Here is a 144179-nt window from a genome sequence, read left to right as displayed (position 1 = left end):
CAGAAAGAGCCACAAATAAGCAGCAGCTGAAGGTGGCTGCGGTCTGGCAAACCATCCAAGAATGAAAAGACTACAGTTGTATCTAAAATTATATCAATATGTACATGTTCTTTTTGGCTCCTGAAATTGAAGGTACTTTGCTTAACATAGCTGTAAATCCTAAATGGTAAATGCCATATTTTTTGTGAAACCTCTCAAATTAAAGCTGAAAGGCTAAAGATTAATCACATCTTGACTGTTTTATTTCGAATTCACTGCAGTGTTGCATAAAGGCAGGATCAGAAATACTAACTGCAGATCCACAACTTGAACTTGCCACCTCCATAATCACATGATCTTGTTTTACTAATAATAATTATTCCGACTCATTTTACCTTGATTCATCTAAATCCTTTATCTCCCGGAAAGCCTCCTCTAAACACAAATACTTCCTTCCACCTGTGTCTCATCTGTCTTTGCCTGTTCAACTGTTTTACTGATATTGCCTATGCAAGCGCAGTTTTCCAAAAGTGGGAAATTAATAGAATCTCATGGGATTAATACATGTTAAATAACATTTGTCACAACTGGGAGATTGATTCTCAGGACAGAGGACATTTCATAGCCACAGGTTGGAAATTAGAAACGCAGCTCATGTCAATAAAATTTCCAGCACAGGTTTATCACATGCAAATGACAGGTCAGAATTTCCCCCTCTCTGGTCCTCGCAAATAACAAGAGATGGAAACAACTACTCAGAAAAGGTAAAGGTCTGGAAACTCACTTCTTACGCTCTTCCTCCCCCAGATTTTTCCACCTCTCGTTAACAGAGATGCTGATATCCTGCAGGCTGGCATTGGGGCTCTCCCTAAGGACCTCAGCTCTGGCCTCTTTCTCAAACAGGGCAGCAGGAGTCAGCGGAGCCCTCATGGCACGATTGCAGATCATGTCGTAGGCTGTCAGGGCAGCTCGTTTCTCCGTTATTGCGTTGAACATCTTTTTGCCTGAGCCGCTCTGACTTTTTGCCTCGTCAGAATCAGAATGACTGTGCTTCGTGGGCTGGTGAATTATGATGGGCTGCAGAGGTTCTCCTGTTGTAGGGTCGGTCAGAACTGTCCCCCGACTCCAGTCCTCAGCTGATATCTGATCTTTACTGGCTTCTGAAGCTGATACTTCATTGTCTGCAAGATTCTCCGGAGATTTGCTCCCTGTACCGGTTTCTGTATCATGAGTGCACCTTTTATCCATTTCATCATCATACAGGGAAAAGTTCGAGTGGAGCTCAACTGGGATCTGGTTGACTATCCAGTCATCTGCTATAGACGATGAAGAGCTACAGTTCGAGGGCTGACGATCAAGTAAAGCATCAGTGCTTGCAGCTGATAGAGTTTTGTCAGCAGGTGAAATGCCATTAAAGCTGGTGAGACTGGTATGCCTGTCTTTGTTTCCCTCTTTTTCCACAGGTAAAACATCGGTCTGCAAAGGACCAGATGGTGATGGAATTGTGTCATGGCTCGGCGGCTTCTCAGCTGGGAGGTCAGCGGTAGGCCGAAACCCGTACAGAGAAACCAGCAATGCCTCTACTGCAGTCAACACAGCCTCCTAAATATCAAACAACAGATTCATGAAAAAATAAAAACCTGATGACTCATAAATATTACTAAATCACATCCTCAGTCTCACCAAATTCACAACATAATACAAATATTTTAAATTTTTTTCAGCTACCTTGTCATGAAGAAGAACCTGTGTCTTGTCCGGCGTTAGATTTACATCCACAGAACTGGGACTGTGAGACTGTGATTTTCAGCACAAGGGTGGGATATCGATTTCTGGCTGCGTCGTCCGAGTACTGAGCAGAGAAGTGTTGGCGCAACAGCTAATGATCAGTCACATGTTTGTCCCAGGATAAAGTTTGCAAGAGAAAAAACAAAACAAGAATGATGTCAAAACAAGAAAATCAATGACTGAATATACATTGTTGAATTAAATTATCCGGAATTACATCTTACCTTCATTATCTCCTTTTGATGGACTGGCCGGTTATTGACAAATATAAATGTTTTGTCAGGGGTAGATGAGCTTGTAGAGCAGAGGTCAGCTCCAGGCTTTGGAAAAAAGCCATCTAAAGTAATCTAAAAGATAATAATGACATTGATAAACCAAGACAAAGTATGCAGTAAACAAACATCAGACTAAGTCATATGTTGCATGGCTAATTGCGCTTTTATTGAAAATAAATTTGCCTTAAAAAAAAGTATTGTTAACCAACATTACATCATGTTTATTGCCATTAAATAAAAAGGCACACACCTGTCTATATAAAAAGGTCTCACGGTTGATGATGTAAGTCTTAGTAAAACCAAGGCTATGTGGTTAAAATAAATAAATGCTGTAGACCTATGAGGCAGTACTGTGCCAAGGCACAGGTCTGAGCAACGCTACAAGAGCATTCCTGTGGCATTTAACGTGGTCAAAAGCACAGCGGTCTCCATCATTGTGCAATGGAAGAAGTTTGGATCTACCAGCAGGCTTCCTGCTGCTGACCTGGCTGCAAAACTAGGTAATAAAAGGAGGGCGGCTCTTGGTTAGATGAGTAACCAACAAGCCGGTTTGACTATGAATGAGATCCAGTTTCTTTGTTTCGATGGAAGAAAAGACCATCGTCAGTGCACAACTCAGCTAAACAGTCTTTCCTGCCCTAAAAGATATTTTATTGCAGAAAAAATGCTATTCTTCTCCAAAACGCACATCACAGGGTGGAAATTTGAGATATTGAAAAAAAAAAAAGAAAGAAAAAGAATAAAACTATAAACTAAACTTTTAGTCCACAATTCCCAGGGTTACAGTGTTGATAGAGGAAACCAGAAACTAAGCATCACATCATTATTATCCACTCATGCAAAGTGATGGCAGCATCATTCTGATGGGATGTTTTTTCTGACACTGGTGTTTGAAGAAGGATAGATGAAAACTATAGAAAAATTCAGAGTTAGGCCCTTTCCTGGAAAGCCATGCACCACACGCAAGTCATAAAGGTTTATATTTCAACAAGACAACAAAACAGCAGCAGCTTCAGAAAATCTCTGGCCAAGAGTGACCTGAATCCAGTAAAGCATCAGTGGAAAATTCTGGAAATGGCTGTGCCAATGCTTGCAAACTGGTTAAGCGCAAACAACTCTGCCAAGAATAGGAGAAACTTAAAAATAATAATAATAATAATAATTTAACAGTATGCCAAGTTTGGACAATCACTCCCCTATAGACCTGAGGTTGTCATTGTAAAATCACCTTTGGCAGCAAAGTGCTCATTAAAAGGTCTCGATAATTATGCAGATGGAATATTTCATTTTTGATGAATTTATAGCTCAATGGTTTTGGCTATGTCATCCTGAGTGCTCTGTGTGGACTGGAGGAGGAAAAATAAATTGAATCCATTTTAAAATAATTGAGTCATAATATGTGGAAAACTTGAAAGGGTCAGAAAATCCTCTGCATAAAACATGCAATGTTGAAGGATAAGTAATTGGTATATGGCAGGAATACATTTGTTTAACCATTTCCCAATTAACATTTCTAATTGTTAAGATTTATTTTGTGAGAAAACCGCAATGAGAAAAAGACAGGCAGGCGATGTGACACTGCAGTCGTTACCTCGTAGATGTGTGTTTTACTCTGAGCATGCCCAGCATTATTCGATTAAAATCACCCATGACGACCGTTCAACTGGAGCCGTGCACCAAGGACTTCTCGTGAGCTAAAATTGATGACTCAACATGAATCCAAACAGCTGTACTTAAAACTTCATTATGATTGTGAGCTAGTAAGAAATTACAGAAAGCTATTAATGTTCTACAGATTAAAAGCAGTTAACAGCTATGCGTTTTTCCACATGGCCTAGGGCTCATTATGAGCAGCAACGCACAGCAATGAAGTTAATAAATAGGCCGCTGTTTCAGGTCAGGGCACACATGCTTCTCTCAATTTCTGCTCATTAGGGTCACTTTATGAGAGTACGAATGGCACCTCTGGCCCTGAAGGTCTCTGGCTATATGTAGTCAAGCTGCCAAAAAAAGAAAGAAAAAAAGTGTCAGATTTTGTTCCGCAAAGGGAGAGCGAGTGCAGCGCTCCAAGACTTGCTGAAATTGTCAACCTGGTTCTCTTGATCGCTGTGCTTTGTTCTTGGGGACTTGAAGGAGAAAAGTTCACTTTCATTACTACAGGGAGTAAGAGGAAAAGGTGAAAGGTTGTTCTCATAACTGGGCACCAAGTAGCAAAATAACAACAACAAAGGGAAAAATGAGAGAGAAACAGGGTGAAAAGGGCTGCTCTATATCTGTCGGACTAAATTAGTTGGGAGCCTGACAGCAGGTAGGAACCACATGACACCTACCGTGACCAAGCAGAAAGTTACAGCTTGACAGTAATTCAATTACCATCAGCACAGTAAAGCTTAGCTAACAAAAAAATCACTCACTCTTCATCAGGAAAGAACTCGGGAGAAAAGGGCAAAGAAATAGTTGGCCATCCACCAACTGACCACATTTGCTGGCTTAAGACCAGGCGTTCAAAATGAAGTTATGAGCTCACAGTCATGTATAACGTGCACGCTCACATTTACTCTGCAAGTTATCCATCTTCTCATAGTATTACATGCAGTAACTTATACACACATACATGTGATTTTCATATTATATATATATATATATATATATATATATAGTTAATTAAATCAAATTAATCCCCATTCATCACCATTTAAAATACTATTATGACTATTTTTTTCCTTTTACATTCAGATAATTTTAATGTCAATAAGTTTTCACAAGGACTAGGGGGAATCTGGAGAAGAAATGCCATAGTGGCCCGTTCCATAATCACACTATAGTATTAAGTACATTAAAAGGTGACTGCTCAACTGAGCAATTTTTTTATTTTTAACAAAGGTTATACTGGACTAAAAAAAAAAAAAAAAACCCTATAGGTAGAAGTAAAGAGTGTGACCTGTGCCATTCCTTGGATGTAACTTGATTGCTCTACAATAATGAAAATGTACCAGGGCTACAGAATATATTGAAAATTTGTAATCACTGCAATCAACTTGCATAATATCCTAAAATGCAAAAATCATCCAATTTCTACACATATTTGTATACATCACAAGTATACAAAGTCATATGCCAATTTTCATCTATAATTTCACATTTTCACCTAAAGCATTCAGTTGTGCCCTAATAAAATTACAGTTTTTATAGCATTTCTGCCAGTGAATCACCCTAAAAATTACATATTATAACTTTAATCCGATTTGTAAATCTGCAAATGTGTAAAAGTAAAGTGGGTAATGAACCTTTACACATTCTCAGCTTGCTTTTCTGTCTAGAAAAAAAAGAGAGAAAAGTTGGAACATCTTCCATCTCCACTAACCTCCAGCTGCTCCTGGCGCTGGTGACATGGGAGCAGGTTAGCAACAGTAGTGGAGCCCAGGGTGGCGAGGAGCACACTTCTGGTATCAGCAGCCCTGGCCTTCTGCCAAAGCACCACCTGGAAAAATAAAGAGTTCACCAAAGAACTCAGGATTCATCTCACTTTAAAGAATTAAGAATCAACTTAAGCCATAATCCTTAAATATTTAAAGTCATAATGGCTAAGATAGAAATAGCCCAAGTAATTTGAGTATAGTTTGTGTCAACTAGTAAATATACAGTATCTGGAGTGTTGAGTTCACTGTTGCAGGACATGTCCCCGATATTAGACACACAACACGTGTACCTACATAAGTCCAGTAAACAACTCCTGAAGACATTTTTAAACACTTTTAAACACAAGTCAGTTGAGTTGGAAACAAAAGGACAGGGAGAAAGTGTACATTGATTATGCGGAATAGTTTCACCACCCTTCTCTGACTGTTTCTGGGGTCACTTTTGCAGCGTGTTCAGCAATTTACTCCATCAGTCATTACAGTGGGCAGTCTGGCATATTCAGCGTGTTTTACTGTTTGCTGTGGAAGGAGAGTGTGAAAATGTCTAAGTGCAAAATTATCTTTATTAATGGACCAACACTAATGGATTTTAATGCACCTGTACAATACATATGATAAAGAATGCATAACTCAACTAATTACATGTAGCAAAAAAAAAACCCAAACAACTTGATCATTTGGATCCGTCAATATCTGGACAATACGACTGCTGTTACATTAGATGTCTATCAAAACCTATCAGAGCTACGGTTGTATGTCGAAGACAGCGCTGATTCTCAAGTTTGATTTCAGAGTATTCACATACAAACTGGATGTTTAGGAATTCTCGAATGGAAAATTTAACAGAGGAATGACTAAAAAGTTAATTTTTACCACTTCACTCAAATGTACTCTACAGGCAATGATGGCTTCACGTCTGGAATCTGCAACACCAAGGAGATAATCGGCTTCCTTGTTTGCGGTGCTTCAGTCAACCTTTTGTTGGCTTTCATTAGTATCTCCTTATGCCTTTAGTTCAGCAAGTGGAAAGCAGCTCGATCAGCTCCATCCCTCTGCTTTACCTTCAAAAACTCTGGAGTTGCTTTCACAAAGTGTTTTCAATCATTATTTATCAGTAGTGTGGAGCCCCATCAGCAGTGCTGCATTGGACTGCTGATGTTGTAGCTTCGGATCACAAGTAGTTACAAACCTACTTTTTATCCCATCCTGACGTTTGTTTGCAGACTAATGTCAGTTTTATCTGCGCAAAAAAAAAAGCTTGTTCCTTGCCTGATACAGCTTTCTAATATCTTTTTATCAAAGCCTACTCTAATCTTTCTATTTTTAAAGATTATAAATGCTTTTAACCTTCTGTGCTTGCTCTTATGAAGTCTTTTCTTTATGCCAGTTTCCTGGGGATCATTCTTCACATGGCTGGATGTGTTGTGGTCAGTCTCTAGCTTAGAGGTGCAGGTATGTTCATGTTGCAGCGCTCATCAGCGTGTTGCTCATTTTTCATTTTATAAATGTACCACCCTGTTGATTTCATGCACATTATACACATCTTTATGATACATATCCTTTACAGACCCAACTAGATTTAGATCATAAATAAATGATAAAAACTAATGCAGTTAAGTAATTATGCATTTTTTTAGTATGCATGTTGGCTATAGTTATGCTCAAAAGTTAGTAACCCTTTCTCTTAATTTAGAAAGGTTTGAAATATTTGGACATAAATACCTAAAAGTTGTTGATTCTTGAAGGATATTTACTTTTTCAAGCTTTGTTTTTTGCATTTTTCTTGGTCTCTTTTTTAAATTACCTTTTAATATGTAATGAATTATTCACCTGAGGCCACAGAGGATCAGATGCTTCGCTCCCTAGACTCTGTGCTTTAGGTTTTATATCCAACTCATTGTCCCATACACATCACTGTGTACTTTATGATTTGATTTCCTGGCCTTCATTAAGCCTAAGGAGGAAGCAGCATTGCTATGTTTTTATGTACAAAGCCATATTGGGTAAATTTCCTTCATATCTGTGTAATCTCCTATCACTCACCAACAGCTGTTATAATCTTCGTTCCACTAGATGGCTGCTCTACCAGGTACCACGGATTTGCACAGAGCTTGGTAGAGCAGCTTTCTCTATTTTGCACCCTGGTCGTGGAACAATCTTCAGAACACATTACAGCTTAATGATTCGGTCTCCCTGGGAGAGTTCAAAGCTCTGATAAAAAATTGTGTAACTGAAGAGTGCAATTGCTATTTCTGAACTGGATTTTGTTGTATGTGTCTGTTGTTCTTTGTCTGTTTTTAACGTGTTTTTTAAAATAATTTTTGTAACTCTGTAATGGTGTGCTATCTTGGCCAGGTCTCCCTTGAAAAATACATTTTAATCTCAAGGGACTTCCTGGTTAAATAAAGGATAAATAAAAATTTTTTTTTTTTCAATTGTCTTGATATATAAAGTCTTCAAATTAAAGAAGGGGTAACTGACTTTTTAACAGGACTATGTTTATCCAAACGTCTGTTGTCAAGTACTTCTTCCAACAAATAAGCAGCTATTTGTTTCCATTCGCTAATAACGGTTTAGTAATTTAGACTGCCCAGACTACATACTTTTACTAGAGACTGGAAAAGGGAGCAATAGAAAAGTTTACTCCCTATAATTTAGACTAAAATAACATTATTAGTGACACACAGAGCCATACCTGTTGCCATTTTTTTGTTTTAATTGTTTATGAGTCTGTCAGTCCTCACACGGTACATGAGGTTATCTCAGTGCTTCTGTATTGTATATCCATGACATTTACAGCATCAAAACTTTACCTCCCAAAGGTAGAGGGATTTCTTTTTCTTTGGAAACATGATTATCAGTCCGGAAGATACTGATGAGTCTTTGTTATGCAAGTTATCTAAAGCCCAACTCAATCTCAGTTCTTCTCGTCTCTGCCATTAGCTTCAGATCAGAATCAATTTAACATCACATTAATTGTACAAAAGAAATTTTGAAAAAGCATCACCTTTCATGTGTGAGGCTGGGCTTATAATAACTATTGTGTTGACACTGCACACACTGAATCTCTATTGAAATGATATAAAAATAGTCCAACGATGCAGTCGAAATACAGGTTTCTGTGAGCAAGTTAATGTCAGATGTTGGAGGGTATCAATCATATCAATACTATCAATACTGGTCCAAGTCTAAAGAATGTCAAATAAATATTACTTTGATAGATATATGTGTTTATTATATACATTTCTTCAAGCTTATTTGAAAAAAAAAAAAAGAAAAAGGAGGCTAATTTTAAATTTTGTTGGATCCAGACAGCAAATGCTCAGCAACCTTGCAGTGTTTTCTTCCATCCAACAGAGAAACTTCCCGTTATCAGCTTAGCCGCTCTGTCCTTCATTTGCCTCACAAAAGCTTTTAGTCGTTGTTTTCTAAAGTGCCTCTACAATGAATATTTTCCATCACCACAACAATTTCACAGTTCACTGACTCGCGTTAGCACTGACAACAAAAACAGCAGGAGACCCGGGACAATTTCCACTTTCCAAAAGGTCTTCGATTAATAATTCAGTGGACATCTCAATATTCATTTTCATGATAAGTTTTTATGAGATAAACGTGGGCTGGGTAATTGGGTGGAAAAGTGAGGCTGTGATTGCTTTATACTTTGGCCTTTTCCATTCTTGTTGCTGAATGCTTATTTTTCTGTTACTGATTGAATATCGGTGGATACAAGCCATCTTTTATTAATAATAACAACAACAATAATAATATAATAATAATAATAATAATAATAATAATAATAATAATAACAACAACAATAATAATAATAATATTATTATAAATATTATGAATTATAATTACTAACAGAAGCTAGAGATACTGTATAAGTGACTAGACTGATAATTTTTTTTTAATTTCTGATAACTTATAAACTTCAGAATCAATGATTTTTTTGTTTATAGTAAGAAAAGCCATACTTTTCCACTAATCTGACAGATCAGTGCTTTCCTACATGTCAAAGGATAAAGTATTAGTTACATTTTCTCCAATTTTTAACCCTATTTTTTTTAAATATACTTGTCATTTTTCCCCCTTTATTGTTTTAATTTGGCCTTGTTTTTGTGTGGTCTGACTAACCCAGTACAAGCATGCGTTGCTGCTTTGAACAGACTTTGCAGTTGCTGCACATATGACAACCATAAGATTTACAGACAAAAAGTGCAGGAGACTTTCAGGCAGTGATGCAGACACAACAGTCTGAAATATAATGAGGACATCTAGTGGTTGGAGTAAATGCTGCATCACACTAAGTACCATTAAATATGGTCTTAATGGTCTTATGGTCCTTTGCGCTTTTAATTGAAGTTTGAATATAATTGCTGAGATCCTAAATTGAAAAAATACTCCACTGTCTCAGACTGTCTCAGAGAAGGCGGGTATCCCAAGTTTGGAGCTGCACGTGTCTTCATATGCATAATAGCATCTTGACTTGTGCAAAGTGTTTTCACAATAAAGACATGGAGAACTACACAGTCTTAACCCTTAATCAAGTTCTACAAACAGCCTCCTTTAAAGCCAAGATGAGATTAGTATGATGTTGGTTCATAAATTACACAATTAGAAACCAGCATCTATTCAGTTTGGAAATCCTTATGCATACAACGCTTTGAAATAATGCACCTTTTCCACCGCTCGTGGTTAAATGTAAAACGTGACAAGAGTTACTGACCTTATTGTGAACTAGCATTAGCCTCAGCTCAGGTTTTAAAATGGCGTAAGCCATCAGCAGGTCCTGCATTTTCTTCAGTTCATCCTTGCACTTCTTTGTGGAGGAGTAGTACTGTCTTCTCACTGGAAGGTTCTTGAAAAGCTTCATCACACTCACTGATGTACCTGGAAAACACACATATTTTAAAATAATACATGTTTTCCTACAACAAGCTGAGCTGATCTGTTTAAGAACTTAAGGGCTAAAATACTATTTATTGATGGAGATGAACATTATCTCGGTTCTCTTACACATTCAACCATTCGGTCTGCAGTTAATATTACTTACTATATTCTACTTGTTTGAGCTGTGGAAGTGGGTACAAATTTCAATGTGTTAAGGACAGAATCTCTTTCTTTTTTCTCTTTAAAGAAACCTTTGTGACCTCAAGGTTATAGTGTAACAGCTCCGTTTTCAACCATACCTTTGCAGCTCTGTTCAAAACAATTTCAGAGAGGGGAGTCACACACAACTTCAATCAACTCTGTTCGTTTGGAGAGAGCCTCATTTGAAATAAGTGTTCAAGTTTTACGCCACCCACTTCCGAGGTAAGACAAATGCAGCATGATGTGAATTTGGGAAGAATTCAAGATATTTAATTTGTATAATTCTACTCTGATTTGAGTTTGTGATGTCAAAGTATCCTTCAGATTTGGACAGCTCATCAAAAGACATCATTTTGACTTATGCATTCCTAAACAAAGTGACAGGATAATGTGACACTTGAGACGCATAAATTAATCCCCTCAAAGCATTCCCTCCTTTTGTTGCAAAACATATTTGATTATAAGTCCCTTGCCTTGACCTAGGTGAGACGGCTTCTGTGAAACTATTTTCCCTGTGAGGTCCAGCATGTACTGGGTGCTGATGTCATCTTCCTCCGTCTTCGTGGTAACAGCCACCTGAGGAAAAAGACCAGAACATATGAGGTACAAATAAACTCAGCAGTTAGTCACATCCACATCCATATTCAATAACTAATCGTATCCATATTTGAAAATCAAAGACGTGTAATTTAAAAGACAATTATACATGTTCACATATGCAGTATTATGAGTGAGATTACTCTTTTCTCTTCCATATCGCGATAATGTGAAACATCTGTTCATAATTCCAATTTGCCTCTTTTGTCTTTTTGATGTGAGAATGATGTAATAACTCCAGCTGTTAAATGGTTCTCACCTCAGCCACAGCGCAGACGGAGCCCAGTGCCTCCCCCCTGAAGCCATATGTTTCCAGCTGCTCTAAATCTTCATGGCTACAGATCTTTGAGGTGAAATGTCTTACAGCCATCACAGGAGTATCTCCAGCTTTGATTCCATGGCCATTGTCGCGTACTTCTATACGATCCAAACCATAGTTATCCTTAAACGTGAAATTCAACACATACCGTTGACGCCCAGTGCAGGAAGTGAAATGCAAGTATGTACAGAGTTGTAAAAAACAAAACAAGCAGCAACAGCAACAACAATAACAACAGAAACATTAATGGTGTCTGCTGCACTTTTTCTTCAAAAGAATATTTCAAACAAAGTGCTATTTCATGCCACCTTCATTTAGATGTTCTACTGATTACTTTAGCCCGTCCATAAATGCCAAAGCTAAAAATGAAAAAAAGCTAAACATAAAAGAAAAAAACCACTAACTGACTTTGGTACAGATTTGGCACAGAATCCTCACTGTAACTCTGGCACAAGAAACAGAAAATAGTTAAATAAAAGCACTATACCAGTTTCACGTCAATGCTTGAAGCTCCAGCATCCAGGGAATTCTCAATAAGTTCTTTCACAACATTCACCACAGAAGTGATGACCTGGGAGCTGGACAGGAGTCGTGCAGTTTCTGGTGGGAGCTGCTTCATGACTCCAGATATCTGCTGGAAGGATAAAAAAAAAGGTAGTTTTAACTACGTTGTCATGGTGATTAGCACTGTTGCCTTACAGCAAGAAAGTTCCTGGTTCAACGCACAGCAAGAATCTCTGTGTGGAGTTTGCATGTGCTCCCCATGCTTGCATGGGTATGCCAGCTTCCGTCAATAGTCCAAACTGTACAAAGGAGCGAATGTTGTCTGTCTATATGAATGTATGAAAATATATTTATTTCGGCCAGGTCATTCAGAATTTAGACACCAACAGAAAGCATTGGTTCACATAATAAAGAGACCTAACCGAAAAGGAATAGGCTGAAGCTATTGCGTATTTACGCCTACCCTTCTCACATGATCAACTTATTCAGATCGCAACATACAAAACATCATACAAAAAAATCATATTGTTTACACAATCCTGAACATAATTCCGTAATAGTATCATCTACTGGATCCCTCATATTTTTTAAACACATTAAACTTAAACAAACGTTTGAATGCATGAATCGACTGGCACATATTCAATTTTTCATAATTTTTACACCCCTTACAGTAATACATTGATCTTTAATTTTATTCCTAGACTTTGGTTTTTCAATCATATGTTTCCCTCGAAGCTTATATCTACTTACCCTTATTTTAAACATGCTTACAATTTTACTAGGTAACAATCTGTTGAACATTTTGTACATTATCAATGCTATTTTGTATTCCACTAAATCCATAAGGGGATATAAATAATGCACATTCTAACTCTGCACTTTGGTAGAAAAGTAACATGATGGCATGGAGTGGATCACACACATGAGATCAGTGGCTCATCATCAGAGTATCATTCAGTCTTATGCCAAAGACTTCAGATCGATAGCTGGGTCACATCCCAGCTATCATCAAAAAGCAGAGGTGTCAAGTAACGAAGTACAAATACTTTGTTACCTTACTTAAGTAGAAATTTTGGTTATCTATACTTCACTGGAGTAATTCTTTTTCAGACGAATTTTTACTTTTACTCCTTACATTTTCAGCAATTATCTGTACTTTTTACTCCTTACATTTTAAAAACAGCCTCGTTACTCTATTTCATTTCGGCCTTTAAAAAAAAAAAACTATCCAGTTAAATTGCTCCATCCGGATAGAGTGAATTTGGTTGTGGTTGTTTCAGATGTTCTTGTCCAGTTTTGTTCTTACATCCGTTCCCTCAGATTCCTGCAACTAAACTTGGATGTACATTCCAATAAAGGTTAGGATAAATGATAACACGCCTCTGAAGTTTGACTTTTCGCACCATTACAATACTTATAGGCAACTAGTCATCATATCTCCTGCTCTCTAAAACACATGTTAATGCTCAATAGTACACATATATGGTTCTATAATATATTTGCATTATACTAAGATGCATTCATTTTCAATGGCTTTTGTCCTTAATGGCTTTTCCCCCTTACATTACTTTTACTTTTATACTTTAAGTAGTTTTGAAACCAGTACTTTTATACTTTTACTTGAGTAAAAAACTTGATTCTACCTGAGTAATGAATGTGAATACTTTTGACACCTCTGTCAAAAAGCAGGGACAAGAAATGTCAGAATACAACACTCCAAAAAGTGGAAGGTAATAAACAAATAAATGATAAAAAACTGAATGCAGTTGCTGTCGGTGGTAAAAAAAAAACAAAAACAAGACAAAAACCAACGAACTGACACATGAGTATTAGGAAGTTTGCATTATTGCAATTTATCCGACACCTGTCCCAGTCAAATACTATTTGACTGAAACATAGGATTACCTAACGATACTTTTCGTTTATCATCGTTAGCTAACTACTGTACAGTAGTCTTGGACTTCTTGGACCCGTTCGTTACCATTATTAATTATGTTTATGAGTACATTTACGTAGCAATACTTCAAACAGATATTGAACTAATATGTTAGATGTACCTGTTAGATGAATCTTTCACAACAACAACAGCACGAACCAGACGCCGGAAACAGTTGGATTCCCGCCCCCTGAACTACACGCTGATTGGTTGAAGCTGGCGCAGGGGCGGGGCTTATATAGAATAATATACCCTAAACTTGGACTGACAGGTAAACCTGTGCAGAAATTGTAGAAAACCCGGCTTTTTAAAATTGCCATGATAAACCCGAACACAATATCTGGCTGTATTCCGCCAAAATACATGTAATCCAAAGATGATCACAGCCACCTGCTTTGAGTGAAGGGGACGCCTGTGAGACCAAACTGAGGAAATAATTCCCTATGTCTTTTTTAATTGAACACAATTTATAAACATTCTGCTTGTGGAGGAAATACAATACGATATAAGAAAATAGAACATGTTTCGGGAGGTTTCATGAACAAGAGACGTACACACAAACAATAAGGTAAACATAAAAAATAATAATAACAAAAACAGTAAGGCATTTAAAGCAAATAGCATCGACATTTCAGAAAGACATTAAAATAAGAGATACTTTGATATATCAGCTAATAATTTTTTTTTTGCAGTTATTTGACTTAATTTTTTTTAAAGAGACAAAAAAACATTTGAAATCATTTATAAAACATTGGAAAGAGGGCTTCATTTTTCTCCCCTTACAACAGTGTATATGATATTTAGCCAGTAAAAAAAAAAGACATTAACCAAGAGAGAAACTGATTTGTCAATTGCGTCTATGTAAAAAAATTATACTTGAGATTTTTAATTTTGGGATGTCTTTCATTTTTAAAGACAGACAATTTCTAATTTCACGCCAAAAAGTTTGTGAGACAGGACACAATAGAAACATTATGATCAAGTGATTCCCCAGATTCATTATGAATGAATGAATGAATGAAGTTTATTCAATCATGACAACACAAAAACAACACAACACCAAAAAACATTGTGCACAGCATTGACATTTCACACAAAACCAATAATCATGTATTGAACAATGACTGAAAAGGCATAGGCAGAAGCAAACTTATAAAAGCCTATCCTAATGTACCAACTTTCTTTTTTTGGCTACCAACCTCCAGAAAACCAAAAAGACAATAGAAAAGCAAAGAAACAACAGAAAAGCAAAGAAACATTAACAGATAGTCAATCCCACTTATAAGCTTCAAAAATAGCTTTACAAACCATTTTCTTAAAAACCAAAAGAGAATGACATGTTTTTAAATGTATGTTGTCATCATTGCAGAATTTAACTTTAACACATCTCCTTTTCATACCCTTTTTAGCTTTTTGTACAGTACAATTGCAGACACCTCTAAGATTATACGGAGTCTCCTGAATTGAAAAAAAACCTCTGTATTGAGTCAGGGAGCATTTTTGATTTTGCTCTGAACATACAGGACTGTCTCAGAAAATTAGAATATTGTGATAAAGTTCTTTATTTTCTGTTGTGCAATTAAAAAAACAAAAATGTCATACATTCTGGATTCATTACAAATCAACTGAAATATTGCAAGCCTTTTATTATTTTAATGTTGCTGATTATGGTTTACAGTTTAAGATTAAGATTCCCAGAATATTCAAATTTTTTTAGATAGGATATTTGAGTTTTCTTAAGCTGTAAGCCATGATCAGCAATATTAAAATAATAAAAGACTTGCAATATTTCAGTTGATTTGTAATGAATCCAGAATGTATGACGTTTTTGTTTTTGTAATTGCATTACAGAAAATCACAATATTCTAATTTTCTGAGACAGTCCAGTAATTTGCATGATTTTATAATAAAACAAATCATAAAATTTAATAACATGAGAGTTTAGAAAAATTACAGAAAGCACAGGGGTCAACTTCAAATTTAAATATTTGTCTCAAAAATTCAACAGTTGGATACATTTTATTGATCAATTAAAAATGAGTTTCCTTGAATAATTGCATCGACATCAACGTCTTGAAAAAACCTCCCACTTCCGCCGGAGTCAGAGCGCACTGTGAACGCGAGATCAGCACAAGAGGATAAACCAATTCTCTCCGTAGTATCTACCTTGTATAAATACCTTCACTGCACGCTGCTACCTGTAAGTCTATAAGAGTGACTATGAAAGTTTAACTGTATACTTAACAATCATGCAAGTTACTTAATAATGTCTTTTCTGTGCTTTGACGCTGAGCAACTTGTTTTGGGGGTGGAGGTGGATCGGGCCCGGCTATGTGCTGGAAACCAAAAGAAAAGAAGATGCTTGCAGAGTACATGTGTGATTATGAAGGCACGGTGGATGTTTATGAAAGGGGGATGTGGGTTTGCATAAGGCCCCTCACATGTGCAATTGGTATGATTTTGTCAAGTGGTTTTAAAACTGTAATAACTGTGATGGGCTTGCTGCAGCCACGACATGGGTTTGCAGACAGACAATGACGTTGCCTTGTGCATCACACCGAAACTCGTTTGTTTATTAGAGTGGGCAAATTGTGTATTTTTCTTTTTTTTCTTTGCGAGTGTATGTTTTTTAATATGCTTGTCTGATATGTTTTAAGTCCGAGCTTTATGCTGCGTTCCATTTACCTCGGAAGTCGGAACTCGGACCTGGGAATGACGTCACAGCCGAGTTATCAGCGTTCCAGTTACAAAGTCGGAAAACAAGTTTGTAGTTCTCACGAAAAATGTGAAGTACACTATAGCAGCATATATATGCTGAACAATACTTGTATATGACTGATTTAGTGTGACCAAAACTAGAAAGAAGTGCTACGAATTATTACAGTCTCTCTTCTACTGTTTAAAACCGGGGCAGCCATATTGGAATGTAAACTCGGGGGTGGTGAAGACTCTCCCACTTTCCCAGTGGGAAATCCCACTTCGTGGGCGTTCCAGTTGAAAATTCCGACTAGGAACTGGGAAATTCCCACTTCCGAGGACAAATGGAACGCGGCATTAGATATACCCTGAAGCCTGATTTATGGTTCTGCATTACACCGACGCAGAGCCTACTCCATAGGCTCTGCGTCGGTGTAACGCGGCACCATAAATCAGCCTTGAGTCTGCACTAAGTATGATGTATTGTACACCCATATACTAATGTCTGTGAACAAGTAAAACCACCGTAAACAAACCCTTTGGCCTAATTCAGTTAACTTCAATAAGGTCAAGGGGCTGACCTAATAGGTTCAGGTGCTGTTGGAATAAAACACGGATAAGGGGTGATCAGGGGACTTCCTCCAAACAATTTAATTGAGAGAAGAAGAAGAAGAAAAAGACAACTTCAAGCTTATTTGTGAGGACTGTTTGTATCTCTATAAGTGACTGACACAAGTTAAGCCCTTGGTCTTTGCCATAATCCAGTCTGGCAGTTGAACGAAGGCCAGAAGACAAAGTTCAACAAGGTTGCACAAGGTGCTTTCTTGTCATATTTGGAATTTCCAGAGAAATTCTGCAGCAACAGTTATGCAATTAATAAAGCCACACTATATGTCAAATGAAATATAAGAGTAAGAGTAAAAATGCAGATATTATATCCATAGTATTATCAACGATTCCAGTGCTCTTAAAGGGAAAGTTCGGTTTTTTACAACCTGGACCTTATTTCTGGCATTTTTTATGGTTGTATACTCACCCAGAAAAGTTTGGTGTCATTTGGAGTCCTTCGGAAGATATTAGGGGGTCTTTTGCGAGCCGCTTCTCCATATAAGGGTAGTGAACGGGGCACAGCGGGACACAGACGATGCAGCGTCTAAATAACACATGATTGCCGCGAAACTCTTCATTTCTTTTATGAATCACTAGATCTGCTTCCAGGACCTGTTGTCTTCATCCGGGGCTGTCTGTGTAACAAATAAATCAGTTTGTAAACAAGACCTCTGAACTCATGACGTCATCTCTGTGCGCGCATCCCGGACAGGTTGAGTGAGCTCTTCAGCCGTATACTCTGGCTCAAAACGGTAAGGACGTCCATCACATTCAAAGTCGTCGTCCACAACCTCAGAATTTGACAAATATTCAGACATGTTTCAAATAACTATCAGTAAACTAACAGTAGTGAACTCCAGCTGTACACAGAGCTGTGTCTGGGATGCGCGCACAGAGATGACGTCATGAGTTCAGAGGTCTTGTTTACAAACTGATTTATTTGTTACACACAGCCCCGGATGTAGACAACAGGTCCTGGAAGCAGATCTAGTGATTCATAAAAGAAATTAACGAGTTTCGCAGCAATCATGTGTTATTTAGACGCTGCATCGTCTGTGTCCCGCTGTGCCCCGTTCACTACCGTTATATGGAGAAGCGGCTCGCAAAAAACCCCCTAATATCTTCCGAAGGACTCCAAATGACACCAAACTTGCCTGGGTGAGTATACGACCGTAAAAAATGCCAGAAATGAGGTCCAGGTTGTAAAAAACCGAACTTTCCCTTTTAAAAGCATTATGTGTGTAAAAACTTTTGTCCTTTGCTTGTCCTTTTTGTGTATAATGGATATTACAACAGTCATTGATCCAACAGTGTGAAGTCTTCGTATCCTTCTAGGCCTCCCATGATCTAACAAAACTCAAGATGTACTAAAATAAAACTGAGTAACATGAAAGAAAAGGTGGAGAAAGTCTAGGGAAAAACAAACAATAAATGTCAGTCAAAAGTGAAATGTTTTACTTTGTATATTTATCTTCTCTCCGCAGACCAGAATGAATGTGGGTGTGGCACACAGTGAGGTGAACCCAAACACTCGGGTGATGAACAGTCGAGGGATCTGGCTGACCTACGCGCTCGGTGTTGGAATCCTTCATATTGTGCTCCTGAGCATACCCTTCTTCAGTGTGCCTGTCGTGTGGACTCTAACAAACATCATACACAACTTTGTAAGTGTAATTTCCCCACCGTCCCCACTAGGAATGGACGATATTTTACCGTTCACGATAAACCGTCAAAAAAATTCCCCACGGTAAGAATTTGTATCTCACGGTAAAAACGATAAATTGAGGAAATGAGAAAGAAAGAAAGAAAGAAATGAGCCTGAAAGAAAGAAAGAAATGAGCCTGAAAGAAAGAAAGAAATGAGCCTGAAAGAAAGAAAGAAAGAAAGAAAGAAAGAAAGAAAGAAAGAAAGAAAGAAAGAAAGAAAGAAAGAAATGAGCCTGAAAGAAAGAAAAAGAAAGAAAGAAAGGAGCCAGAAAGAAAGAAAGAAAGAAAGAAATATTCCCGTTGATGACACTTTTTGTATTGGTATTTTTTTTATCGTTATTGGGATAAATGCCAGAAATTATCGTGATACATTTTTTTGTCCATACCGCCCATCCCTAGTCCGCGCTGTGGTCCAAGACAAACCAACTTAAAAGGCATTTTAGACGTAAGGTTTTTGGGATATTTTGAGTACTACAGATGGTTGTCAGCCCGTCGTGCATTAAATTCCACCACAGCTGTACTTATGTGGCCTTGATGAGGTTTGCTATTTTGGAGAGGGTGTCCTTGTGACAACCTTGATTTGTGAACTTTGTATAATTTCTCTACACCGTATAAGGCATGAACACAAAAGTGACCTTACATTGTTCTATGACTGGCTCGGATAAAGAAACAAAGTGGAGCATATGGGTGACATCATTGACTATGGCAAGCACAAAGCAATTTACTGGGGTTGTGTATCACAGCCAATACGGAAGGCTAATTACAGTAACAGCTAAGGTCAACAACTATAGCCTATTGTTTTCCACCACAATGCAGCAGCAGTGTGCTGATTATACCTTGGCTCTATGCAAGTGTTTTTAGTTGTATCAGTTTTCCTCTTGTAATGCAGGCTTTCCATCTATAGCTGAATGATTTGAAAAGGACCTGTTTTTTTCTGCTCTGGTCTTTAAGGACTTACTGCCCTGCATGTATTTGATGTTTCCCTGCTTCATCACTCCTGGCTCAAATTAAAAAGCGCATGACATACTTGTGCAGACCTTTTCTTGAACAAGTTGTCAGGAATCTATTCATTTAAATCAAATGTGTTGGAGCTGAAAAAGAAATAAAAATGTGCAGGGCAGTGGGTTTGAGGACCTGGACTGAAGAATGCTGATGAGAGGCATTGATGTCTTTTCCAACATGGTTTATCATGGGTCTATTTTAGAAAGCAGCCTTAGTGAAAACCCTGAGTATGTTAAACTGGCAATGAGGTTTACTATTTCAGATTTCAAGACAACTTGAACCCAAGAAAGATGGGTAACTAAAGCCTGTTTCAGAGATAACTCATACTTAGTCTATCACCATGGTAACCTATTCTGTGCACCTACCCTTGTCAGAAGCAGATTTTGTTCCATAAATCCAGAGTTCCTCTCTGTCTCCTCTCTTTCATTAAGCTGAAACTGTTTTACTTTTATTACACACTGTGGAGAAGTCTTTGAACAATTTTTTTATTGATTTGAAGATGCTGCATTGTATAGAATGAGTTGCTATGGAGAGCTAGGATTTTTTTTTCCAGCAGCAGTATTGCACCTACCGGTACATGAAAAATGAATTTTAGGTAGTGTGTGTGTGTGTGTGTGTGTGTGTGTGTGTGTGTGTGTGTGTGTGTGTGTGTGTGTGTGTGTGTGTGTGTGTGTGTGTGTGTGTGTGTGTGTGTGTGTGTGTGTGTGTGTGTGTGTGTGTGTGTGTGTGTGTGTGTGTGTGTGTGTGTGTGTGTGTGTGTGTGTGTGTGTGTGTGTGTGTGTGTGTGTGTGTGTGTGTGTGTGTGTGTGTGTGTGTGTAAGCGTAAGCAAGCATGCGCTACCAAATGTCACTCATGGTATATAACAGGTCATTGAATATTTGAATTACATTTTCACCCACTGTGAGGTTGTTGTTTTTTTTACCCCTTCACTGCTTCTTTTCCACAGAATGATGTGTTCTGATTCACTACATGATTGCAGTAAGAGCTCTAATTGTAGAAAAGAAAAGTAGGAAGAATTCTTCTATTTAGTTTACGTTGCCATGGTGAATCGCTGTATCAAAGCTCCATCGATGATGTGTTTTTACATCGCGGGTGCAGACACTTAACTCAGAGTTAACATACTCAGAGCTGGTTGAACTATTTACTCTAAACTGCTCATTTGAAACTGAAACTCTGGGTTCCTCAACCTAAGATTTTTTTCAACTCAGATTCAAGTTGTTATGATACAGAAATACTTGTGATACTGCTAGAACTTTCTGTATTTACTTACTCACACACCCTCTGATACCATGTAATCTTTAGAAATAGAATCTCAATTCTTATTTGTTGCTCTAAAATCAGCACAGAAAGTTGCCCAATGCTGCCTTGCAACTGGGTGTTTTGAGCACCACATGAAGAGGCAGTGGCATGATGTTGGTTAGAAAATGGATATCTAACATTAGTATTATGTTGGCAATTGGTCCTTATAAGATGGGGAAAACTGACATGTTCATTATGCAAAGCTGCTGTTTCCAGAGGTGGTACTAATTCAATTAGAGACGTTTCCAAAAGAAACCCACAACTAACAGAATGCTAGAAATGGATTGACCTAGTTGACCGACCCATGCCAGTTGTTTTTCACTGTGTAAATGATCTGGAGCCAAAGCACAGCCTTTCAGGTCGGAAAAATCCATCTCTGAAACCACTCTCACCAAAATGACAAAACGCCCAAATGTGTTCAAAATATAAATGGCTTTTTAAGTTTACATATTTGTGGTTGCACGTTCTAATTAATGGACTGCTTAATGTCATCTAAAAATCTTTAATTAGTAAATTTAAAATGAAAATTCTAATTTACAAAAATACTGTCATCGGATCAGTTCTTTGTATCGGTGAATACTCAAAGTTCAAGTATCAGAAAGTGGGAAAAAGAATGGTATCAGAACACCTCTGAGATGGAATCCATTCTGAAATGGGCCCCTGGTTTGATAGCGGGTCATAATTCTACCCAAGATTTTTGTGCTAATTTCTTCATAGTTCATTTATCAAGCTTTTGCTAAGTAGGACATACACCAGGCTGGAAGCATTTAGCTTCTTGGTACAAACAATGTCGTAGCAACCCATGCGATAGTTTTTAACACATCAAAGTGTAAAGTAAAGACGGACATTGGTGAAACACCCAGGGACTGAACATAATGTGAATTTACCTGAATAAAATGGTCAAAGATAAATATTCTGGCCTGTCAACATTGCTTTCTCTACATTGAGAACATGTCCGAAATTGTCACTATTTTGCAATGACTTGAATGTGTTTTGACATCCAGCTCAAAATGTTTTGAAGTTAAATGATGGTAATGTATGGGTTTTGTTTCATACATGCTTTAATTACTGCTCTGTGCTTTTTTGCAGGGAATGTATGTTTTTATGCATGCGGTAAAAGGTACACCTTTTGAGACCCCCGACCAAGGAAAAGCCAGGCTTCTTACTCACTGGGAACAACTTGATTACGGCGTGCAGTTCACCTCATCCCGAAAGTTCTTCACCATTTCTCCAATCATTCTGTATGTGGTAGTACTCAGTCCTGACATTAATGCTACGAAATCATGAAAACTGAAAATAATGCAATTGATGTACTGGCTAATGTTCAACTCGTTTTGTCTAGTTAGTTATTTTAGAGGGATCTTTTTTTTCCTTCCTTTTTCAATGAATTTCTAATAATTTTATTGTTTCACTTTTTTGCAGATACTTCCTTGCAAGTTTCTACACAAAGTACGACACAGCACACTTTGTCATCAATACTGCGTCACTTTTAAGCGTCCTGATCCCCAAGCTGCCACAGCTGCATGGAGTGAGAATTTTTGGCATCAACAAGTATTAAGCTAGCGTCAGAGCTGTGCCTCAGCAGTAGAAGCTCATTTCTGAGTAATCTGCACAGCTGAATTGTGTACCAAGTCTGTATAAGGGCGATTGTTTAGATATTCAGGTTTTCACACACACATACACACACACACACACAAAAGGCAGAAGTTTGATTGACGGAATGCCATATGCATTAATAAGTTATGTGAATATTTAATTTTTTTTTTCCTTTTGCCACATAGACCTGGGCTGGCCTAGGCATTGAGGCTTTCCGTTGAGCTTAACTTTTTTCATTTTTTTTTCCTTTTCTTGCCCTCTATTCACACACTGACACAAATTATAAGTATTGTAGTACAAGGGTGTTCCAATGTGTTTTTTCAACTATGTTTACTTTATAAAAGGTAGGAGCCCGTGGCTCAGTTTTTATTGGTACACTCTCATTTTGTAATTTCTGTGAAGAGTAGAATCACTTTTTGCATGATTTCCTTGACTTATGAATTATGTCCTTTATAATTCAATGAAGATGGAACATCCTTGTGTCGTTGTACAGTTTATGTGAATGTATGTCATTTGAGTAGTAATATGACGTTGTTGTGAGGCTGATTGTTTACTTATGGTGGAGTGGAAGGGTCTACAGTGTCTTTGTGATAAACTTAGTCGTGTAGCTGCCCTCTTTAGATGACGACTCTGCTATAATCAAGGCAGCTAGTCCTGCTTTGTTTGGCCATAGTCCATATAGTGATGACATTTGTTGTTCTTAATCTTATTAAAATGTTTTGTGTACTCCACTTGCTCTTTTTACAGCTTGTGATGGATTGAGTCTCTTCATATTGTCTATTCACAATTCCTGGATGCAAGTTGCTTAAATTTGCCCCCCCCCCCCCCCCCCAAACAGTGGATAGCTGTCATTTAGTCTGAAATACCACTGACAGATCAAGGGTTCGAGGGGAGAAAAAAAATCATTTTAAACGTGGCACGCGAGTTAAGAGTTGATACACTCCAGACATAATTTAAAAAAAATGACACCAATGACACCATCCTGTAGTTCTGAAAGTATTACACTTGCAGTCCTTTCAAAGAATTTATTATTGGATCTTAAATTTTCCCACAAAACAATGTAAGAATGGGAGCCCAAGTTGTCAACAAGAACTCTGAACTGTCCACATAAATGGACATCCATATAATAAAATAGTGCAGCAAGATGAACCATTTTTCTAAACTGCACACACTTAAAGCAAGAGATCCAACAATTTAAACTTTCCTGTCCTTCTGTAAAATACATTTATATCCTGGTACATATTTGATATTGAAACATGCACTTAGTATTTAATCCAACTAAATTACATTTTTGATGGGGGTATCCGCACTGTTAAGATCTTCACACTGCTTTCTCAAGACTCCTCTGTAAACCTCAAAACGATGGTTCAGATCTTTTTGGGAGTGAATTTTAAACTTGGTCCCTAATGCTCCGTCAGCTGAGGCACTTCCATAGAACACCCGGCCGATCCGGGAATGAACCAGCGCCATGGTGCACATAACGCAAGGTTCTCTGGTCACATAAAGGTCATACCCGGTGCATATGTACGGCCGAGTTCCTGCCTCTGAATCCGAGACTTTTTGAGATGGATTTGAGTCGGACAAAGAAAACCTACAATCACTGTAACTGTCAAAGCAATAACATCCACCGCCCTGGCTCCGAGCCACGAGGTCAATGCAGACCATAACTGCATGATGTAGAGGGTGGTGACCTCTACAGTCATGGCCAACCGCTACGATCCTCTCCTCCTCAGGATCAACGATGACGGCCCCGACGGCCTCCATGCCTAACTTCATTGCAGCTATTCCAGCAGTCAAAGCGGACGTCATGTACATGTGCATCGTTGCTTTTTGACGCGGGGTGAAGAGTTCTCCTCGCAGGGCAACTGTCACCTGTTTGTCCTCATGAAATGACGTGGCCCAATGTTGGCTCGCGAGTTCAAACTGTGGTCGGGTCAACGGGGGTCGTGCAGGAATCTTAACCACAAAAGGCTCACCTAATCCTTCCCATTTAGCTCCATCCGAGGACAGCAGAGAGTCGATGCTGACCAGTTTCACGTCCGGGGCCTCACTGACGAGGCACACGAGGACCTCTAAAGGGTGAGAGCTGCCCTTCTCCCTGCAGGCCCTCACCCTTTTGAGATGCGGAAGGCCATTCAAAGGGTAGAGGCCATTAAGTTCTCTGATAAGTCGAGACGTCTCTTTTTTGTTGATAATGGGTGCAGCAAATGCTTCCACTAGCTCCACGTCTTGTGACTGCTCATCTGATAGGACAGGATAAGCGACCCAGGAGTCGGCATCGCACAGCGACCCTTTCCAGCGTTTCATCTGTGGCTCCATTGTTTTGGTGTCCTCCTGTCAGCAGATTCGCAGGACAGAGCACATGATGAGAAACCTTTCAATTGTTCTGAACAGAGAACAAAATACGCAAGTCTTTACCGAAGACACATTTACGTTCCATTTACTTCAATACATTTCTAAACAAATGTGGAAGATGAGTTACATTTTAGGAGATGACATTGAACTTGAAAGAAACCCTACTTGATTTCTGGTAGCTAATTATTTAGCCATAAAAGAATACTGCAAATTGGTACTTTTGAATTTTGATTTAACAAAGAAAAATGCATTTACAATGTAATGATATACTTGTCAGTGCACCCTGGTGGAAAAACCATGCATGACAATACTTTATCTCATATGCCTTTAGCCATCTTTATTGCAGTTTTTGTACATATGTATTAATCTTGCCAACGCCCTAACATCAGGGGTCAGATGCATTAAACATTGTGGTTTCATGACAAGACTGTATGAACAAAGGCAAAGTCATTATTTTGACCAGATTTATAAAGCTATATGTATATTTCTTTTGATTACAAAAAAAAAAAAGGTTTTAATCATTGCCAAACAACTTGTGCATCAGCCTAATTTCTGTTCTTCCTGTCAGTATTATTGGATGCAGACTCTCTCCTACTAAGTTATTTGCATTTTAAACATTATGCAAAATTTTGCACCACAACTAAACCGGTGTGACGAACAAACCAACGGCAAAGAAACGGCACGATAAAACTTGAAAGTGAAAAAGAGAAACAGATAGACCTTTTACAATATACATAACAAAATAACCTTTGAGTGGTTAAAAGAGAGAAACAATTGCATTATAGAAGAATGTGCAAAAACAAGAAAGTAGAGCAGCTCACATTGAAAGAGCTGCAGGGCTGCAGATGAAGCACCAGCAACCCCTTTTTCTGCAGGAGATAAACAGTGTAAACTGGGTCATACATCCTTGCATGGAGGTAAGGAGGGAAAAAAACAGATGTAGAGATGGAGTACAGTATCTTTAAATCAGAGATTTCTACATTGGTAGTGCAACTGTCCGTTTTGTTTTTTGCTGCATATTCTGTTAAAGCAAATCCAAAAAATTATTACTGTTGTGTAAGTATTGTATTGATGAGACATGCAGTTATATGTGAATACATTTCAAATTCAGTTAACGTTACACAGAAAACATGCCTATTAGTTTCACAAATGCAAACCGTTTTTTTCTTATCAAAGTAAGACATTTAAAGATGTTATCATTGGCTCAGATTATTTGTTCTGGATATCTTATCACAGAGGCCAGTCCTCACTGCATCTTTCAGGGATAATGGGGAACAACAATAATAAATCAATATATTGTGTAATATATACACATATATAAATAATGGATTACATTTTTCATTAACTTTGCAGACTGGTTGATATATTGATTGGCCTCTTAAGTGGTTTATGAATTTGAATTATGAACAAATATAATTCTGAAATACAACTTCATAAATCAGTCCTCTGAAAATTGTTTTTATACATTTTGGTATCATTTGTAAATGAGTTAAAATGGTCAGATCACGTCTTTCCTCACTTTCTCCCCAACATGAGCTTTGTCTTCATAACTTTGGGCACGTGTCTTATGGTGAGTGACACTCTGGTGCCCCGGGTCAGCGTCTCCCCCAGCGCAGCCCCTGTAGCAGGCAGGTTTACCACCTTGTCCGTTAGCGTGTCCTGTGTAGAGCCGTTAATGCCATGAAGAAGGCGCTGGTACATTTCATCCTGCAGGATCAGAAGACTGCGTGGCTTCAGCAGCAGAGACAATAGGTATCGGTTCTCCTCCGTCTGCGGGGCTTCTCCATCCAGGCTGCTGAGAGGTCTGTAGAAGTCGAGCAGGGTGTGAGAGCCCAGGCTGATGGTGGTGACGGTAGGCTGGTACAGCGGGCCGTCTTCATGAGGCATAATCCCTTCGCCTTCTTTATACTCATTCACCAGCACGTGATTGGCCGTTTTCCCACTGAATGCACCAAGAGACGATATTTTCTCACAGTATGTGTGGAGCCAGTCGGGGATCTTCTCTGCCAACATACCTTTGGGATGTGGTAACCCTCCCCAGTTCTGAAGCCTTCTACCCGACAGCTGGGTCCATTTAGTTTTTGGAGCCTTATAGACATTTTGAAGAAGAAAGGATTCCTCGTCTTCTGATATGAAATCTGGGATGTAATACACTGTCTGTGGGGCATCACGCACGACAAACTGCTTCAGTTCTTCCAAAATACAAGACGGGTGTTCCATGTCTCCTTTAGAAAAGTTAACATGAAATCCTTATTAAAACCCAAGAGAATGAAAGAGGGGAAAATGTAACCTCAGTTCCATAAAAGTTGATATGCTGGGAACAGTTTAATACACTAATATTCTATTCACAATATAACATAGGAAACATATAAAATGTTGAAATGATAGACATTTTTTAATTTCATGAAAAATATCTCATTTGGAATTGACGACACTAAGATAAAAAGCTGGAACGTAGGCAGAAAAGACTTACTAAAAAGGTAACACCTGGACAAACACATAGAAACTAATGAAGTTAACTGGCAACAAGTGAAAGACATGTTTGGGGTTACATTTTGTGTATCTCAGAAAGATAAACGAGTCTCTCAGAACATTATTTGATGTCCCGCAATCCGTGAAAAAGTCAAATTGTGAAACTATTTCAGATTAAGATTTTACAGGGTTGAAGGGCTAAACATCTCACCATCATATCATCAAAGGATTCAAATAATCTGGAGAAATCTCTGTGTGCAGGCACAATGCATGGCAATTAATACGATTTTATCAATACCACTGCCATTTTTGATTCTGCCAATCAATCTGGTTTTTTTTTATCCCCCCCAATTCAATATATTATTTCTACAAAAAAAAGGGATACCTGCACAGGTTTTTAGCAGCAATGCAACTGTGTTTCACTGTCTCAAACTTAAAAAACAATACTGCTAACAGGTCACGAGTCTGGCACTACATTGGTGCATGTCAAAATAATGTCTTGTTGCATACTTGCTAGGTACATTTTTAACAACTGCTGACATCAATAATGCTTTTATGTTTAGAGGCATATGATTCTGATTCTTCATGAAATTTGAAACCAGCTTTTCATGCTCACTGCTACAGGGGACAATGTCAAAAACCAATTTTGGATGCCCAATATATTTGGGTCCTTAATGCACTGAATGCAATGATGCAATGAACATGATCCAGACACACTGCTGTTCTCTCTGAGCCAAAGCTCATTTAAAATGGACTGAAATGGAAAAGTGGCCACTGGTTAGACAAATTGAAATGTTAAGACTTTTTTTGTAAACCATTAATGCTTTTTCCACCAGACTAAAGAAGAGAGAGGTCGTCCTGGTGTTATCAGTTCAAAAGGCTGCATCAATTATGTTGTAGCAGTGCATTAGTGCTTACGCAATGGGCAGCTTGCACTTCTAAAGAGGACACACTGATGCTGAAAGGTTTATGTAGGTTTAAGAGCAACATATCCTTCCATGCATACATCGTTTTCAGGGATTACCTTGGATCTTCAGCAGGACAATACTAAACCACACGCTACATCTGTTACCAAAGCATCACTTTCATAGAAGAGTCTGGGTCCTGAACTGACATGCCTACAGTCCAGACCTTTCACCAACTGAAAAGATGTGGTACATCATGAAGCAGAAATAAAACAAAGAAGTTCCTGGATGAAATTCCATGTCAAAACTCAAGCAAATGGTTTCATGAGATCCCAGATGTACATGCAATATTACAAAAAAAAAAAAACAGAGAGGATGCTACACTCACAAACAACACCACTCCCAACCTTTTTGAGTCACCCCTTGCTGACATCAAACTCAAAATTACCTTTTTTTTGTAATAAAGTACCATGGATATCTACAAACCACTTATGAAATTGCAGGTTTTTAAAATATAAAGAGAAATTATGAATTTGCCAGACTTGTTACATCTATTACAGTAATTCTCGCACAATCAAATAGAGAAAAACTATAACATTTAATAATTGGGGACATTTTAAATAAATAAACCCTCCAGCACCTTAATTACACGAATCTCCACACCCTTTCATAGTGGGAGCTTTAACTGTCCTCAGAACTTACAGGTCACATCTAAAATTAGGTCTGTAGGTGAATGGCAAACACCTGGCATCAGTTAAAATGATTCTGATTAAAACCAGAGAACATTCAGCTGCTGTTGTAGTATTTACTTGAATATCAGGGGTCGTATTCTGGGCCAGGGGTACATGTCAAGAAAGATGTGGAAAAAGAAAAGCTCTTAATAGTCAGATATTTAGGCACAAAACTGCCCTCTTGAAAAAAGATGATAATGAAGAGGACTGTCACATAAGCCCAAAGCACATATCAATATCAACTAAGACATGGCTTCGGAAAATAAATAAAGACTTGAAATGACCAGGTCTACACCCAGACCTCAATCACATCGAGAGTATGGAATTACTTCTTCTTCTTTTTTTTGTTATTAATTCAAAAATCCAAATATAGGAGATCCCTTCACAATTTCACGGAACAATATGAAGTTAGTTAATTTAATAAAATGTCCCCAGTAATTAAATATTTCAGTTTTTTTCCTCTGGACTTCTGTTTGATTGAGTATTGTTTAAAGATGTAACAATATGCTTATTTATGTTGTAATGTCTATCTTTATATTTTAAAGTAAGATAAGACTTTAAATACATTTCTTCAGTTTAAACATTCAATATGTTTATTTTTGATACAACATGGGTTGTATTCTTATTTTATTCACATTTTACAGAGTCCCAACTTTTTTGAAAACGGGTTATAAAACAAGCAGCAGTGACCAAAGGCACCACAGACGTGTTTTATAATGTTCAGATATTTTAGAAACGTTGAAAACATATATTGAAATGTGTACATTATCTAATAAACTATTTAAGTCAGACGGGGACACTGATGGGACACTGTGTAGGCAGTACGTTAGGCCATCTTTTAATACACTGCCTGGAACATATACTGTACATATACACTAAAAAGTATAAATCTGACAGTGAAACGCGAGGAGAGTTTACAGAAACCTGAAACAAATTTTACCTCTGAACGTTTTCCTGTTTTTAAAAATACTACATTCGACATCTGTGAAATTACCATCAAAAACACATACATATATTTTAGCTTTAAACAAACAAAAATAAGCCTTATTTACCTCTTAAATAGTCGTATTTGCTTCTCTCGTTATCAATATTGTGTTAAAAAACGATTCAAACTCTCAACTCCACACCTCACCTCTTGTGCAGCTAACTAAAATGCCCCTACCAAAACGGCACTGATATTTTAAAGGCCCCATGCAATATTATTTTTCAGCGACATTTTCAAATATTGACTACTCAAAATTATGATGGTAAATTTTGAGATAAATTATTTTTGAAATATTTTTCCACCATTTATTCGCAGCTTTACACTTGTTAACTGGTCTTTTAGGTCACCAACTTTAGAGATGGACGGACGTATTTATATGTAACGCAGACCGAAGAAATCGGAACAAGAAGAAAACGAAGTAAATTTAAGACGTTTTTGTGAAATCAAAGGGCTTTATACGTTTTCTGGGTGGATGGTTCCTTTATAATCTATTCGCATCTCTATAATTTGGTCTTTTTTCTGATGTAGTTATAGTTTAATCGTAAGTGAGATGAAGTCACCTTGATGTGTTGCATATTTGAAACACTGTTGTAGAGATAACATGTTCCATAAAAGAATAAAGACCCTGCAGCATTTACTGCAGTATAAGAACTCTGCCCCCCTGTCCAGGAAAGCCTTTAGTTCCAGACTAGTTTTAGGCATAGAGACGAGCTGTGATGACACTGGAGCTGCTGTGTTGGAGGAGAATGGTTTCATACTTGGAGAGTCCCTGCATTCACAGAAAGAGGTACATTTGAGGTGGGTGTCGCCTGAATTCACATAACTTGTTAATTGTTACTGTTTGAAGTTTCCTTTTTTTTTTATATATCTTTTTATTAAATAATAATTTTCACAATTCACATTTTCACATGCATGATTTCTATTATACCCACATTCCTACCCTCCCCATAATTACCCTAGGGGGAAAAAAAAAAAAACATACATTAAGGGAGAACAAAATTAAATAAATATTTAAAATAAAATAAATAAATAAATAAATATATAATGGCAGCAACAGCGATATCAAACTATATATATATATCCATACATACATACAAACATACATACATATAAGGCACAAGTTCGAAAATAAAGATACTCATTAGTCCCCTTTGGAAAAATTATCCAGTTTTGAGAATAATGGGAACCAAAATTCTTGAAAAATATGAGCACGGTTGTACTTTTCTAAAGTTAATTTTTCAAATGGTAAAAAAACTGAAATTTGATCCAAAAAAAACTTGAAAGTTGGAGGGGAATCATCTTTCCAAAGTAAAAGTATGCATTTCTTAGCGAAGTATGTGATCATAATTAATATCCTGCTTTTTTTCCGGTCTAACTGAAGATCCAGTGTGTCATATACAAAGTTTCCTTTTTTGATGTATTCACCCCTCTCTTGATATCTGTAGGACTGGTGGCATAATCCCAACTGTAGCACAGCAGCTCCACAGAGAAAACATAGAGCGTGTGGTACAGGAAGCACTGGAAAGAAGTGGCGTGACCCCTAACCAGCTCTCAGCCGTGGCCACCACAGTGAAGCCGGGCCTGGCCCTTAGCTTAGGCATCGGTCTGGACTTCAGCAAGAGGTTTGTGAAGGAGCACAACAAGCCGTTCATCCCCATCCACCATATGGAGGCGCATGCCCTCACTGCCAGGATGCTCCAGCCCATCTCCTTCCCATTCCTGGTTCTGCTCATATCTGGTGGTCACTCACTTCTCGCTGTGGCTCAGGGAGTTGATGACTTTCTGCTTTTGGGTCACGCGTTGGATGAAGCTCCCGGGGATACACTAGATAAAGTAAGATCATTTGATTTTTGTGGCAGGTCCTAATATTGTGGTTGAAAAATAAATCAAAAATACTGTTTTGCGGATTGACAGGTAGCCAGACGCCTGTCCCTCACAAAACATCCACGGTGCTCTACGATGAGTGGAGGACAAGCCATAGAGCTTCTTGCAAAGGATGGCGATAGGACAAGGTTCCCTTTCAAGACACCCATGGGACAAACATATGACTGCTGCTTTTCTTTTGCTGGCCTGCGCAACCAAATTACACAAACAATAATGAAAAAAGAGGCTGAGGAAGGTATGTAAATACTCAGAGATTCATGTCTTTTGTAACCATTAAGCAAGTTATCCACAACTGTCCTTTTCAGGTGTAGAACAGGGTACACTGTTGCAGTGTACAAATGACATTGCAGCAGCTACACAACACACAGTTGCTTGTCATCTTGCAAAGCGCACACATCGTGCCATCCTGTTCTGTAAGGCGAACAGCCTGCTGCCATCAGATAGTCCCACCTTGGTGAGTACATGTGTATTAATGCTTACGTATACCCTAGTGCATTACAATCTGAGTTAGTTTTCAGTATTGAAGCAAAAGCTGGAAGAAATTTAACACATTCCTCTGCAGAGGATGGGTCCATCTCTGGTATTAGTTGGTTTCCTGACACAGATGATTTGCTTCAGGGCCAGTTTTGATCATATATAATGTATTATATTTCAATTTTGCCTCGGTCTTTCTACAACATTATTCCAGGTGCAACAAGTTGTGCATATTAGATGAGTCTTGCTGCATGGCTCACTTCATGTTCAATTCAGTTCACAGACATTTGAACAATTCAGGCATGTTCAACACTCAGGAACACATCCCACACAGGAATTCAGAGTGCCTCGTTCCCTGAATGACGGCCCAGATAGGGCAAAATAAGCCTAAACTATGAGGCTACCAACATTATCTTTTGCAGTAAGGATAAATTTGTTATGGTGGAATGAAAATGTTATTTTATTTTTTGTCAAACTAAACCAAAAATGTTTATTTTGTCTCATTCATTTATTCAAAACAAAACAAATAAAACTCTAATTGTATTAGTGGTAATGTTATTAGGTTCATATACAACACTGCTGCTTGGTGTTTTTCCTGATGTTGGACCTTATGGCCAACATTAAAATGATCTTACGTGAGAGAAGTGTTAAGATAAGATAAGATAAGAAATCCTTTAATAGTCCCACAGAGGGGAAATTTGCAGATTACAGCAGCAAAGGGGATAGTGCAAAAAAGAAGAGGCATCAATATCACACAGCAATAATAAAACACTATAAACAGTATATACAATAATAATAATAATAAGAAGGAGAATAAAAATAAATAATAAGAAATACTAGTATGTAAAAAATAACAGATGGATATTTACAGATGTTATTTACATAATTGCACGTTGCAGAGAATGATATTGCACATTATTTTCCGGTTTGTATATTTATTGTCAGGTTGTATGTGGTCTACTGTTTGCACCACAGAAATGATTCTGGTCCCAACAGCGACTTCAGACGATCTCACACCTTTTTTAGTCTACCACTCCTGAGGAGGGTATCACTGTTCCTGTCTCCATGTGTACACAATCTGTCTCACTGTTGACTGATGCTGACTAAACTTGTACCAGTTGTTACCTTTTCCAGATAGATGAGTCTGTGCAACTTCTTTTTTTGAGGCCTTCAGAAATCTCTGTTTGTAGATGCGATTATTCAATCTCACAGTCATGTTGGAACGATCAAACATTAAGATACAGTTCTTTTAAAAAACACACACACACACACACACACACACACACACACACACACACACACACACACACACACACACACACACACACACCTCATTGTTACTAAATACATTTAAAATAAATACCCAACTCATTACATTTTCAAGTTACTTGCTGATTCTAGATTCACAGATGTGCAATGCTAGGTCATTTTCCTCTGTGTATCAATGAACAAATGCAATTTTTTGGGGCAGTTTCCATAGCAGAACATGCGAAGGACCATGTGTGCTGGGTTCATGGTTTTGTTCTTTTATTTTAATAAAACCGCTGAAACTTCCTTCACCACAGACGAATTGAGATTTAAAATCATGGTACCGGCCTGACTGACTAACTGTTGTTGGGCTATAATACTTGATCAATCATCCAAACTAATGATTATACCCTGCCATGCTGACCTATTATATCCTGACTGCAGGAAAGAAAGAAAGAACGAAAGAAAGAAAGAAAGAAAGAAAGAAAGAAAGAAAGAAAGAAAGAAAGAAAGAAAGAAAGAAAGAAAGAAAGAAAGAAAGAAAGAAAGAAAGAAAGAAAGAAAGAAAGAAAGAAAAGCTCATACAGTTTTGTCCTGTAGATGGCACTGTTTGTCTGAGTTATCAGACAAACAGTTACAAGCAAACGATGTAATTGTACCTTCTGGAATTATTGCTTAACTACACAAACTGCTCCTTACAGTAGTCTGATCATAACGTTTGTACGTGTGGATTCAGTCAATAACTGTTTTCTAGGTGGTGTCTGGAGGAGTTGCAAGCAACCAGTATATCCGTAAGACTTTAACGATCATCACCGAGGAGACAGGACTGCAGCTGGTCTGTCCTCCAGCTAAATTCTGCACCGACAATGGTGTAATGATTGCGTGGTACGTACGTTTGCACACTAGCCACGATTATCAGAGCTTTAACAAAGGATCCAATTCCTTTTTTGAAGTATCTTTTCCATTCCCAACACAGGAATGGTGTTGAGCGTCTCAGAGAAGGAAAAGGGATACTTTCTCCAGATGTGAATGTCTGCTATGAACCAAAGTGAGATTATAAGAAGTGAAATGTTGTGCTTAAACATCTCAGTAGTCACATTTGGCACGCAAAACAACGTTGATCTGGTTATTTGACTCACATAAATCCCCATTTTGCAGGTCACCACTGGGCGTGGACATCACAACGGAGGTGAAAGCTGCAGCGATCAGGTTGCCATCAGTCAAGATAAAAATCCCCAACTGACAGATGTTTAGATTTTTAATGATCATTGTGTACCATGTAGGCTACTTACAGAGGTGTATGTTGAAAACTAATTTCACTGATATTTATTTATAAATGGATTTTCTGTAATGTCTATGAATGTTGTCTATTTATTTTGTCATAGAAAAAGGTCAATCCAAACAATATGCTTACGATCATGTATTTATTAGGTGCATTGGTTTGAATATCAGTAATGTTTCAAAATGTCAGTATCTCATTTAAAATGCGGAGGAGTAAAAATACGGTACATCTCAAAATCTTCCAACATTAAATACAATAAAAACCTGGTCAGTGCAGTTAAATGAGTGAGTTGTATAAATAAAAAAGCACAGTGGAAGTTTTCAGCTTATATTTAAGAGCAGAATATAGTAGAGAGCAGACATCCCATAAACCTCGGTCCAGCTCTTTTGGAGGATGTTTATTTTTCACTGGGACACTTTCATTTATTTCAGACCAGGGCGTTTTTTGACTCAGCTTTATTTTAAAAATGAAAAAGCATTTCTGCTTATACATTTTCATTTAAATTTGACATTTCAAATTGAATTTTGTAACACGTTTTGCAAGATCATTTTTTCAAAATTAAATCTTCAATGTCATTTTTAATTAAGTCACAGAATGAGCAATGATGAAGAAGTAATGGAAAACACAGTTTGGTTATTATTAAGTTATTATTAATTTTATTTATGAGTCAAAAAACACAGCAAAAAAAATCATTTTTGCTATTCCATTTTAATTAGAATAATGGTACAGAAGTGCTTCCATACCTACTGGTGAGTTCACGTATGTGCATTTCAATAAGACGACACCAATCAAACCTGATTATGACAAAACACTATTTATTAGAGAACAATTGTGAATAAGAAGAGACTCACATTTCAGAAAAACATGCAGAATGTCCCAGACGTTTGATTCTCATCTTAGTACAAAACTCTTGAATTACCGCAATGAAAGAAGTCAACTGTAGACACATCAAGTTCTTTTATTGTATATCCACAGAAATTGTACACAGTACATTATGAATTAAAGGTCCTGACAAGAATCATAATTATTATTGTTATGTAGTGCCAATTAAATAAAATGTCTTGCATGTAATTTTGTTCATGTTTTAAAAAAAGATCCTGTCTGAGGAATGCTGATGAAGTTAAAGTCTCATCACAGTCGTAGTCTACTCACCGTTATTAGTTATAACATGACTATAACATTGCATGGGACTCATGTCACAGTTTCCTGGCCAGCAATCCCAACATTGTGCAGTCTTGTGGTTTGTTTTTTTTCTTCTTTTTTTTTTGAGAAACGTTAAAAGCTTAAATCTTCAGAGTTGGTATTTGTACAAAAGTAAAGGTTCATATCACAAGTGTTCTTTCTAAGATATTTTAAAACCAGTCATTGATATTTGATAGTACTGGTAATGGATTTCAAATGTCTAAAATACATTATTATTATCATGGTTATTCCCTGATATACCTTTTAAAAAGAACTCAATTTTATGTTTGTGGTTCTGAATTAAGCTAAGAAATTGTAAGGCTTAAAAAAAAGATTTTAAAAAACAAACTAGTACTTTTGAGGGATAATCTGAAAAACAAAGGAAAGCATTAACAATGGAAGTGTACAGTAGAAGCATATTTTCATAAAAGTGGTTTTACTTCTGGAGTTCATGTGGGTGGATGTCATTGAGTTTGGTTGTTGCTTCTACCTGTTTTTTTTCCTTCTTCTAAATAGTCAAAAGTTTATTAACTAAACACCACAAACTCCCTCTGACACTAAAGCTCATCGTGCTGATAGATATTATACTCGTTTGAACTGATCTCTCCATCTCTGTTTTGGTCAGTCTTGCGGAATATGTCCTCAACGATCTTCTCATAGAACGGGTCGTCTCGCTTCCCATTTTTCTTCTCAAAGTCCAGTCTCAAGTATTCTTTTACCTTAGAAAAAACACACACACACAAAAAGCTTTGAATGTGCAGCTATCAACAATCCAAACAAATGATAATACCCTGCCTGGCCAAAAAAAAGAAAAAGTGTCACACTTAATATGTTGTTGGACCTCTTCTAGCTGTGAGTAAACCAGTGTTTCAGTAACCTTGTACAGAGGCATAGTGTTGATGATGGAAGAGTTGAATTGCTGCGTCCATCACATCCCAAGATTCTCCAAAGTGAGGCTAAAGTCTGGACATTGTGGTGGTCAATCCATATGTTAAAATCTACCATGCTCCCTGACTTATAAAAGAACTGAATAGTCAGTCATTTTATCATAGGTTTATTTTAACAGAGAGACCAGACTATCAGCTGAAAAATGCAGAAAATACATTATACAAAGGTGATACATGAATGTGGATTTGATCAGGTGAGATTGGTATTTGATCTTCTACCAAATGAGCTCGTGTTTTATGTCACAGAAGTCCCACGTACAGAAGCACCTGAAGCTTGCCCGTGAGCATCTAAATTATTCAGATACAGAGTGAGAATGTCATGAGGCCAAATGAGACCAAAATTGAGGTATTTGACATTAACTCGACTCGCCATATTTAGAGAGAGAGAGAGAGAAATCTAGAGTGCTCTTTGCCATTGGTGGGACTTCTCCATATCAGAGACTTCTTTATCCTTTTACAGATTTAGTATTATTTTGTATTCTGAAATAAGAGTACTTTGCTTTTTTGTCCTATGGCACCAGTACCAAAAAAGCACATTTACTACATCTATGTTTCCAGGTTTGCAATATTTAGGGTTTTTCCCCTTTCCTACATTGGGTTACCAAGCACACGCCACAGAAAACGCTGCTCCTGAACTAAGTGCCCTGTTGCTGCCGAAAGCTTTTCTTCAGTTACTTATCACTATGAAACATTTTTGGATTATGTCTGCCAGGTGAATAGTTTGGTAGAACTTAAACAGAGAATGATTGCTGACTTATACTTCAGACACACAATAACCGAAGGTCCTGTAGCAACAGCCAGTACACCAGAAATCACAGTTGTGTCCAAAATCACTCATTACTCACTTTATAGTGAGGTGTCCATGTTGTGTGTGCTGGCAGAATGTATAGTGAGATATTATATAACCTGTACAGTACACTCAAAGAAGCACAACACAATCTTAGAAAGTAAAGTTACCTCAGCCTTCGAGAGACTTTTGTCTTTATCCATGTCCATGTTTGCAAATGCCTCCATGCTGCGTGGTCCCCTGGACACAGCCAGCACCTCCACCTCAAAGACCACGGTCGCATTTGGTGGCACTGGACCTTTTTTGGTAGAAGGAGTAAAACAATAAATAAATAAATAAAACTGGACATCTAGATTTTAAAAGACCACATGCACTTGCAACAGCCTCAGTGATGGTTTAAAGTTACTTTTTCAACCCCTTTCAATTTTACAGGCTGGAATTCTGTTGTTGTAACTATACAGAGAAACGTTTCCTGTGGTTGACAGACTCAGACATGTATCCCTACTTTGTGTTGGACTGAAGAAAACAGATGCTCCCCACCGAGACGCTTTGATCACTAGATAACTAGATTGTTGTGATTCGTCTCAAGGAGCACAAGTATTCAAACTAGTTAAGGATTACAAGACATCTTGCATAACAATCCAACAAGAACAGTGAAGAATTATTTAAGCAACATGCAATTAGTTAAGGTTTTATGGAGATAAAGAAAGCATTCATGCTCACTGAAACCTTTATCTCCATATCCAAAAAGTGAAAGGTGGTTTTTAACCCCGAAATGTAGAACGTGAAATCAGTATGTATGTCAAATCAGCCATTAGATCTTACAGTGTGCTCCATTGCATGCAAGTTAGAGATGAGACAGTGATCTTTTAACCGCTTGCTTTCAGCCTCATGCTTACAGAACAGAACATGCCATGGGAGATGAGCAGACACAGCCAGGGACGTGAAGCCCTATCAGCTAAAGAACTGTAAAAGAAAACAACAATTAGCGTGAAGGCAGGCTTCTCACCACTGGTTTAATAATACAAACACAGATGGGACACTTCAAAAAACTAGTGGCAGCACAACAATATATTATGCAGCTGCTTTGAAGAGCTGCTCCATAGAAAACTGGGAAATCCCCCAATGGAATGGAGGTGCAATACTTATTAAGGGCAGCCTTAAAACACAAAATCCAATACATGCCAACATAACCATTATTGCTTTTGCTTACCTTTGCCTTTCTCACCAAATGCCAGGGTTGAAGGAACAGTTATTTTTCGCTTCTCTCCAGGACACATATCCATCATGCCAACATCGAGGCCCTTTATAACTTGCCCAACACCCAGCACAAACCACTGTGCGTGGCCTTCCTTGTCTGACCGACTGAAATAGAAGTCATTCAAAACAAACAGCACCTTATGAGTCTGGGCACATGAGGCCTAGGCATAGAAGAAATTTGAGATATATGAACGGATTTAATTTGTGTTACAACCCCAGATGCAGGGACCACTGAAATTGGCTCTGTAGCTTTATTTAATATCAAATAATAGTATCAAATAAGTATCTCTGTTAATTATACAGTTACATCAATTATTGGCACTCTAAAATCAAGTTGTTTTTTTTTTTGTTTTTGTTTTTTAAACAGATATATAAACTTTTTATTTTCTTCCAGTCACCAACCTGCAGTAAAACTGGGAACCATCTTCGGCGAGAAACCCATCGTAATGAGCATTGATCAGATCTCCTCTCTTGCTCTTTTCAGTACACTGCAAGGGCTTAAATACAACGTCGATCTTGATCTCGTCGCCCAGCTCGTCTGCTGTGACCCAAACAGACCGTAAACAGAGCTGTAAAGAGAGAAAGAAGCAAAGTCTGCAACTTACTAAATTCCACATGATGTAGTTGTGCATTCGTGGCAACATCAGGATAATGACGTTTGAATACAGAGCAGAACGTCATCCAGGGGAGGTTCCCTGAGTTTGGACTGCGAGGAATACAGCCTTCCCTTGCGCTCATGTGCATAGGTTAAACTACCTAAAAGACTCAGCTCAGGGTTTAATAAATTCAGTCGCACCCTGAACCAGACTAAAGGCTGATTTATGGTTCCGCGTTACATAATGCAGAGCCTACGGCGTAGGGTACACCGTAACCCAACGGCGAAGGTTCTGCGTCGATTTAACGCGGAACCATAATTCAGGCTTTATTGATGAATAACTAAACCCACGAGGACTGGTGTTGTAGAAATGTAGGTTACTCGTCAGCTTTCGTCCGTGACAAAATCACTTTTATGGTGAAATGAAATTCATAGACGAGTCTACACTGAATGAACCAGTAATCCTGCAAAAAGTAGTCCACGCAAGACAGCAAATAAAACTTAAATCGTTGCGTTGCTATTTTAAGTAATGCATTGATTCGTAACCTCCTTTCACTATGGAATACTGAAACAGTCAAAATTAAATAAATAATTAATTAATTAATTAATTAATTAATTGAATAAATGTACAATGAAATAAATAAAATTGGAAATACCTAAATATATAATTTATTTAATGTACCAAGAAATAATTAAATGTGTCATTAAATTATTAATATATTATAATAATATTATTAAAATTTGAATATTTCATTGGATATTTCATTTAATTATTTCATTACACATTTAATTATTTCATAGTTCCTGCATTGGCTGAAGCACATCATGAATTTATTTAAACTGTCACTTCGACTCGTCAACACGCCCTAACATCTGATTGGTTAAATTGCTCAGTAAGTCAGAAAGAGCAGAAACAACGTCAAGAACTTCCATGAAGGTCTCTATTTTACCCATCACGACGTCTGGAGAAGAAACATCTGCTTCTGCGTTCTTGGCCGGTTGTACAATATCTCTGACCAACTCACGGGAAACTTCTTTAAGATCTTCCATGCAGTCAATAACAGTCAGTCAGTCTTAACTCCTCCCAGGTCCTCGTTAGCCTCGCCTACCGAGTTTGACAAGTCGAAGTGACAGTTTAAATAAATTCATGATGTGCTTCGGCCAATGCAGGAACCATGAAATAATTAAAAGTTTAATGAAATAATTAAATATATATCCAATGAAATATTCAACATTTAATAATTTAATGACACATTCAATTATTTAATTGTATATTAAATAATTAATATATTTAGGTATTTCCAATTTTATTTATTTCATTGTATATTTATTCAGTGATTTAATTAATTATTTATTTATTTAATTTTGACTGTTTCAGCGTTCCATAGTTCACAACATTCATTCATGCATTGAGTTGGATGTAAGACAATAAATATCCCAACGTAAGATCTCTCAGAAGCTGTTTTATCCACATTTCCCAACAAGCCCTTGTCCGGCTAAGAAGCTACTACTTTGTAATGTGTTAATTGTATTTCTTTTCGCGAGCGTTGTTTTTTGCCTGTGTATGGTATGTATATAATGAAGTGATTGTCATTTGTGTCATCAATTAGGATCCACATAATAATAATAATAATAATAATAATAATAATAATAATAATAATAATAATAATAATAATTATTATTATTATTATAATTATTATTATTATTATTATTATCATTATTATATTAATAATAATAATAATAATAATAATAATAATAATAATAATAATAATAATAATAATAATAGATTTTATTTATAGAGCACGCTTCATTCAGGGGATTTCAGAGTGCTTACAAGATTAAAACAAATTAAATTATTATAAATTAAAATTATTTCGAATTATTGACCGGTCTTGCATTATTATTTACTGTGGCACATATTGTACTGTTTTGTGAAACCATCATGGAAAGGAATACTCACATTTCAGAATTAAATTTTGGTTCTATAAGGGAGTAATGTTATAATACTGTCGTTGTCGTTTGTTTTATCAATTAGGGTCCACAAAATAATAATAATAATAATAATAATTATTATTATTATTAATAATAATAATAATAATAATAATAATAATAATAATAATAATAATAATAATAATAATAATAATAATAATAATATATGACCGGTCTTGCATTATCATTTACTGTGGCACATATTGTACTGTTCTGTGAAACCATTATGGAAAGGAATACTCACATTTCAGAATTAAATTTTGGTTCTATAAGGCAGTCATGTGATGATACTGCACTCAGTTATGAATTTGGCTAAACTTCTCAGCGTAAGTCCAACAGCAGAGGCCAGTGTTGCGCACCGCTCCTTGCGCTGGTGTCTCGGAGAAGACCGAGACCAATGAGCGCGCTGCAGGGCGTGAACGTGTGCATCTATTTTTTTATTTGGAAGCGTGAGCCTGCGACCTCTCCAGCAGTCGACATATAGACACGAGCATTTCAAAGCAAGCAGTGCAGTTAACAGACGGACACTTTCGGAACCTCGAATTTCTCCCCAATTGCCTGACAGGATTGAGATGTTCCATTTTAGGTTTTCGACAGTGCTGAAGGAGTTTTTTGAAGCCACCCTCAAGCGCCCCCTTCCTATCCTGAAACAGAAGTCGTGGTCGCCGTGCCCCAGCCGCTGCTTCGGCACCATCTCGGTTGATGTGAGAGGGTTATCGCCCCAGCTGAAGGCTCTCCATGGCGGTGCGCTCCGCCCGGCGCTCCGGCCGCTCCGCGGGGCGTTGCGCACCGCGCCCTGCGCCGCCCCGGGGCGCACCTACTGCGTGAAAACCGAAGGTGCCGCGCAGGAGCCAGAAGAACAGCCAAAGAAGGATGGAGTCGGTGACGAAGAAAACGACAAGTATGTTTATAAAACACCGATTCATGAATTGACCTTCCCTGTGTGTGTTGTAGCGTTTTTTATCCCCGGGTTTATGACGACTCATGTCATGACGCATTCATGCACACGCTTGTCAAGCGCCAGAAAACCTTGTATAAACACCGCAATAAACGGCGCATTACTTATTCTACACAAGGTTGTCCTTTAATTATTAAAAATATCGTTTGATTAATAATAAACGTACCAAACCCCACTGTAAGGTATTATATAAGACTTTTAAAGCCTAAATTATGTCTGCGTCCGCGTTAAATCGACGCAGAGCCTACGCCGTAGGGTACGGGGTAGGGTACGCGGGGACGCACACCGTACGGTGCGCGTCGCCGCGTACCCTACGCCGTAGGCTCTGCGTTGGTGTAACGCGGAACCATAAATCATCCCTTAAGACCTATGTTATATAGCTACCGCTATTGCACCATGTGCGCCTTGCTCACACCGGCTCCATGGCAGCATTCCTTGATTATATATAATGTCGTTTTCAACAAGCAGATCGTCAAATTAACGCAAGGTTATTTGTGGTTTTTGTCATTCAAAATCAAAACAAGTAGTAAAGTAAGAATATTAATCAATTGGGTTTTAGATAACGCGTCATGATGTAACGATGTAGAAAGTGAAACACCTCCGGGGCCGCTATAATTCACTTATTGATGAAGACATGAACAATGCAGCTGATTGGCAACGTGCTGGTCGATTTTTTTTATTATTATTATTATTATATATATATATATATATATATATATATATATATATATATATATATATATATATATATATATATATATATATATATATATATATATATATATATATATATATATAAGAGATCATAGAGATCATAGATAAGAGAGCCTGTCAACCCAGACACCAACTAAAATACCCCCAGAAAGTCTCTAAGCTGATGCGGATGCATTAAGAGTGATCCCTACTGCGACAGTCACTGAAACGATGAGCTGATCTACAGATCTACAGTACAACAACGATATTGATAATATAATGCAATTGGTAATTGACGTACACAGTATGCTTAAGCTGATAGGACACAAACAATTATGGTTGCTCATGAGTTAAATGTCAATGTTAAAAGGTGTGTTCAAAATTGCCATAGCACATGGCAAGTCAAGTGGAAATCTCATCAGGATCAAGGTTATGATTGTAAATCACTTTGAGGGAGCAGGGTTTCGTTATTACACTGCAAAAACACTTTAATGATAATTAATAATTAAGCTATTATCAGAAACTCTCAATGTTCTTTTGTTTGTAAAAGTTTAATTCTGTGGTCGTAGCCAATGACGCATCACAAGTAATCAATGCCATGCAAACATCTTGTCATTGAATCGCTTGTATGTTGTGTCCAGATAGTTTTTAGGACAGAGTAATAAGCAAACCTAAAGTGTCTATTTCAGATATTCAGGATAACGGCATCCAAGCTAACGTCACCACTTTGCAGTCAGTCATGTGATTCATGTTTTATGGTGTTAGAGGAAGTGTTAATGCACATGATGTGAATGTTGTTTGTCCAACTGATGATGACTCACGCTATAAACCAGACGGAAATCGGTCAATGATCTAAATCACATCCAGCCAATCTCTTAAAAAGAGGAAGGTGTAATAGTTAAGTTATTTTTGAGTTAAAGAAAAAAAACCATGGTGTGCATACTTGACAGAAAAACACATTTCCATGTTGTGGTTATCATTATATTTTTCACAGTACAGTCAGAGCTTCCTTGGCTTAATGCCAAGTATGCAGAGCAATTATAGAGATCAGTTACATATGCGGTTTGTGAATGCTGTAGGTAGGCTTAAGATCTCACTACTACTACTACTACTGTCGTTTACCATCCGCTTTTATCCAAAGCGACTTAAACCTCAGATAACAACGCAAGCCAGAAATCACATAGGGGGTACAGCATGGATACATGCTGCTTAGACTGCTGTCTAGTTGGACACAGGTGCTGCCATGCTAGTGTGAGATGATTTTTTCTTTTTTCAGAAAAATTACTTTTATGATACATATGACAGAAGCACAAAGGGAGTGATCTGATTTGTTTTAGATTTAAATCTATTGCATAGTGAAACATATCAACTTCAATATTAAATGATATCTAAATTGTTAACTGTTGAGGGTCAATGTTGGCTGCAAAGCACAAACACATGAATTCATCTACTGAAGTATTTGATTACATATCATAAGTCATAACGTCATTATACATTTGAGAAAAAAAAAGATTTAAAATTACTTGTCAGTATAACTTGAATGGATTCTTTTGTTGAACGCCAAAAAAACATTGATGTTGAATACAAGGGACATATTCCCAATGATCCCACTTTAAATAAATAATTAAATAATTAAAAACTGAAATTATGTTAAAATTCACATCCTTTCCTTCTACTTTGTCTGAGGTAAAAAGCATCCACTCATCAGATGGTAAAAAAGCTTCTAAAAACACCTATGCAATTTCATTCAAAGATTTATTGTTTGCTAAACATTTGGAATATTCTGACTGACAAAATATAGTTCATCCTGGACAAATTAATATAATACAAAAACCAGCATTTTAACCTTTGTTCTTCTACGATAACAAAATGTAGCTAGTAAAAGGCAGGAAAAACGGCATTACAGTAATGAGTTTGGTAGAACCATGGTAGCTAGTCTTTTACATGGTCAACAAAACTGTGTTATCTACCTTACATTTAGGAGATCTGATTACTGGCTAGCTTGTTACACATCTTATATTTGTTAGTTAATCTTTGACAATTAAGACCAGATATATGTATGTTATTATTGTCATTAAAACTAGACATTATCTGTGCATGTACTGGAGGAAAGTACTGGGTAGAACTTTAACTAAATTTGAATTAAATAGCATTGTTTTTGTTTATGCTTTATTTAATCCACATTAATGTTAGGCTACCCTCTAATTTTTGCATATACCAAGTTATGATTTCCAGTTTATTCCTATTCATTCCCATGAAAATTGCCTCCTTGAAAAGTCCTGGAATTGTACAACCCCATGCTCAAATCCTGTCATTCACCTTGTATCCAGGAAACTCTGAAAGTGTTCTGTGTACATCAATGAGCAGTCATTCAGGGGGCAAATGGATTGAGCCATCTGGTTATGAGAATTTTCAAATGTACAAATGGAGAAAGCAACATGTTCGAGGGGCTATTCAAACTCAGTCTGTTTACAGGCCCCGATGTTCATTTACTTCAGTTCGTCCTGGCGGGTTACACGTGAGCAAATCAAACACAAAGCTCAGGATTTTGTGACGTGAATGTGTTCACTCTGCCACCGTTAGAGCAGTAGAAGGGTTTGAGTAAGAGCTGACATTGCTCCCGTTTGTTTTGTCAAGGTAAATATCCGATGTGCAGTGATGGCTTTTAACAGAATTATTTAGTATTCAGCAATATTTGTGCAGCCCCTACCTGCTCCTCATTGTATTTTTAAACTTTTAAACAACAAATAAACACAAAGTACTGACACAAGCCACTATATGAATCATGCTGCATATATAGTAACTTGTAAACATACAAAAATGAAATATACCTTGAGCCTTAGATAGGTACTATCAAGATTCAGAATAGCAATTTCCAAATTTTCAAGACTTTATATTTGTGAGGTTGTTGTTTGAGGCAAAATCAAAGTTTTCCATGGCAGAAAGTAATACATTGAACAATGTTTTTTAAAGGCTAAGAAAAACTCAACAAATATATTTTTCCTCATGTGCAGACTCAGAATTTGTGCTTCATTTATACTGTAATTTGCTTTCATACCTTCTTCAGTGGCTGCACAGATTGCTGCCATGTCACCCTTGTATGTTTAGAATAAGTTCACATAATAGAAAGTAATAGAAATGACATTTGTGGGTGGTGACCTTTTCAGAGTCATTAATAATTTAATAATAAGTAACAATAAATCTAAATGGTTGCAGAGGTTCTTGTGTATAAGATCGTTTCTAAATTTTCTCTGATCCTGTTGTTGCACATTTTATTCAGTTCATTATTCTCTGGAACATCTCCAGATTCAGTGTTATTTATCCGCATACCATACATTGATACACTTCCAGATTACTTTTCCAGTTGCCTTGTGGCACATTGGTTCTGCTTGATCTCACTGTTTGAAAAAGGGTTTGTAGTGACAGATGCCAGGCCAATAACTCCTCATTCAGCATGTCTAACATTCAGTGGATCCCTGTTTGTTTGAACACATTCAGATGTGGTAACCTTGGCTCTATGTGAAGTGTTTACTAAGTGGGAAGGAGAAGATGTGCCAAAAGGGGGAGGAGTAGAAGGAGGTGAAGACTGAACCCTGGATGGTGAAATGCTGATGTGGCCGTGACCTCTCTGAACTGAATAAGAGGTATTAAATCTGTGCACGGAAATCCTCTGCATCCTGTTTAGAGCTTCTTTCTTTTATTGAATTGAACCGATTTAACTACAAGGCTGTGAAATAGCACTTGGTGCCGAAGCCACCATTTTTAATGCACTTCTGTAATGAGCAGAGTTTGCTCCATTCCAGGTCTTGCTGCTGTGTCATGACCAGCGTGTGAACAAGCCACGATGTTGACTTTATTAATCCAATAGCCAGAGTGGGCTGGACAGGACTAAAGACGAGAGAATCTCTGGAATTTAGGTCTGGTCTAAGCCTGCTCCAGACAATGCCATTAAACCTGCGGCAGATGGCATCTGTTACTATAGTATTGTTTTACAGTATGCAATAAAAACATTAGAGATGCAGATACCAAAATGCATTTAATCTGGTGTCAACTGTTGTCTATTCTGATGCCACATTAATTAGTGTCTTGTATTCTCTGCATTGCTCATACTCATCCTATTACTACTCTTTCAGCCAAAGGTTTTATGGTTACAAATGCAGCTAAAACTGCATCTCCTCTCACAAGCTGTTTCATAGAGCAATGAACACTAATCAATGCCAAACAGTTTTTATCTTTATACCTATGCTAATGGTGAATGTTCAATAAATATCACCAGTGGTGCTATTCTAGGTGAGAAGAGATGTGTATGCCTCCGGCTCCATGGCATTTTGCAGGTGTATACACTTAATACAATGTGTAACTGGTAACCTGAAAACTGCCTTTGAATGCTGTGTAACTTTGTTTTTCACGGACCTTTAAATGTTACTGTATTTGCTTTGGCAGTCTCTGGCAGCTTCACAGAATTTCACAGTTCAGTTTTAAATACATTAACATTTCTTTCTTTTTTTAACTTTATTAAAATGACAATTACAATTGTTATCAAAACATTTTTGAACAATCCTTGACAGAGGGCTTTTCAGTCAGTTTAAGTTAGCACTTAAATGATTACATGTTTAAATATTCCTTCACTAGTTTCCATCTTTGCAGGAACAAGTCCATTCTTATCTGCAGCTTCGCTGTCATGTGCTCCATAACATATATCTGTTTCAGTCTCATCTTCCACTGAGTTCTTGTTGGTGAGGGTATCTTCTTCCAATTCACAGTTACAGTCTTTTCTTGCAATCATCAAAAGTATACGTAGCATATATCTCTTGTCCCTACTTGATACATTAACATTTCAAAGCAAATATTGGCTCTAAATGAATAAAAAATGATTCTCACTTCAGTACAAAAATCAATTTATGGTATTTCAGTATCTATTGTAGTCCGTTGTGTGCAAAGAAAGCAAAAGTAAACTTGAAAGGTGTATGTATATTTTAAAGCATTGTTGGGTTTACCTCTTTCTTACCTGGAGCATTTCAGAATATAAACAATGCCTAACTAACGGCCATTGTTCAAAATGGGATTGACTGTCTTTCCTGCTGAATTTCATTTCGTTTAAGCTCATCTACACATCAACAGTCACAGAAATGTTTCCTGCTAATTTTACCTATCTTGCATCCTGGTGCTTCTTTAACATCCTAAAACTTAATTAGTACAAAAACCCAAAGAACTATGCCGCAAGCCAACGTTGCCTAACAGAACAAGCTGTTGAAAAAAAAAGTTTTAATATAGTTTTGTTCAATTTATACATCTTCTAATTGTATTGCAGATTTTTAACTCTCGTCAGGATCAAATCTTGTTTAACTGTTACCATGGTACATTTCTGACAGCGGTCAGCCATGACTGCCATTGTCTTTTCATTTTCTGCTATGACACTTCTTGGTCCCTTCCATCAGGTAACATTTGCGATTGGAAACAATGTATTTTAATCTGTCTCTTTGCATTATGAGGTATCATTCTGATCACTCGTAACCACAGAGATGCACACTTCTGTGTCTAATGCCTATGTTTGGATTACGCATTTCTGGTATATGTAAGTGGATCCCTGGACTAATGTGGTAAGACTGTATCCACAGCTCCTGACAAGCTTAGTGTTTACACTGGCTTTGTTGTGTAAAGTTCAACAGAGGAGTTCTGCTTCATATCAGCCTGCAAATTGGCTGAACTTAAACTTCAAATCCAAATGAATGATAGGTACTTTGGAATAATGTTTCACCTTTTAAGTTTTTTTTTATATCATAATGTATTTCTATGGCTATTTTTACATTACTGGCATGTAAAAGTCTAACAGATTCACTGTTGCTTTTAACCCAGGAGAAGAAATGCAGGAATTTTGCCCAGTTTGGAGGACTTGCTTTTCTATACAGTCGCAGAGGGTCAAGAGAAGATTCCTGCTCATAAATTTCTTACAGTAAGTCATTCAGTTTCAGTTCAGCAGGGAAGTTTGTCATAACAGGTGCTCTGAAGTTTATCTTGTCAGACACCTACTCGTGTGGTTGCCAAGGCATATTTTCAATTACGAGTTTTCAATCTCCCTAAATCTTTTTTTCCTTTTATAAAGTTATATTTATTGTTGGTTTAACCTTGTTAATTTAGGCACTTAAAGCTACTGGGCTTCGCACCGGAGATCCCCGGCTGAAGGAGTGCATGGACACCCTCAAGGAGACTTTAAAGAAGACTTCAGATGGTGTGACGCTCGACAGGCATCTATTCAAGAAGTAAGACTTGTCGTGTCTTGTTTTGATGCTCTATCTCCATCACATAAACGTTCCATAGTGGTGAGCTTTATCACATTTTCAAATAGCCCGTACTCAGTCCAGCCTCAACAAAGCATCCATTGCTATAACCACATGTTTAATAAGCAAATCTAAACTTTCATGTTTAAATTGCATATTAAATGGATGCAAAAATGTGTTTGTCAAATGGCATTTTGATGAAAGCATATGCACTTGGACCAGTGGAAATGCTAGTAATTCCCACTGCAAGAGCATTTTGTAGTTAGTGTATGCAGCTAACACTGGTACTTGAGTCAGTCATGTAATCGCCCTGTTCTATGTTCCTGTTTTAAAATTTGCATTTTATTTACATTTATGGCCTCAGACATGAGCATCAGCATCTGAAGCCCTGGAATGATGCAATGATGACATCATTGATCAAACAGGCAGCTCATCACTATTTTAGAGTGATGCTTCTTCATCAAACGCCCCTGTTAACTTCCATAGAAGTTTGTCAGACTTCAGAGTTGCTAATTTGGTTGACAAACTTTTCCTTCAACTGCATGCAGTCACAGTATTTGAGCATGCTATTTGTGGTTTATTCATCAGGTGTGTCCAGAGCAACATTGTCCTGCTCACTCAGGCCTTCCGCAAGAAGTTCGTCATCCCCGACTTCAAGTCCTTCACCTCCCATATTGACGAGCTTTATGAGAATGCCAAAAAACTCTCTGGAGGACAGGTGTGCCCTTAGACCCATGGTTTTTTTTCTCTCTTCGCATCACACTTATTATTCACTGCAAACAGATTCATTATCACTATTCGGTCCTTTTGCTTTCTGATGAGGAACAATTACTCTTGAAGATGTCAAATGTATCATTGTGGTGTTCTCAGCAGCAGCAGAGAGCCGATTGCTATTTTCACACATCGGTGTAGGATTCTTATCTGATTCTGTCTGAGTCATCTCTTATTTAATGGCTGACCAAATGTGAAGGGGGTTTTAAGAAGCAGCAAAATGATGAAGAGATTTTACATGAATGGTTGTCAGATTCCATTGCCTTCATACAGTCAAATATCTTTTCTCTTAAAGCATCTGGTGGCACCTGTACGCCCTCAAGAGGTGAGAAAGGTTTGTGGTTGCAAAATCAATTGATCTTTTATTCCTGACATTAAACCCAAGGTTGTATATTCACTAGTAAACAACATGTGTAATAGAACCACCGAGAACAGTGCAATGAATGTGTAACAAAAAAACCACATGGAACTAGTTCCAGAACTGGAGCTAGTCATTTGTTTAAAGCTTTACATAGTCAATAATAAATATGGCCATTGTATAACTTTTTTAAATTGTTCAGCCCCAGTGTCTACGCAACTTAAACAATCTGTTCAGCAAAGACAAACTCCATTACAATACCAACTTTTATCATTTAGTTTAGTTAATTTCTCTTGGATAACTGGAAAGGCACGAACCATGGTCCATTCAGGGATCATGGGGTTGTACTCAGAAATCCTCGTTATCAACCAAGCAAACATTCCTTGCAGTGTTACACCGTGATAGTCAACCCAGAACCCTGTGTTTCCTCATGCAAATTTTAAAGAGCAGAAATGTGATTTTGTGTTTCCATTATATGTGAGGAGGTTTAATTGCTATCTAGACTGGACAGAATGGAAAAATGGGAAGATTAGATGTGTTTTCTTTAAGATAAGTCCACCTTTGGTCTGAGTAGGAAAATGCTGGAAAGGACTCCCTTTAATGGTGATAATTAAGTAAACGACTGATTGAATTTGTCTTATTGATTAGACCGTCTATGGGTTCATTGTTCCTTCCTCCTCTGCAGATGAGAATTTGACCCTCAGTCCTTTTATTCTCTGTCAGTTGTGAGCAGCTTTCTGCTGAAGCCTGAGCCCTGGTAGACATCGGCGGTGTAACGTGAACCACTCCTGCGCTGACACTCTCACCTGGTTTACCTCTCTTTCAGGTTGCTGACTACATTCCTCAGCTTGCCAAATTCAGCCCTGACCTGTGGGCAGTCTCTCTGTGCACAGTTGACGGACAGAGGTGAGACCAAGTAAAAAGCCAAGCTTAAGAGCTGTATACAGTTTAATTGTACTTTTAATGTCTGATTTATATTTCTTACTTTGCTTTAATACTTTCTGCTGTGAGCCTTTCTGTGTGAAGCCACCGTGGTCCGTCTAATGCTGGTTAAACAATAACCACATGACTCTCAGTTTTTTCAGTGTGGAACGCTAACAGTCAGTTTTTAGTGTAAAATGCATGTAATCTTGGATGTCAAATGAAAATCAATGATCGTTGATAATTCTGTGCTTAACTCCTAAATATTATTGTATGGACAAGTCAAAGTAGGTGTAGTGAAATTAAACCAGTCTTTGTTAACCTTACAGCATTCAGTCTATGTCACCGAGAAATATTAATGATTTAATTTAGTCCATGGTGTTTTCTCACATACAAGGTTGGGTTTCATTTATAAACGCCCCTATTTCCCAGAAAAGGATCAAACTATTGCAGAGAGATAACGATCTAAAGTTGTGTAATGACCTCTGCAGCTGTTTGGACCAACCGGTCCTGTCAGAGACCGTTTTGTTCAATTCCATTCAAGGGTGTTAGTGGAAAAGAGGTTATAAAGATAACACAGTTTTGTTATTAACCTATAATCCTCTACGTCTCTTGTTTTATTGCTGTCACTAAATGCTGTCACATTATCTTCTGGTTTAGCACAGATAATGTTATTAATAAGTGCTTATTTGTTTGTTGTCCATTGTAATCATTCAGATTGCGGTTACTTTGTATCTGTAGATAATATTTATTTATCCTGTTTCAGGCACACGGTGGGAGACACAAAGGTCCCCTTCTGCCTGCAGTCGTGTGTGAAGCCTCTGAAGTATGCCGTTGCGGTGCATGACCACAGCACAGAGTATGTGCATAGTTTCATTGGGAAAGAGCCGAGCGGTCTTCGCTTTAATAAGCTCTTCCTGGATGAAGATGGTGAGCCATCAATGTCGCTTTTGTTTTATCCTTTTTGTTTTATTCTCTTCTGAATGTCCCGTAAGTCATCAACACAATTTTCCCTCAAAGTAGGGATGTGTTGGCCAAATGTGAGTTTTATGGGGAACAACTTCTGTTGTGTAAACACGAGTCTAGCAACTCTGTTTGGAAAGTACAGTTTGTCCTTTAAAAAAAAAAAAAAAGAAAGTAAACTTAATAATTAAGTACCAGTAATTTAGCTGTAGGATAAGGTATTTGCTATTTGAACAAAGCACTTACTAGAGTTTAGATGTGAATCATAGAAAAGCTGTAGATAGTCTGGCTGTCTTCTCTCACTGGATTTTCAGCATTCTTCTCAGAATGCTACCGCCGCATTCCTCCGTGACCACATCGACGCTTTGTGAAACAGTCTGTCTTTACTTTCTCAGATAGTTACTCGTCAGTCTTGATTGACTGTCCAGTTATAGCTGAAGGCGTGAAAGTGAAAGGGTTGTGACTAAGCTGTAAGTAAGTAACTGAGCCTCATCTGAGCAGGACTCTACAAGCCGGGTGAAACTGTTTCCAGGTCGACTCTGTAACGGTTATCCCAATTAAAGTGGTGTCTTGTTTGCCGGAGGAAATCCCTAGGCTGGAGCTTGAATCGCAGAAATCTTATCATCCAATCTTGAGGGGTAATTTGGCCTGCCTTGTGCCAGGACAGTTATAGTCTTGTATAAGAGGATCACACACTAGTGAGGAAATGTAAGTTATATAAGTGCTGAATTTAAACTCTAGTGAGCTAAGGAAGGAAGGCGTTCTCTGTCATTATACAGCTTACTGAGAAACAACTAAAGGAAACGGGAAGTAATCTCACTCCAGGAAAGACCTTAAGGAAAGTGAAAGGCAGCTTCTACCTCTTGTTTGAAGTCATATTGTGTATTCGTCATTCAACTCTCCTTCCAACTGCCTGCCTTTGGACACACTGTCAACACAATACTCAGGCCTGCCTTCCTGGAAAGACTCGTTCATTTGTACACAAACATTAGTTTAACGTGCATCGTGTTGTAGCATGTTCTAGGATCATTTAGTTTTGACCGTAGGGACATTTTTAGTTTAGTTTATACAGCATACATAGACAGACTTTCTTAGTTTACCAAACCAAAGATGTTACTAAATGTTTAGCTACATGAACAAAAATACTTAATAACCTACTTTACAGCTTTCTAGCGCAAAGTTACACCCCAAGTATCATGTATTTTATATATGTATATAATATATATGTATTGAGTTGATATGGATTTTCATTGTTTGATCTGTGAAGATGCAAATCTCTCAGCCTGACACTTTGATCTTTGTTACACGCTAACTGACCTCTTCCTGTTTGGCAGATAAGCCCCATAACCCCATGGTGAATGCTGGAGCTATTGTTTGTACTTCACTGATAAAGGTAAAAGAATTTGCACCTTTTTCTCCCCTTTTTTTATGTCTTTTAACATCCAGTGTGGGTGTGGGTGTAGGTGTGTGTGTGGGTGTGGGACTTCCTCTAAACTTTAGCTAGAATCAGCTACAAAATTCTTGTGATGTGGATGTCACTGAGCTGAGCTGCTTTATCGAGTAAATAAAATGAAGGCTAACATATATAAAGGCATCATCATTTTTTTTTAATTATTATTATTGTTTGCACAAAATAGAATTAACACAAGAAGCCTTAGGGTAATGGATTAGGATGATTTAACAATCTTTTTAATTTACACCATGTTCAGAATCTTTGATTTCTGCAGTATTAATCAATAGACAATGGACATTGTAATGTCTCCATATATTCACGACTCTTGACGCAGCCTGAAGGATTTCCAGGTCACAGCCAGAGTACCTTGCCATGTGTCTTGTTGCGATTAAGATTAAAAAAGCTAATGCAACTCACAGGACACTTAGCCTCCTCGGCACACACGCTGATATTACACAAGCTGATAATAAGATGTACAGAAAGCTAGGTGCACAACCTAGCAACGTTCTTTTAATGAACAAGTCCAATTACGCCAGACAGCTAAGTGTGACACTGACCATACTGAATTTCTCCTTGATAATGTCATACCAATTTCGCGCTGTTAATGCAACAAATAAGAACAGCTCCGGCTCTCAGTTTCCACCATAACGAGGGAGAAGTCGAATGCAGCTCATGTGCCAACTTTATACGGCTTTAAGCATCGGATGAGCTGTGAGCACCTGAGACCTGTTCATGATCAATTAGGGAATTATTTTTACACTCTTCCAGCTCTATCTGATGGGTTACTACCAGCAGTAATGGACATGCACTCTCTTTCTATCACACAAACACACCCTCAGAAAAGCTCTCTCACGCTAACTGCCAAGTTGTACAAGAGTTAGACAACATTAAGTTTTCTTTTGCTTTTTAATATCATTAAATGTGACTGTTTTGGGTTTTATTGCATTGTGAATTTATTATATCTAAATATCTTCTATTAACTGCTTTAGAAGTCACCTATATGGAATGATGCTGGGATCTTTCTCTGAACGTGACTTTTGTTCAGGCAAGCAGATCCAGCGTTAAACTGAAGTATAAGACTTATTATCCATTTTAACACTAAAGCACTGACCTCTATAACCAGAGTATATATATATATATATATATATATATATATATATATATATATATATATATATATATATATATATATTAAGAGCTTACAAGCTGACTTAAGATGGTGCCAAAAGAATTTGTATTCCATTTATGAAGACAGATGCTGAAGCACGTGGTCTGTTTGGTGTCTAATAGGTACAGTAGTTTTTTTTTCTATTGCTTTGACTTAAAGGGCAACAGAGTTCAGTAGCGTAGCTTAATTCTTGCATGAAGTCTGTGTCCATTGAAATCACATTTGTTTTTGTTTTTTTAAATGCCATATGTAAATGTTCAGCCATCATATTTCAATCTTTAGTATCTGTAGAGTAACTGTGTATCCAGAATAACCTCAAAAAGGCGTTAATTATTTCAGACCAACAAAGACTGATAGTGTCAAGGGGAGCCACTTACTTGAGTGCTCGTGTCCTCTGATTGGTGAAATTCCTATCGGAAGGCACTGTGATTTAGACCATGAACTTATAAGGTCTTATAAGAGAGAGTCAGCAATCTCGCAAAGTTCTCATAACCTAGGGTCAGGTGTATTCGATTAACAGGTTCAGCTGTAACATAGATACATCTCACTCTTTGAGCTGCTGGTTTAAAAGATAATTAATCGTTTTAAAATTGTAGAAAAATCAGAAATGTGACAGGCCTGTTTTTTGTTTGTTTTTAAGCTCCACAGTTAAGTTACAAATCATAATACACACATCTTTTTACAGAAACAGACATCTTTCCCTCTCTGTGGTCACACCACATTTTGGGGTTTAAAAAAAAAAGTACTGAAAAAAGTCACTTCTACCACTTTCCTCATCCAACTGTAGTGGTTTAGTGTCTTTTAGCTGAATGTTTTTGTTTCAAAGCCATCACTAGAATTGTTATGGTTCATTGTCTCAGGTCTTATCAGCTGTGTGTTCAGCTGCAGCAGGAAGATCGTAACTCTTTTGATAAAGCTGCTGCATGCTTTTTGCTCATCACCAAAACAGCTGATTTGGGAAGTTTGTGCCAAGTAGCGTTAAGCAAAAGCACCACGAAAATTGTCAAACAGCTGGTCAGTTGTGTTAGGACTTGATGGAGAAAGGAAAAAAGGAGCAAAAAGAAAAGTTAACACAGTTAAACATCTCTTATATTTTACCTAATGCAAAGTCTTCTCACATTCAGGAGCTACATACTGCACAAACGATACTTGTGCAGTAGTAAAGCCAAACAAGTTATCCAGCACTCTGATGCACTGACATGAGATATATCTGCAAGCTACACATCTATCACATCATAAACCTGTTTAACTACCTACTAAGCCTAAGACAGAGCATTCAATGATTCCACAAGTCACTAGTATGGAGAAGATCAGGTATTTTTGTGTTCGTAGCAGCTAACCATTGTCACCATTGTCTTTAATGTGTGTGTTGTTGTTTTGTTTTTGTTTGTTTGTTTTTAACACAATGAAAAGCCCTCGGTTAGATCGCACTGCTTGGTTTTAACCTCGGTGGGGAAAGTATGGGATGGTTGCCCTGGCAGTATGCTGTTGTTACTTGGTGCTTGAAGGCTACATGTTGTTGTTTTTGTATGTTGCATATTTTCCAGACTTAGGAACTGTGGGAAATAATGACTGCTGCTGCAGGTCAAATGACGTTGGTAATTTTTTCTTCCTTTTCCATATCTATCTCCTCGCTTTCTCCCAATCCCCTCATCCCCCTCCTTCCCCCTCTCTTTTTTTCTTCTCCAGTTAGCTCTGTAGAAACCCCATTAGTGACTTTTTAATAACTCCATCAGTGTCACTTCAGTTCTTTTCTTCTGTGCCATTTAGCCATCAACCTAAAATGGACTGTTATGAATTAAGAAATGTTCAGTTAACAACCCATTAAGAATTGAAATACTTCAACATTTGGAATGCATAACTTGAAATGTGCATGTGTGTATTTATACTTTTGCTGTGTCTTGGGACTAGACATATCCACTGAACTACAGACAGGGCCACCCCAATGTCTTCCCTCCTCTTTTCCCTCTCTTTCAGATGACTGGCTTTGAACAGATTACATCTGTTGACCTACAGTAGATGCACATCCTCATATACATAGGCGGCCACACATGCATTTTTGTAACCCATAATGCAAGCTACACTGTGCACGTGGCATGCAGTCAGTGCCATTTGGGTTTTAAATCCCAACACCTTAGCGAAATGTGTTTTTCTTTGGCTAGCTAATCAATTGATGCACATGTCTACTAAATCTCCTTTTAACTCCAGAAAGACTTCTCTCTTTGTAACCTATTTGCCAGCCAATCGTATTAATATTTTGTATCTACTAGTATAACTCTCAGCAAAGCTCATGTGATTTTTACTTTTTGTAATAAAATCTATTCTCATCTCTTCATTCCGTAGCCCTAATTTATCAGCAGTTACATGGTTCACTTTAGTTATGCTTTTAATGATGATTTGTGTTTTGTCCCCCGCCGAAATAATTCTTGTAACTGCTCATTGTTTTGTTCTCTCCACAGCAAGGTGCAAGCAACGCAGAGAAGTTTGACTATGTGAGTATATCTCAGAGCTCTTGAAAAAATCTGCCCCCGGCAGGATTGCACGATCTGATAGAGCAAAACAAAAAACTAGGACATGTGTGGGCTTAAGTCATTTTTTTAACGTGACAGCAGATGGAATCCCACAATTTCCTGTAGGGCAGGAAAAATCTGGAGGAAACTGCAAACAGTAGCAACAATCACAAATGTGGCTGACATCCCAACATTATGAAAAATAAATTATTAACAATGGTCAATCACCCAATAGACTTAGGACTGTTTCAAAAATGTTGCACCAAAACAGGATTCATTGGTCGTCATTTAGTCACGCTCGACTCTGTTGCTTCTTTCTCCGCAGGTTATGACTTTTCTGAAAAATATGGCAGGAAATGAGTATGTGGGCTTCAGCAACGCTACGTAAGTCCCTCTGATGTCACTTCCTCCTCTAACTTGCCAGTGGAGCACGTGTCTGTAGTACAATAAAATGATACTCGGCTCAATACAAAGTTTGCATGTTTCACTGTAACACTTGACGTTAGAAAGGTCTAAAGGGGATAATGTAATCTTAATTAACCCATGTGCCAGTTTGGATCATAATAAATGTGTTTGCTGTCTTTTTATAACAACAAATCCACACATTTCCATCAAACAGAGCTGTAACACTTGACACTGCATGATACATTTCCTGTTAGATAACAGGATAAAAAGAAGAGGGAAAGGAGTCAACAAATCCTCCCTCAATAATGAACTAACAAATAGTTACACAACATTTTCAACCTAATTGCCCAGAATTGTACTTTATAAAGGCTGAGGAGTGATGGAGGAGTTTTTGCATGATTTATAACAGCAATACATGCTGTTGACATGTTCTGGGAGTGCCAGGAGCTCATATTGCAGTACCATCACATGGCTGCATGAGTGCTCTGGTTGTGGTGCACACATGATGGGTGGGGTTTCACAATTCAGCACGGAGGGGCATGCACGTGCACAGACAGCCCGTGTAAACATTTTTCTTCCTCTATGTAATGGGGAGTGTTTTCCTCTTTGTGTGACAGATTCCAGTCAGAGCGTGAGTCAGGAGACAGGAACTTCGCCATCGGCTACTACCTGAAAGAAAAAAAGGTTTGACCCTGGATTAGTCCTGCAGCATTGCTGACCTTGTTTTCTGTTGTCCCTGTTAATGTTTCTCTGAACCTAAATAGCAAACGCAATGAAAAAGAAGTGTTGTGGCGAGGTACGCCACAGCTGTTTGTCTTTGCCAAATGAAAGTTTAACACATTCGTAGCTTTGCTATTTATTTCCTTTGGTCTCCTTGAGGTAAAAAGGTTTTTAGGAGGGCTGGTGAATTATTTTACTAGCTATATAATTAGACAGACTCACATAGATAGGCAGGAGTCCTTGTTTGTTTGTACACAGCTACTTAAAAAACAAAGAAGCGCCTTTTCACTTTGGTTTGTGCTCATTCGCCCAGTACTTGATTAATTTTCTTTATCCAACTCACAGGCACACAATTTGCAAACAATTTAGTGTTTCTGCAAAAATTAAATAAACATGCTACTAATTTTTTCCTTGTGTGGAAGTGAAGCAGAATGAGTTTAGGTTATTGACAATGTTCTCCCTCCCCTCAGGGAAAATAAAAAGAAGCACATACCCGTTGTGATTTATACTGCTCCTAACGTCCATCATACTGGGAGAGCTCCCAGTTATGCAGCCAATGATATTCTGTCAAGCTGGACCACTCAGTTCTTGGTCCATTTCTGTTCACATTATGTATGTAAGTAGTCAAGATTTGGAGTCGATCAAAATATTAAATCAAAGTTTTCCTAAGATGGGAATGGATATTAATAAAAATAGTTGCATAACTAGTATGCAACTATTAGTAGTTGCATACTAGTATGCATAAGCAGTGTGTTTTTGATCCACTTTAAATGTTGACTGCTGTATTTTTTTTAATACTTAGATATAACAAATAGTAGTAGTAGTTTTCTATGTCCTAGTTTTATGATCATTACTTATCCGTCTTTCGTATACGTTTGATTCTTTACAAACATATATTTTTGGCTAACTGGTAGATGTTTCACTGTGCCTCCCCCTGCAGCTCTGACTCTTACCTCTTCACATCTCTGCACACGTTTTAAATTTATAGTCAAGGACCCTTTGGGCACTTGACCTTTATAATGTGGTTTCCAATAACTTTTGCAAAGCTGTTTTCATTTACTGTGCATCATTTAAATATAATGAAATATAAACTTCCTTCAAGTTAGGTTGAGAGAACCGGGCCCCTCGGAGCATTCAATAGCTTCATTATCTTTGGTTTTCATCAGAATAATGTCATATCTCTTGGCTTTAGTTGAACCTTTTGCGCTGATTGTTTGATTGTCTGATTGTGAATGTTGCATGTCTTCAGGTCTCTTGAAAAAGATGATTGTCAAGTACTTGAGAAATGTGCTTTGCTTGTTTTAATGCTGGTTGTTTGTTTGCAGTGTTTTCCAGAGGGGACGGACATGACGTCTGTGCTGGACTTGTACTTTCAAGTAAGTTCTCCTGAAATTTCTTTTTCATATCTATGCATAATGAATTAGAACATATTGGGTTCCAGTTGTACTGCTGTTATTCAGATATGTATATTTCAATGTCTGATGTCTTGTCTTTTTTACTATTATTTTTAATTGATATTATTTCTTGTGTGGTATATGTGATGATATTGCTTTATAGGCAACAAAATAAGGACAATAAAAAATAAAATTTACTTGAAAAATTACCCTTTTTTGACGCTCTTTCTACACAGTGACATGATTTATGGCTCTAAACGCTCTGATAGTGTTGATTCTCAGATCTGATGACTGCGTCTCTGGCAGCACATAATTCAAAACCTTTTCTAAATTCATCAATTACATTAATTTGCCACTCTTAGCAGCAATGACTATCCAGCTGGCTCTTACATAAATGTGCTGATATCATTTTTCTTTTTCGATGCATCTCTAGCTGTGTTCAATTGAGGTGACATGTGAGAGTGCCAGTGTCATGGCGGCCACCCTGGCAAATGGTGGTATCTGCCCAATCACGGGTGAGCGTGTACTGAGCCCGGAGGCGGTCAGGAACACCCTGAGTCTCATGCACTCCTGTGGCATGTATGACTTTTCAGGACAGTTTGCGTTCCATGTAAGTGAAATAAACATCCTTATAATAGAGCAAAGATACTGTAACAGTCATTCTGTAACTATAACATTATTTAAGCCATCTTGATTCTCTTGTGTTGAAATTCCTTGTTCAGGACTACTCCTGCTAGTGTGTGTACTGTAAATACTGTGATGTTTAACTGGCCCACTGTCCCTGTTGTAGGTCGGCCTCCCGGCCAAGTCTGGCGTAGCAGGAGGCATCTTGCTGGTGGTGCCTAACGTGATGGGCATCATGTGCTGGTCGCCTCCACTGGACAAGCTGGGCAACTCCGTCAGAGGAATACAGTTCTGCACGGTACGTAGTTTCTGGAAACTCTTGAAAGTTGGCATTGTGAGTGAAAAATATTCATTTTATAGCCACGTTAATTAGAGAAAGGAACAGCCTTACATTAAGCATCGATGCATTATAAATCTGATTATGCGGAGCTGTCTGGGTGCCGGTCTCACTAAACAACAATCTGATTCTACGCTCACTGGCCACTGACTGAAGTATACTAGGTGTGGCCGGTGAGTGTGCATGTTATGATATCAACTTTTTTCCCTTATTTACTAGGGCTGGGGGTAAACGATCATTTTTAAAACGATTAATCGGGCGATTATTTGATCGATTAGTCGACTAATCTAATGAGTAATTAAAAAATGATTCTAATGATTATTTTTCTGTTGTTCGGTTCATAAAAAAACATAATGTATATCAAATAAATATAAAAAATGCTTAATAATATAATTTATTATACAACAGTTTTGCACAGCAAAATAAAAATATAGATTAAAATTATACAAAATAAAAAGGCCAGCCTGTTTACTCTTACGGTCCAACAAAAATCTCTCCTGTACAAAATTACCCAAGATGTATTGTACTGCATATTCAAATGTGTAAAAAATAACACGTTGAAAATAACATTTGGATAAAACAGGTGCTGGTGTGATATGCCAATTCCAAAAGGCGTTTGGGACTAGATTTTGGAACTAAATTTAAAGCAGTTTTGATCTTTTGATGACTTGGGCGAGTTGTTTTTTGGGGCTTTTTGCAGGGCTTTGTTGTGCACAATGTGAGGTCACAGTTTCTGTCTCCATTCTGCAAAGTGCGAACTGTTTGTTTTGGGTGACCCACGTGTGCGTGGCGTGGGGTCAACGACGTTGACCATATTTTGAAGTCGATGCGTCGACATCATCGACCGATCGCTACAGGCCTATTACTTACGATTATAAGTCCAGGTTTTTTCCAGCCACACTGGATTGCAACTTTTAAGAGTGTAAAGTGGTAAGTAATCTGTTTTTTCTCTGCCATTTCAGGACCTGGTGGAACTTTTCAACTTTCACAACTACGACAACCTGAGGCACTTTGCCAAGAAGCACGATCCTCGCAGAGAGGGGGGGGACCAGCGGGTAAGGACACATATCACCTTATCTGAGGTCCTTCAGGGAGAAGAAGCTTTCAAAAACACACAACCATGTGGCTTCACTCCAGCAAAGTAGCAGGTCATAGATTACACCTGAATTGACTTTTTCACTTTTTTTTTTTTTTTTTTTTTTTAAAAGATCAACAAACTACACACAAACAGAGCAAGTGAGACTAATCTGTTATTCATGTCAATTAAAACAGCAGTACTCCTTCGGACCCATGGATTATGAGAGCCTCCAACAAGAGCTAGCTCTGAAAGCTCCTCTGTGGAAAAAAGTGTCTGCCACTGAGTCAAACCAGGACAGCTCAACTACTGTAGTCTATAGGATGGACAAAGTCAGCGAGTGAAACTTAGGAAAAAGACACCCGCACTTCGCCTCATCTCTCGCTCTCTCTCGACCTCTTGAACACCACCACCATCGTTGTTGATCCTTTAATATTTATATATAAGTTATGTCAAGGATTATTTATTGCCTATGAAGCAGTTACTGTGTGGACGTACTGGGAAACTTCTTACTTGTGCTGGAAAAATGTGATGACTTATTGTTTATTTTGTTCTTAATTCTCAATGAGAGGCTGTGTGAGCCTGTGTGCACTGTGATGTACTCGTCTGCGCTTCTGCTTCACCGCTACTGCACCCCATAGGAAAGTAGTTTTATTTTTTATTTTTTTATTTGACTTTCGAGATTCATTTAATCTAAAGAGAGCAAACAATAATTGAATAAGTAAACAACAAGTAAGAGTGTGTTTGCTTAGGTTGCGGGCCAACATCAAGCATTTGGACCAGCAGTCTTTAAATATGAGTTCATGTTCAAAAATACAAAAGCTTCATAGTTGAAAATGAAGTTTAGTGATAGTTGTTTTCAGATTAATGTTGAACTAAATCATATAGTTCCACGTGCTTTGGGCAGAGTGTAGTTGGGCTTTTCTTTTCCTCTCTTTTTTTCTTCTTAATTATTTCTAATTTCTTAAGGGTTTTGACAATGATCTTGACAATGATCTCACCTGAGAACACAGAGGTCTTAATAAGAATAAACACGGAGCTTGGTTGAGTTACTTTGTGCAGCGTGGAGGTTGTTTCTAGAAATAATTCTCCAAATGTTTGTGTCTCTAGGATTCAGAAAGAAAATATTTTATGAGAGAGAAACTGGAGTACAGCAAGATTTTAGCTAGAAACAAATCTCAGTCAGAGTTTGCGCCTGGTTACAGTTGATTAATCTAACATGACACAATAATAAAAGCAGTCGTCTCGTCGTGGAGACTCGCTTGACTTGATAGTCATCATTCATCTGACAGCGCTGTGTGGCTGATGACAGTTGTTTTGTGCAGCTGCATGTTGTCTGCTTTGCAACAGTCGCCAAAGCAAGTAGTGTAATGTGGTGGAAGTGATGATATATTTTTATAAATATAACCTCCAGAAGAGCTCCTCATGCATGCATTGGTCTGGCTTGTTGTAATTCAACCTTTAATTCCTCTGCTGTGAGCAGGTGAGCTTTTATGAATAACAGGTTACCTGTTGGTTTATCTTAACAGCATTCCATCTGCATGTTTACAAGTGCATGAAAATGAAACTGTGTTCAAACACTAGTCCTTAGTCCAGAAATGTCCTTACTTTATATCTAAATGTAAGAAAAGACAATCACTGACCAAACTCATAGTTTAAGGCTTTAACAACAAATCTATTAGTCTTAGTTCTGCTCGAGAAACCATTCAGATTTTCAGCAGATGCAGGTGGTTATGAAGCATGACCACGCATGGCACGTTTCTCTGGCATAAAAAAAGACGCAGGATAGAGTTGGCGAAATTTATAAAACTGTTTACAAATTCGAATTTCAAGTTTAAATCAAAATGTGGTCATTTGAGGCCTGGTTCAGTGTCCTATTCCAGGGCAAAGAACGTTTCTCTCTCAAGAAATGTTCAAAATCCTTATATATTGAATCTATTTAAGGTCTTTAAAACCACCCAACCCATGTTACAGACAGTTGAGGCAAAGTTACATTTCCAGCCAAGCTCCAAGCTCCGACAGCAGAGGAACCCGAGGTCATCTCTTTGATTCTGCAGCATTTTGGAGAAATATGCTGTCTGAGGCGAATGACACCGAGAACGACAATATCAGATATTATAAGGCATTGGATGCCCAACAGCCCCGATACATTTGTGTAAATATGGCAAAAAAAAAGGTTTTGACACACACATTGTCGGTATCATTTCTGTTCTGTAAGTGTGTGTTATGATATAAGTTCTTTATAGATATGTCACTGTATTTTGGAATGGACATAGAAGCAGGTGTTTATAGCTTTGAGGCTCATCTGTATGTGTGTGATGATCCTCGGCAGAAGATTAGACTGCGTGTTGATTGTCCACTTCAGACGTTCCAAATTTGATCTCCTGGAATCAGGTGTATTTGCACATGGATGTCATGTCCAGACATGCCTTAATTATCGCTCTGACGTGACTAAGCTGGGAGGAGAGTTTTACCCGTTTGCCCCTCAGTCTTCATCAAAACTGTTCAGCTGGTATGTGGGTTTGACTTGAGCTCTAGGCTATGACAGCTGGGGCTACATGTACCTTGTCATTACTCTGCTATGTCTCCTATCTTGTTTAGCATTGTACCAGTAGACTTCTGTTAATGTTTCTGCTCATTATTTTGTGAATTTACAAAGTATTCAAAAACACAGGTCACCTTTAAGGCTACAGAGGAATGTTGAACGGAATAATTTCTTTGGTAGTTGGATTTAGTCCAAGTTGTTTTAACCGTATGGATCTTGTTGATCTTGTACTGAAATATGTAAAACAGAACCTTTTCCTTTTCTGTTACAGTCTTTAAAATGTCAATTGTATCAACTTCAGTATTTTTACATTCTAAGTTCTGTAGGTTCTGTTGAAAATATTTATACCTAGAAGTTGACTCTCTGTTGACTAGTGGAGGTTTGTGTTGAAGCTGGTGGAGTCCACCTTTCCCATTCTGTGCGTTAGTATGAGGAGTACGAGTGTCGCTGCAGTAAAAGTTATTGTAATTTTTTCCAAAGATTGCAAAACAGAAGAAAGAGAAAACTAGTGTGAAGAAAAGCAACTTCATGGACCTTGGCACATGAATATGGACAGCCAGACTTTTTTTTTTGTTATTTTCAGTCACCTTGGGTTTTGCTACATCAAACAGAAATGAGGGTTGCATCTTAAAGACACCCTCTGTAATAATACCCTTTTCTGATCACATGAGGGCTGCGTGTTACTTGGAAGTTCATGACTATCGTATATTGGAGTACTTACACTTACTAATTGCTACATTTTCCGTTAAAAAGAGGACAGCGGTCCATCATTGGCACCAACAACATCCCAGCTTTTATCTCTCAAAAAAAGGAATGATTTAACACTTGAAAATAAAATATGGGTTTATCGTGTTTGGAAGTTATGACTGATATGAAGTCAAATAGTTGCGGTAACATTAGATAACAGTAACAGCAGTGGCTTGGGTGAAGCAGCTGAAAGGGAAATGTTGTTATTGTCATTTCAGGTATTAGCACAATGGTAATTTGACACTGGGATGGGAAATATTTGTTGCAGAATTTGACTATTCATTTCAAGTCAATTTTATTTATATAGCATCTATTATAACAGAAGTTGTCTCTAGGTGCTTTCCAAAGACCCAGAACATGACCCCCGAGCAATTATGACATAAACACTGGCAAGTAAAAACTCCCCTAGTGGGAGAAAAACCTTAAGCCAAACAGTGGCAATGGAAAAACTCCCCTTTAGGAGGGAAGAAACCTTAAGCAGGACCTGGATCATAAGAGGGGACTCTCCTGCCGGAGACAGAGAGAATGAAAAACAGAAAAAAGGGAGACACAGACACAATGGCTAACTGGTGCAGTACAGGGATGACTATATAAGCAGATGTAGCCAGCAGACACTGAGGTGGTCAGAGGGGGGACTGCAGGTCAGGATGTCAGCAGGCATCTACCAGACATCCATACAGAATGGGGGAAGCAAGTAATGTGATATTCTACTCAATAATTATGCCATGTGGGGCTCAGCCCTCGTGTTGAAAGACACTTAAGAAACCTTTAGTTGGACAAAGTGGTATTATAAGACATGCAGGACCGTCTCCACTCATTGGCACAATATTGTCAGTGGCTCATGAGTCAACACGGCAGATCTGTATGCCCCCATGTGGTCAGAAGTGGTATTGCCAATGAGTTTGGCATTTAGAGTACAGCCTTTATCAATAGTTACTCAACTTTGTTGAAAAAGTTATTTTTCAAGCAAGAATGTGAAATGATGCGATTATTTCTTTTGGTGTCTTTTTCCTTCCTTTTTCTTCTATATTTCAAAAATTAAACAATTCATCATTTGAGTACTGGGATGGATTTGATTTATCACATCAAGCAGTGATGACAACGTCAGCTTTATTTGGCTTTAGCTATTGACTACGGTTTAACTTAATCCTCGTCTCCAGTAAAGTTTTCTTTCCTCTAAAACTGTGTAGTTGTTGGTTAGCTTTGTCAGCCTTTCATTTCTAGTCTGGTGTGGTTGGCCCACTGGACCAGACAAGCATTCCAACCAATCAGCATCCATTATCTCATACAATCCATTTTGTTGAAATGAATCAGAAGGATTTTGTATGGTGAGGAGCTGCAAGTCTTGTTTCTTTTACCAGTATTTCCATGAAAATCATCAGATATTTTTGTTTCATGTCCTGAATGGGTCAATTTTTCTTTGAATTCTTATCCCCTGTCTTGCATGCATCGTTCTGTATAGGCTATTAAACGTCTTTTTGAATCCCATCTTTGTTTCTTATAATTTCTTTCACATCTTTTGTGTATGTTGATTTGTGTCCTGAATATGTTTTTTTTTCTCCTTTTCTTTTTGTCCTTTCTGAAATGGAAATTGAATAAACGTTTAAAAATTATCACTACCATTACATTTGGTGATGTTGGAACTGTATAGTTTTCTGATGTTCTGGTCAGATGTCAAAAACAGGTTTCTTGACCAAGTTAAGAAATAACTACCCAGAAACCTTTTATATATATATACATATATATATATATATATATATATATATATATATATATATATATATATATATATATATATATATATATATATATATATATATATAAATGATTATGCAGCAGATAAAACAATACAGTTCCAATTTTTTATGATTGTATTTCTGTGTAGTCTTCATAAACTCATGAACTGTCTTGTCTGCCTACAAACACAGCAGAAATTCATATTCCTTCAGCTTCTATAACTGAAGTGGATGTGCAGACATGGCAGTAAATGTGCATTTTCTTTTCTTTTTTTTCATATTTAATTTTGTTGCCTTGTTGTCCCCCTCTGTAAGAGAAAATCAAATAAAGCACTCATCCATTATCTCGTCCACTGTGCCCAAAGCTGTTTTCTTGACATCAACAACTTTATATCTTCTGTCATAATCATTCTTCACTTCATTTCTTGGAGCAAAATTGCAGTCTGAGACTTGAAAGCCCCACTGAAGAACTTGCAGTTTTTAGCTCAGAGGGTCCCCCCTATAGGTGTGGAGAGGTTAAAGCGCTTTTACAACGCTGTGAGATTTACACTTGCTTGATCTCTTATTTTTTCTCTCTATTGTTTTTACTATCTTGGGCACTTAGCATGTGTGTTCACTTGGCACTAAAAAGCGCACCCAAATGCATCTTGAGTTATAAGATTTGACCTTCCAGCTCTTTACGCAAATGAGTGTGCATGCAATTTCTGCTTGCAAAAACGTAATCATTTTTGTTCACCTAAGGCAGCTTCTGGAAATAACTAGGTGTCATTCAAAGTGAAGAAAGAAAACAACAATAAGAAGATAAAGATCTGGCACATTATTTTACTTCAAAATGTATTCAACAAAAGATATATACCGTACAAATCAAACAAATCACCACCTGAGCCAAAGACGTGGGTTTAGGACTTCCAACTACGAAGAACGTGGGCACCAGTGACCCAAACCTCCTTCAAATGGGACAACCGAGCTAGACAACACTTCCTAACAGTAATCAAATGTTCATTTAAATTAAATAAAACAGATATTTTAACATAAAAAAATTACTTTGTGGTGTTTTTGACAACAATCATAATTAAAGCAACAACGGGTGTTTAAACAACAGCTCTACAAAAGGATTTGAACATTTCACAAAATTGCAGATCCAAGCCGACCGGTTCCCTCGTAAATCCAAGCAAGTCTGTCGCCTTGTCGTAGCTTCACATGTAACACAAATACACTTCTATTCGACTCCCAGCCAGACAAGAAATGAGCAGAATATTTACCCAACTATTCATTCACAGCCATTAACATTCACAGATGCAGTTCATCTTCGTCAATATTCGTTTTATGTGGATTTTTCTGAAACAACCCACCCAACATCATCCCAGGAAAGGACAGTGCAAAAACAAAAAAAAACAACAACATCAAATATGTTGATTGTATTTGCATGTGTTTCCACAGCTTGCAGTGCTGTGGACTGAATCCATAAATCAAAAGGCAGATGTGTTACATTAAAAAATTGGTTTTATGATATCTTTGAAGAGGAATGCGAGACATATACTTTATGTATCCCAAACCTGGGAAATGTCCTTGTCACAGCAGCAACAGTATAATATACATGAAATAACTAAATAAGTACAGACATGGTGAGTGATGAGTAGAGTAGAGACATTGAACAGGGAAACTACAACATGATCAGGTCCAGGTGTTGTGGAGTCTGACAGCAGCAGGGATACAGTATGTCAGCACATGTGCTGCTGTGTTCTTAATGTCAAGACATGAAGCAAGGTCATGCATTAATCCGCTTTTAGAGTAAGGTCATGTTTATTAGGTAAAGCTGTAATTCTGATCATAATAACTTGGTTTAAGTCATCTGTAAGCTGCAGTTTTAATGTTTGCAGAAATATTGATAATTTTATTCATGTTTAAAGACAGGTATTTATATTATAATATTTATAGTACCTCAGTTGTAGTACTTGTCTATTGCAAGTTTATAAACCACCTCATCGTATTTCACGCCGTGGCTGATTCAGGTCTAACAATCAAACAGCTCCATCCCAAACCATCAGGATGCAAAATGACATTAAAATAACCTTAAACAGTGTCGATACACAACATTTACACTGATGCCACGCAGTCAGGACTTTGTTTTTAACTTTGCACACTTGTCCCTGCAGCAGCAAGAGGCTGTTTACTGAGCCCACTGACGGACGTCATCAGTTTACCCACAAATAGAGGCCGCCATTTATTAGTGTCTGAACAATTCCTGAGATAAAATGGTAGCAAGATGTGACAAATGAAACAGTGTCATTAAAATGTATGATAATTAAAATCCTGTTTAATAATACTTTATCAATTCTAAAAGGAAAATGATAGCATAATTAATATATAAAGCTGTTGATGCATAGTCTCTGGAAGGTGAAATGTTTTAACTTTGCGTCACTGTTTCATTCAGATTCAGATTCAGCAAATTTTATTCATCCCCGAGGGGCAATTGCAAGACAACTGAGCAGCAAGACGTTGAAAATATCAACTAGAACAAGAAATAAAATAGAATAAAATGAACAGGGCATGTCTCCTTATGTACAAAAAATATATAAATATACGAATGTCAAAAAAATCTACAACAGAGTGACTGTAGTGGTATGAATAAAAATATAAAGTATAAAGTGTCAGTGCAAAGTGTCGACAGTGGATGTAAACAGTCCAACAGGAGCATAGAGTAATCCGGGGGGGACTGTGGATGTGGGGGATGGTGGTTAGCAGCTGGAATTAAAAAGCAGGGAAGCTTTGGGGACAAAAGCTTTGGGGACTGTTAGTTGTCCCTGGAGCTCTCTGCATAACCTGCAGCCACTGGAGATGAGTAAAGATGAGATTTTCCTGTGACATTACTCAAGAGATCAAACGCCTGTTGAACAAGGCGCGTGTTTCTTTGCTTCTTGTTTGCTGTGCGTCAGCTTTGCACATGTAACATACCTTCATGAGCTGACGTGTTTACCGTCCATAACTGCTCTCTTAGTAGGTTTAATATGAGCACATGCAGACTTCTGTTTGTGTTACAGAGGAGCAGAAAAGAGGCAGGACTGTTGCTGTTTTTGAAACTGCATACTGTGTAGTGTGCATACTATATAATGCACAGTATGTACTGCATATAAGACTAGCAGTGGTCATTAGTACGTAGTATTTTATCAGAAAAGCTACAGTATAACAGGACGCCAGTCTCAGTCGTCATGTGACACTGTGATGACATATTGTATTAGGGGCCTACAGTCTTTACAGTTGTACAGTAGCCTACCTCACATTTTGTATACTGTTTACCATTCTGCATGTTGCGTTACAGTATGTTAGTGGTGGGAGTCATATTAGCATATTCAAAGATCCCCAAGCCTTTAAAGGCCACCAGAGGTTTTTTTTTATCAAACCAGTTATAGTAAAGTCAAATCTTGAGATTGAAGGAAAGATGACACAATGCACAATGATTAGTCCGTCAAATAATTGTCATAAACTGTTATTATTATTATTATTATTATTATTATTATTATTATTATTATTATTATTATTATTATTATTATTATTATTATTATTATAGTGTTATTAGCTCCTTTGGAAACCACCTTTTGCCGCAAATTGGACGTGCTGACAGTCGTGCTGTGGGGGCGGGGCTTTGCAACTAAATCAATATTGATAAAAACCACTCAGTTGTGGTTGCTTAAATGTTTAACTTTAAATATTAAGAGTCCTTCATCGTAATACCTTTAAGCAAAGCAGACGTACCTTGGTGTGGAAAATTATGAAGAAATGCCGATAAATTGCTTGTCAGTAAGTTCACTCCAAACTTTCCACATTTTCGATGGTTATTCGTATGGAAATGAACATCTTCTTTTAGATGGTAAATTTTGGTCAAAGGGTGTTCAACAATAGGTTTGTGTGTTTATCAGAGAGCTTTTTGAATGTAAGAACTTCCCTCAGCTGCAGAGAAGTGAGAGGTGTAGTATTAGTTGTATTATGCTTTAGTAGTCACCAGTGGCAACAGAATTTGACGGTGCCTCGTCTAGCCGTGGTGACAGACAGCTGACGCTGAGGTCCCTCTGCAAATGTTCTTTTTCCACTTTGTGCACAGGTCAAATCTGTCATCAATCTGCTGTTTGCAGCCTTCACAGGAGACGTCTCTGCCTTGAGGAGGTGACCTGAACACACTTGCACACAACATTTACAACTAACAATGCATTTGGGCTCGCTGCACCTCCGCCGCGCAGAGGACTCATTTCTAACACAAAAACGTCCACGTTCAAAGTAATATTCATAAGGATAGATATGTGAGGCTGAAATAAGACACTTTTCCTCACAGATCTAATTTGAATGAGGAAGCATTGCACTTTGATGACTTCAAGTAGCATGCTAGATGAACTTTCAAATGTCCTTTAAATGCACAAAAGGGTTATAAGTGCTATTAATCATCACTACTTGCAAAGTATCTGAAAGCATATTATGTTTCATTTTGCACAAACCCAACCTTATATATCATATATATCATACAAAGTTACTCACACAACTCTTGTATGTGTAGGTTTGCGCTGTCATCCATGGACATGGAGCAGAGGGACTACGACTCTAGAACGGCCCTTCATGTGGCAGCAGCTGAAGGTAAAGTCGGGTCTGAAGTCTACCAGTAAATCTGTGTTGATGCATACTGATCATAACACCTGCGCTGTTTTCAGGACACATAGAGGTGGTGCGCTTCCTGCTGGAGGCCTGCAAGGTGAACCCAATACCCAAAGACAGGTGGGTCCGGGTCATCACATGGTCTGTCTAAGAGCGTGCATCTGTCGGGGTGACGCTTGCTGTTACCGTATAATGCATTTTTTCATTAAGTCAGTGTCTTTGTCGACCTTCTCAGATGGGGAAACACACCGATGGATGAAGCCATGCACTTCGGCCACCACGATGTCGTCACACTGCTGCAGCACTGGCTTGAAAGCTACAGCCCGCCTGCTGTTCCCAATGACAAAGAGAGCACAGAGAAGAGCCTGGACAGCCTGCTGTAGCCCTGCACCGCACATCTACAAACGTTTAGGCTTCCGCAGAGGACTTCTGTGCTTAAATAGCAACATACATTACACTGATGCTCAGGCTTCTGAAACACGTGACCAGTTAGTTAGTTACTCTATTCAGCCTAGTTTGCTTTGCTTTGTGTTCCTAGCTTATATCTCAATATAGTGTGTGTGTGTGTGCGTGCGTGCGTGCGCGTGCGTGCGCGTGCGTTCGCGTGTGTGTGTGTGTGTGCGTGAGCAGCTTGACTTTACCGTTTGAACAATAATACATAATCTGAATATGTGTAATTTGGTGTTTATAGTATATGTTATTGGTTGATGTATAATTTTCATTCCTCGTACACAGACTGCATCAAAAAGGGTATTATTTTAGTTACAGTTTAGCTTCTGTTGTTTGTATCTGGTATGTTGTGGGTAATATTCTCACCATGTTGATGTTGTGAGATGGTTTGGAAATGTTTTCACGTGTTTCTTGGGCCTATTTGGTCTCCAAAGACTGGCTCTATTCCCAGATAGTTTCCCTGACTGTTGCGGGGTCATCAGCAGGTTTTATGCAGGTCCTCTGAAGTGGGAAAATGATTGTACTCTGAATGTATACTTCACTGGCAGCATTTGCAATAGAAACACTGTATTTATTTAACAGAAACGTTGCATATGAAATTAATCTAAGAACAAAAGGTTGTGTAACTTGTTGCATTTTGGATAAAGTTGTTTCCTTTTTGTTTGCATATGAACTTTCCTTGTATGTGTGTATTAGGTTTTTATGAAGAGTATAGATAATTTTCATAAGAAAGCTAAAAAGGTTCAGTCACATTCTGATCTAGCTCATTGGAGTAACAGTCAGAAGGGTGATGTTCCCAATTTTGCTACTGTCATTTAACAGATGCTTTTATCCAAATCAACCTACATTTGAGAGAACAAACACACCATTTTGCCCAGGGAGCAATTAGGGTTAACAGCCTTGCTTGAACCTGGGTTCTCCAGACCCAAGTCAACCTCTGTAGCCACTAGACTACCACTCCCCATTATTATATTATATTTTCCTACATAACTAATTCATTTTTTCTCATGTGGAATCAGTCAAACTTCCATCCACCCATCTTTCAGCTCTTGTTTGTGTGAGTTTGGGTCACAGGCAGCAGCCTGAGCCCGGTCCTCCCTTTCTTTGGCTGCCTCCCCCAGCAATACTGAGAGGGATTCAGAAGCGTTCCCAGGCTACCTTACAAATGTAATAGTTCTAGCACGTCAGGGGGGGTGGCCCAGTTGGATATACCAGTAACACCTCCCTATGGAAACGTCATAGAAGCATCCTAAAACAGATGTCAGAACAAACGCAACTGGCTCCTCTCGATATGGAGAAGCAGCAACTCTACTCCATCTCTTCTCATCCTATCTTTAACAAAAATTCCAACCACGCTGTTGAGCAAACTAATTTTGGTCACTTGTACCCGGGCTCTCATTCTTTTCGTCCCAACCCACTAGCAACATAGATTGACTGGTAACGAGAGAGCCTTGGCTTTTAGCTCAGCTCTTTTCTCAAGACAACACAATGGTACAGAGTAGTCTGTATTCCTGCAGATGCCACACTGATCTGACAGTTAAAATCCAACTCAGTTCTTCCCCAAAGATCCTTAAGCTCCTCCACTCAAGGCAGTATCTCACCCCAAAACCAGACGGGGTATTGCAACGCTCCCCAACTGAGGTTTGGAGCTGCTGCTGAGTATCTCTTTACTCAGAGCTCGTCCGGCTTTCCACAGCCAGGACAGAGCCCACACTGTTTCACCTGAATCTTTTTACTTTCAACTGGACTCGCTTCTCCATCACCCCTGCATAGAGTTTACCAAGAAGATTAAGAAGTGTTCTTTCCCCTTAAAATGGAGCAGAAGCCCCAGTGATGGTAATGACAACATGCATCGCTGGATCCTTCTGCAAGGAGCCAGGTCTGGACACCGAGACAGACAGCGGTGAGGAAGAAGGGGAGGCATAGCACATCTGAAGACTTTATCTTTCACCTTTTTATCCGCTGACATAATTTCCTACAGCCTTTTTTTGAGACTTGTTTACATCCACCAGACACTAAACTAAAAGAGAAGCTCATCCTTTTTCAAGAGGTGTCCACAGGATTCAGAAGATGACACTAGCCACTAATCCATATCATCGTAATCCAGGAAGGTCTTGTACAACTTCTGTCACTATGTCTCTTGAACAACCCGCCATACTAAATGCCTGGGTCTTTGTTATGGTTTAATCAATCAAACTAAGCAGCAAACTGCTCCCGTGAGAGATGGAGCTTGGTATGTCGATCAACTGTGCAATTAACTGCTCCTCAGGGATCATAAAGATATTCAAGATCTAAGACCTTAAGAAGAACCACCTCCCCAGTCTGACAATCCAGAGCTGCATGTTGATGGGACGGATGAGATCTTTGAATTTTTCCATCCGCTGCTGGCCGACATTCCCCATTAAGGTCAACAGCACCCAACTCGTACTGTACAAAGTGTTGGTAAATCATTGCTCTCTCCGCCTGAGCTGCACAACGATTATCTGGAAACTTTTCAAGCCCAATCAAAGTTTAATTACCATGGCTTCACCAGCCTCCTCCCATTGAGTAGTTTTTTTCTCTCCAAGTACGTTTAATATGATAATCACGTGGATGAATGATTTCTAATCGTTCTCTTGAAAAATAGGACATCTGTTGAAATGCAACACAGTTCTGATCTGTTGAGCGCTTTGCATCTGTCACTCAGCCGTTCTGCTCTGTTTCAGTACTGTCAGCTTGGACTGTAGTCAGATATCCATCCCTTATCTAAACCTGCTTATTTCAATTCTGGGCACCGATGGTCTGCTGGAGCCTACTCCAGCTCACTTTGGGTGAAAAGTAGGGGTACAATCTGGACGGGTTGCCAGCCCAGAACACAAAGAGCACTCACTCCTATGGAGAATTTACAATTACCAATTGACCTAATACACATGTTTTTGGACTGTGGGAGGAAGCCTGAGTACACAGGGAAAACATGCAAACTCCAAACAAGACTCCTGCCGGGAGGCAAACCAGGAACCTTCTTGCTGTTAGGCAATAATGCTAGTCACTAAGCAAGCATCCTGCCCACCATCTTTATCCCAACATTGTCATTTTAGAAACCATAGAACGCCTGCATATTGACGGAGAAACACACTGTTCAGATGCACATACAGTATTGCATTGGCCTAATCTGTAAAATAACTTATCTTTATGGACAGTAAATGGAATTCCCCTCATCAGATAAATAACTTGCATTTGTGGTAATTTGTGGTTCAATTCAATTCAATTCAATTTTATTTATATAGCATCTATTACAACAGAAGTTGTCTCTAGGTGCTTTCCAAAGACCCAGAACATGACCCCCCGGGCAATTATTACATAAACATAACATAAACAATGGCAGGTAAAAACTCCCCTAGTGGGAGAAAAACCTTAAGCCAAATAGTGGCAAGAAAAAACTCCCCTTTAAAGGGGAAGAAACCTTGAGCAGGACCAGGCTCACTCCCTCCTGCTGGAGCCCAGATGGGACGAGCAGGAAAAGAGAGATCAGACAGAGAGAATGAAGAACAGAGACAGGATGGACACAGACACAATGGCTAACTGGTGCACTACAGGGATGACTATACAAGCAGATGTAGACAGCAGACCCTGAGGTGGTCAGAGGGGGGGGTTGAAGGTCAGGATGTCAGCAGATATCCAACAGACATCTATACAGACAGGTGGAAGCAAGCAGTGGGATGATCAGAGGCTGGGACTGCAGGTCAGCATGCAGCTCCTGAAGCTCCGGCAGTGTTGTAGGCCTACAAACATGCACAAAAGAGAAAAGAAGGGGGGGGGCAGACCATCACAACAAACTACAAGAACAATGGAGAACAATAATGGTTATGAAAAACTTATAATGAATAACTGAGAAAAGAAAGAGAAGGATGGGTGATGGCACCCCCCAGTGGATCATGTTGGAGTCCCCCTGCAGCGTAGGCCTATAGCAGCATATCTACAACGAAGCTATGTTTGAGACTAACTGTTATATGCCGCTTTTGCACTGGTACCACCTCAGCTCGGTTCTACCCGGTTTGCGCTTTCGCACTAGGGCTGAGACGTGTAGAGCCGCTCCAAGTCGGTACTTTTTTCTGTAACCATTTCAATGAGGTTCTGAAAGCGGGCTGAGCAGGGACTATTTCTGATGTCACCACCTCCTCGCCACTGATTGGTCGGGGGCGGGGACGTCACCATCCTCCGCGCCTCTGATTGGTCGGGGGGCGGGGCCGTCAGACGTTTGAATCAGGAAGCGGGAGTCAGCGCGAGAGCGACCCACGGCTCGCGGCGATTTTATTATAAAGCGCAAAACGTCTGTTTGGCTCCAGCTGATTTCTCATCTGCGCCGACATGAACAAAGCGGTTGCGCAATCGAGTACGTCACAGCAGCTTCACCACAACCTGCCCGCTTCTCCCCTGGCAGTGCGAAAACACACGTGTGGAACCGTGCCGTACCGCACCGAGCCGAGTCGGGCCAAGTAAGTCCTAGTGCGTAAGTGCCAATAGTCTTGTTCTATAGTTGCAGCTACTGACTCTAACACACTAGAGTTTACGCTAACTAAAGGTTTACTAACACTAACTAGAAGTTTACTGAACACAAACTAAAAGTTTACTAAACACTAACTATAGGCTTTACTAAACAAACGTTTAAAGTTTGGTTTTAAAGGTGGAGGTGGTGTCAGCCTCCTTAACCCAAACTGGCAGTTGGTTCCATAGTAACGGTACCTGATAGCAGAACACCCGCCCTCTACATCTACATTTGGATACTCTAGAAACTACGAGTAAACTTGCACTCTGAGAGCTCTGTTAGGAACATAAGGTAGCCTACTATTAGGTCTTGCAAATATCACAGAGCTAGGTCTTTTTGGGCTTTATACGCAAGTAATAACATTTTGAATTGGATTCTGAGTTTTACAGGGAGCCAATGGAGCGAAGCTAACACTTGAGAGACTTGTCTGTGGAGATTCATTTATCCAGGTAGAAAGTTCTTCTAAAAAGGGTTTTATTTTTAAAAAAACACTGGACGTCTTGTGTTTTTAAGTATGTTTTAAGTCCAGTGTTTTTAAAAATAAAACCCTTTTTAGAAGAACTTGAGAGACTTGGTCTCTCTTGTTGATAACTTGGACATCCTGCTAATAACACATTACAGGAATCTAGCCCAGAAGATACAAACACTTGAATGAGTTTTTCTGCATCACTCTGCGATAAGATATTCCTGATCTTTGCAAAGTTACGGAGATGGAAAAACGCTGTTTTACAAGCCTGATTAATATACGGTTTAAACAAATTCTTATCGAAAATAATACCAAGGCTTCTCAAAGTTGTACTGAAGGCCATCGGAACACCATCTAATCCCTTCCTAAGATGCTTTGGACCAAAAATGATAACCTCTGTTTTATCGGGATTTAGAAGCAAAAAATGAGTGGACATCCAGTCCTTGATGTCCCTAAGACATGCCTGAAGTTCTCCACAATATTCATTTTGTAATTGTTCTTGTTTCATCTACACTCTTCACATAGTATCAAACATTCATCAAAAGACAAAAGATAAATCAGTGTTCATTTTGATCCAATAAGCCATTATATTAGACCCAAAAAAGGGCAAGCATCATATTTTGGGAGGAGTGAACAGGATCAGCAACATTTACTTGAGGTGATGAGAGATAGAGTTGACAAGTTTATTGATGTGAAGGCCAGAAGATGTCGGATTCAGGGGAGTTTTGAAGTTAAGTCTGCTTGGCCCGAATTTTTGAGGAGTTCCTCCCTCATTTTGAAAAGTTAATTCTTCAGTGCAGGAAAAACATTGTTTCAATTAACTACAGTGGGCAAAACATTTTATATCAAACAAACAAACCATTAATTTGAACATGGGCTTAGTGGCCTTAAAATGATATTATATATACTGTACTTTCCACACACTTCCTCTCCAGCGTCCATAATGATGTCTCGTTCAACTCCCACCTACCTCAACTCAATCATACAGACTCTTAGAAATTACACTTTTGGTTTTCTGCAAGTTTCCCTCTACCTTTAGACTTTATTGTGTTCCTCTTTTTCTTTTTCTTTTCTTTACGTTGGTTTGGATAAAAGCGTCTGCTAAACACAATGTCATGTAAGGTAGGCTCCAGTTCTGTGGAGATGGTATAAGTTGAGTTCATCACCCCAAAAATCTATATTTAAGTAAGTCCAATAGGTATGGGATTAATCGGAGACAGCAAAATTAAAGTATGCCAAATTTTTTCTATTTTTTTTAATCCCCATATAAAAGGCAAATATTTACTTATGTTCTTATGTTTACAATCATAAGAGCAAAACCAATCGGGCATTTCAAGTTCATGTTGTTGGACGGAATTTATTTGAAAGAAAGTATTAGATTTTTCATCACTGCAACTAAATAAATGGTGTCGAGTTAAGAAAAACGTTTTGGTTTTCAGAGAACCGTATGTCCCCTTTGATGATGGAGAGGTTCCTGTAACGCTGGTTCCCTGTTAAGACTCACTGGGACACTTAAAACACCACAGTGGAAATAAATTAATAAAATCTACAGTAGGCAACATTCATGACAGATTGAGCCTGTCACTGTCTGCAGCCTTGTCTTCCCAGTACACACACACACACACACACACACACACACACACACACACACACACACACACACACACAGTTGAGGGATCTTTCTGGTAAATTTTTTTTTTTAAAACCATGATAATATTCATTTTATCTAGCCGCGTGAAATAAAAACACCTGTTGGCATATACCTGCTTATTTCAATTCTGGGCACCGATGGTCTGCTGGAGCCTACTCCAGCTCACTTTGGGTGAAAAATAGGGGTACAATCTGGACGGGTTGCCAGCCCATTAGAAGGCCACATATAGAAAAGAAGAACACAAAGAGCACTCACTCCTATGGAGAATTTACAATTACCAATTGACCTAATACACATGTTTTTGGACTGGGGGAGGAAGCCTGAGTACACAGGGAAAACATGCAAACTCCAAACAAGACTCCTGCAGGGAGGCAAACCATGAACCTTCTTGCTGTTAGGCAATAATACAAGTCACTAAGCAAGCATCCTGCCCACCATCTTTATCCCAACATTGTCATTTTAGAAACCATAGAACACCTGCATATTGACGGAGAAACACACTGTTCAGATGCACATACAGTATTGCATTGGCCTAATCTGTAAAATAACTTATCTTTATGGACAGTAAATGGAATTCCCCTCATCAGATAAATAACTTGCATTTGTGGTAATTTGTGGTTCAATTCAATTCAATTCAATTTTATTTATATAGCATCTATTACAACAGAAGTTGTCTCTAGGTGCTTTCCAAACACCCAGAACATGACCTCCGAGCAATTATTACATAAACACTGGCAAGTAAAAACTCCCCTAGTGGGAGAAAAACCTTAAGCCAAATAGTGGCAAGAAAAAACTCCCCTTTAAAGGGGAAGAAACCTTGAGCAGGACCAGTCTCACTCCCTCCTGCTGGAGCCCAGATGGGACGAGCAGGAAAAAAGAGATCAGACAGAGAGAATGAAGAACAGAGACAGGATGGACACAGACACAATGGCTAACTGGTGCACTACAGGGATGACTATACAAGCAGATGTAGACAGCAGACCCTGAGGTGGTCAGAGGGGGGGGGGGGTTGAAGGTCAGGATGTCAGCAGATATCCAACAGACATCTATACAGACAGGTGGAAGCAAGCAGTGGGATGATCAGAGGCTGGGACTGCAGGTCAGCATGCAGCTCCTGAAGCTCCGGCAGTGTTGTAGGCCTACAAACATGCACAAAAGAGAAAAGAAGGGGGGGGCAGACCATCACAACAAACTACAAGAACAATGGAGAACAATAATGGTTATGAAAAACGTATAATGAATAACTGAGAAAGGAGAGAGAAGGATGGGTGATGGCACCACCCAGTGGATCATGTTGGAGTCCCCCTGCAGCGTAGGCCTATAGCAGCATATCTACAACGAAGCTACGTTTGAGACTAACTGTTATATGCCGCTTTTGCACTGGTACCACCTCAGCTCGGTTCTACCCGGTTTGCGCTTTCGCACTAGGGCTGAGACGTGTAGAGCCGCTCCAAGTCGGTACTTTTTTCTGTAACCATTTCAATGAGGTTCTGAAAGCGGGCTGAGCAGGGACTATTTCTGATGTCACCACCTCCTCGCCACCGATTGGTCGGGGGCAGGGACGTCACCATCCTCCGCGCCTCTGATTGGTCGGGGGGCGGGGCCGTCAGACGTTTGAATCAGGAAGCGGGAGTCAGCGCGAGAGCGACCCGCGGCTCGCGGCGATTTTATTATAAAGCGCAAAACGTCTGTTTGGCTCCAGCTGATTTCTCATCTGCGCCGACATGAACAAAGCGGTTGCGCAATCGAGTACGTCACAGCAGCTTCACCACAACCTGCCCGCTTCTCCCCTGGCAGTGCGAAAACACACGTGTGGAACCGTGCCGTACCGCACCGAGCCGAGTCGGGCCAAGTAAGTCCTAGTGCGTAAGTGCCAATAGTCTTGTTCTATAGTTGCAGCTACTGACTCTAACACACTAGAGTTTACGCTAACTAAAGGTTTACTAACACTAACTAGAAGTTTACTGAACACAAACTAAAAGTTTACTAAACACTAACTATAGGCTTTACTAAACAAACGTTTAAAGTTTGGTTTTAAAGGTGGAGGTGGTGTCAGCCTCCTTAACCCAAACTGGCAGTTGGTTCCATAGTAACGGTACCTGATAGCAGAACGCCCGCCCTCTACATCTACATTTGGATACTCTAGAAACTACGAGTAAACTTGCACTCTGAGAGCTCTGTTAGGAACATAAGGTAGCCTACTATTAGGTCTTGCAAATATCACAGAGCTAGGTCTTTTTGGGCTTTATACGCAAGTAATAACATTTTGAATTGGATTCTGAGTTTTACAGGGAGCCAATGGAGCGAAGCTAACACTTGAGAGACGTGGTCTCTCTTGTTGATAACTTGGACATCCTGCTAATAACACATTACAGGAATCTAGCCCAGAAGATACAAACACTTGAATTAGTTTTTCTGCATCACTCTGCGATAGGATATTCCTGATCTTTGCAAAGTTACGGAGATGGAAAAACGCTGTTTTACAAGCCTGATTAATATACGGTTTAAACAAATCCTTATCCAAAATAATACCAAGGCTTCTCAAAGTTGTACTGAAGGCCATCGGAACACCATGTAATCCCTTCCTAAGATGCTTTGGACCAAAAATGATAACCTCTGTTTTATCGGGATTTAGAAGCAAAAAATGAGTGGACATCCAGTCCTTGATGTCCCTAAGACATGCCTGAAGTTCTCCACAATATTCATTTTGTAATTGTTCTTGTTTCATCTACACTCTTCACATAGTATCAAACATTCATCAAAAGATAAAAGATAAATCAGTGTTCATTTTGATCCAATAAGCCATTATATTAGACCCAAAAAAGGGCAAGCATCATATTTTGGGAGGAGTGAACAGGATCAGCAACATTTACTTGAGGTGATGAGAGATAGAGTTGACAAGTTTACTGATGTGAAGGCCAGAAGATGTCGGATTCAGGGGAGGTAGGCTCCAGTTCTGTGGAGATGGAATAAATTGAGTTCATCACCCCAAAAATCTATATTTAAGTAAGTCCAATAGGTATGGGATTAATCGGAGACAGCAAAATTAAAGTATGCCAAATTTGCTATTTTTTTTAATCCCCATATAAAAGGCAAATATTTACTTATGTTCTTATGTTTACAATCATAAGAGCAAAACCAATCGGGCATTTCAAGTTCATGTTGTTGGACGGAATTTATTTGAAAGAAAGTATTAGATTTTTCATCACTGCAACTAAATAAATGGTGTCGAGTTAAGAAAAACGTTTTGGTTTTCAGAGAACCGTATGTCCCCTTTGATGATGGAGAGGTTCCTGTAACGCTGGTTCCTTGTTAAGACTCACTGGGACACTTAAAACACCACAGTGGAAATAAATAAATAAAATCTACAGTAGGCAACATTCATGACAGATTGAGCCTGTCACTGTCTGCAGCCTTGTCTTCCCAGTACACACACACACACACACACACACACACACACACACACACACACACACACACACACACACACACACACACACACACACACACACACACACACGCAGTTGAGGGATCTTTCTGGGAAAGCTGCTGTCGAGTTTCTGGATGACTGGATTCTGGAGCACCAAGTCCAGGGTCAGCGGCTCCGGCCACCGAGGCATCTGCCATCATCTAAAGAAAAGAAAAAGCCTGTTTAAGCTTTGTAAGACTGCCTTTTCTCACTTTTTCAGACATGTTTCAGTCTTTCAAAAACTATTACACAAAACTGTGCAAACAAAAAAAATTTTTTTTTTTAAAACCATGATAATATTCATTTTATCTAGCCGCGTGAAATAAAAACGCCTGTTGACATATACCAATAAGGTACAGCAACATTAATAGATAGAGTATAGATAATAGATCAGTCCCTGGTGTATGTGATCAATAAGAAAGGAGGAGTTGATTTTGTCCCACTCTGAACTCCTTCTCACTGATCTTTGATAAATGGTCACGCCAACTGAGACATGCTGCTTACCCAGATTTTTTTTTCACCTTACAAATACACCATTTTGATGCTTCATGTCAATAACAATTCTAAAAGGCACTTAGTTTATTAAATATCACAACATTTACCGTAAAACTGCATTTAACAGGAAGCATATTCAGGTAACCATTTTCTGGATATTATTGGTTTTACACATTGTCGTGGCGGGACTTTTGTTTACCAGTGTTGCTTCCGTTTATTTAGGTTTGCACACACTTGTTTAACCACAGCTGACGTCAGGTCCCACAGCATTTCATTCAGGTTCTGATCTGGACTTTGATTGGGTTGTTGCAACATCTTTATTGTTTTCTTTTTCAATCATTCTTTGCTCTCTTATCTTACTCCCATTTGGTCATAGTAGACTCATAACTGCAAGTTTTCAAGGGGCCCTGGCTACAAAACAATCCCAAATCATTCAATCAATCATCACCTGCTGTACTTTACAGATGAGATTTTTGAGCTGCAACCCTGAGATTGGCTTTTCCCAAATGTAGATGTGTTTTATGGTCAAATATCTCCTCTTTCATCCTCTGTATCAGAACCTTTGATTTTATTTTAGTTCATTTTTACACAAACCGCTGCCGTCCTCGTGCTCTTATGTCTTTCATTCACATTATTTCTTTGGACATTGCACAAACTCACCTTGTTTAAAAACTTGAATGATATTTGCGTGAGCGCAAAATTTGTGGGTTTTTCGGGTCGGATCGGGTGTCTATACGCGCAATTTTAACTCTCCAATTAGCAAAATACTGGATACCTTCCCCTGCCTCATCATCATTTGGCTTGCCTCGACGCGGGGGCCCCATGGCTGCTTGACGGTGGCGGTGATTTTTGTAACAAATTTATCAAACGAGCCTTTCAGAGAATCATTACACTCTTTCATTTTCTTTAGTTTTTTTCTTTTTTTTAATGGAAATTTCCTGAATCTGTCTCGTTCTCTCGACATTCTGTTCAGTTTGTTCCAACTCCACCCGTCTGGATCAGAGACCTTGTGTCTGCGCTTGGTCTGACGCAGTTGTATTGAACCACATACGACACGCGCATCATTGCACATATATTTATTGATATGCACAGACTAGTACACATTTAGGTCTGTAATGGAACGTGACTGTTCATATTTATAAGGGAAAAAAGGAAAAAAAAAAAAAAAAAAAAAAAAAAAAACGGCCCATAGCGCGAGCCCCCTTGGGGTGCGAGGCCCCATGCGGTTGCACGGTTCGCACAGCCCTTGCGGCGGCCCTGACTGCTGTCCTACTTACCTGTCCTTTTGTTTGATGCCGTGCAGTATTACTTGGATATTACCTTTATTTTGTCATTTAATATAGATGGGAAGTAAAATGGATGAGGTTGATTTCAATCTGTTTATGCATTTATTTTATCAGGATTTTACAGGTTGAAACTATTGTTTCAAAGCACTTTAATCACGTGCTTTTCTAAAAGGCGGTGTGCCAGAAGTTGTGTGCAACAGTAAAACTTTGTGTTGTACTGAGTGGATTGTTTGCTGGGTCACCAGAGACCCCATGAGATGAGCTGCAAGGCTGATCCAACTTTCCAGACTCTTCTATTCTCTGGTATTTTATACACGATACTGATTTTGTCCTGAATTATTAATAACGTTGCATAATTGAATACATCGGGTAAGGCTTCTTTTTGTCTCTTTACAAGAGGTGACGTGGTCACATCAGGTTTTGTTGGTATAATGTAACTCAGTATCTACAGAAATAAGACAAAATGAAGGAGAGAGACTTTCCAGAACCTCCTTTTGCAGCAGGTGTAGTTGCAAGTCTCTTTTAGGGAATGCTCCCCATGTCCCACCTCCTCAAATCAAATCAAATCCAGCTCCTTTGAGCCAGATCTCTTTTATGGGTGTAAGTCATATCTCAGTTATATAAAGATATGAGACCAATGAAGATGACAATAACTTAGTTACATCCTAAACTCAGTACTGTCCAATGCTTTTTTTCTTGACAAAAGAATGCATTCAAATTATAATATATATATATAATAAAATAAATCTTTATTACAGCATAGTACAAAAGAACACAGCAAAAAAACAGCAAAACAATTGTAGAGAAACATGATGGAGAAACACCACCAATATCAAATAAATTGCAATTATAAAATGCTTTTACATAGTGAACAATGTCAAGCAATATTGTACTGTAAAATCAAGCAACTTGCTTTCTCTAGATTCATTTGTGACTATGATTTCTTTTTAATCATGCTTGCTTCATCTACAGTATACATTACTGCACCTTTAAATAATATAAAAAGGCAGTCCCTGCATTTTATAAACCTAAGTGCTCAGTCTGTGACCCATCACATATTAGAAGAATAAACGTTCAGGAGAACCAGCTTGAGGTGACAGTTGCAGCTGAGGAGTTTCTAGATATGATGGCCACATTATGTCAGGGTCATCTAATAACTCCTGTAGCGTTGGGCTCTGGTCATTCTACAGAGAGAAAAAAACAAGATTTATTCAGCTGCAACAGACAAAGCATGTTATTTAAGCCAAGACAGGAGAAAAAGATTTATTTGAAAATGAACTTGGTCAAACAGGATATGATTAAGGTTACCCAATATTTAGTTTCCAATATCAGCCAGGCCGGTCATCCTCATTCTGTTTATATTCAATATAAAGAACTAGTTTGGTTTTTCTGGATTCAGCTTTGATTTCCAAGGGGGTAGGACCGGCAGATGTAGAAGAGACAACCTCTAACGTCCATTTCATGACAGAGAATTTCAACAAAGTGAAAGGCCATGGGTGGCCATGGTTGTTTTTATAATAATGATGAGATATAAAACTCTCACGGAATATTAACATAGGTTTCTAGCTGTACCATCAAGCATTTTAACATCTTTCAGCTCAGTGCTTTGACTTTCTGGCCCAACATTAGGAAAAAAAACTAATCATCACAGAAGAAACATAAATTATATTTCAAACCCACATTTAGGTCAAAGCTTGGGTCCACATCCATGTCTTTGGGTGGAGATGAAGGTGGTGTAGGATCACTGTCAGGAAAAAAAAACAAAATAAGTACTTATATATTTTTTTCTATACAGAATGGGGCAATAAAGACATGAGTGATGCGATGCATTTTTGTTTTAATACTTATCTTACACTGATATAACAGCTGGTGTTCTTGGGAGGTATTCACGTTGTTTCTTCTTAGTAGCTGGTGGTTCTGCATAATTAGTTGAGGATAAAGGTCATTACATAATCCAGTAATCTGGATAATCTCTGGATAATATCTATACATTTAAAAGTGAAAGTGTGAGGTGCTTCAGTCGATATCTGCTCCTTAGAAGTCAAATGCCCAGCCCAAGATGAATAGTATATTGGGTTCAGAATAGGAAGAAAAAAGGAAGTAACAATACCTGGACATTTGTAGTAGTGTCCAAAGGCAGTGTCCTTGGGGATGTCAGGGTAAAGATAGAGCAGAGGATAATTGCTCTTTCCCTGTGTTGTGAGAGTGTACGTGTTGATAGTGTCAGCCAGAGAGAGCGATGACAGCTCCTGCTTGGTGAAGGGCTCCACTGCGTGCACACGAGTCTCTGCAGGACACCACACAGAGAAAAGTAACGTGACAAAAATCTAAATATGTAAATTTGAAATAAATTGAATACATGGCATGTTAGTGGTGGTTACAGTAGTGTAACTGCACAAAGATATGATTATCTATGCACAATTATTTCACAAATTTGTAGTTAAAGGGGTCTTTAACAACAAATGACTGCAGGAGTGGAGTTGTGGAGTCTCACAGAAATAGGAATAGTGTGTGTGTGTGTGTGTGTGTGTGTGTGTGTGTGTGTGTGTGTGTGTGTGTGTGTGTGTGTGTGTGTGTGTGTGTGTGTGTGTGTGTGTGTGTGTGTGTGTGTGTGTGAACCAATTTCATTCACTGCAACTGCTAGTTGAAAGGTTTTAACATGCATAAAAGAAACGTACAGTACCTTCATTGGAATGATCAACCCAGCTGAAGGTGATAGCGCCGTCTTTGTTGGTCTCGCTGAAGCGGAGCAGAAAGGTCCCAGTTTCTTTGCTCTTCAACAGGAGCTTTGTTTTTTGTCTGCTAATGAACCCCATAATTAATCTGAAATGTAAGTTTGGAAAATACATTTTAGTTAACTGGCAAGTGACGGTGGATCCGTGCTCTTTAATCACGTAGTCTTAACAATGATTTGATGGTCGGATGTCTCACCCATCCCTCCAATGATCAGCCAAGTGTTTCTTGATCAGATCTAAAATGGCATCGATCCAAATCCAGGTACTTTCATCCTAACACACAAGAACAACAAAGCAACAAAAAAAAAATCCATGTAAGATACTAAGAAGCTTGGTCTAGAGCTGACTTGGTTTTCTCTAAAACAGAGGCAACATCATAAAAACACACTGTTATTTCGTTCACTTTACCACTGTGAACTACATTACCCACAATATTCACCTAAACACAGAAGGCATAAGACATCAGATTATGGACAGGGTGGGAGCTGAAAAAATCAATTTGGTCCTTGGCATCATTCAGCAGTTATCTGTCAAATCCGTCTGTCTACAATTAAAACTCTTACTGTAAAAAATGGCCCCCTGCAGAATCAGTGGTTGGAGGTGATACTCAGGACTGATTTGTACGTACTGATTACAACAAGGGTGACAAAGACTCCCCCCAGGGATCAGTCTCTTCCTGACACCCTTACCTGTATAAGGGTTTGGGACCTACATACCTGAGGACTGTCACCATCACACCTGTTCCAATGATGGTGTGGACCTTCATCAGGTAGAACAGCCCCACTGATGATGCAGTATAATCTGTGGTTCACTTAGCTCTCACTCGAAAAATGAGTCTTATACCTGACAGCTGAATTATTATGCAAAGAGCTTCCCTTTTTTATTGTTTACAATTTTGATCTTTATCATTTATTTTTTCTATTTTGTGCTGAGAAACTCACTTCATTCTTGTATTTTAGCAGAATGACAGTAAATTCTTGGGTTTCAAGGGTTTTCATCCATGATTTCCACTGATAATCTCTTAATATGCTTTATACAAACTTTACCCCCCTTTACAATTCTGGATACCCCATGTTTATTACCTAAATCTGGGGTGCTCTGCAGGAAATGAAGCTCAGGGCACAAATAAACTGAAGAGTGTTAGAAATAAGTTTTATGCAGTCAACAACCCCAACATCACGAGAGGCAGAGTAAGGCTGGACTAGTCATATTTTGTTTTTTGTTACACGATTTGGGGAAAGCCACTCTAAAAATCCTGTTGTTATTCAGTGTAGTATGGATCCTGCACCGGCTCCATCTCCTGCACCCAGCGCTGCATCAGCCAGCTCTTCCAACGCTGGTAAAGCCAGTGAGACCAACCATACAGACAGCAGAGTCGTCAGCTCTTCCCTCCCCACAATTCAGCTCCAGGCACCAGGGAGGCAATAACATGCACTACATTTACACTACCCAGCACAGGTTAAACCCAAGTTTTTCATCCAGGGAAAGTAACAGGGTCTGATCTGGAAACACCCTTTAACACATGTGCATACACAAACTCTACAAGCAGTAACTGTGTGATGCATGCCCCCCCCAAAAAAGATCCTCAACACTCACCTTTGAGAACTTGCTCCAGTGCACCAGGTCCTCAGCCCCATCTGTAACAAAAATAAAGTGTCAAAAGAAAGAAATCTCCCTTTCAGTTTGTGCGCTCACATATAGAGGTAAAGGGGTGGTGATGTAGTTATTTTTGTAATAGAGGTGGAGGAGAAGGGCTGCCTGAGACTTAAAACTGACATTTATCAGGGGTTAATTCACATCTCGTGAATCAGCACCAATATGAATGTGGGTAAGAAACATTTAAATGTAAATGTTTTTATGTAGTAATTATGACAAGCATTCAATTGTCTAGTTAAAAGGTGGGAAAAAATTTAAGTTGTATGTTGATGCTTTTGGTGTGACACATTTAGCGACAATCACATCTATAGGTAATGTTGACACCTGTCTGCTGTGCTGCAGAAAACGGAAAAATAGAAAGTCAATAACCAACATGAACTACGACTTGATCACAGCTGAACGGTGGCATGATTGATCTCTGACTAAACCACGTCACATCCCATTATGTGAAAACCATCGGCGACTCCTGATAATGTATAGCTCACATTACGGAGTGTATTATTTCGACCACAACCAGATATCACTCAGATCCAAAGATCAAGAGGAAGAGGGAGTGCTACAAAAGTGGCCTTAAGTGTATCAAATGACCCAATTGAGATCCAGCAGATTAAAAACAATGATTTCCTTCTTTATTTTAATGGATATTAATATATCAACTGATATTTGTTATTAAGACACATGACCTACTTGTTTTAGATTAGCATGGATATTATTAAATGGTCCTAAAACATGGCTTTTATACTGTAAAAAAAACAATTTCAGTTAGTAGCTCTGTACATTGCATCATTGCCAAAAACAATAATAATGCATGCATTTTGTTCATTACTGTTGACAGGCTAACAAACCCCCCCGAGTCAGTGGACCCTCAACTTCTATCCAATGTGAATTTGCCTCTTTCTTTACTGACACGATTCATAAAATCAGACAGTCAGTCAGTGCTCCTATGCTAGAGGTATATGTGCCACCTTTGTGTCCAATAAGAGAAACACAGTTTTGTCCAATCACTCATAAGAACCTGGATGACATCATGCACCACCTGAACTCCACCACTTGCTGCCTTGATACTCTGCTAACAAGGTTTTTTTTAAACCAGTTGCAGATCGTATGCCCTCAGAACTTTGTAAATACGTCTCTGCTTTCAGGTATCTTTCCTCAGGGCATAAAAACAGCCGTCATTAAGCCAAACTATGATGTTTATTATTTTATGCTACGTTCATGAGACTTTCTGAACGAGCTACTCATCCATCCCAGAGACAAACAACCATGCTTGCTTACACTCATTCCCATGTGGGAGCAACAATCAACCAAAGAAAATATGTTTTTGGACTGTAGGAGGAGCCAGAGTACCACACACAGACACAACGTGAAAAAGCAAACTCAACACAATACACTCAAGCTTGGTTACCAGTTGAAGCGTTTTGCATTTGTCTGTTGTTGTGACTTATATGAAGAGCGGCTTACATTTTATTGGAAATTAATACAAAAAAACCTAGTGAATTATGATAAGTTCACATATTCCTCTTGCCCGTGTATTGGAAGTAGCCAAATACTGACCAACAAATCTGCATCTCAGCATTGAGAGCTGGTCCTCATCGAGCTCTCGCTGGCCGGCGGACAAAAACTGCCAGCTCAGAAGCTGCGACAGCTGCTGCCACGTGAGCGGAGGAGGATCCGCAAACAGCAACAGGTTCTGAAAGGCAAAGTCACAGTTTTAAAACGGCTTGCTTTCAGTAAGGGCTCCTCCAATTTTTGAACAGCTGATGATTGCGTTTACTTGCTGTGATGAAGTGAGTGGATTTATCACCGACTCGCTGGTGAACATGTTCCACCACATGACGGAGGCCCAGGCGCTGGACACCTGACTGCTAGCAGAGATAACAACCACAGGCAGGGAGCTGGCCTGCAGCAACACCAGAGGCCATCAGTCAAAAAACCTGCAGGCAACACTGTAATACCCATCTCTAAGTATCACTCACATTAATGTTATATTTCTGTCCAGCGTGCTGCAACACCGTCTCAAACCGTATGATGTGGAGCTCCTCTGTGACTCCCAGATAATTCTGGTGGAGGACAAAGAAATGCTGCATCATGATGTACATACTCGGGGAAAACACTAACACATGTCAGTTCAATGCTGTGGTGTTGAAGAAAAAATGAAATATGCCAAGGTTCTGATGTGGAAACAATAAATCCTAACTTCACACAGAACTCAGATACCTGAGTTGACTGTTTAATTGCCCATCACCCCATTTGTAGCTTTATCTTCTTCATCTGGGTTTCAATTATTCCTTTCACTAAATTTCATCAAGTTTTATTTTCCGACATGTGAACGAAAAGCACACGATAGACTATACCTTAAATGCTCATGCCAACCCAATGCAAACCATATATATATATATATATATATATATATATATATATATATATATATATATATATATATATATATATATATATATATATATATATATATATATATATATATATATATTAAGTGCACTGATGCCTTGGCCACTCATGGGCTTTACAACAGACAAAATCAGAGTGTGCTACGATGTGTGAGTCTCTTGAGCATCTAAATTCTCCAAAACTTGTTTGCTGCACAGATTGTGGAAAGTAATTTTATCAGGACTTCTTGCAGTCGCCAACTGCCAAACACTGAGTTTGACGTCATCCCTTGTAAACTCATCTAATGCTCATTTCATGGTTTTTAAACAATCTGAGCAACAAGAGATGAATAGATTTAGCTGGTTCAAACTGGTCCTGGCTGACTAATGCACCCTAATTGTGGATATGTAGCATGTAAGAACTCTATCAAAGTCGGCACATGTCGACCTGAGAGATGTGTACTACATAGAGACATATGTTAGCAAAGTATGGTGCACATAAACTGTTTTCACAAATATAGCTCTTTTTCACTTTTCAAAATCACCATCAGTGTAATTTCTGCTGAACATACAAGATGAACTGTAGGAGGTACTCCATATTAATATTATATGGAGATATATATTATATTATATATATATTATAAGAAGTTTATATATTATGGATCTCATCTGTACATTTAAATATTCTCAGATTGACTGCAATAGTAGTTTGAGTGAAATAAGCAAATAAAAACCTTTTCTTTGGACACGCAAAGACTTCGCAGACAAAGGAAATATCTCCAACATAAGTTTATGGTTTTGTCATGACGATGAAATCTGGGCTTTGTTAAGCTTTTTACATATTCCACTGTAATATTTGTTAATATCAACAAATAATTTACTTCCAAATGATTTCTCTTACCTCACATGAACCTTTAGTTTTTGCTTTTCTTTCCTTGAGTGACTATAAATAAAACAAAAAGAGAGAAAATGTCAGGTTATAGTGTGATGCAATTGCAAAGTTAAATAGTGTTTACATACCATTTATAAATTACGAAGCTGTTGTTTCATTAGGTAATATGACTTAAACCTCAATTCAAAAAGGGGATTTACTGTCTTTCAACACTGTTGGTTCAGAATTGAAGAGTTAATCAGTTTGTGGAGTTTTATACCATGTGACCAAATTCTGCCATCAAGCCTCCAACTGGTGTGTCCACATCCATCACTTTACTGTTATCTCTGGTGAAATCAAAGAGGCGAAACCTACAACAAAAAGGTCATGCTGATTTATGGCAATTTATTCCAGGAAATAAATCAGCTTACATAGGAGTTTTCTGTGCACCTACCCATTGGTTGCCATAGTCGCTTCAACATCCCTTATTTTAAGGATCATGGAGAAAAAGGTTACAAAGTCAAAAATTAAAAAGAGGGAGATTGCTTCTCAAATTAGGGTCAGGTTCAGACAGGTCTGACTTACTTGTTAAATACAGGTTTGACCTTGAGGATGTACTTGAAATCAGGAAGGTTTGCCAAGAACCTGAGAAAGAAAAATGAAAAGACAGAAGATGCATTTTACACCTGTGTTCACCTGAGTCTAGTAGTCACTACTTTTGAGTAGAGATGCACCGATCGATCGGCAACCGATCGGTATCGGCCCCATAATGCCCCTATCGGTTTTGATTGGAGATCGGAAAATAATAGTTCAAAGCGGGCCAATCAGATGACGTTTACAACAACAAACCGCCACAGGAAGCTTAAGCTAGTAAGCTACACTTACTCTTTGTTAGCTGAGTCTAAGGCTGCGTCCGAAATTGCATACTTCCACCCTGATGAGTATGCAAAAACAGTATGTGAGATTTTTCAGTGCGTCCGAAATATTAGAACATACTCAATAGTATGCGCTTTCCATACTCATTCCGGAGAAATGTATTAGTGTGGATTGATGGACACTAGCTAAGCAGAAACTTCCCACAATGCAATGCAGCGGTGTTTGGTTGCTAAGTGATACGTATATGTCATAAGTATAATATTAAGTATAATAATATCATTATATAATATTAATATTATAATATTCATATATAATAATATTATATAATGTCATCTTGTTTCGGCCAGGATAAACGGGAAATAGCGGAGCGGTGCTGCTACTGTTGCTGTGACACGTCACTTCCTCCCAACGGCAGGAAGTGCATCTCTACTTTTGAGGTTCCAGGAACTAAAATTAAACTGAAAATGAGCACAATATGGCAACTTTAACTCTGTTTTAAGTGCAGCTTTACCTTATTGTCGCTTTGATGCGCACCCCGGTCTTCAGTATCAGAGGTCGGTGTGGCAAGCTCTGCATGGCGGGCTGCTTCTCAACCACCAGAGCACTGCAATGCACAAGCACAACAGCACATATAAACATTTGACTTCTCTTGCAGCATTTGATCAATTTTACTAGTTCTGATAGTGATACAAGTCTCACTTTGTGAGAAGATTCGTTATCAAGGAGAGAGTAAATATCTCAATCTCTGGAAGAGAATTATTGAGGCTGCAGGCGTTAGAGCTGCTGTATTTGTTGTTCTGGTCTTGCAGTTTCTGCAGTTGTTCGCGCACCGCAAATAGCACCTCAGTGATAGTTGTAAACCTGCATAAAAATGATAATAATACACACACATACATTATAGTAAAGTATTAAAGCTGGGGCAGACACACATCTTGTATATTTGCAAAGTTATTTTACTATGGTTAAATATTAAACCAAAGTATTCTTACCACTTCTCAAGGTTGGAGAGGCAGGTGTCCGTTGGACTTCCGATGCAGGCTAGCTGCTGTCTCCGCTTCCACTCTGGCAGCTCCACATCAGTGAGGGTCGACACAATCTGGGCTGCCGGATTTAAAACATTCACTAGCTGCTGCAGCACATTCTGCAACACAATTAAAAAAGAAATGAATGCCTCCCAGGCTGATTAGATGTCATCTTATTTTATTTTTTAATGCAAAAATGTCCATTAATACATTAATAATTGTAAAGATTATAAAATAATTAATATGTTAAAAATAATTTGACTTGATATTATCATATTTACTTATTTACATGTGGTCGTGAACTGCAACTATTATCAGAGTGGTATTATTGAGTAGGGTGTGTGACCCCTCCCGTTTTTACAAAGGCAACTTTTTGTGCCAGAGAGACAACTGCTGTTTCAGCAACTACAAAAGATGTGCAATGGAAACAGGCTTTTTGCCGCCAAAAAAATGGTGCTTCCAAGTAAAACTATTTGCTATTTTTTACCAAATACCTGCACTTCTTCCTTCCTTTTACACAAGTTGTAATTCATTGTTATTTTTGAAAAATTATGCAGTAAAAGTCATGTTTAATACAGCTTCTTATATGGTGATGTCTTCTTTGTACAGATTTAACTTTATTACTATTGTTGTAAAAAGATGATTGGAAATTGTCTTATTTTTAACTTATTTGGAAAAAGCATAGACTAATATTGCAGTCTTGTTTGTCATTATTATTTGGGCAAAGTGACGTTTCCATTTGACTATTCTTTATTTATGAAAAAGCAGTTTCATAGAGCAATCTAATGGCAAAATGTTTCAAAAACAAGCTGACCAAACTATTTTTTTTAATTTACTGACACAACAAATTATTAGGAGATAATATGAACCAATAAACTTTAGCTTTATGGTTTTATTTTTCCAGCAAGTTAAACCTTACCCATTATGCTGCAATCTTGTAAGATGGGAACACATGCAAGGGCGCTGGAAACTTTTCTCCCTCCCAGAAAATACATTCCGACCCCTCACTGTCTTAATTCCCTTTTTAAAGCAAATTGAACTGATCTGTGAGAAGCTTTCTTAAAATTTACCAACCTCCTGTGTTTGTGCAATGAAGATCGCCTGTTTCCGACACTCCTCTTCCATAACCGCCTGAGACTGAGTCAGTCTGGCATTCTGCTCCACTGGTTGTAACAAATGAGATATAAACACAAATACCGGTAAGACACTTGCTTTATTTGCACTTCTTGCTTCTGTGTATTTCCTGTCATACCTGTGGTTTGCCAGGTCTTCTGTATAAAGTCAAGGTTTTCATTCCGACCCTCCAGTGTCTTGATTCCCTTCTTTAAATCCTGGATTACATTGAAAGTTCAGAAATGAAGACACTATCAGGCATGTTTTCTTAAAGATGACTAAGAATGCTTAAATCCAAGATATTTTACCGAAATCTGCCCTTTCAGTTCAGTGACTTTGTTGTCCAACTCCCTCCAATTTTGCTGCATTCCTTGATCGCTGTAGGCCTGACAAAAATGAAATATATTTCTTTATTTCCGCACTTTTTGAAATCACTAATATTTGGCTATAAAACAACTACAAAGTTGGTAATGATCCATTACATGGTCTCACCTGTGTTGCAGTGACTGAAGCGAGGATTTTCTTTTCCTCCTTTATGCATTCAGAAAGAAGCATGGCCAAATTCACTGGCTTGTCTTCAAATTGTTTCTGCAAAAAACATATATACATGAAATTACGAGAAGGCATTAAATAAACATGCTCTGCAAATTATTTTTATCAAATGATACAATGTCTGACCTACCACCAAATACTCCTGCATCCCTGAAAAGTTTGGTCCCTGCAATATGATGTTCTCTTGCACAGAACGCTTTAACTGCCCCTCCAAATCATGCAGGAGGGCATAAAAACAGGCCATCGCTCTATTTTCATCCACAGATGCAGAATCCCTGATAAAGTGGAGCAGAAAGTCTACATTTGACTTCAAAACTACATCTTTTTCAACTGAAATATACAGTAACCAGAGATGAAACCCTGGGACATATATTATTAATAGACATTTTGGTATTATTATCTTTATAATTCATATGCCATTGGTATATTTGGGTGGCACAGTAAAACTTACCAGTCCTGGCTCTCGATGCACACACACAGCCAGTGGCGGATCTCTCTGGGAAACCTGCCCTCATACAGCTGAATGATCCTCTTCTGGAGAGCAGAGTCCAGCTGCAGCAGCTGCTGCCACTGAGCCATCTGTCCTCGCCCAGAAAAACAAAACTTAACTAAAAACCAGCGTTTCCGGTATAATGGCATGACAGTGAATTGGCATGTGTGTGTTATGTCTCAATGAAAAGGCGAGAATACCAAGATTTTTTTTAATTAGCTATTATTTTTTGCCTGTCCTTTTCTTTTTAGAGATATTATATGACAAAAGTAGCTAAACTATTGCAAGGTTGACGATAATCGGAGGAAACTTCACGCAATAACAGTTTCAATTAAGAAGCATTAAGGGGGGGGGGGGGGGGAAACAACGCTTTCTATGTTTTTCTTTGAATGCAGGAAGATTACTTACCTCGTGGCTGTTGTCGTTTTCAAATAAAGTGAAAAACAGTCAGGAATCCACTCACACAGACTGTAAGTACAGGACAGCTGATCAGGTTGTGAATAAAGAGGCAGGACCAGGACGCGCCGCTTTTATCCGCGGGAACGCGCACGAGAACGCGCAACAACCCGCGTCATTCCCGAGAAATCAGCGCAGACATGAGTCAAGTAGACAATCATCACATATTCACTTCCGCTGCTGCACTTTTCAAGCTTAATGGCAGGATTAATCGTATTTGTTTTTCTTAAACCGATAATAACTTTAATTATAATAATCTTTTAAAAATGGCAAAAGTTCCTTGGTGCTGCTTCAACAGTTCATGACAATACAATTAGAAATACATTGAACAAGTATTACACCTTTATTTAAGAACTCAGTATGGTTTATGTTTACAAAGTTGCAGCTGACTTTACCACAAGACCTCTGAAAAAATAAAATCTACATAAAATCAGTCAAATCTAAACAAAAAAAAAGAAGACCAAAGTGAAAACATTTGTTCATAAACCACATTTGGTGAAAAACAAACACAGTATACAGTACAAACAACTGAAACCTAATGTCAAGCATGGTGGTGGAGAAGTGGTGGTGATTTGGTCCATAAAATCCGAGGTCATCTGTGTGACATTGCCTTGGCCAAAACTGGAATCAACCAACAAGAAAATGTTCCCAAGAACCACAGTAAATCTAAATGATGAAAGGATGAAATGGCCCAGTCCAAGTCCAGGCCCTTAAAGCCACGAAATGCTGTGATGGATGGGAGATGTGGCTAGAATAACAAATCTCAATGGAACTTTGTAAAGAAAGTTATTCCAAAATGTCCCAAAAATGATGTGAGAGGTTCATTATGTCCTACAGAAAACAATCATTTCAAGCTATTGCGGCCAACACCTCTCCTGCATGCAACTGAATCATGAAGTGTTTACTAACAGCTATTGCATTCTAAGTTTTGGTACATAAATTATGACATTATGAAATTATGTGTCATGTGCTGTTGTTCATCTGAGGTTGTATTTCTTAAACAAAATAGATAATTATTTTTATTATATAATAAAATATATATGTATATGTATATTATAAAACGGTGGGAATAATAAAGAGGATGTAGACTAAAAGGATCAACCATAAAAAGCTGACAAAATGCTGTTTTGCCAAGTTTTTTCATGGATCGTTGTGTAAAGACAAAAAATGTAGGCTGCATCATAGAGAAACAACATGCTTACAAGGACGACTTTGAAGGGGTGTGGGACTCTATTGAGGAAGTGAGAGAACTGCAACAATACAACAGAGGGTTTAATCAGATGGAGCTCTTAAAGACAGAGTGGGGATTTCCTTCTGTGGTTGCTTTTATGCTGCATATCGTTTTTAAACAGTTCGAATACTTTGACATTTTCTTGCATCTCTTTCTTTTATATTTCAGGGATAGCACAATGAAGTAAAAAATGTGGACCTTTATCCTAAAATTTTTTATCAGGGGTTCATGCATCACCCTGTAAATAAATAATTAGGTGTTATTTATAGCAGTTTTGCATGTGTGGCCCCACTCTCACTCATGTGCTCTTTTTTCCACACTGTTTCATGAGGAAAGGGAGTAGGCCTATTTAATACAAGGAGGATCAACATACACAACAGAGCTGACTATTTTTCAATGTTTCTGCATCGTTCTCCAGGAATCACTGAATCTCCAGAAAAGCTACTGTAGAGTCACAGCTAAGTTTGGCCAAAATGAATGTCATGCAACAAGACATTGATCCCAAACATATTCAGCTCTTATATCTTTCAGAGATTGCAAAAATGAAGCAAAGGTGAAAAAAAGTCATAAAAATGCTGTTGAACGTTATCTACGGCATTTGTATAATAGGCCTACACCCTTTGATTCTGATACGTGAATTTTATCACAGAGTTGAACGAGGAAATGGATCAAGGGGGAAACTTCAGCAGGGCAGACTTGTCTTAGCAAGCACCAAGTGCGTCACTCTCCAGGAATCACGTGACTCTCCAGAAACACTGTCAAGTATTTTCAAGTTTTATGTTTCACACTTCACAGGCAGCGGTTCTTTGCAGATATTTGATTTCCGGCTGCTGTCAAAACAAAAGCACCAAACCTCTATTGTCTTACCAAATTGTTGCCTATAGACACTCCAGTTCATCTTAATTGATGATAGGTAGCAAGCAAGCTTATTTACTGTATCAATAAATGGTGGAGTGTAATGGATCTATCAAAACACTGTAAATACAATGTAATAAGGTTAAAAAAATGTATGGTACCATCTCTCATTTAAAGTCCTCTTGAGTTATAGATAAAGCAACAAGTTCAGTACAAATCCTGTTAAATACAGGCCAATCCAATCAAATTTGTTATAATTTCTTTATGTCGTCAGAAAACAACTGGTGGTTTCTCCTTTTTTGTACTGCATTTGAAGCAGGATCTTTCTCATTATGAGTGCTAACCATGCCACTGTGGTGTCCCAGTTCAAACTAGTTCAAAATGACTGTATTCATATAATCCAGTCCATGATGGCATCATATCGTGTATTTAGTTAATTCGCCTGCCCTCAGCAAGCATGGGCAAGCAAACTGCAGCGGAGACAATCAAAAAGAAAAGTTTTAAATTACTAATTTATGGAAGCATGAAAGTGAAGTGTTCCCATGGGAAGATATGAAAATATGACGTCTTGAAGATACGGTGGAGCTCGACTCTCAGGGGCTTTATATGCTCACAGAACTTGGTGGAACAATGTTGCATGTCTTTGTGTAACATCACAGTCGAAAAAACGGGTCTATAGACATCACTGATAATCAAAACAGACTGGTATAAAAAAAATTTAATGAAAACATTATGGTTATAAGACAATTAAACTTTAACAACAGAATATGTAATGAATAAAAATAAACAAAATCTCTTTGAACAAAGCCAAGTCTGTTTTGCAACAATTAGGATATTGACATGGAGCAGAGGCAGCTGTACAGTCTTGCATGTTTCATCGTGCTTTACTCTGAATATGGAGAGTTCATCTGTGAAGCAAAAGAAGGAAAACAATATTAGCAGCAGAGCATCAGGAGGACTCCTCAATACAATCCAAAAATCAAGATTAAAGTCATCTAAACTTCTTTTGGAAACTGCTCAGACTCGGAGAAGCTGTCTTTGCCCATTGAGGGTTTCTGATTCTGACTGACTGTTCACTTTAGTGATGTCACACTTTTTTCAAGCAGAGGTTAAAAGTACAGTTTTATTTGCTACGTAAATATGTGCAGCGATGTGACTCATGGATGTGATCATATCTCATAAAGTAGTAAATATCTCAGGATTTGGACTGAATCACAACAATAATAATAATTACTGTTGGTTGGATCAATTCGGTGTTAGTTTTGCTTTGTCAGTGAATTTCATTTAATATAATTAATCTTGCAGTACAGAGGGCAGTGCATGCAAACTTACAGTGTCAATGTCGAAGCACAGATGCTCATTGAGCATGTCGAACTCCCCAGGAGTCATTGGGGGCTCAGGAGACTGACAAGAAGGTGGTGTGGCACTCGCATTTGAGCTGCAATAGCAACAGGCGAAGGAACATATAAATTAGGGGACTAACAAACAATGGGAGTTGTTTATAAATATCAAACGGTAGATGGATGTTTTTCTAGTTCATTTAAACATTCTCTCCTGAATGGCACACAAACTGTTTTAGAGGCGTGCCATAACTAAATATCAAGGTAAAATGAGTGGGAAGGCCTGTTTGTAACGTTGTATGTCGATTGTCAGAACCCTTTACCCACAGTTCAAATGTGCCACAGCACGTCATAAGGAACACCAGTAGAAAACTGAAACCTTGGCTAGTGGCTGCTTAAACATATTTTGCTCAGTAAACTGACTTAAAGGCAACCTACACGGATGCTAGCATGTACCAGTTGTTTTATTGACAACATAAAAATCCAAGTCCTACATTTCCTACCTAAAAAACAGAAGGACAATGTAGGTAGCACTTTACATCAGCAGGTGGCGTGGTTGCATGTACAATTTAAAGGAATTTAACCGGATCTTTCAATCTGAAACTTATCATTACATACTTTCTTTTATCTTATGAAATATCAACTTTGGACTTTTTTCAGGTATTTCAAGGCACATGATTTAAATTTTGTGTGGATAGCCATTACTTAGAGTTGATTTCCCTCCTAAAGAACCATACTTTGCGCTGCAACTAGAGGTTACATCTTTTTTCAAAGACAAGGTTGCTGGAAACATTTAAATTATACAGCAATTCATATCTCAATCAATTAATTAAAAACGGCTACATGGGACAGAAAATAACAAAGGTGGATATATGGATGTTTTAGGTCAGGCACAGGTGAAGTCAAACTCCTCTGTGATCTCAAGGTGATGTCACAGTTAGGACCTATGCCTGATATGTGAATTCACAGATGATGTCACAATTTTTGAAAACAGGCTTTCAACACAAGAAGCCCCTATCAATGATGGATATCCATTCTGAGATTTTCAATCATTAAACTGTCACAAATATAATTCTCATTTTATGCAAGATATTATGAAGTCTGTCACACCAATGTTTTGTTTCTTTTATGTATTCATTTATTTATTCTATTTATTTATTTATTTTTCTAACTTTTTCTTTAACTGTCATTTGTTGTTGTTGTTAATGATGCATGACTGTGCACTGTGCTGCTGATGTTGCACAGGTTGTGAACTGAAATGACTGATTGTTGTACATTGTTTGTATATTGCAAGCCTTCAATAAAACATGAAAGATGAAAAAAAAAAAAACCACAAGAAGCCCCCAAACACATTTTGCAACTAAAAATAACATTAAACATTAAGAACAAAGAACTCACCGCAGTTCTGAGATGGGGATAAGGGTGGATGGTATGTATGGGTGCACTGGAAAATGAACAGGGATACAAAAAACATTAACATTGGGGCCAAGTTTCTTTGCGCCTAGCAATACTAGATTGAATTTTCCTACCTTTGCTGGGCTGACTGTTGTAGAGGCGTCCGAATGCATCGTTTTTGGGAATGTCAGGGTAAAGGAACTTGAGCGGGTTTTCCGGGACAACCCCATCAGAGATCACTTTGTAGTCTCGTATGATGTCGGCAAACGGGAGAGCGCTGAGTCGGTTTTTAGTGTAGGGCTCCACTGAGTTGAACTTGATTTCACCTGTCATTGAGAGAAACAAAGAGGATGAAGTAACAGTTTGGCAGCTTGTTGCAAAAACCCTCATAAACCCGAAATCAGAAAATGCAAAAACAACATTTTTTTTTAAATATATGTTCATTTTGAATTTTAGGTCTGCAACACATTCCAAAAAAAATCAGTAAATTAAGTTTTTCAAAGCTTAATTTAAGGCTACCCTTCTTGGTCCAGCTCCAAGAAGGGTAGTAGAATTGGTCAATAAACGGAAAGGATTCTACTTCTTCTCGTTTATTGACCAATCATTGAGGAGCTGGACCAAGAAGGGCAGCCCTCCTCATTTGCCTAATACGGCAGAAATGCATAAGGTAAAGTAAAAAGATGAGATGAGAGAATGTAAAAACAAGGAATGCATGTATAAGGAAAAGGAAAAACAAAATATATATATTTCTTATTTATTTTTAATTATGTCAGTTTTGGTCCTCCATAATAATCTGATGATTGTGCAAGGGGCAATGTGAGTTCAGTGCTCTGGCCGTATACACTTCCACACACAACTGAGCTTATCCACCGAGCCACTGCCATCATCTGTTGGAAATATTATTATTTTTTCATTGACATGTACTAATGTTTTCGCAAAGTGCTGCAGGCCTGAAATACAAAAATAAAAAAGTTGATGAGAAAAAACATTAACCATTATTTAACCAAATAAACATTTTTGTAAATACAGTTCTGTATACATTTGTATTTTTGCAGCCTCACCATTCTCACTGTGCTCCACCCACGTGAAAGTGATTCCTCCCAGGTGGCTCTCACTGAAGCGTAAAAGGAAGGTCCCTGGCTCTCTGTCTTTCAGCAGAGCGCGCTCCATCTCCTTACTCACAAAGCCCATGATGTAGCTGCAGAGATGGTGTTGGAAGAAGTGGAAAAGAATAATCTCTTTTAAAAAAAGCATTGCATTTAGGGTTTTTCCTGTTGCTTTTCTTTCAAATTTTGGGATACTGTTAACAATTTAAGGGTGACACCATTTTACCCACAGGTTAGGAGGTTTAAACTGCCACAGAAAAGGTTTTTTGCTTGCACATGCTTTTTCAGTGCCACCAACACATTTTCATCATTTTATGATTTATTTGTTGTCCTTGAGCCACTTTGAATCTAATTTGGAGGTATGCTTGTGGACACAGTCCATTTGAAAAAGTCATCCGTGCCTCAGCGTTAACTTGTTGGTAAATGTCTTAACATGTTGCCTCAATGAATCCACATAATCTTCTTCGAATTGGTGAGGTAGACCATGATGATGCCTCTCCCATACTTCACGGTTGGTGAATGGCACCCTGAGGCCTCCAAGCTTCATCTTTCTTCCTCCAAACACTTGCATATCAATGTTTGAACTGAAGAAACTTAGACCTTCAGACGTATGTATGTATGACACAGTTGATCATAACAAGTGGGTGGGACTTACCCGCACTGTGCTTCAATGGTTCAAATCTTTCTTGCAAGATAGGGCCTTTTTTGTGTCAATTGGAAACCATGAGTCTGAGAGAACCAAGATCACATGTGGGGTTCCTCAAGGGTCCATTCTCGGACCGCTTCTATTCAACATCTATATGCTACCCCTAGCTCAGATTATGGAACATCACAACATTTCCTACCATACTTATACCGATGACACACAACTCTATATTTCAGTGTCACCACATGACTACAGTCCCCTACTCTCATTGAGTAACTGTATTCATCAAATCAATGGGCGGATGTGCTAGAATCTTCTCCAGCTAAATGCAGAAAAGACAGAGATGATCATTTTTGGCCCTAAAAATGAAAGGGAAAAGATCAGCGCTCACCTTGGCTCCATGTCATTGACAGCTACGAATCAAGCCAGAAATCTTGGTGTAATTATTGACTCAGACCTGAACTTCAACAGCCATCTAACGTTTATCACTAAATCTGCCTATTAACACCTGAAAAACATTGCTAGAATTAAGGGGATTCTGTCTAAACAAGACATGGAAAAACTTATTCATGCATTCATTTTCAGTAGGTAGGTCCAGAACCAAGCAAGGTGAGGCAGCGTTCAGTTATTCTGCTCCTCACCGGTGGAACAAACTTCCTGTAGACCTGAGGTCTGCTCCAACTGTCAGCTCCTTTAAATCAGGCCTAAAAACATTACTGTTTACTGAAGCTTACTCCTAAATTAAATACTTACCTGCTGTACTCTACTGGCCTTATTTTCAACAACTTGCGCTTTTTATTATTTTATTTCTTTTCTTATCATTTTATTTCATTTATTTGGTATTTAAGCATGCTCTTAAATTAAATATTTTCTAAAAACCGCAAATGAGATGTGTACCTGCGGTACTCTACTGCCCTTAGTTTTCAGCAACAATTTTATTTGTTATTTACTGTCTAATTATGTCTTGCCGCTTTTAATGTTGATGTAAAGCACTTTGAACTACCTTGTGTTGAATTGTGCTATATACATAAACTTGCATTGCCTATGTAAATTGTGTTTAAGGTGAACCAAGCTTGTAAAGGTCCATGACTCTTTTCCTCATGTCTTGGGTGATTTCTTTTGATTTTCTTGTGATGTCATGCAATGAAGCTCTTGTGTTGGCAGACGCCTGAACATACGTCCACAGATGAGCTTCTAATAAACTGAAATGATGTCAGTTAACCTCTCAGAAGCTTTTAATGCCAAAACATTATCATGAAGAATTCTCAGACTTGTTTTGGTAACACTCAACCGATTTTATGTAAGGTTCAGACTTTGAGGAAAGTAGTCAAATAAATATTTCTCCGTCAGAAAAAAATGCCTTTACTCAACTATGTGTATGTAAACTTCTGATTGCAACGGTAAGAGAGCCGTCAAACAAAACTCATGAACCCTATTCATGGTGACAATGGTGCCCATATAACTAAAAAAACTCTAAGAATGCATTCAGAGAGGATGTCAAAATGTCAATTTCTATTCCCTCAAGTGTCTTCAAACTGTCATTAGTGGATCAGTTGAGAGCCTAACAATGACACATTGTGTCTTCTCAAACATAGTGAATTAAATACAGGGATTACAGTTATTGTTTTTTGAAAGATTGGTCGTAATAAGCAGAAACAAAATACCAAAACTCCCACAATTTGCAGGAATATGCAGAACATCAAAGCCACTCTATCTAGCAATACCACCTCTGACCACTTGGGGGCATATGAATCCGCTGCGTTGACAAAACATCGACCGACAATATTGTGATACTGATGAGAGAGACGGTGCAGCATGTCTGTTACACCACTTACTTTGTCCCTCTAAAAATGCTCTTAATTGTGTTTTACACCAGGGCCATTAAAAATTTAGTGGGAAACATAAATGAAACGGGTGTTGAAAGAGTGATAGGTGAGACATAATGATGATTGATGAAAGTGATTTACTTTTCATTCCAGACTGGCAGCAGGTGCTTTTTGATGAGCTCCAGGATTGAGTCCAGCCACATCCAGAAACTGAAGGGTTTTCCTAGAATATTCTCCTTCGTGGGTAGAGGACACATAGAAAGGGATACAATGGCATCTAAATGTCATCTTTATTCATGAGATCAAATGAAAATGTTAACTGGAAATTGACCAGAATCAACAATGCAGCAAGAGTCACAAAATGTGATTTCTCATTGACCACGAGACAGCACTCTCACATCGGAGGTGTTACCTTAGAAAACTTAGACCAGGAGACTTGATAATCACCACAGGATGAATGTTGACCTACAGAAACAGAGAAAATAGAATACATTATTGCACTAAACCACATAACAGCCAGGAAAGAAACTGTTACAGTATCTTTAAATCGAAAACTAAAGAAAAAAAATTACATCAGAAATAGTTTCTCTTATTTTCTTTTTATATGAAAACAAACAAACATATACATCCACAATGTCAAGTAAATGGCACACCCAAAAGCTTTTCTCCCAGCATGGAAAGCTGGTCTTTGTTGAGGCCTCGGCCAGCAAAGGTGGAGAACTGCCAGCTGAGGACCTCCGAGAGCTGGCTCCAGTTGGCCCGGGCAGGGTTCCCAAAGAACGCCAAGTTCTACAGAAGAGCAAGGGGAAGACGGAAATGGACGGTGGAGGTAAGAAGGCTGTCCAGCATGGAAAATGCAGATTTAGGTAGATCCACACTCCATTAAAGGGACCGAAGATTGGAAGTATTTGGTTCAAAAAATACTGCACGAAAGAGTGATTCAACAAGGATGTTATCACCAGTTTTGCCTTCAAAGGATGATTTATAAAGAAACCCCTCCGAATATTATGGCAGAAACCTTATTTAAAGTTACATTTATTGTGAACTTCAGCATCAAACTGTTTTAATTTGAGCTAAATGAATCCGACAAAACTGTCAAATGAGAGGGAGAGCATATCGTCAAAGTGTGAGAGTGTGAGAGTGTGAGAGTGTGAGAGCTCACCCTCGGCTCATCAGTCAGGAGGTTATACCACATGATGGATGCCCAGCCTCCAGGTAGCTGGCTCACATTGGAAATCACCACTAGCGGCAAGGAACATGTCTGGGGTGGAAAAAATAAAAACTAAAACCACATACAACATACATAACAGAGAGAAACCTTCAAATACGAAGATAAAAATAAAGAAAACCGCATCAACATGGTTGCTGACCTCCAGATCGATGTTGAGGCCCTGCACCATAAAGCAAGCCTCAAAACTGAGGGAGTGAAGTTCTTCCGTCACAGAGAGCAGGCCCTGCAAAATACACCACACATACTGTATGTCCCAATCAGACCATAGAACTTTTTTGCTGTTGTTGTTGTTGTTGTTGTGCATTAACATCTACGGACCAGTGTGAACACCAACTTTAGAATCAGACACCGAAAATGATTCACAAACACACTTGAAGTAGCCTAAAAGTTCAGCAGAATAAGAGAGGAGTTTGTTGCCATTTCTTACCTCATTCCCCTTCGTGCCATTGATGTATTTCTTCTCCTTGAGCTGCTGTGGATCACAAACTCAGAGTCAGAAGCCTTAAATCCTTAAATACACAAACTTGATAGTGAGTATATGGCTTTACCAGGTGTCTAAACTCCACGGAGAGACACCCATTTGAATAGTCCTCAATATCCATGACTTTAGTATTGTTGGTCAGGATGAAAAACTGACGACTTCTGACGAGAAGAGAGAAGAGAAGACAACAGATGAATGAACTTCCATTCAACCGTCCATCCATTATTTAAACCCACATTATTTATACCCTCAAATACTCCAATTTGGGGTCCCAGCAGTCAGATTAATGATTTGCTAAATTTAACGAGGGTGTATATTTTGAATGGAAGGAATTAAGTTAGCTGAGTAAAAAAACACTATTGTTTTAGGTGATAAGTGCTGAAATTAGCTTCAAATTTTGAAGTAAAACTCCAGTTTTAGGCAGCTATTAAACAAACAAAACAAAAGAAACCGAGCAAGGTTTCTAATTAGTATAACTGATATACTATATCAGTGAGATTATATAAACCAAGTGTCTGTCTGAAGTGAGAATGTTTAGAGAATGAAAATAATAGTGTAGCGGTATCATGGTAACAGAACAGGTTTGCCAACTGAAACCAAACTGGCTGTGACCATTTCCTCAAAAACTAATTTTAGCATTTTGAAATTAAGTCATTGAATTGAAAAAATAAAGTCAATAAGTAGGTTGTTTGTAGGGCTGAATTCACCGTGAGGACATGTCTTAACACATACAGAGGAAAGAAAATGTACGTGAGCACCTTGGAATAAACTGTTTTTCAGCATTACTTATAAAATGTAATCTGAACTCCAAGACAAGTGTCTTTATTGATCTCACCTATTAAACATTAACAATGCTGGTGGGAAGAATAAGTGAACCCTTGGAGTTGAAATGTAGTTGGTTTTTGTTCTTGATAGCAATAACTTCAAGCAAGCACTTTCAGTAGCCCTGGATCAGTTCTGCTCAACAATGCAGAACCACTTCTATTTGCAAAACTGCTTCAGCTCAGACACGTTTGTAGGTCGCCCGGTGTGAACGGTTCTCTGGACATCAATCACAGCATCGGTATGAGGTTGAGGACTGGCCCCTTCTTAATGTGGATTTTCTGTTTCTAAAGCCAATATTGGGGGATTTACTTCAACGCTTAGGCTCGTCGTCCTGTTGGTTCACCCAGCGTCTACTAAGCCTCGACTGACGTACAGCTGCACTAACATTATCCTGACGGATATTCTGGTGAACTTTTGGAATTCATTCATCCCTTTGAGGATTGCCAGTAGTCAAAGCTCTCAGGCAGAAACGCAAACACAAATCATACTTACTGTAACTACTGGAAAGATGCAGTTTGTTTAACTTTGGAATGATAGATAAAGATAAGCTCTGAGATGCCTTTATCTTTATTTCAAGCCTTTGCAGATCACATCTCTTGATTGTATCCTTACAGAAATGTTCTTATTGTGAAACATGGTTTACTTTAAAACCATGTTTTGAATCCAGGCATGCCAACTACTGTCTTTAATTAGCCACTTTCTTTTCCTTTTCCTTCTACTCTGAATGCTTTCTGGGTGTGTTCAATAAAGAAAAGAGAAACTATAATGATGTGTTATAAGCTGGAGCACATGTGTTTTAATGCAACAGAAAACCAGCTTATTCAAAAGGGTTACAATACTTGTTCTTGCCACTGTATATATTTGCAATCTGGTAAATGCAGGTATTGTTCAGAACCGGTTCCCAGTGTTTCAATTCCTTGCAATTGTTTGCAAATTTTCCAAACTAATCCAGTGGTCACAAATTACGTCACGTTGCGTAGCTTATACACGTTGCATAGCAACATGCGTAAGCCAGCAGTCAATAGTAAAAATGGCCCCAAAGCGATACGAACGCCAGAAAGTATGTTACATTTCAGTAGAAGACGACAACAGGGAACTTGGAATACTTGTCAAGTAGATATTTCATCAAAGGATAAGGGTTGCCAATTTTCAAAATAAACAGTTTGATTGGATTTGACCTGATTGGATTTGTCACTGGCTGACATAGTTTTAATTTTGAGTGCTTGGTTCCTTTTAAAAAGGAGAATTTTATTTTCTATTAGAAAAATATTGGACATTCTTATGGAATTACCACAAAATAATTTATGTTGTACTTTGTTAATTTCTACAGAAGAATATGTATTTTATTATTATTAAAATGATATATTGGTGATGCTAATCAACCTTTTATTAGGGCCCGAGCACTTGCAGTGCGAAGGCCCTATTGTATTTGCAGGAATTTTTATTAGGGCCCGAGCACCTTCAGTGCGAAGGCCCTATTGTATCTGTAGGAATTCTTTGCGTTATTATTTTTCTGACGAAAGGAGGGCCTTTTTCCCCCCCTAAACGTGCCCAAAAAGTCACCAAATTTTGCACCCAAGTCAGGCCTGGCGAAAAATTTTATATTTAATGGTTTGCATTTATGGGCGTGGCAAAATGGCTCAACAGCGCCCCCTTGAAAACTTTGTGCCTCAAGCCCCACGATACGGTTTGACGTACATGCACGAAAATCGGTACACAACTGTATCATGGGGCAACTTAAAGAAAAGTCTCTTGGGGTCATGCCCGAAACCGAACAGGATGTCGGCCATTTTGAATTAATCGTGTCATTTTGGCGAAATTTATGCCATTCCTTCGGCAGTTAATTCAGCCCGAACCGTAACGTGCCCCCAAGTGTGTTATACATCAAAATGTGCGTCTCCATCCTCCGACACCACGCATTACTTTTCTCTTTCAAAAGCGTTACCGTGGCGACGCTAGACGCCAAAAAGCGTGCCCACCCTTCATCTGATTGGTTCAGACAGAAAAAACTTTGCGCCTCAAGCCCCATAATATGGTTTGACGTACATGAACGAAAATCGGTACACACCTGTATCATGTCACTACTTAAAGAAAAGTCTCTTGGCGACATGGCCGAAACCGAACAGGAAGTCGGCCATTTTGAACATTCTGAATTAATCGCGTAATTTTGGAGAAATATATATCCATTCCTTCGAGAATTAATACGGCCCGAACCGTATCGTGAACCCAGATGTGTTATACATCAAAATGTGCGTCTCAATCCTGCGACTACACGCATTACTTTTCTCTTTCAAAAGTGTTACCGTGTCGACGCTAGACGCCAACAAGCGCACCCCCCTTCATCTGATTGGTCCATATTTGATAGTTCCCCAAAAGGCACCAAATTTGGCATGCAAGCCAGGCCTGGCGATAAATTTGATATTTCATGGTTTGGATTAATGGGCGTGGCAAAATGGCTCAACAGCGCCCCCCGGAAAACTTTGTGCCTCAAGCCCCACAATACGGTTTGACGTACATGCACGAAAATCGCTACACACCTGTATCATGGCACAACTTAAAGAAAAGTCTCTTGGAGCCATTGCCGAAACCGAACAGGAAGTTGGCCATTTTGAATTAATTGTGTAATTTTGGCGCAATTTATGCCATTCCTTCGGCAATTAATACGGCCCGAACCGTATCGTGAACCCAGATGTGTTATACATCAAAATGTGCGTCTCCATCCTGCGACTACGCGCATTACTTTTCTCTTTCAAAAGTGTTTCCGTGGCGACGCTAGACGCCAAAAGGCGCGCCCCCCTTCATCTGATTGGTCCATATTTGATAGTTCTCCAAAAGTCACCAAATTTTGCATGCAAGCCAGGCCTGGCGATACATTTGATATTTCATGGTTTGCATTAATGGGCGTGGCCTAACGGCTCAACAGCGCCCCCTAGAATACTTTTCTCTGCCATAACTTTTGAATGGTTTGACATAGAGAGTCGTGGGTGGTGTCATCGGACTCTGCATTGAGTCCTTGACCATAATTGGTGAAACTTAGCCCTTCTTCTGATTGCTTGTCCCGATTTTCTGCTATAACTTTCGAATGGTTTGACATAGAGAGTCGTGGGTGGTGTCATCAGATTCTGTATGGAGTCCTTGACCTTCATTGGCCTGAATTAGCCCCGCCCCTTCTTCTGATTGGTTGTCCCTTTTTTCTGCTATAACTTTGGAATGGTTTGACATAGGAAGTCGTGGGTGGTGTCATTTCTGATATGCTTATGGGGGGCGGTGGCCGTGAGTGCGAGGGCCCGTTCATCGCTGCTTGCAGCTTTAATTATTATTATTATTATTATTAATATTATTATTATTTTTTTCCTGACAAAAGGAAGGCCTTTTTGCCCCCCTAAACATGCCCAAAAAGTCACCAAATTTTGCACCCAAACCAGGCCTGGCGAAAAATTTGATATTTAATGGTTTGCATTAATGGCCGTGGCAAAATGGCTCAACAGCGCCCCCTTGAAAACTTTGTGCCTCAAGCCCCACGATACGGTTTGACGTACATGCACAAAAACCGGTACACACCTGTATCATGGGACAACTTAAAGAAAAGTCTCTTGGCGTCATGCCCGAAACCGAACAGGAAGTCGGCCACTTTGAATTAATCGTGTCACTTTGGCGCAATTTATGCCATTCCTTCGGCAGTTAATTCAGCCCGAACCGTAACGTGCACCCAGGTGTCTTATACATCAAAATGTGCGTCTCCATCCTGCGACACCACGCATTACTTTTCTCTTTCAAAAGTGTTACCGTGGCGACGCTAGACGCCAACAAGCTCACCCCCCCTTCATTTGATTGGTCCATATTTGATAGTTCCCCAAAAGGCAACAAATTTGGCATGCAAGCCAGGCCTGGCGATAAATTTGATATTTAATGGTTTGCATTAATGGGCGTGGCAAAATGGCTCAACAGCGCCCCCCGGAAAACTTTGTGCCTCAAGCCCCACAATACGGTTTGACATACATGCACGAAAATCGCTACACACCTGTATCATGGCACAACTTAAAGAAAAGTCTCTTGGAGCCATGGCCGAAACCGAACAGGATGTCGGCCATTTTGAATAAATTGTGTCATTTTGGCGAAATTTATGCCATTCCTTCGGCAGTCAATTCAGCCCGAACCGTAACGTGCACCCAGGTGTGTTATACATCAAAATGTGCGTCTCCATCCTGCGACTACACGCATTACTTTTCTCTTTCAAAAGTGTTACCGTGGCGACGCTAGACGCCAAAAGGCGCGCCCCCCCTTCATGTGATTGGTCCATATTTGATAGTTCTCCAAAAGTCACCAAATTTTGCATGCAAGCCAGACTTGGCGATAAATTTGATATTTCATGGTTTGCATTAATGGGCGTGGCCTAACGGCTCAACAGCGCCCCCTAGAATACTTTTATCTGCCATAACTTTTGAATGGTTTGACATAGGAAGTCATGGGTGGTGTCATGGGACTCTGTAATGAGTCCTTAAGCTTCGTTGGCCTTAATTAGCCCCGCCCCTTCTTCTGATTGGTTGTCCCGATTTTCTGCTATAACTTATGAATGGTTTGACATAGAGAGTCGTGGGTGGTGTCATCAGATTCTGTATGGAGTCCTTGACCTTCATTGGCCTGAATTAGCCCCGCCCCTTCTTCTGATTGGTTGTCCCTTTTTTCTGCTATAACTTTTCAATGGTTTGACATAGGAAGTCGTGGGTGGTGTCATTTCTGATACTTATGGGGGGCGGTGGCCGTGAGTGCGAGGGCCCGTTCATTGCTGCTTGCAGCTTTAATTGTCCTTTTTTTCCTAATGAGAATCGATAAAGAACTGAATTGTTAAGCAGAATCGAAAATAGAATTGGAATTGTAAAAATCTTATCAATTCCCATCCCTACTAGTTTTACCTTAATCCAAAACAGTGGTTTTAATATGCACTAATGATAAAAAACATCATCTCATCCTGTACTGAGATGGTTTATACTCACACTCTGCCCGAGGGGAGGTCCCTGCACACAAAACACATATATGATCATTGAAGTTTTAATGTGTACATTACATTGAATACAAATACAGCACAGTATTATTCTTTTTTGTTTAAGAAATTAAACATCGTACTTGTCAAATGTGGTCTTCACTTTCAGCTGATAATCTACTTCTGGTAATTTGACCAGAAGTCTGTGAGAAATGTGAAAAAAACAACAAAAAAAAGTAAAAAATAAGTAAAACCAGCAGAAAACATGTATGCATGCAAATATTTGACGAACAACATACAGTATCTCATTAGGTGATGATACCTGACTTTTGTGGTGAACTGTACTCCAGTCTTGATGATGAGGGGTTTCTGTGGATGTGTGGGCATGCACGGCTGCTTCTCCACCACAAATGAACTGAAGACAAATCAAAACTCATATAAACTCACTTACTCATTGCAATCAATCGCTTTGTATTCACAGTATTACCTCTCTAAATCAGGGATTTTTCAACCGCTGTGTGCACCATGGTGCACTACTGTGGCATGGGAGATTGGTAGGTGTGCTGTGGGAAATTAGTGGATTTCACTTCATACATCAAATACGTAAATAAAAAAAGTAAATAGTTACTGCACATAATTTGGGATTGTTGACTGCATGTGCCAAAAGTGTGGCGACTAAAAGAGCGATTAAATAGATGTTAATGTCAGCTGGTGGCAGTAAGAAGACCCAACTAACCTTGTTAATATAACACGGTGTAAGAGGTTGCAGTGATGAAATGGGCTTTTTTTGGGTGGTGGTATGTCATACGATTCTTTTTCTAGTCAAAAAAAAGCTTTCCAAAAACTGCTCTAAATTGTGTACATCTGTATGCACAAGATAAACGAATATTGAACTGAATGAAAACAGAAGTGAATGAAACTTTATCTGAGAAGTGAAAATATGTTGTTGCAGTGTGATTTACTTTGAAAAATGTAAACAAAAGTAAATATTGTACAATCAATTCACAAACTAATGGAGAGTAGGATGTGTAGCAGGGACAGGCTTAATTAACATCTTCATGAAGAAATCCTCATGAATCCTTCTGGGTGTTGTGTTTGTGGACTGGCAACATCTGTGGGCTGACATCACACGTCACATGGGCAGGTAACACAGGTGAGGCCCCTCACAGGACATCATATAGGAAGCTTACAGTGATGCAAGTGTGCCTCTTCACAGTAACATGCAGGATTACATCGTCTGTTGATGACAAGTACTGCAGCCCTCCTATCCCAAGTTCACTAGTGTGTTTAAAGTTTCTTGTGTACTTCCATCATCTACAATCCACGTAGATGTGCTGGAATTCGCTACTGCAGCCTCGCCATCTAAAAAAAACCCCCAAAACCAAAAAAACTCTTCCTGTCTTCTTTTCAGCGCTACAAGCTTGTCTGTTTTACTTCAAAGGCAACTAACACTCCTCATGATGATCAAGGCAAAAAAAAAGATTGAAATCTCAACCTTGTCTGTATTTGTGATCTCCTTTTTGCCATGAGTTGGTTTCTGTAAAGTTCAATCTGATATTTCCACATGTAAACAACTTTAAATTATCTTCAGAACAGATGTTAAAAAGGCCTATAATTACCATCAGATACCATGAAGCAGATTTTTTTTTTTTTGAATTACAGTTTCAGCAGAAAAAGACATAACAGAAATTCCCCCAAAGACACAAAAAAGGCAATTTTACAGAACAACTGTAACAGGCTGCTGTTTGAGTGGTGTTATTCACACTGGCCATCTATCCGAGACTGTTATCTCGTAGTATCACATACACAGGGGTGCAACTGCCTACTTTCTGAGGGGTATGCAGACATATTACACTGCGATATACAGACAAACAAGAAAAGCTATGGATACTCACACTCACACTTAGGAACAATTGACAATCACAAATCAAATCAGTATTCCCTGTTTTTGGACCGTGTAAGCACATCATCTTGTTGGCACGTATTTAAAACATTAAAACAAAACTTAAAAAGCGGTTTTAAAACAATACTGTAAACATTAATCAAAAAGAAACCAAACAATGCTCTTCAGAAAATGTTACGACTCCTACAAATACAATTTTACAAGAATACAATTGTTATATGTGGAAAGATGCCGGATCACATAACCCTGTTGTTTTGAATTGCGCTCTTTAATTATATTAGTACCTCCTGATGAGATGGTAGATGAGGTATTTGACCCGCTCTTCCAGCTGAGGTTTTTGGAGCGGTATTGGGTCACTCTCATAGGTGACCTTCACAACCAACTCCCCCAGTTTGTCCAGCTGACGTTTGATCTGGAAAAGGCTCTGTGCCGTCAAAGTAAACCTGGGCCAGGACAGGAAGTTCATAAGAAGAGACAAAAGAAAAAAAGCATGTGTCTCAATTATGCCATTGATTTTAAGTATTTGTACACCTAACTGGTGACAAATGTCAAAAATTACCAACTCTGCAGCTGCTCCAGACCGGTTAGCAGCGGGCCACCTATGGCAGCGATCTGCTGCCTGCGTTTCCAGTCCTGCAGTTCGGGACTTAGCTGAGAAGTCACGAGGTCATCAATCTCTTTGATCACAACCCCCATCTTTGACAGTATCTCCTATAAAAGATTTGATAATCAATCTATAATATTGATGGGTTTGTTTCCTCATTTGGTTCATACAATGCAATGAGACCAAAATCAGTTCATTCAGAAAGTGTTGAAGTTGTTTTTAAAGATGTGCAAGAACATACCTTCCTCTTAAAGTCAAGCCTGTTAAGCATATCTTGTAGTCGTGTTACTTCCTGTTTCATCATGTCTGAGTTCCTGTCTGATGATTCTGAGACAAACACACAAATGGAAACCAAAAATGTACAACTTGTATTTGTTTGGAATTATTTAGAAGAAAAACACGTATCAACCCAAGATATTTCATGTTGTACTCATCAGCTTCACGTCTGCAGCAAATTCCAAAAACAAGTTTAAAGTTAAGATTTTATTACTTGGTAATGTTACCATTCGCTCTAACAGCACTTTAAAACGCATTGAAGATAGTAAGCAATGAAGCATTTTGGTTGTTATTTTTGTCCCATTCTTCTTACAAACATATCTACATTACACTGTTGTAAATGCATCATAATGGAATTTCATTGTCTCACTGAAAAAGCAAAGAGGTCATCATGAGAGGAACAATTTATTGCCTTAAGATCTCTAATTATTTTTCTATTTTATTGCTTCGCCACAGAAGTGTAAATGTCCTCTGCCAAAGGCACTGATGCATTTCCATACCATCACAGAACTTGGATTTTGTACCTGTTGCTGATAACAGTCCAGATGGGCATTTTCCTCTCTAATACACACATACTGAGCCCCCACTTTTTTTTCTCCAAGAAAAGGGTTTGATTAGTGATTAAAACTCTTAATACAATACAAATTCTCACTGTGATTAGCAATACGAGATGCCTCTGAGCCCAGAGATGTTAACACCACCCCTTATCAAGATTAAAACCAGGTTTCATTTTTGGACTTCAACCTTTTTAAATAGCATTTGTGAATGTAGCTATTTACGGAAGAGTTTGTAAAAGGTTTCCCAACGTCATCCCTCGCACATGTTGTCACATCAGCTGCTGAGTAATGGCAGTTCTTGATGCAGTTCTGTCTGAGGGATCTTAGATCGGCGTGCGTCCTTGCCCTTTACACAATAAAATATTTGTTTCTAGTGGTATCCAGAGGCTTACCACGAGACTGTAGCGTCTTGTAGCGAAAATCAAAGTCGTCTTGTATGTCTTCAATGTTTTTCACAGCCTGGTCCATCAACTAGAAACATATTTTTCAAAACATTATTGATGAGAAACGGCCCAGGTTGTCTTTGTATTTCTGATAAACGGTTGAGGCGTTTCATTTACCTGCACGCTGCCCCGGATGATCCCAACTCTGTTGTCCATGTTCTTCTGCCTCTCGAAGGCCACTGAACTCTGCAGGGACTTCTCCAGTGGTCCCTGTTCAAAATGCTCTCTTTAGTCACTTTTTCTAAAAGTCTTTAACAATATATTCTCTTTATTTCTGAAAGAAAACTCTAATTGAATCTGCATTCTCTGCTTTATTGGAGAATTCACAGCGGCACAGTACTGACGCAACAGAGCTATTGCTGCTACAGTAACAAGTGAATGGATGAAATGACATAGGCTCTAGGTTAAGAAATAAAAAATACAAATTTAAATTACATCACTGAGATTCGTTCTGCCTACAGAAAAACTCCTAAAAAATAGGTTTAAGCCTAGACAAGAGTGTAGTTTTCCTAAAACTAGGCATAAACCTGACATGAAGATGCTTTAAGTGACATAGACATACAGTATAGTTGCTGTTATCAAGACATTGTTAGAGAAGTGTATCATGTTTTTACTTTTTTCTTTATAAACTGTTGTTAATTCTGCTCTCTGGCATGTTTGCAACAGCCTCTGAGGAGCGGGCAACATGAAGAGAGCTGTCACCTCGTTTCTGGTTGTTGTGAAACCTATTTTGTCATCCAGCCTTGTATCTTGGGAATAGACTAAAACGAGCTGGGAGTGTGGGAGTGTGGGAGTGTGCTCTACACAGCAGTGTCTTCCTGGCAGCGGCATACATTTACCAGCAGTAACAGCAGTCAAGGAAGAACAGGGACTTTCCCCGTTTCAGAAGACAATGATGTGACAAACCTGTTCCTGCGCGCAGGCGCTGGAGAGAATACGGCGCTCTTCCCTGAGGCAGGTGGAAATGACTCTGGCCATGATGGCAGGGCTGGAGGAATATTTCAGCTGGGGTATCATAGTCAGACACACATACAGAAAATGTTTCAAGGCAGGAAAAAACAACACATTCTAATTCATGAATGTTACTTTTTGCATAAAAGTACATTCAGACCACAAAAGCACCCACAGCATGACTAAGACCTTTATCGTCCATGGAGTCTGTTAGTCTTGGCAAGCAAATATCAAAGAAAGCAGGAACTTGTGTTACAGAAACATCAGTTTTTACTGGAAGCAGAGGAGTTATAGAAGTTATTCAGGTATGAGGAATAACTGGATTTCTCCAGTCACACTAATGTTTTCAAGTTATCAAAGATGTGTTCTAATGCTTAGAGTAAAACTTTTAAAAACGCCTCCACAATCAAAATAATGATCAGTTTATTTGCATCTTCTTTAAAGGGGCCAAATCCTCATTTGTCATGTTTCTATGACATACTGATGAATTATCATCTTTCACATGAATGTATCCCAATCAAAAGAGGTGTGGGTGTGTTAAAGCAGAGCCTGTTTATGAAGTTTACGGATCCTGTGAGAACTTTGAAAGGTTGCTGGCTCTGTTTTACATAAGATAGACCAGACTTTTTCAGCCACAGTTTCCAGGCCATGCGTGCTCCTGCAGGAATTTGACCAATCAGAAGACTTAAAGATAATTAACTGAACTTACAGTAACTGAGCTCTGCCTCTGGAAGCATCCTCTCGTTTTCTGCAAGTGTCTAAACTGAAAATATTGAAATGACTGAAACAACTATGGGCTTTTTTGAGTGACGCTGGGCACGGGGCTACTCTACAGGTAACAAATATCCGCTCTGCTCTAAGGAAACACAACTCCAATCAGTGATTTATGCTCCTGTCAGATAATAAACAGCAAGCAAACTTCTCTCACAGCCACTTTAACACCTCTAGAACACTTTGCAATTCTCAGACATGTAAACCACGAGCGGGGGTACTGCTTCCTACCCATTCAGAAGTCCATTTTGAAAAAGGACGGAAAATTCTGTTGAGGGGCTCGGGGATTTTCTTTGCCCACGCCTCCAGGAGTGACAAAGTTTTCAATAGCATCATTACCGGAAAGCAAAAAAAGCTGAGGACACATGAGTGCACACCTACACATTCACACTTTCATTAGATTGATTTCAATGTCACTTGCAAGTGTCACATTAACTTATGTTTGTTTTGTTTTGTTTCTTAGGCTTCTGACAGTCACAAACCTCCTTGCTATGGCCGGGGCTTACCTAATACCAGTAGTTCTGTTCAAAAGTCACAAAATGACCCGTGCTATGGTGGGAATTGTCCCTGAGATAGACGAGTGAAATGGCGAGAGTCAAGGACATGCATTCAAATCTTACTAATGTTGCATGAATGAAACAAACAAGCTTTACTCATACATCACAATAACAACAAGCCACAAATACTTGTGCCTACAGCACAGGAGTAACTACTTCCTATGAAAAGTGTTGACTTCAATACACATGTGACTATATATTCAGATACACAGGAAACAGCGGTATGGGGCCTCACAGCCTTCTTCTGCTAAGGTTTTTGTCTTTTCAAGAACAAAATATGTGCTCACTCGTCATGGGAAAGTGCTGTGACCTCAACATCCTGTCAAGATCCCCTGCAAAACTCTGCCATTATCAAGAGTTTACCTCAAGAAATCAATAATAACATTCTTTTTTTTTTAATCACACAAATATAGGGGCAATTTGTTAAAGAATAGTATCAAATGTAAAACTCCTAAGATCACAGTCACATGCATGGTCTTTATTCACTTGAGCTGATGTTTGTGACTACGTGCACAAACACACTAAACAAAGCAGCAACACATTTAAACCCTCCTCCGAGAGTACAGCAATAACATTTTACTTCCCTCTCACCTCCAGAACAAACACCAGTCATCAAACTACTTCTCCTTATTGCAGATATCTGAAAAATGCAGCTGCTGGGTTCAAATTTTCTCCGATATGAAGCACTCAGCTTTTTTGTTTTATTTGGTACCTGGTAAAGGTAACCGGACGCACCAAGTGTGGGATAATTAGAATAACATAAGCATGATTTTTTTTTTAATTATTATTAGTTAAGAGTGAAAATAACATTTTCACATTCATGAAAACAATGTAAAGAACTTTCCTTGACATTACATGTAAGTCCACAGCACATATTTGCATACAGTTTGATCAATAAATGCAAATAATGCATCAGATATAGAAAATCCCAGAGAGAATTTTGGAAGGTCAGGTCACCCAAGGTCACCTTACAAGTGATACAAACACACATATAAAATACAGTTAATACAAAAGCAAAAATACAATACAAAAAGCAGCAACAGACAGCATAAAACAAAGTGCAAGATGCAAGGCAACATCTAAAACATGCAGGACAGTGGCTCTCGAGGGCCAGGAATGAAGACCACTGGTCTACAGGCTCCCCTGTAGGCTTCATGTGTGCATTACCGGTAATTGCTTTCTAGCACAGAGCATGTTATGGTGGAAGTAGTTTTGCCAATTTTAAAATACTGGATGACCCTCACAAATGATAAACTGAAAGATTTTTGGACTCGTAATGGTTATGAATATCTGATTGCCTGCAATGTATTAATGAGGTTATTCAGTGTGGAAGAAAACAGGAAATAATTCAAGAGACAGCTGCATTTCTGTAATGAAAACTGAACTTTTTATCGGAGATAACAGTGGCAAGAAAAAGCATGTGAATGTCTAGGTTTTTACTCTTTTCAGCATTAATTTGCCATATAATGAGGTCTGAGTCATGATATTAGACAAACACAGTGTGATTAAGCTGATAACACATAGATGATTATTATTTGTCTTTATTTAGGCCACCATTAAACATTTAGGTGAAGAAAAGTGAGCCCTTATTACTATTCAACAAAATATAATTTGAGTAAATTGTTTCCACAGCTGGAGTCCAGTCAATGAAACAGATTTTCAGATATGGTTCAGAGTAATTGGCAAAATACACTCAAATATCTTAAATGATCTGATCATAAGAAGTGAGCCACGCCTCACAAAAAGGAGATTTTTGGTTGATCTCTTTAGGTTGGAAAGGTATAAAAGGTCATTACAAAGTATTTAGACATCCGTCAGACAAACTGTAAATGGAGGCAGTGGAAGTGGAAACCAAGTCAAAATACCAAATTGTGAATGAGGTCACTTGGTTGAACAGGGGGCCTCATATAAAAAGGTTCCGGCCCTTGTGCAGTCGGGGCGGTGGGTCCTTGCCTTTGCCCCTGTTACTTGTCAAACCACGTTCAAATAAAGGCCACTAGAACCACAAACACATGAATAATTAACTAAATAGAAGCAGAACCCATGAGTAACCACCTTGTAACTATCGATGGTAGGACATCAAGGAGGAAAAAACATTACTGCACTCCTTAAGTTTGCCGGAGAGTCTGCCTTTCTTTTGTGTGTCAGGAGGGGCATTTGGCGTAAAACCTGTGCCAGATGTATCTGTGGACTGTGCTGATCCACTGTGTTAACCCCTCCGCTGCTGAGGGAATAAGATGACATGGTGGAGGACAACAACTCCTTAAGTTTGCCGAAAATCCCTTTGGTAATCCGCGACACTACTTGGAAAATGTTTTGTGGTCGGATGAAACGAGTGTTAAAATCTCAAGAATATGTAAGTTCCACAGAGGCCACATGGAACTAACATCAAAGCATCATCCCAGCAGTGGAGTATGGTGGAGGGACCATCATGATTTGGGTTTGCTTTCCTGCCTCAGGGCGTGAACCACTTGAAATCATCGAAGAGAAAACTAATAATTTATTCCCAAGTTTACCAAAAAGCTAAAGGTGATTCAAGCAGCGATTAACTTCAGGTTGCCAACTATTTCCAACAGCACCGTGAGTGCTGAATAGGTGTCTTCAATAAAAACAAAAGAAATTATTGATTTAATAAAGTTAATGTTGTCCATGGCTTTACAATTTAATTTGCTAATTGTTTTTGTCGGACAAGACATTTGTAGGTTTTTTAAATACCTGACATGTTTTGCGAAAAAGAATTAGAAAAATAAAAAGAAATGATTATCGCTTGTGTTTTATTAGTTTAAAAGCACAGTGTTTGTCTATCACTGAGACTTGGAGAGAGATGAAATCACATTGTAGGGCAAATTAATGCAGAAAATCTGTTCATTCCAGTACAGTTAACACAGTTTTCCTGCCACTATACTTACAAACATGAAGAGATGAAAGGATAATGTCGTACCTGTAGCTGCTGTTGTATGATTTTCATGTTGTGTCTTTGCAGGAAGTTCTGCTCCTGTGAACGGACCTTTTCCAACTGGGACAGCAGGTTGCTGAACATCACCGCTGCCATCGACTCATCGTTGACCGCCGTCTCCCTGAAAACACATATGTGTGCCACTATTATGAAAATCCCAGCAAAACCCAAGAAAACAAATTTGATCTATCATTTATTTTACTTGCGTGATACTTGCTTGCAAACTTTTGCAAACTTGCAAACCTTTTTTGTGTGCACGTGTCAGGTAATCTACATTTGTATATTTTCCTTTTTTTTCATTGAAAAAAGAGCTTGTTTGCAGGAAGTGGGCCTGATTACTGTAACGTTGTGGGGCTGTATAACCACAACAATGAGCTTGCTGGAAGACAGAAATCTCTCTGGAAAGGGAACTTCAGAGAGAAGCAATATGGCTCTGTTTAGAAAGTTAGCCTCTTCACAACACCCACAGTAGTCATGGTTTTAATCTCTTGTTTATAACTTCTGTGGCTCCAAATTGTCATAAAATTCCAACTCAGTGATTAAATTCTTGATAAAATTAGAGGAAATAGTGAGAGGTATTGTTTAGTGCATTTACTGTAAGTTTCAAATCAAACACTGCAGTAATCATTAAATAGTGATTTCAACTTTTTTGTAGGAGGCTGTGTAACAGTTCAATTTTTTTGTTGGTATTTTCGTTAAAAAAATTTAATTTACAAAGGCCTGATTTTTCCATGCTTTGATGAGCACACAGACAGTTCTCTCTACTTTAACAGAAATAATCAGCCAAACCTTAAGGAAAATGAAAGGCAGCTGCTACCTCTTGCTTGAAGTTACGTTGTGTATTCCTTATTCAACTCTCCTTCCACCTGCCTGCCTTTGGACACACTGTCAACACAATACTCAGGCCTGCCTTCCAAGACTGGTAGTTTGTAAACAAACATTAATTTGACGTACACCGTATTATAGCATGTTCTTGGATCATTTACTTGAGACTGTAGGGACATTTTAAGTTTAGTTTATACAGCATACATAGACAGACCTTTTTAGTTTACCAAACCAAAGATGTTACTAAATGTTAAGATACATGAACAAAAATACATAATAACCTACTTTGCAACTTTTTAATGCAAAGTTACACCCTGAATATCATATAATATATGATATTATCATAATATATATATATATAATATATATAGACACACACACACACACACGCATCCATTATGTGTATATTATATCTGCTTATTCCTTTCAATGATCAACAGACTTAAGGGGAACACCCAGGTCCGGAAGTCAGGTCATCTAAGGACCACATACTGTACAGATTAACAATCTCACACATTCACTCTCACCACTACATTTAGAATCACCTAATAGCCAAACACACATGTTTTTAGATCATGAGAGGAAACAGAACAAGAGGACTACACAGAAAAGCCAGCAGGGATTCAAACCGGCAACCTTCCAGATGTGATAACAGTGCTACTCATCATGCTGGCCCGATTGAAATTCTGTTTTTCTGGCACCTACACACTTAAGAGAAACTAATCAAGAGTCTTTTTTCAGTTTTACATGTTGTACCATGATAAAATAACAGGCCAATTAAACACAATTTCCAGAGGTGACAGGTAACATGATGTACATCTGTTTTTAAGTTTTCACCTCTCAGATCTCTTTGAATGAATTCCCTCTCCTCCACATGTGAATCAAGTCTCGTGACAGTGGTCACCAAGAGTACAGACCTTGTTATACACAGTCTAGTGTCTGGTATAGACCCTTAAAACAACCCTTGGAATCAGGATATTGGTGGATATAAAAGACAGCAACCCCAAGCATAAAAATTAAAACAAAATTCCGCTTTAGAATATTTTTTAAACATTTAATTAAAAATGTATTTTACATATTGTCAATACAAAAAGTGGAATCACAGTTTGTTTTTTGTTTTTTTAATATTAGGCAAGCCATATCCAAAGCCTGACAAGTTTTATGAATGTAAACTTTTTTTTTTAACCCAGTTTTGTTTTGGGTTTTTTGTTTTTTATGACAGAAATGTTTTTTTCACTGTATTTAGATATGTTCATGACAAAATTGAGGGACTCACCAGTCCTGGGACTCGATCCAGCTGGCCAGTCCCTGTCGGATGTCCATGGGGAAGTTATCATCGTACAGGTAGTCCACCTGCTCCAGGAGCCTGATCTCCAGCTGCTGGATCTGCTTCCACTGGCTCATGCTGCGCACACACATACACACACAGAGCCCGCATCAGCGGTCAAGCCACCGCGTTATCTCACCACTGTATTAGGACACGCTCAACACCAGTGAGCTGCTGTCGTTTCTCTTCGCCGTATCTGTTACCTGACACGTTCCTGCGCTGCTTTCCCGTAAGTCTCATCCACAACGTGCGCGTGTTTCTCTCGACGGCTTTCGGTTTTTAAATGCGTCTACTTGAGGAAGAGAGCTGATGTACTTTCAGAGACTGCCTCATGTTCTCAGGAAACCCAACCCCTCCGCACACAGTTCATGATGAAAAGGAAACCAGAATGAAGACAACTCTCATCACCCAGGGAGTCTCAGAGTAATCAATCACTGTGCAATAATAATAATAATAATAATAATAATAATAACCCAAATCACATGCTGTAACAATGCACCTTTCAATAACCATGTCTACCTTATACTGCTGCACCTTTCACTTAAAAAAAAATGTATATATGTTAATGTCAGCTGTGAGCTCTCATTTGTCTATTTACTGTACAGTGAGCGAAAATAACCGAGTCAAATTCCCTGTCTTGTTTGACCTGACTTGGCCAATAAACCTGATTCTGATTCTGAAATAAACAACTTGTTAACTGAATTTGCCTTCATAATTGTCTAAACTTTCCATCCAGTTGAGTTAACTTGATAATAATGTTACGTTTAGTTGTTTTTTTAAACAGATGAAGAGTTTATGGGGACTACTTTTAGATTTTTTCTTTCAGGGTAGTGTCGTCGAGTAATTTGTGATTTATTATCCATATGAAAGTTTTCCCCACAGCCCACATGAAGATTTTTTTAAATTGTATTTGATTTTAGGTCATATCCCCTTCTTAACAGAGAAAAGGGATCGGGCATGAGAGATGCCCTCTGGCGGAAGCATGCACCAGTGCAGAATACTGTTTTCTTGATTAAATATTAAAGATTAAATGTGATTAATGAAATCGATTAAATACATAAATTAAATATATTACATTTTATTGTGGAAGAATGTACAAATATTTCACCTTTCAAAACAACCAGTCTTCTCAGTTACAAAACTGATGCCACACAGTAGTAAACAATCTCCCACTTTTTTTAATCTGGTATGTTGACATTAGGTTGAACATGAACATATATTTTTAGTAAAAATGTAAAATAAATTAGAATAAACACAAGGTTTTTTTCAAATTTAATGCAAAAAGAACTAGAGGTGGTTAATTCATCTTTGTAGACCTAAACAGTCTTGACTCCAAACACAACAGTGATGCTGTGTAATAAAAAAGAAAAAGTAGACTACATTTCTTGAGGAAGCTTATGTCCTTCAGTGTTAACAGCAATGTTGTAAGTCTTCTATAAGTTTTTTTTTGGATCGTACAATCTAATCTGCAAATCTTATCTTGCAGTCATCTGTTTGGGTAGCGTAGCAGCATCAAGCCAGTGACTTAAGGAAAGTGAACAAACTGATAAAGAAGGCTAGCTCTTTGGGGACTGGCCTGGAGCTTCTATAGATGATTGTGTGAAGGATGCTTTATAAATGGATAAAATAATGGACAACACTTAGCATCCTCTTTACCATACAGTAATTCAACAATGTCTTCAGACAGAGGCTCCTTCAGATCCGCTGTTACACTGCTACGGGAGATATGTCCTGTGTCCAGCTAGCCATCTGTAATGACTTTAATCAGAATCAGAATCAGAAACAGAAAGAAGTTTATTGCCAATTAGTTTAACACACATAAGGAATTTGTTGTGGTGATTGGTGCAATACAAAAGAGCAAATAATAATTTGGTTCTAAAGTGCCGGAGTAATGAGTCTGTAGGGAAAAAAAAAAGTACATGAGGTGACCTGGGATGTGTGTTAATGTGACGCATAAGGTCAGGAGTGGAGTCTTTACGTTAATGTAACGCAGTCTTTACGGAGTCTTTACATTCATGTAACATAGAGTGGGGTGGGGGGGGAGGCAGAAAAAAATATGGATAATTAAAAAGTTGCTGCAATATTAAAGGAGCATGAGGCAAGAATAAGAAATGAGACTCATTAGCGCCATGACGACCGTCGGGGTTCCTGCAGCCAACAGCGAAGCCGGCACGAGAGCGCCGTTCAAATCAAGTTCTAAATATGACTTACAATGTTATCTTACTTGGTCAGTAGGAAATCAGCCATGTCAGCATCTGTTTTCAGTCCCAATTCAAGTTGAAGCTGCCTCCATGACTCAAACGCATATCCAATGTTTACTCGTGCGCCGCCGAGAACGTGCATGCAGCGTCATTTGACGTCACATCCGCAGGACACCGCGAGAAATTCCGGTCCGGAATTGCAGCACATTTTGCAGCACACAGCCTGTTCAAGGCAACGGAGAGATACACTAGAGGGCTCATTCTTTTTGGTTTGGAACGCTTCATCTGACATTATTACTAGAAGACTTAAAACGTATACGAATTTTCTTCTTAAATCCTGCCTCAATCCTGCCTCATGCTCCTTTAAATTTTTCTTCAGAGATGAATAAACTATTAAATTAAATTCAAAATATGACTCATTTTGTGGTAGTCGCTTTTAATCAGGGGATTTTAGACGTCATTCTGTAACAGTAACTAAAACCAAATTCTATGCCAAGCTTGCCTCTTTTCCCCTACATGTCCCTGCAGTACATCGCCCATCCGACAGGGGGCGCAAAGCGTCAATAAACTGGCGCATGGCACTGACCGGCAGCGCTGAGAGGTGAAAGGTGACTGTGGAAACATGGTTGAACTCGGGGATATCCGCGTGGTTCACCGAGGTGGCAGTAAAATTAACTTCAGACAGCCCGTCATTAGTAAAGACTCCAGGTCAGTTTGTATTTTCACCACTATCATTTTAACTATTTGGTTGGCACATACTTTCACGGTTTTCCGTGTATAATTTCCACGGAGTTACCTCGGCTGCTCTCCGTTAGCATTAGCAATGGACCGCACACGCCGGTGTTGATGTCTGCTGTTTACACATTAATGTCCACTTCTGTAACCTCTGCAGTAATCATCTTCTGGAATCTGCCCAGTCACGTGCATTATTGAAGATGTAATGATTAACTGTAGTGAGACTGTTCATTTAAGGTTTATAACAGGTTAATGTGTCCCCAGGTTTCTGCTATGCGGCTCAGGAGAGTGTGTGAAGGTGTTCAGCTCCTCCACGGAGGAGTGTCTCCTCGACCTGCAGGGACACACCGACCTGGTCACAGGTGTGCTGCTCAGACCTGCCAACCACCTACAGGTACCTGCAGCTCTGAGCAGAACTCCAGCCTACATGGGGGGGGGTCAGGTACACCATGACTGCTCCTCCATGTGCAAAGAGCTGTACGGCTGGTCTTATGTCCAGCTCACATACTATTGCTTCATAGTTTGGTGGAAGTTAAATGTTAATTTATTTGTAGAAATTAGTATCTGTTAAAACACTACATTTCTGGAGTAATTCATCCATCCATCCATCCATCCATCCATTTTCTGCCGCTTATCCATTCCCGGGTCGCGGGGGCAGCAGTCTCAACTAGGGCTGGGTATCGATTCAAATGTCAAGAATCGATTCGATTCAGAATCGATTATCATGATTCGATATAGGAATGGGTGATATTTTACCGTTCACGATAAACTGTCAAAAAAATTCCCCACGATAAGAATTTGTCATCTCACGGTAAAAACGATAAATTCCCGTTGATGATGTTTTTGTGTAAAGCTGATTTATGTTTTGCGTTAAATCCACGCACAACGTACGGGAAGGAAGGAAGGAAGGAAAGGAAGGAAGGAAGGAAGGAAGGATATGAGCCTGAAAGAAAGAAAGATATGAGCCTGAAAGAAAGAAAGAAATGAGCCAGAAAGAAAGATAAATTCCCGTTGATGACGTTTTTGTATTGGCATTTTTTTTATCGTTATCGAGATAAATGCCAGAAATTATCGTGATACATTTTTTTAGTCCATACCGCCCATCCCTAATTCGATATTGATTTGGCTTAGTGTTATTTAAAATGTTTCTTGAGCTGTTGCCTGAATTATATGACTGTAAAATAACTAGTGAAATAATAATTTCACTAATTATTGTGAAATAACTAGGAAATAAATAACTCAAACAGGCCTTTCAATATCCATTTAAAGTAGAAAATAGAAAGAAATTGCAACAGTTCATACAGTAAACAAATCATTTTAGCTTATCTAATTTATTCTGTCACCACGCACACATATTGCCATGAAGCACCTGGCATTTTTCAGAAGTGTCATGACAAACTGTGTGTCCGACTACTGGGATTAAAGTTCACCTGGCGAAAATGATGAAAAAAATAAATAAATAAGAAATCGATCTTTAGACATAAGAATCGATTTTTAGGAATTAATATGAGAATCGATTTAGAATCGGAAAATCAATTTTTTTTTCAACACAGGCCTAGTCTCAACAGGGATGCCCAGACTTCCTTCACCCCAGACACTTTCTCCATCTATTCCGAGGAGAGTCTGAGGCGTTCCCAGGCCAGCCCAGAGACATAGTCTCTCCAGCGTGTCCTTGGTCTTCCCCGGGGTCTCCTCCCGGAGGGACATGCCTGGAACACCTCCCTAGGGAGGAGGGACATGCCTGGAACACCTCCCTAGGGAGGCGTCCAGGAGGATCCGGTACAGATGCCCAAGCCACCTCAGCTGACTCCTCAAGGTGAAGGAGCAGCGGCTCGACTCCGAGCTCCTCCCGGGTGACCGAACTCCCCACCCTATCTCTAAGGGAGCGTCCAGCCACCCTGCGGAGGAAACTCATCTCGGCCGCTTGTATCCGTGATCTTGTCCTTTCGGTCACTACCCAAAGTTCATGACCATAGGTGAGGGTAGGTGCGTAGATTGACCGGTAAATCGAGAGCTTCGCCTTTCGAGGAGTTCAAGTAATTCATTAGACCTTTTAAATTGCAGAGTTACTATAAATATATTAATTTTCTTTGGGAAAAGGACTTTGTTTGACATGTTGTATCACCAGGTTAAACCATGTTAAACTATAGACATGCTGACCATGGACCAGAAACCTTTTAATGAAGCATTTCATCGATATAGGTATCTCCATGATTCACTACTGAATTTCGTGGATGTTACACTAGACAATGTCGTTTGTTTGTAAGAGTGTGTAAAAGAAAATTGAATTGTTTTGGTCTTTATACACATACATGTTTTGAATAAGAAAACACTTCACATAGATATTAAGAAAATCAAAGGGAAAAGTTGTACAATTTAAAATAGTACAAGTCTTTGTTATATAAAAATTCTAGATAATGAGCTAAGCCATTGTCTGTTTGCTCTGTACATGTGGTAATAAAATGTTATACTCTATATGCCATGTTGAAAATTAGTTTTTTTTATATATAATTTAAAAGGATTGAGTCTTACTTTACACAAATACTATACGTTGCACAGTTTATCTAATAATATAGGTATTTTTTGTTATATATTTTTCATGCCTTGTTTCCCATCTGCAGGTCTACTCTTGCTCACTAGATGGCACTGTCAGACTTTGGGACTTCACTGATGGTATTCTCATAAAGGTAAGATCTGCAAAACACCTCAATCCAACCTGTGTCACTATTATTTAGAAGTGGGATCATTTTAAATTTGGGGAAATATGGTTTTCTTTTTTCGAAGTCACTCAAGGTTAATTCAACCAAAAAGGGTTGTTTATGGTGTAGATTGTCCCAGTTAACCTGTATAATAACACAATTATATCAGTGTTGAGAGCTGTGCATTGGTCTGTGTGGGGCATTTTATTATAACCTTTATTTTACCAGCTAATTCCCATGGAGATTATGAGATTTCTTTTTCAAGGGAGCCCCATGCTGGTAAAGGATAAGAGCCTAGTGATGGGTTTAAGAGGCCTGTCTGTGAAGGCTGTGTGATCTTTTTCAGACTTATGTCATTGGATACCCCATTTATTCCCTCTACGCATCTGCAAACCATGAAGGGGTCATCTTTGTTGTCATCCCCATGCAGAGTGACAGGAGATCTGGTAAGTTTGATATCTGTTCTAGTGGTGGTCTTTTCTTGGGTTCGACTTGAAGACTTGTGTGCAGCAAATGTTACTGGAACAGTTCAGACTAAGAGCTTTGGATGTTTTAAAAGCCTCTATGTTCATTGTTTATGTTTACAGATTATTAAAATACCACAATTCTGCATTATAATAAATTGCAAAATGACAGCACGGGTTGCTTTGACTATCGTTTTCTACTACAGGTTGTTTTTTTTTTGTGTTTTTTTTTAAGTCAGGAAGAATTAAAATGTTAAATATGTAGAAAGATCAAATTGGAGTAGAGGTCACTGGGTAAGACTGATGTTTAACATTGTGTGTGTATTCAGAGTTGTTCCAGCTGGTCGCAGTAAATCTGCCACAGTGCGGAGATCAGCTGGTGGAGGCCAGAGAGCTCTCTGCTGTCCTCAGCAACGTCAGCTCCAACCCAGCAGCCATCGCCTTCGGTAGAGGGGTATGTCACCACCGTTCTGATCAGTGTGTCTACAGTGTTGTATAAGTGAAATGCTCTTTGAATTGTGTTAAAATCCACATCCTTTTTCTGTATATTCATAGAGGTGTCTCTAATAATAACCTGTCATCTTCAAAGGGAGAATATATTGCTGCAGCTAAAGATTTGCAACTAGAGGTTTACTTCTTCAAGAAGCAGAAGTCATACAGGTACAGTGATGCATTAGTAACCAAATATGGAGATTAAATGCTGTATTGATTTAGTTATACATTGTTTTTTCTATCACAATTTTGTTTTTCCCTTTCAAGTATAACAAGAACAGTTGAATGTTTCAGATTAAAAAAAAAAATATATACATATATATTTTGTTTTAAAAGAATCTGCATACCTTTTGTAAAGACCAGGACTGTGTTGGTATCAAAGCCACAAACATGCTCTGTAACATCAAATGTGGGTCCTTGTGTGGGATGATAGGTTTTTGCTCAAAGAGGACAACAAGAAGGGAGGCAAGAATACATTTAGATGCATCTCCTGTCACCCAAAAGATGATTGCATCGCCACGGGACACGAAGACGGCAAGATCAGGCTGTGGTGAGTTGATTTCAACACACGGCCATATAGCATGCTGGCTGATTTTTGTTAATCAGCCAACGGTTATGCAGTCAAATGATCTGCTGTCCCCTTGGGTAATAATGTCATCCGTGAACTTCACTCCTCTGGGATCGCATGAAAGAAAGTTTCATGATTTTGGGACTTCCTAGATTAAGTTGTTTTTTTCTTTAAAATTGTTTGTTGTTATTGTTAGTTAAGTGGTGAATTTTGTTTATTGAACCTTGCTGTTAATCCTTTCAGGAGAAACTTCAACCACAAAAAGGAGTACACGTACTCCACCATGCACTGGCACCACACTGCTGTAAGCTCACTGTGCTTCACTCCAGAAGGTATTTAAAATTCTTTTAGTCAGCTTAATGCTTGATACTCGCACACCTAATGTGAAATTAAATGTATTATCCCCCAAATATCCACACATCTTCCAGAGAAAAGCTTCTCTCGAAGAGTTGATCTCATTTGCATTTGACAGCTGAGAGGTGTTGATAGTCCAGAGTTGGGATAAGAGATGTCTACCTCCATCTGTGTCTGTTCTGATCAGGTACCAACCTGCTGAGTGGAGGTGTAGAGTCAGTGCTCGTCCAATGGCGGTACAACCAAGAGAGCCAGCGGGACTTCCTGCCCCGTCTGGGTGCTGCCATCACACACATCATCGTCTCCCCCGATGGATCACTGTTTTGCACCTCGCATAGTGATAACAGTAAGGAGCAGCTGCCCTTATGGCATGTTCGTATTAAACAGGATAACTGTAATTATCGTAAATAGTGTAAAAGGTTGTGTAAATGTAATATGTGCCTGATTTTTGGAAGAAGCAGCTAGTTACCTCTACTGAAACTACAGCTGTAGGCTTTTGTTTGATTACTGCAGCTAATGACCCCAAAATAGATAAACATCAACCACTCCAAATGTGAGAGGGTCTGGCTGTTTAGCGGGATTTTTTCTTGTTAATGAACGGCTGTTTTGACTGATTCCTGTTTCTCTCGTCTCTTTCAGAAATCACAATCATACAAAGTTGTGTTAAAGTATCAGCTATCATTCAGGGACTGGTCAAAGGTGAGTTCAGATTCTGGGTAGCACGTTGTGATCACAAACATACTGTACTGTTCATAAACGGAAAACGTGCTGTATAGCTCATGAACAACCTTTTGGACTCTTCATAGTGAGCCTGCTTTACTGGAAAGCGTCTTTATTTTTCAAGAAGAAGTGTTTAATCCACCAGTAGTTCAGCTTAACTGGTGCATCATTAAATTCCTAACTGTGGTGATAGACGTGTATTTGTTTTCGCTGCTAATAACTACACCTGACTTTTGTCAACAAAGACAATTGGGAAATCCAACAAAAAACCCCTTGGTTTGTCTTTGTATCATTCAGAACCAGAAGTCAGTCAGTACGTTTACATGCTCTAACAGAAAGATGAATTGTTGCCTTAATCCGACCGATATAGAATTTTTACACCTGTACACCTTAGCCGGGCTGTAGTCGAACTGAACTGACGCTCTTGAGATAGAGCTTTTGGTGCCAGATAATGCCGTCCTAATCAGAGTTATTCTGGCTTGTATACGCAACCCACGCTTAGCTGAGCTAGTGACTGCCCCGAGAAGAAGAGGAAGAATAAGGAAGACGGTGCAGAAGAGAAATGGCGAGACAACAGAGAGACGACACAGAGAAATACCGGCAGCTAACGCTTTTTTCTTTTGGTCCAAACCTTGTGTTTTCGCTGAAACCACCCTATGTTCTACTGCTGATATCTAAAGAACAGAAAATGATAAACACAAACTTTTTTCCCCCTGATGTTCACGAGAGTCTAAAGTTTCTTGACGTAGTTTCAATGTTTATGTACTCCTAAAACTCAATATTCTGTGGGTCTTTGAACATCAGCCAAATGCCCCTTTTGCACTAGTATCACCTTAGCTCGGTTCTACCCGTTTTGCGCTTTTGCGTTAGGGCTGAGACGGGTAGAGCCGCTCCAAGCCGATACCTTTTTCTGTAACCATTCTAGTGAGGTTCTATAGCGGGCTGAGCAGGGACTATTTCCGACGTCGCCACCCTCGCCACCGATTGGTCGGGGGGCGGGGCCGTCAAACGTTTGAATAAGGAAGCGGGAGTCAGCGCGAGGCGACCATGGATCTATTATAGAGCTGGATGGGAGATTGAAAATGGCCGGCCATTCATTTCAATGCATTTTGCTCAGCCAGCGCATACGCCGAAAAAATCTCTGACTTCCGGGTTTACTTCCGCATACATGGGCCCATAGAGCATGCGCAGTTGAGTCACCTCCCATGATGCTCTGGGGCCTCCCATCATGCCCCGGGGCAATGACGCGAGTATTAATATATTATGTATTAGTATTACATATATTATTAATGTATTAATATAATTACATAATATATATTAATATAAACATCCGTGGAATGCACGGACACGGCTGTGACGTCAGCCGTGACGTCACGCCCAGAAAGAGACTTTTCTGGCCGTTATAAAACATTTTTGACGGATATAAAGTCCATGACTTAAAAATATAGAATACAAAGATTAGTAATTACCGGTGATTACAGCTGGAAGTGTCCTGTGAACAGTTTTAGAGGCTTCTCTTTTACTATTGTGGTCTATGGGGAAAAAAGCTTTCTGGGCCCCATGGGATTTTTTTGTTGCAGTACCGCGGCTGGCCACTGGGAAAAATCGGCGCGCCTTCTGAGTGGGAGACCCGGGGGCTGGAGGCGGCTCGCGGCGATTTTATTATACAGCAAAAACGTCTGTTTGGTGATCCAACTCTGAGGTGCAGATGTTCATAAACCTGGTGGCTGTCGAGAAAAATTTAAAAAAGCGATGTAGACGGGCCGTTTTTTTGTCAGCCGCTCGCGGCTCCAGCTGATTTCTCATCTGCGCCGACACAAACAAAGGTGCTGCGCAATCGAGTACGTCACAGCAGCTTCACCCCAACCCCCCCCACTTCTCCCCTGGCTGTGGAAAAACACACGGGTGGAGCCGTGTCGAGCTGAGCCGAGCCGAGACTAGTGGAAAAGTGCCAAAAATGCCCAAAAACTCTGGCAGTATGGAGCTGTGTGTATGAGCAGTATGTTTCCAAGCAGCTGCATTTTGGAGAAAATAGTTTATATTTTATGGATGTATTATTCATTATTTTTGCAAATTTGACTTATCAGTAACAGAGAAGGTTAGAACTTGAATGTTGGACCGTTCTGTCTTGTAGGTGAAGATGTCAAGACAGACCTGATGGTGGATCCACGTAGCAAAGCTTTGGTGCTGAATGGAAAACCAGGACACCTTCAGTTTTACTCCCTACAAAGAGACAAGCTGTTGTACAATGTAAGATGATGAAGACAGCACTTGTTATCTTGACCGTATGAATCTTCTGGACAAAACTTTAGTTTACTTAAGAATTGTTGAACTTGTGCACATAAGGTGTTGTTTTAAGCCAAATTTGGAGATTCTTTGTGAGATTTTTTTTTTTTAATTTCTTTTTTCTTCCTACAGCTTGACATCGTGCAGCAGGAATACATTCATGAATCGGGCCTTGAGCAGTTTGATGTGGTCAAAGCAGCATTTAATGGCTCTGGTACCTGGCTGGCAACAGTGGAGGAAAGAAAGCAGAAAGGAGCTGAGCTGGAGCTTAACTTGAAGCTGTGGGCGTTTGATGACCAAACACAGAGGTACAGCACTGTGCAGTACTGTGCTTTTTAATAAAAAAAAAAATGGAAATAGTTTTGTAACTCTCCGTTTTTTTAAAACAACCCGGTAGTTTTGTGCTGAACACCACCATCTCGGCCCCCCACGAGGCGCGGATTACAGCCATGTGCTTTGACCAGGCATTCAACAGCCAGACCACCATGCTTGTCTCCACCAGCAGAGATGGACACTTCAAAGCCTGGCAACTGGCTGCACCAGCCCACACAGAAGGTAAGCAGGAAGTGAAGGGTCTGATGTTCCCGTGGACTCAGACCGTCCAACAACTGAACAAAAACGCCAACATCAAGACATAATTTTGGAGCTGCTTAGATGTGTGGCAGGAAAGCTGCATATGTTAAAGTGAAGAAAATAAAATTCAACTTTTCAGCCTTGTCAGCTCATACATTCGTGCTTTTGTGTTAAAACTATGTCAATTTTGAAAAAATACTAACTGCACTTTAGCCGACACTTGGCATGAAATATAATGCGCTCCAAAGGGGACCAGCCACAGTTATGGTGTGTATTGACCTGACATGTAATTGGATTATGTGTCGTATGGTTAGTGTGTGTGTGAGGCTACAGCATAGGAGGCCTTGTAGTTAACCTATTTAATGTCAAACAGAGAAAATTACTTATTGTATATTGAAAAAGTGGTTACCTAAAGCCCCACAGATACCAGTGCCTATCAGATGTACATTCTCATCCAGAGAAACATGATTGGAAGCAGTCAACAGGAATTGATTCCCCTTGGTGCCGTGAGGCTCGACTGTTGGCTTTGTGCCACATCCATCCATCCATCCCCTATCTATACCTGCTTATTTCTATCCAGGGACACGGGGCTTTTCACGACATCAGACTGAATATCAGTTTTTAGCCAAATTAAGCTGTGTTCCTCAGTAATCCAACTCTCCTGGTGTGTGTCTCCATTTCTCCTTCTGCTTTGATTTGGCTGCCAGATGAAGGTCCTTCCTGGTCGTGTGATTTTGTCGGAGCCTATCACAGCCTGGTGCCCGAGTGCTGCTGCTTCTCAGCTGACGGCTCTCTGTTGGCAGTCAGCTTTCAGGAGGTGGTGACTGTGTGGAGCCCAGCCTCCTGGGAGATCCTGGCCACTCTCTCCCAGCCGCCAGGAGTTATCAGGTCAGAGCATGAACACAAATCCATACACTCTGGACCTAAACCCCTGCTACTTCTAGAGCTGAACACATGTTTTTTACTGCATAAGAATTAAATGGCTGGTTGGTTACATAACTTTTTTTTTTTTATATATATATATATAAATGTATTTATTCTTTTGAGCTGATGTTTCTTTTTTAAACAGAAAAAAGAGAATGTACTTTTTAGAAGTTTATAATGGTTATTCTATATCAGTAATGAGTAGAGATGCACCGATCGATCGGCCCCTGATCGGGATCGGGCCGATAATGGCCCTATCGGCTTTGATCGGAGATCGGAAAATAATAGTTCAGAGCGGCCGATCTGATGACGTTTACAACAACAAACCCCCGCCCGCGCGGGCGTTCCCGCATCTCAGACCGAGCGGTCCTGAGGAGGCTTCGGCCTCGCCGGTGCGGGAGTTATACAATGTCTGAAAAGGACAACAAATTTGCAGTTTGCAAAGTGTGTCCAAAGGAGATACCCCGAGGAGGAATGTTACAAAATAATTTCAACACAACGAAGCTGATAAGACATTTGAAAGTTCTTCACACGGAGTATAGCCTATTGAGTTTTCAAAGTTGGCTGCAGCTGGGAAAAAAAGGAGCGCGTGCAACGGCACTAACTAAGCTGTAACACCTGTAACAGAGACTTATAAATGACAGGAAGAAAAATAAAGAACTGCATCGTAAGGTAATGAATTCATAAGCTTTGCTAATCAGCCGCTTTCTGTTGTAGAAGAGATCGGGTTTAAACACGTTTGCAGCTTGGATCCCGGTGCGCGCTGCCGTGGTGCGCGCTGCCGCGTCGTAAATATTTCACTGATGAAATCCTGTCAGAGTTTTACCAGACTATATACAGTCCAAAGCCTCATGCAGGACGACAGTCGTGTCAGACGCTTCACGAGTGACATGTGGAGCTCTAGTGTGAAGAGTTTTGCTTCACTCACAAGAGTTTCCTCACACGCGGTGGATGCTACCGCAAAAGCTTTCACAAAGCTTAATAATTCATAATTAATTTTTATGTTAAGATTTAATTCCTCTTTCCACAGGAAAACTAAGGTTTATAGTTTACAACTTGTATCAACCTTTAGAGAGTGACTTGTCTGTGTTGTTGTACATAATTATTACCACAGGAAAGCCGAAGCTACTAAACTACACTTACTCTTTATAAGCCGAGTTTACACCTAATCTCCTAATTTTTATACCTAATAGTACAATGTCAGTGTCGTGTACATGAGACAACAAAATTGACAAATTTATGGATTTCACCCTGTGATCGCTGATCGGCAAAATCGGGATCGGCCGATACTGGTTTTCGAGATCGGTGATCGGCCCTCAAAATCCTGATCGGTGCATCTCTAGTAATGAGACGCAGGGGCACTTTTACAAATAGATGCTAAAATTTGTATTTCAGGTGTTTGTGTCTTATTTCATATAAGACCCGGTCAGGTAGCTGCTCTGCGAACAAACTCATAGTCAACTGAAAGCAAGTGGGAATGAGCTGCATAACTTATCTTAGTTTGGGGGGTACTTTGCTGCTCTGTTTTAGGCCCCTGAGTGATGGACATTTTGAAATGGCCGAATAACCTTTTCTGACAGAAGTCCTGAACTTGTCCTGAAAGTGCGCATGAGGACAGGCTGAAGTTTCGCAATGTTGCTGAAGTCTCAAATGTTGGCAGATGTTTCTCGGCTAACAAAGAGCCTTCAGGTCACTGAGGACAAAAAAAAAAATTACTGTTCTGAAACAGTCCAAAAACACTAAGTCAGCTTTCAGCATATTTGTATGACAAACAAAGAGAGGTAACTCTCAAGTCAGTCACATGATGATAAAGGAACTCTTAGTATGTTGTGAAACTACTTGTGCAGCAGTGAACAGCACATGAGAATGAAGGCTGTTGATGACTTGAGATTGACATTTGATGCTTCTCCCTTTTACATAAATGTGAGTTTGTTTGAACTAATGAGAGCCAGGCCTGCCTCTTTCCTAACACTCAAACTCAGAAAGCCTCACATGAACAGAGTCTGTCTGTGTAACTTTGGCTCTGAATAAGAATGTAAGTAATAGGAAGTCAAAGGTATGGGGTGGGGAGATGAAAACAGTATTAAATAATGGTTGGATATTTTGACAGCTGCATAAACTGCTGCCTATAGATGGGGGGGGCGGGGGGCAGTTGTGTGAACTCCATCTGCTCATGGTGAGGACTGAAGGCAAGCAGCCCAGAGATGAGTACACTTGATCAGAAACCATCCATTTCTTCATCTTAGCAACCAATGTACTGTACCTTAAATTGTGGGTTGGGGCATTTTTACATCTGATATTTCATATTTCTGGGATTTTGGTTCTTGGTGAACGTCCAGCCTCTGCTTTCATCTTTTCACTTCAAGTCTCAGAAAGAAAATGTATTCATTGTTTTATTTTACTTTTCTCCATTAGAGATCTTTCTTTTGGCCGACTAAGCTGTTCCAAGTACCTGCTGGGAACAACCACCAGCAAGTTGCTGTGCTGCTGGAACCTCCTCACCTGCTCCTGTAAGATCTTTCATGGTTTCATTAAGTATTTGGACTATGACACAGTTTTATAACGATTACTTTATACACCACCACAATCCATGGGAGCCAAAACATACTCTGAAAGGGAAACGAACTGAACTGATCTCAATGCGACTAAGCATACTTTTAAATTACAGAAGACAGAACCACAAAAATGCAAAATACTCCAGATATTTAAGTTGATTATGTGCAGTTGATGTTAATGCTTTACACTGCTTCATTCCAAAATAATAGTTTTTCTGTACAGAGGCAAAGGGATGGTCCCAATACTAAGGAAATTTAATGTGCATTAACTTGAGATTATATTTTAGTTTGTTACTAATTGTGAGTACATGTTTCTCTTTCATTTGACCCGTCCGGTAGTGGAGTGGAGCACGTCCATGGACATCAGTCTGCTGCTCGCTGACCCACTCTCGGAGAACGTGGCTGCCTTCTGCGTTCAGGCAGAATCCACTGACTGTAAGCATTGCTTCTGATGGAGTTTTCATTTCCGTCCATTTAGACATCCAATTTCCATACTTTCTGACTAATCTACAGAGTTATGATGCAGTATTGCAATCTTTCATGTGACTATAGCTTTAAAAAAAAGGTGTGTGCTTACTTTGCTGTATATCTGTTTATGGTTTGCAGAAAAAACAGGATTTGTAAAGTCGCAGGGATTCTATGTTGCAGCAATTTTGAGAGATCTTTGGCTCTGCCTTACATAACAGAGTGTAATGTTCCTGTGAGGTCTTAGTCTCCAGGTAGCGTGCGTTCCCACAGGAATTCAACAGAAGTGGGTTTATAATGACACTCGCTGATCTCTCTGTAGCTTTTTCTTTTTTTTTTTTTTTTTTTTTAAAGTGTTCTCTTTTTTTCTAACGTGGTCTTTGTAGGCATATTTAATGTTTTTGGAGTCATGTTAGGTGTAGAGCTACATTAAAAGTTATGAAATGTTAAAATAACATTGCTGGAAATTATAATATAGTATAATAAAATCGACAGTGGGGTTAGATGAACTAACACCCAAATTTCCTCTCCATCATGAGTTCCTTCATTGAATAGAAGACATTTTCACTCACTGTTTTCCATCTTTTTTTTTTTGCTTCCAGTGTTTGTGTTCAAACCGAGTGAGCCAAGGCCGATGTTTTCCCACAAGGCCGTGTGCTCAGGGAGCGTTACTCGTGCTGTTTTTGCCCCAAGGGAGGTGATGTTGGACATGTGTGAGGAGAGCAGCCAGTGGCTCAACCAGTCTCAACTTTACTTCTTCACACAGCACATGGTAAACAAATCTGCCCAAGTTGGACTTGTGTTATTTATTTATTTTTTTATTTTAAACTAGTGGCTGGGAGATCTGTCTATTTTGTGTAGTCCTCCCATTCAACTACGGAGGGTTACTAACTATAGACGAGCTAGTTTTGGTTGGAGTTTTGGTTGTGCTCAAACAGATATTTTCTTTAAAAATAAGCATATCACTCGGACTCCTTTCCCTCCTTCCATTAATAACCGGAAATTAGTATAAAATTACATGGCATATTTTCACCCTATGCCCAAATAACGATGGAAAACACAACAGAAACATCGTTAAAGAAAATCCACAGAATGTGCAGTTAAAGTACTTCTAAAAATTAATTTGGTGGTATTTCTTCTGGTGTAAGTAGTAAAAGATATATATGTATGTTATATATTGAGTAAGAGTGCGTGACTAGGGCTGTAAACCAGCAGGGATCAGTTTTACAGCCACACAAATGACCACCTGATGTGGGTGACGCAGATAGTACCTAAACATACATTCAATAAAAATATTTAGACATTGCTGAGTCACATTTATGAGATGGTTCCTCTTTTCACACCTGCTTAGTTGGGATTCTACCTGAGTTGAGTCAGGTTAAAAAATGCAATGTCACCAGAGATGAACTCCTTTACAGCCGCCATATTTAAAACTCTGTAAGAGCGGCCGTGATATTTACTCTGCAACTAAGCTATGGTACAGCAAAAAATGGGGAGCAAACCTACTCTGTGGTGCAATGAGGAGGTCCACGTGTTCGTGGCTCGATGGGGCAACGCGTTTTGGGCCGCCTTGCCATGAAGGCCCAGCCCACATTGAGCTGGTAACTGTAATGGAGGAAAGGCAAGTCCAGACTGTATAATGGAAAATTGGCATTTCTTACATTTAGAAAGTTACATTGTAGTTTATAGGCTAATGTAAAAAAACAAAGTCATCAGTAGGGAAGCAAATTCAGGGCGGTAGAATAACCATAGATCCCACCACCCCACTCCCGTTGCTATGTTTGTTACTGATTGACCAAATAGGGAGCACTGTGTTACTGGTAGAGCTCAAAAGTGATGAATAACGGCATCTCTTCCAGGTGAAGTTGTCAAATAAAATTAATGTAAAATAAGTCAATTCAGTGAGGAGGGGATTGTAATTTCATTAAAATTCTTCTATAAAGAAAAGAACATTTTGGTGACAAGTTATTCAGTACATTTGTGTATTACCACTGTCTGATGATGGCTCTCCTCCGCAGGACCTCCTGACGTTCATGACCAAAGCAGAGGAGGACAAGCTCATGGCTTCCTACAAACAGGTGAGCTTTACCGGTGCACCAACCGCTCCTCAGTATCAGGGGGTTGCATAGACTTGGCATATACGTACCTTCTGTTTTTAGTGAGCTTTAAGTTGACATTCAATAGTCAGCAGTGAAGTAGAACATTAAAACCAAAAAAACTTGGACCAAAGTTTTCTTTTGGAAGCAACACAGTGGGTCGGAAATGGTGGAAATCCAGCCCACTGTGCTTGGCTGGAGTTTCATGAACTGACAAGAGGTACTAAAACTGTCCAATAAACTAGCCAAGCGTGCATTCATGTAGCCTTTGTTCTCAAGTCCCTGTTCTGTTCTGTTCTAATGGGGAAGAAAGAGCGTTCAGTATCCCAGTATGGCCTCTCCATTTCTCTCAACCTGGTCCAGTTCAACGAATTCATCCTGAAAGATTTCCCTCCAACCCACCTATTTTAACTTGCTGTTCTCTTAAAGTGAGAAATTTCTTGCGTTTCACTAAACTGATTTTTATTTTCCCTTTTTAAGCTTGTGATTGATGACAGTGTTGCCATGACCCCCTTCTACCTGTTGCTGGGGAAACATCGGCATCAGCAACAAGAAGATCAAGGGAGCACCGTGTTTTCTGAGCATGCACGTCTGCCTCAGAGCTCGGTCGCCATCAAAGAGGTGGGAGCAGGAATCTCATTTTAATGTTGACATCAGGTTTACCCACAAAGACATGTTTGTTGTTGTCTCACATACCTTTTTATGTAATAGCTTCTGCAGACCCCGGCCCACGTCCTGCCCTCAACCTCGTTCCTCTGCTCCATGTTCGTAAAGTCTCTGCTAGTCTCCGTCACAGATGCCAAGTAAGTAGTGTACTTGTGTGAAAGATGTCTGTCATGGTTAACAAATGTAGCATGATATCTCAACTATTTCTTAATATAATAATCAATAACAAATACCTAATGTATTAAGGGTTTTTTTTAATATGGTTACCTTGTGGAATCTTGAGAAGCTATATTAATTATTGTCTAATGTCAATTCGACTGAAAACCCCTTCATATGTGACTCAGCATTTTGAAAGCTACAGCAGTGCACATGGGAACATAGGTTTTTTTTTTTGTTTATGCTGCAAAATGTGCAGTCATGTTAACCTTTTCTTTGTGTGTGCTAATTCTTATGACCTCAGGGAGGAAAATAAACAGGCAGAAGAGGAAATTGAGAGTGAGAAAGAGGAAGAATCTTCAGATGAGGAAATGGAAACCCCGAGACCTGAGCAGGCTCCATCGGGGGACCAGGAGTCCGAGTCTGCTGGTCCGCTCTTAACAAAAGCTCAACTAAGGGAACTGAGAAGGGTGAAGAAACTTGACCACAGCTGGTACACAGGCCTCCTGGACTCTTGAAAAGAGTATTTACAAAAGCAGATGGACACACAGGCGGTGCTTATTGAAAGTTTGCACCCGCCATAAGTATGAATGTTTTTTTCCATTTTACTGTTTTCTGCCCTCAAATAACATTTCTTCAGAAAAGGAAGGAAACCAACACCTAAGAGGAAACTAATTGCTATAAACACAAAGCAAATGATTGATTGGAAAAGCATCAGCTGCTTTGGCAAAAATTTGATCAATCTGTCATTAAAAAAAAAAATCCCCCTCCAGTGTTTTTTTTTTTTGTTGTTGTTTTTTTTTTTTTTTTTTTTCCATGTTAATTTCACTGGGGCAGTGTTTTGCAAGTGTCCTGCAGTTTTTCTTGTTAAAACGCTGCACTGCTTTTAGTTGTCTTTGTACTCCACCTCACCTAAATATTCACAATGGTGTTTCTAAGCCATTCCTGTGAATATTATATTCCGGTTTATGTTTGCAGTCATTATCTTCCCACATATGAATTCTGTCACAACCCTTTTCCCCTCAAACTCTCAGATCACCAAATTAACAGCAACGAGATCAGTTTTTCTGACAGCTTGTTCCGCTATTCTCATTTACTGATGCCTCAAACATGAGTGTGCAAGAGCTCTTTTACAAATGTAATCACAATTCAGAGAGAAGTGTTCTGTATGATTCTACTGTGTAGGAGCTGCAGGCAATATCACTTTTGTTATTGTTTTTTGGTTTCTGACTTTAAAAGGTCTCTTTCGCACTTTGTGTTTTAGATTTTTTTTAATGAAACTGCTTTCATTAGCGAGAAGACGGCAAGCACACAGGACATGAAAGAGTGGAGAGGGGGCTGACATACATATAGTCTGTATAGAAATGACTGCATTCTCAACTTTCTAAATCCCTTCAGGAGCATTCATTTACACTCATGACTGTCACGTATTTTTCTACACGTGGATATTTAATAAACTGAGCTTTTCATAAAGCTTCCAGTCTGGAGATCTTTGTGTCCTTGCTCTAATGTATCTGTTTATTCCACAGTCCAATCATGCAGCCTCTTACATTATCAGTATTGTGTTATGCTGTTGACTTCTGCTTTATTAGATATGAATACGGACATAAAGATGTATTTGATGAATCAGTTGCAGGGGAATTCTGTGTTTTTTTTTTTTTTTTTTTTTTTTTTTTTTTTTCCCTCCCTTAAAATAGCACATTAATTATTCTGTGAAATCAGATGAGATCCGGTGGTCTCGTGTCCTGAAAACCTGAGTATCTGGAGAAGAAAGTCACGTTTTGTTCTGACGATGTTCTTGTGACAGCAGTAGTTCATCTCAGCATTTTTCAGTTCCCGTCTCGATCAGGGTCTCTGTTCAGGTCCTGCCACTGTTAATGTGAATTCTTTTTTTTTTTTTTTTCCCCCTTATCAGCATTTTACATGCTTTGGTGTCATTGCAGCCTTTACATTCTTCCACTGCCAAATGATCAAACTGGGTCACCCTGTGTCCTTATCAAGTTGTGAGCTGTGTCAGTTGCTTTTATTGGCTTAGCATGATCTGTGAGCTGTAAAACAGATTGCTAACTGCTGGAAAAAAAAGCATCTTAATCCTACGATAAACTACACGATAAGGAAAATAAGGGAAAATAATGAAATCTCAGTGTGAAAATATAGCAAATGCTGGTGGGAGGATTGGGCCACTACACTCTTCTCCAGCACAACACAATCATTCTCTGTTAAGTAAAAGTCTGGCTTCACGTGAAAATGATGTCTCGTGCTCCCTGAACCACTAATTCACAATTAGAGACTTGTGATGTTTTGCTTTTTTTTTTTTAAGATTATACAGCTGTTCGGTTTCAATATCTTAAATTCTTTTTGCATCATTCACTTACTGTGACACAAAGAAAAAACACATCAATGTCAGAAATGTCACATCTT

The 144179-nt window shown here is 38.9% G+C and overlaps 8 protein-coding genes across 17 annotated transcripts in view; 4 read left to right on the top strand and 4 right to left on the bottom strand.

Annotated features, from left to right (window-relative positions):
- The window catches only part of pms1 (PMS1 homolog 1, mismatch repair system component), an 18448-nt gene extending 4349 nt beyond the window's left edge, over nt 1–14099 (bottom strand). The window contains 10 exon segments of the mRNA XM_061723859.1: nt 764–1581; nt 1708–1773; nt 1775–1858; nt 1992–2114; nt 5407–5523; nt 10191–10354; nt 11029–11131; nt 11412–11594; nt 11959–12105; nt 14036–14099. Coding sequence (XP_061579843.1) covers nt 764–1581; nt 1708–1773; nt 1775–1858; nt 1992–2114; nt 5407–5523; nt 10191–10354; nt 11029–11131; nt 11412–11594; nt 11959–12090 — 1790 coding nt within the window. The 5' untranslated portion in view covers nt 12091–12105; nt 14036–14099.
- Nucleotides 14100–16024: 1925 nt separating this feature from the next.
- Nucleotides 16025–23555, top strand: ormdl1 (ORMDL sphingolipid biosynthesis regulator 1). Its single transcript, XM_061723858.1, has 4 exons — nt 16025–16114; nt 18705–18884; nt 22318–22469; nt 22651–23555. The coding sequence occupies exons 2-4, from the start codon at nt 18711–18713 to the stop codon at nt 22784–22786; spliced, it is 462 nt and encodes a 153-aa protein (XP_061579842.1). The 5' UTR covers nt 16025–16114; nt 18705–18710; the 3' UTR covers nt 22787–23555.
- Nucleotides 23556–23832: 277 nt separating this feature from the next.
- Nucleotides 23833–30430, bottom strand: adat3 (adenosine deaminase tRNA specific 3). 6 transcript variants are annotated; one of them, XM_061723856.1, is made up of 4 exons: nt 30340–30430; nt 26699–27404; nt 26001–26048; nt 24989–25158 (listed from the first exon to the last, which is right to left on the bottom strand). In XM_061723856.1, exons 2-4 carry the CDS (start codon nt 27397–27399, stop codon nt 25128–25130), a joined length of 780 nt encoding a protein of 259 aa, XP_061579840.1. In that variant the 5' UTR covers nt 27400–27404; nt 30340–30430; the 3' UTR covers nt 24989–25127. The 6 variants fall into 6 exon arrangements, with proteins under 6 accessions (XP_061579836.1, XP_061579839.1, XP_061579837.1 ...); XM_061723852.1 differs by lacking the exon at nt 26699–27404 and having other exon boundaries at nt 23833–25158; nt 30340–30427; XM_061723855.1 differs by lacking the exons at nt 26699–27404; nt 30340–30430 and adding an exon at nt 28676–29574 and having other exon boundaries at nt 23833–25158.
- A 232-nt stretch (nt 30431–30662) lies between these two features.
- On the top strand, nt 30663–35233 carry osgepl1 (O-sialoglycoprotein endopeptidase-like 1). Of its 2 annotated transcripts, none has more exons than XM_061723849.1 (7): nt 30663–31070; nt 31718–32105; nt 32187–32391; nt 32462–32610; nt 34633–34763; nt 34855–34926; nt 35037–35233. In XM_061723849.1, the coding sequence occupies exons 1-7, from the start codon at nt 30874–30876 to the stop codon at nt 35119–35121; spliced, it is 1227 nt and encodes a 408-aa protein (XP_061579833.1). In that variant the 5' UTR covers nt 30663–30873; the 3' UTR covers nt 35122–35233. The 2 variants fall into 2 exon arrangements, with proteins under 2 accessions (XP_061579833.1, XP_061579834.1); XM_061723850.1 differs by having other exon boundaries at nt 30961–31059.
- Nucleotides 35234–35953: 720 nt separating this feature from the next.
- On the bottom strand, nt 35954–40003 carry fkbp7 (FKBP prolyl isomerase 7). Its single transcript, XM_061723848.1, has 4 exons — nt 39739–40003; nt 39290–39441; nt 38247–38374; nt 35954–37061 (listed from the first exon to the last, which is right to left on the bottom strand). The coding sequence occupies exons 1-4, from the start codon at nt 39978–39980 to the stop codon at nt 36900–36902; spliced, it is 684 nt and encodes a 227-aa protein (XP_061579832.1). The 5' UTR covers nt 39981–40003; the 3' UTR covers nt 35954–36899.
- Nucleotides 40004–42372: 2369 nt separating this feature from the next.
- Nucleotides 42373–73334, top strand: glsb (glutaminase b). Of its 4 annotated transcripts, none has more exons than XM_061723844.1 (19): nt 42373–42821; nt 49428–49524; nt 49710–49831; nt 50438–50567; nt 50916–50945; nt 51805–51884; nt 52666–52829; nt 54197–54255; nt 57943–57975; nt 58319–58377; nt 59016–59082; nt 60444–60494; nt 60946–61122; nt 61303–61434; nt 62436–62528; nt 71676–71737; nt 72123–72199; nt 72274–72337; nt 72453–73334. In XM_061723844.1, the coding sequence occupies exons 1-19, from the start codon at nt 42493–42495 to the stop codon at nt 72598–72600; spliced, it is 1974 nt and encodes a 657-aa protein (XP_061579828.1). In that variant the 5' UTR covers nt 42373–42492; the 3' UTR covers nt 72601–73334. The 4 variants fall into 4 exon arrangements, with proteins under 4 accessions (XP_061579828.1, XP_061579827.1, XP_061579829.1 ...); XM_061723843.1 differs by having other exon boundaries at nt 50916–50954; XM_061723845.1 differs by lacking the exon at nt 50916–50945.
- Nucleotides 73335–85322: 11988 nt separating this feature from the next.
- stat1b (signal transducer and activator of transcription 1b) lies at nt 85323–124136 on the bottom strand. The gene is made up of 48 exons (XM_061722926.1): nt 124008–124136; nt 123754–123882; nt 121638–121773; nt 117324–117422; nt 116535–116627; nt 116367–116445; nt 115383–115468; nt 115097–115248; nt 114822–114980; nt 112957–113049; nt 112778–112837; nt 112648–112668; nt 106896–106989; nt 106775–106819; nt 106487–106570; nt 106279–106377; nt 105770–105905; nt 105529–105581; nt 105258–105352; nt 102600–102736; nt 101673–101864; nt 101542–101587; nt 100136–100241; nt 97912–97967; nt 96671–96729; nt 96223–96361; nt 95902–96046; nt 95712–95807; nt 95528–95605; nt 95359–95437; nt 95181–95269; nt 94074–94225; nt 93784–93945; nt 93596–93688; nt 92794–92853; nt 92663–92692; nt 92489–92579; nt 92239–92280; nt 90927–91010; nt 90725–90850; nt 90505–90640; nt 88891–88931; nt 87491–87567; nt 87243–87382; nt 86670–86846; nt 86413–86476; nt 86240–86303; nt 85323–85743 (listed from the first exon to the last, which is right to left on the bottom strand). The coding sequence occupies exons 2-48, from the start codon at nt 123879–123881 to the stop codon at nt 85618–85620; spliced, it is 4599 nt and encodes a 1532-aa protein (XP_061578910.1). The 5' UTR covers nt 123882; nt 124008–124136; the 3' UTR covers nt 85323–85617.
- Nucleotides 124137–126606: 2470 nt separating this feature from the next.
- wdr75 (WD repeat domain 75) lies at nt 126607–143389 on the top strand. The gene is made up of 21 exons (XM_061723842.1): nt 126607–126713; nt 127005–127134; nt 129362–129427; nt 129786–129885; nt 130233–130357; nt 130493–130563; nt 130829–130945; nt 131207–131295; nt 131505–131663; nt 131957–132016; nt 134172–134287; nt 134456–134631; nt 134721–134878; nt 135604–135784; nt 138236–138330; nt 138715–138810; nt 139443–139612; nt 140859–140918; nt 141417–141557; nt 141648–141739; nt 142063–143389. The coding sequence occupies exons 1-21, from the start codon at nt 126628–126630 to the stop codon at nt 142274–142276; spliced, it is 2502 nt and encodes an 833-aa protein (XP_061579826.1). The 5' UTR covers nt 126607–126627; the 3' UTR covers nt 142277–143389.
- Nucleotides 143390–144179: the final 790 nt, after the last annotated feature.

Source organism: Cololabis saira, chromosome 6, assembly GCF_033807715.1.
Source record: "Cololabis saira isolate AMF1-May2022 chromosome 6, fColSai1.1, whole genome shotgun sequence".
Classification (NCBI taxonomy): domain Eukaryota; kingdom Metazoa; phylum Chordata; class Actinopteri; order Beloniformes; family Belonidae; genus Cololabis; species Cololabis saira.
This window is presented reverse-complemented; position numbering and strand designations above follow the sequence as displayed.

Excerpts from the sequence above, each read along its gene's own strand:
- fkbp7 (XM_061723848.1), bottom strand. The coding sequence starts at position 39,980 with ATGTTGCCACGAATGCACAACTACATCATGTGGAATTTAGTAAGTTGC. Across the intron at positions 39,442-39,738 it reads GGTTCCCAGTTTTACTGCAG|TCGGTCAGACAAGGAAGGCC; the intron begins GTTGGTGACTGG and ends CTTCTATTTCAG. Across the intron at positions 37,062-38,246 it reads AAAGTCTCTCGAAGGCTGAG|GTAAAAGAATACTTGAGACT; the intron begins GTAACTTTACTT and ends GTTTTTTCTAAG.
- ormdl1 (XM_061723858.1), top strand. The coding sequence starts at position 18,711 with ATGAATGTGGGTGTGGCACACAGTGAGGTGAACCCAAACACTCGGGTG. Across the intron at positions 18,885-22,317 it reads CAAACATCATACACAACTTT|GGAATGTATGTTTTTATGCA; the intron begins GTAAGTGTAATT and ends GCTTTTTTGCAG. Across the intron at positions 22,470-22,650 it reads ACCATTTCTCCAATCATTCT|ATACTTCCTTGCAAGTTTCT; the intron begins GTATGTGGTAGT and ends ACTTTTTTGCAG.
- wdr75 (XM_061723842.1), top strand. The coding sequence starts at position 126,628 with ATGGTTGAACTCGGGGATATCCGCGTGGTTCACCGAGGTGGCAGTAAA. Across the intron at positions 129,886-130,232 it reads GCAGAGTGACAGGAGATCTG|AGTTGTTCCAGCTGGTCGCA; the intron begins GTAAGTTTGATA and ends GTGTGTATTCAG. Across the intron at positions 135,785-138,235 it reads CAGCCGCCAGGAGTTATCAG|AGATCTTTCTTTTGGCCGAC; the intron begins GTCAGAGCATGA and ends TTTCTCCATTAG.
- adat3 (XM_061723851.1), bottom strand. The coding sequence starts at position 26,084 with ATGTATGACCCAGTTTACACTGTTTATCTCCTGCAGAAAAAGGGGTTG. Across the intron at positions 25,159-26,000 it reads AGCCCTGCAGCTCTTTCAAT|GAGGACACCAAAACAATGGA; the intron begins GTGAGCTGCTCT and ends ATCTGCTGACAG.
- stat1b (XM_061722926.1), bottom strand. The coding sequence starts at position 123,881 with ATGAGCCAGTGGAAGCAGATCCAGCAGCTGGAGATCAGGCTCCTGGAG. Across the intron at positions 121,774-123,753 it reads TGGATCGAGTCCCAGGACTG|GGAGACGGCGGTCAACGATG; the intron begins GTGAGTCCCTCA and ends ATGTGTTTTCAG. Across the intron at positions 105,353-105,528 it reads CCTGGTCTAAGTTTTCTAAG|GAGAATATTCTAGGAAAACC; the intron begins GTAACACCTCCG and ends CTACCCACGAAG.
- osgepl1 (XM_061723849.1), top strand. The coding sequence starts at position 30,874 with ATGTTCCATAAAAGAATAAAGACCCTGCAGCATTTACTGCAGTATAAG. Across the intron at positions 32,392-32,461 it reads GAAAAAAGAGGCTGAGGAAG|GTGTAGAACAGGGTACACTG; the intron begins GTATGTAAATAC and ends TGTCCTTTTCAG. Across the intron at positions 34,764-34,854 it reads AATGGTGTAATGATTGCGTG|GAATGGTGTTGAGCGTCTCA; the intron begins GTACGTACGTTT and ends TTCCCAACACAG.
- glsb (XM_061723843.1), top strand. The coding sequence starts at position 42,493 with ATGTTCCATTTTAGGTTTTCGACAGTGCTGAAGGAGTTTTTTGAAGCC. Across the intron at positions 42,822-49,427 it reads GGTGACGAAGAAAACGACAA|GAGAAGAAATGCAGGAATTT; the intron begins GTATGTTTATAA and ends CTTTTAACCCAG. Across the intron at positions 54,256-57,942 it reads TTTGTACTTCACTGATAAAG|CAAGGTGCAAGCAACGCAGA; the intron begins GTAAAAGAATTT and ends TTCTCTCCACAG.